Genomic DNA, 144,179 nt, shown 5'->3' on the forward strand with positions numbered 1-144,179 from the left:
TGGAATCTAATATATGGCACAAATGACCCTTTCCACAGAAAAGAAAATCTTGGACTTGGTGAATAGAATTGTGGTTGCTGAGGGGGAGGGGAAGGGAATGGGATTGATGAGGTGCTTGGGGTCAACAGATGCAGACTTACCTTTGGAATGGATAAGCAATGAGATCCTGCTGTGTAACACTGGAAACTATGTCTGGTCACTTATAATGGAGCATGATAATGTGAGAAAAAGAAATGTATACATGTATGTGTAACTGGGTCACCATGCTGTACAGTAGAAAATTGACAGAACACTGTAAACCAGCTATAATGAAAAATCATAAAAAATAAAATAAAATTACAGGGCCATGGGAAAAAGAAAAAGAAGTTGACTTTCAAGCTGTCAATTGAAGGGTACAAAGAAGCTTGTTATAGAGAGAGGGGTTTCTCACAACACCCCCTCATTTATTCCATACAGAATTTGATTCAAGAAATTGTTATTCATTTTGAAGTACAACTGAGAAAGTTCCATGGGTGCAATGGATTATGTAACACCTCTTTGTCTTGTCTAGTCTATCTTTCAGTAAAAGAGATGTGATTAAAAAAAGAAATATGAATATATTTTTAAAAATACAGGGGCGAGTTAAAAAGTTATACTCATAATGATATCTACTAGATGATGTTATTTATTTATTTATTTTTTTATTTTCCCACTGTACAGCAAGGGGGTCAGGTTATCCTTACACGTATACATTACAATTACATTTTTCCCCCAGCCTTTCTTCTGTTGCAACATGAGTATCTAGACAAAGTTCTCAATGCTATTCAGCAGGATCTCCTTGTAAATCTATTCTAAGTTGTGTCTGATAAGCCCAAGCTCCCCATCCCTCCCACTCCCTCCCCCTCCCATCAGGCAGCCACAAGTCTCTTCTCCAAGTCCATGATTTTCTTTTCTGAGGAGATGTTCATTTGTGCTGGATATTAGATTCCAGTTATAAGTGATAGCATATGGCATTTGTCTTTGTCTTTCTGGCTCATTTCACTCAGTATGAGAGTCTCTAGCTCCATCCATGTTGCTGCAAATAGCATTATGTCATTCTTTTTTATGGCTGAGTAGTATTCCATTGTGTATATATACCACATCTTCCGAATCCAATCATCTGTCGATGGACATTTGGGTTGTTTCCATGTCCTGGCTATTGTGAATAGTGCTGCAATGAACATGCGGGTGCATGTGTCTCTTTTAAGTAGAGTTTTGTCCGGATAGATGCCCAAGAGTGGGATTGCGGGGTCATAGGGAAGTTCTATGTATAGGTTTCTAAGGTATCTCCAAACTGTTCTCCATAGTGGCTGTACCAGTTTACATTCCCACCAGCAGTGCAGGAGGGTTCCCTTTTCTCCACAGCCCCTCCAGCACTTGTTATTTGTGGATTTATTAATGATGGCCATTCTGACTGGTGTGAGGTGATATCTCATGGTAGTTTTGATTTGCATTTCTCCTATAACCAGCGATGTTGAGCATTTTTTCATGTGTTTGTTGGCCATCTGTGATGTTATTTATTTAAATTAAAATACATGCATGTAACATTAGAAGACTCACAATAATCCATACATGTAAAGGATATACATCAAACATTAGGGAGAAAATTGGGAAGGAGGTGACTAAAAGCAATGGATTAAACAAATTAATTACTTAAAGGAATGGACCAACAATTGTAATACACTCTGAAATTAGGTTATGAATAGCTCAGTATTCTGCACCTGAGGTACTTTCACCCATAAACACAAAAAGAAACTTAGAAAATAGGAAAGAGGCATAAGGAAAATTTACATTGTTTTTCTTTTTTATTTTATGTTTTTTATTTTTTATTATAGTTGATTTACAATGTTCTGTCAATTTCTACTGTATAGTAAAGTGACCCAGTCATACATATATAGGTATATGTGTGTTTGTGTATATATACATACATATAATTTTTTTCACATTATCCTCCATTATGTTCCATCACAAGTGGCTAGATAATAGTTCGCTGTGCTATACAGTAGGATCTCATTGCTTATCCATTACAAATAGTCTGCATCTATTAATCTCAGACTCCCAGTCCACCCCACTCCCTCCCCCTCCACCTTGGAAATCACTAGTATGTTCTCCAAATCCATGAGTTTCTTTTCTGTGGAAAGATTTATTTGTGCCATATATTAGATTCCAGATAGAAGTGATATCCTATGGTATTTGCCTTTCTCTTTCTGAATTACTTCACTCAGTATGAGAGTCTCTAGTTCCATCCATGTTATTGCAAATGGCATTATTTCATTCTTTTTTATGGCTGAGTAGTATTCCATTGTGCATATATAACACATCTTCTTAGTCCATTCATTTGTACATGGACATTTAGGTTGTTTCCATGTCTTAGGTATCATGAATAGTGCTGCAATGAACATACGGGTGCATGTATCTTTTTTGAGGAAAGTTTTGTCTAGATATATGCCCAAGAGGGGGATTGCTGGATCATATGGTAGTTCTATATTTAGTTTTCTGAGGTACCTCCATACTGTTTTCAATAGTGATTGTACCAATTTACATTCCCACCAACAGTTAGGAGGGTTCCCTTTTCTCCACACCCTCTCCAGCATTTGTTATTTGTGGACTTGTTAGTGATGGCCATTCTGACAGGTGTGAGGTGGTACCTCATAGTAGTTTTGATTTGTATTTCTGTAATAATCAGTGATGTTGAGCATTTTTTATGTGCTTGTTGTCTATTTCTATGTCTTATTTGGAGAAATGTCTATTCAGGTCTTTTACCCATTTTTCAATTGGGTTGTTTATTTTTTTGTTGTTGAGTTGTATGAGCTGTTTGTATATTTTAGAGATTAAGCCCTTGTCAGTTGCATCATTTGAAGCTATTTTTTCCCATTCTATATGTTGTCTCTTTTTTTTATGGTTTCCTTTGCTGTGCAAAATCTTGTCAGTTTGATTCGGTCCCATTGGTTTATTTTTGCTTTTATTTCTGTTGCTTTGAAAGACTGACCTAAGAAATCATTTGTATGGTTGAGGTCAGAGTGTTTTGCCTATGTTCTCTTCTAGGAGTTTTATGGTGTCTTGTCTTAGGTTTAAATCTTTAAGCCATTTTGAAAACCAGAATATACATTCTTTTCAAGTGCACATGGAACATTCTCAAAGATTGATCACATACTAGGGAACAAAGCTAACCTCAGCAAATTTAAGAGTTTAGAAATGATTTCAAGTATCTTCTCTGACCACAATAGCATGAAACCAGAAATCAACCACAGGAAAAGAAATGAGAAAAAACTGACTCCATGGAGACTTAAACAACGTGCTACTAAAAAACCAATGGGTCACTGAGGAATCAAAAATGAAATTCAAAAATACCTCAGGACAAATGATAATGAAGACACAACCACTCAAAATCTATAGAGTGCTACAAAAGCAGTGCTTAGAGGGAAAGTCATAGTGATACAGACCTTCCCCAATAAAGAAGAAAAATCTCAAATTGACAGCTTAACTCACTGCCCAAGTGAGTTAGAAAAAGAAGAACAAACAAAACCTAAAGTCAGCAGAAGGAAGGAAATCATAAAGATCAGAGAGGATAGCAATAAAATAGAGATTCAAAAAACAACAGAAAAAAAATCCATAAAACCAAGAGCTGGGTCTTTGAAAAGGTGAACAAAATTGACAAACCTCTGGCCAGACTCACCAAGAAGAGGAGAGAAAAACCCAAACATTGTTTTTCAAAAATGTAAGTGAGACCTGAAATAATCTGGAGTATATGACATAATAAAAATTGTTCTAAGTGGAAATAAAGTCGAGACTATCAATAACCGTAGAAAAAATTAAATTGTCAGAGGAGTAGCTCTAAAAATGACCCATAACATCTTTTGTGTAAATAATTCACATATGGAATAGAAAAATACAGCAATACAATACAGCAATCTTCTAAATTCATCTTTACTCATTTTATTCAACTACTGATACCCAAATCTAACAATGATGGAACAAAAAGAAAAATAGTGCTGCGATAAAGGCTATGGCTCCGTTTTTGATGTTTGGCTGCTGGCAGCTTTAAGCCCTGCCCCTTTCCTTTCCCCTCTGGCATCATCTGGGGAAGCTGATCAGAAACTCTGAGCATTTCTTCCCCTAGCCAGTGTTCAAGAACCCTGACTCAGGCCGCACCCCCTAACCACAATAAAAACCAAAGAACCTGTGCCTGTCTTCGTTCAAGTCATCTTGGACTGGCTATGGTGCCTGCCTTGCTCTTTCTGGGAGTCCCTTTACTGCATGTGTGGCATCATCAGTCTCTTGATATCTGAACCAGTTTTAAGTGGGGGTTGGTCCCACCCTTCCCAGGGCAACTACAAAACGGTTGTCATTGTGAGAACTGGGGATCTTCTCTTGTTTTAGACTTGCTAATTACCTTGACTGCCTGCTGGTGAGTACATGTTTTGAGTTGTGTTGCTGTTTAGCTTTTGTTGTGTTTTGAGTTGTGCTGTGCTGTGATGCATTTACCTTGTCCTACCTAACCTTCCCCATAGGTTTAACTAATCAAGTTGGAAGTTTCAATAATGAGCATTTTGAGATGGGAGTACAAGGTTTGAGGCTTTCCTTAAAACGGCCCTGGATTGTGAGTTTTGACCTGGGCCTATCCATGTGTCTCATTTCTAGCCTAAGCCATGGCTATCTCTAGGCTCAGAGGAGCAACTCTTATTCTGTGACACTGGTCACATTTCTCAATCAGGCGTTGACCACCTGTGCAGTGTCTGGGCCTATTTTTTGGCTGCTGTGTGAGGAAGGGTAGTTAATATGTTGCATGCCCAAGTCCATATTCCTAAATTCACATAGCTCACTAGGACTCTTAAAAGGCTCAGAATGCCTCTGCTGCTGTTGCCCATTCCTCTATTGCAACAAAAATCTTGATCTTTAAGATTTTAGGGTAAAAATTCCCATGGCACCCTGCAATGTGGACCAAAGGACACTATCGCTCCATTGGATAACTGTAAAACAAACTGACAAAGACTGTGGGTTCAATTGAGTACTACACGTTCAACAGCAAATGCTTAATTTAAGCAACCCAACTTAATCTTAAGGTCCCTAAACTCCTCCCTCCTAAAAAAAAAAAAAAAAAAAAAAAAAAGTGAGAGAGACAGACAGAAAGACAGAGACAGAGAGAGAGAAACATTTGCCATGGAAGAAGCCCCTAGCCCCAATGTTACTGATTTAGTACTTTATAGAGATGATACTAGCAGGATAGAGAGTATTCCCCTCTCCTTTACAGTGTATCCAGTAGCCAAAAACCAAACCAAACAAGATAAAACAAAATGATCTTTTCTTACCATGGGAGGAAAAAGGAACTGTAGTAGAGGTCTGTGATTCAGCCCAATTGGAAATTCAAAATTGACTAAAAGAATTTATGCAGAAAAAATAAAAGGGTACCCACTGGCTACTGTATCTCTGCAATATAGATTCTAAATTAACTTTAGCATCTGCTGAGATGCATCAATTAGCAAAACTTCATGGCCTAAAATGATACTGTGGTTCAAAACTGTTATACTTGGGGATTCTACTAAATTTAAACAAGGTACCCCCTCCTGAACATAAAATAGAATATGCCTCAGTCTAACCATCAGAAATATTGCCTTGCCTAAATTCCTCATAGTCATGGTGCCCAGTACCCTGAAATATCCCATAGTAGGCATAGATATCTGACCCAAAGTCACAAAATAAAAGTAAGCCTTTGACATTTACATTTGCCTTGATAAAATGAAACTCCTTGGGTTTCCCTCATGGTGACCCCCCCACTCCCAGGTTAAACAGGTAATACAGCCTGACACAGATTTAAATAAGACATGCAGAAATTAAGACCCATCATACAAGACCTAATAAAGGAAGGGGTCATTGTGTCACCTGATTTGGTTAATGCTAATCCTGATAAAAATGAATGATAGCTAAGAGTGGATCACTTCAAGCTTCTCATTTTAGTGGAATAAAAATAGATTAAGTAATGAGAAAAAAGTTAGATCTCTGTCTCACATTCTGTACCAAAATAAATTCCAAATGAAGAGTTTATTATAAAAATGAAATGGTAAAACTTCCAGAAGGCCATATAGGCAAATATTTAGACAGTCTTGCTTTGAGGAAAGACTTTTTTAGAATGACACTAAATCAGAAACCATAAAGGAGGGAGATGCAGGTGCACACTTAAATACAATTTCTTATAATAAAATATAAACAGAATTAAAGGAAAAAAACTGAGAACACTTTAGGTGCTTATAATGTATATGACAAAAAGTAATATGCATGACTTATAAAGCTTCTTTGTGAAGTATTTCTACATAAATAGAAGAATAGACAAAGAAAACTGAAAGAAAAAATTAAGAATAAGATAATATCTATAAATATTATAATATCTATAAATATCTATAATATCTATTATAATATCTATAAATATCTATAATATCTATTTTTACTAATAAAAATAAATAGCAATGTCATAGTATTTGTACTGTATCAAGTTGGGTAAATAACAGAGAATTAAGAACACACAGCATTGGCTTTGGTGTAGGCAGATGGGAACTTTGATATGATGCTGGTGGCAGTATAAACTTATGTACCCTTCTTCTTATATATATATCTATGTACTAGTCTAAATTCTCCAGAGGAACAGAACTAATAGGATTAATATCTATTTATATAAAGAAGTTTATAAAAACTGAATTATGAGATTAAGTCCCAAGATTTGTGGTGGGCAAACTGGGGATCCAGGAAGAGTTGATGTTTCAGTTCAGGTCTGAAGGCCGGAAAACACCAGTTCCAGCTTAATATTTACATTTTAGCTCAAAGGCAATTAGGCAGGAGAAGTTCCCTTTACTAGAGGCAGGGGGCAGAGTCAATTGTTTTTTGGTCTATGCAGACCTTTAATGAATTGGTTGAGGCCCACCAACATTACAAAGAGCAATTTGCTTAATCAGTCTATCAATTTAAATGTTAAACTCATTCAAAAACACCCTCACAGAAGTACCCAGAATTATGTTCTGAGCACCCTGTGGAACAATCAAGTTGACACATAAAATTAACTCTCTTCCTCTTTATGCCTCCACATATATATGTATGTATTTTGCTTATCTGTGTTTTCAGATTATTAAACAAACGTGAACTAGATGTATGATAAAATAATTTTTAAAATAAACTGCTACATTGTGACGCACTTTTTTTACTCTGTTCCTATTTTCAACACATTGTGTAAGTATTGTGTTTAAATATCACTTTGTTTTTCTTAATATTTTAATTATATATTGCCATGCTGTTTAAACTATTTGAAAGCATAATTTTAACTGTCTGCATGAAGCTTCATTATATGTATAAGCCACCCTCAATCATATTCTGTTGTTAAACAATGGGAGTATTCATAATAGTGAAAAATTGGAAACTGCATTGTAAATATATTTTGATTCATAGTTCATAGTTCTATTGTTAAACAATGGGAGTATTCATAATAGTGAAAAATTGGAAACTGCATTGTAAATTTATTTTGATTCATAGGATAGATCTCTAAAAGTGGAATTCTTAATCAAATTAAGATTTTTAAGGGTTTTGATATTATTATGAAATTTCTTCTAATTCAGTTAAGAGAACTTTTCACCTGTCTTTCCAAAAATGCTGGGTTCTTTACATCAGAAGTAAATGTGACCTAAAAAACCTTTTGTCGGTTTGAGTGGTTAAATATAATATTGCATTTAGTTTTTATAAACTGTGTGCCTTTGTTCTAATTATTTAGTGAGACTGAATATTTTTAACATTTATTAGCCAATTACTGACCATTTATTCCCTTGATTTTTCTGCACTTATAAGGCAGCTGAGAGGAATCTTATCAGTATAATTTCTTAATTGTAAAAGTTTACTGCTTCACATATTTGTAGCTAATGTTTTTTTTCCTCCAATCTCTGGTTTGTGAGCATTCCTTCAGTGATACCAATATTTATTTAGCTTACTGTGTGCCAATCATTAAGTGCCCTAAATGCATGATTTCATTAGTTTTCATAGTGGTTTTATGCCTAAATATTATCTCCATTATATAGATAAGGAATGTAAGGCATAGGAAGTAAGTATTTCATTTGATGCCACAGACTCTGGAGTCATCCTTCCTAGACCTAATCTTGGCCCCACAGATTGAGAACCCGATGGCTTCCCATTGTCCCAAGATCTCAAAATGGCTGGATAACATGATCGAGGCACATACAGGACCCCCTGGAAACACAATAATATTAATAACGGCATTTTCCTCCATAGATTGAAGTGCATCACCTTACAGAATTTACTGTGCCTCAAATACCTGAATCTCCATCCAGTTCAGTATATTCCCATGCTCAAACAAATAGAGGTAGCCATCATTTGGCTGTATTTTCTTAGTTTTTACAAACTACACATTTGAGGAAGGCTGTGTTATAATCATATACCTCAGAGTTAGTTCTGTACTAAACGAATTCCCAGGCCCTCCTTCCTCTCACTTGTTCATGTTTTGAAATTGAAAATGGTATCCGTAGTTCATTTTGTGACTTTAATGCATGATTTGCATTGATGATTTATCCTCATTAGAGAAGATAAATTTGCCTGTGTACTCACCACCCAGAGTAGCAAATTAACAAATGTTAGCATTTGATATTTGCCACATATGTATGTATATTTTCAGTAAGTAGTTGAAATCCACTTTATTCTTGCTTTCCAGATTTCTTCTCTCTCTATAAGCAGCCAATATAAAGAATTTTGTGTGTCTTTCTGTCTTACTTTTCATATTTATACTATGAAAATAAATACATATTTTATGCAAATAGCATATATATGCATATATATATATATATATCTTTGAAACGTGTAGTACTTATGTATGGTTTTAAAAATTAAATCAGAGCCAAAGTAACTACAATGTGTTTCATTAAATGCCCCATATGTGGAGAGATGTACCTGTGTTTCTAATATGCCTTATTTATTCATTTCAACAATTACATATCAATTATTAAATACATCTACTCTAACTTATTCATTACCATAATGAACATTTAGGGCTTTTCCACTTTCTTTCATTATTAGAAAAATCACTGTATATGTAGTAGTTCTCACACTTGCCGGTCTCAAGATTCCTTTACACTCCGAGTTTTGTTTATGTTGATTTTGTATGCCAACATTTATTGTATTAAATCCACTAATTAAAAATGTATTTAGCTATTTAATTCATTTAAAAGTAACACTAATAAACTAGTTATATGCTAACATAAATATTATACTTTTTATTAAAGGCATATTGCATTTGGAATTTGTAGGAATTTCTTTGTGGTCTGGTACAAGGCTTGGCAAACCACACCTTTTGGGTCAAATTCTGTTCACTGCTATTTTTATACATCCTAAAAGCTAAGAATATTATTTGCATTTCTAAGTGTTTAAAAAAATTGAAAGAGTAATATTTCATGACATGTGATAATGACATGAAATTCAAATTTCAGTGTCCATAAAGATAGTTTTATTGGAACACAGACATGCTTATTCACTAGGTAATGTCTATGGCAGCTTTAGTGCTACAAAAGTAGAGTTGAGGAGTTCCTGTTGCGGCGCAGTGGTTAATGAATCCAACTAGGGAACCATGAGGTTGCAGGTTCGATCCCTGGCCTTGCTCAGTGGGTTAAGGATCTGGCGTTGCCGTGTGCTGTGGTGTAGGTCACAGATGCGGCTCGGATCCCGTGTTGCTGTGGCTCTGGTGTAGACTGGAAGCTATAGCTCTGATTAGACCCCTAGCCTGGGAACTCCATATGCCACGGGAGCGGCCCTAGAAAAGGTAAAAAGACAAAAAAAAAAAAAAGGAGAGTTGAATAGTTTGTTAAATGAGGGCTAAATATTGAGATTATCCAAATCTTATATATCCTTGCTTTGTTTTTTGGTTTGTTCTTTTGATCTGCTTTATTTCTCAGTTTTAGAGAGAGGTATATTAAAATACCACATTCTAATTGTGGATTTAGTTTTTTTGATTCTGTTAGCTTTACTTTCTGTATATGGAAGCCAAGTTTATTTAGTGCAAACAAGTGCATGCTTATTGTAATTCTATCATTTTGATGTTTCTTTTATCATTGTGAAATTTCATGGTGTCACTTCTTATTTTGTAATGAATTTTAAAAATTCAATTTTTTTTATCTAGTATTAATATTGTTACAACTTTCATTTGGTTAGTACTCTCCATTGAATTTATTAATTTTTTTATTTTTAATACTTTATGTCTTTTGTTTGAAGTAGTTGTATCTTTTTTAAGCAGTATAAAGCTAAATTGAAAAATCCATGCTAATATTCTCTCTGCCTTTTAATAGATACATTTAAAGCTTTACTGCAATTACTAAAATATTTGGACCTATTCTAACTTATTTCATGTTTTCGATCCATCATATTACTTATTTGCCTTATTATTACCCTTTTCATTTCCTGTTATGCATGACTAAAGATTATCTATTGTATTTTTCTTCCTCTAAATTAAAAAAATATATATTCTATTCTTACTTTGTTGACAGCTTCTCTTAAAATTTAAATACATATATTTAAATTAACCAAGATGTAAAGATAATTAGCATATTTGTTTCTTGGGCAATATGATGGCTGTGAATTGCTTTAACACTGATCTTCTGTATTCTGGGTCATTGTCAAGTATTTAGTTCTATTTTTAATTTCTTAATTAGAAGTTATTTGTATAATTATTATTATTTTTAGTTAATAAAAATAATTTAGATTCAAAATATATTTATCACTTTCCTCACATACTCTTCCTCCCTGTATCTTATGTTTCTCTTCTGGGTTCAGTTTTCTTTTGGTGGTACTTAATCCTAACAGTTTTTTCCTGTAAGGTTGTGAGTAGTAAACTCAGGATTTGGCCAAGAAAGTCTTATTTTCACCATAAATTTGAATTGTAGTTAATGCAGAATCCTAGGTTGATTCTCATTCCCTTTTTCATAATTTTCTTTGTGGAGGTTTATATACTTTTTCTCCTCAATTTTAGTTATTGCTGGTGTGTTTATAATTTGTTTTTAAAATTTCTTTATATATGTTATTCATTATCTTGCTCAGGAATTGGACCTTTATCAATCAAGTCTGAAAAATTGTTAAGCAATACCACTTTCTTCCATTCTTTTATCATTTTGGAATTTCTATTAGCCATATATTCAATCTTCTAATTCTGGCATATATTTCTCATAATTGCTTAATTATATTTTCTATTTATTTAGCTCATCCTTAATGATTTATTATATTTTGATTCCATTTGACCATTTTTCCCTTCACATAGCTAATTTAGTGTCAAAACTATCTGTCCTTTTATGTTTTGTTTTAGTATAGGTAATTATTTCTTAAACAGTTTCATTGAGATATAACTTATATATCAAAATTTATTATTTTAAAGTAGATAATTTAGCGATTTTTTTTAGTATATCATAGTATTGTATAACCATCATCACTATCTAGTTTTAGAACACTTCATTATACTTAGAACACACCTGGTACACATTTATAGCCACTCTATAATCCTCCCTTCCCCAGGTAGGTAACCCCCAAGTAGGTAAGCATTTCTTGTCTCAATGGATTTGCCTGTTTTGGGCATTTCATATAAATGGAATTATGCAATACATAGCCTGTGACTGGCTTCTTTCATTTAGTTAATGTTTCAAAGTTCTCACACATTGTAGCCTGTATCAGTACTTCTCTTTTTATTGCCAAATAACATTCCATTGTCTGACTATTCCACATTTTGCTTATCAGTTTATAGACATTTGAGTTTGCATTTTTTGGACTATCTCAAACACTGCTGCTATAAACATTAGTGTACAAGTTTTTATGAGGATGCGTGTTTTCATTTCACTTGGGTACATACCAAAGAGTGGAATTGCTTGGTTATGGGGTAAATCTATGTTCGGTATTTCGAGGACTTGCCAAACTGTTTCCCATAGTGGCTGCATGATTTTAAATCCATATTAGCAGTGTGTGAGGTTTCAGTTTCTCAACACTCAGTACTTATTGTTGTCTTTTTGTTTATAGCCATCCTAGTATGTGTGAAGTGATATCTCACTGTGGTTTTGTTTTGCACTTCCCAGTGATTAAAGATATTGAGCATTATTTTTTGTGCTAATCTCCCATCTGCGTATGTTCCTTGGAGCAATGTCTAATCAAATCATTTGCTCGCTTTTTATTGTATGATTTATCTTTTTATTAACTTGTGAATTCTCTTTATATTCTAGATTAAAAAAAACTTTATTGGATATATGATTTGAAAATATTTCTCCTGTTCTATGGGTTATCTTTTCATTTTCATGATGGTATCCCTTTGAAGCGCAAAAGTTTTTAATATTAATGAAATCTGACTCATCTATTTTTTTGTTTGTTACTTCTGCTTTTGGTGTCATAGCTAAGAAATCATTGCCAGCCCAAAGTTATGGAAATATTAATCTTGTGTTTTCTTCTAAGATTTTAATAGTTTTAGCTCTTATACATGGGTAAATGGACTATTTTAATTTTTGTATTAGTGTGATATATATTTGCATGTAGATACATTTATTAGTTTAAATCATGTTTACATATATACAAATAAGGGGTATGCTTATATTGATCCAGCATTTATATGTACTAGAGATGTGAGAAGTAGTTTGCCATGTCAGCCTAATTTCTATGGTGACTCAAAGAAAATTCTGAAACATTGTCTGATATTAAGAGAGGTTATATTAAAAGCACACAGATCTGAGCCATGTTCCAGCATTGGTTAGAACAGCCTCAATTATCACAAACTCATTGACTTGAATGCTGTTTATTAATTGGATAAATGCTTTTATATTTAAAATAAATAATAAAAGACTATCATTTCAATGGTTTTTACAACTACTAGTTTTCATGACTTTAAAACTTAAATCTCACTAAGTAAAATTCTTTTAAATCAACTTCTAGCCTATAGAGACTGAGAACTGATATTCATAAGGAAAACCCCTTTTTTGTATTTTTATGAATCTTTTTTTTAGCTTTATTGAAACGTAAGTGACATATAGCACTGTATAAGGTGTACAGCATAATGATTTGACTCATATATATTATAAAATGGTTACCACAATGAGTTTAGTTAATGTTCATCATTTCATATAAATAAAAATACTTTCTGAATCTTGAAGGTTTTTAAAAAAATTAATTGAATTTTACATTGGGAAGGGATCTTAGAATTTATTGGGCTTGATCCCATTACCTCACAGGAAGCCAAGGTCAAGAGTGCTTAAATGACTTGTTTAAGGATATATAACTAGATAATGAGAGACCCAAGAGTTGAACCCAAATGTGCTGACTTCTTTTGGGATCAGTGCTTTCCCCCACTCATGTCATGTTTCTCTTTAGAAAATGAGAATTAGGGAGTCCCCATCATGGTGCAGCAGAAACGAATCTGACTGGGAACCATGAGGTTGCGGGTTTGATCCCTGGCCTCGCTCAGGGGGTTAAGGATTCAGCGTTGCCGTGAGCTGTGGTGTAGGTTGCAGATGTGGCTCGGATCTGGCATTGCTGTGGATCTAGGGCAGACCAGCAGCCACAGCTCTGATTAGACCCCTTGCCTGGAAACCTCCATATGCTGCAAGTGTGGCCCTAAATGGACAAAAGACAAAAGAAAAACAAAAAGAAAATGAGAATTAATAATACAAGCTTGGAGGATACCCGTTGGTTTACAGTTTCCCTAGGAAATTCTCATACACCTGCACTTGAAGTGAATTACTAAAGGGTACAAAGACTATCATAAAAGTGATCAATACTGTATTTCATAAATGATGTTAATCATAAATAAGTACCTAAGACATTTGATTTTAATTAACTCATATTTAATTAACTGTTTATAATTGAGTATGTTCTTAAATTTTTTTTTTCAAAGACCTGCATTAGGTAGATGTTGAATTCCATGTATTTTAACGTTACCTCTTCTTGGGGACTACAGTGTGAAAAGTTTATGATGAGCTTCTGTACCTTTCTTCCAATTAAATAGCACCTTCTTAGGCCAAAATCTAGAATGAAAAGGGCCACTTTCTGTTGAGGATTTGTGTAGCTTGCAATTAATAAAATCTAAAAAAATGCCATTAGTAAAATTCTGTAGATGGGAGGTATGTATACATAGTGTAGGGGAGGAAGAGTTCAGAATCTAAAATAGCAAAGTGTTTTTATAGCTTTATTGTTCAAAAGTATTTTAATTTTTCTGTTTTTTATTTCACTGGCATGTATAAGAATAATTAGTAATTTACTGGCAACAAAGTTTTAATTTTATCACAGAAATAAAAAGAATGGTAACTTTTTAAATTACTAGAAACATTTTCTTCTGTTTAATTACATTACATGATAATAACTTTTTGGGGTTTTGTTTTTGTTTTTGTTTTTTTTGTTTGTTTTTGTTTTTGTCTTTTTGCTATTTCTTGGGCTGCTCCCATGGCATATGGAGGTTCCCAGACTAGGAGTCCAATCGGAGCTGTAGCTGCCAGCCTATGCCAGAGCCATAGCAATGCGGGATCTGAGCCGCGTCTGCAACCTACACCACAGCTCACGGCAATGCCTGATCCTTAACCCCCTGAGTAAGGGCAGGGATCGAACCTGCAACCCCATGGTTCCTAGTCAGATTCGTTAACCACTGAGCCACGACGGGAACTCCGATAATAGTTTTAAAATGCAAAAAAAAGAAAGGAAAGTATGTGTGGTTTTGAAAATAATTGAATCATTTTAGTTATTGTTTTTTTAATATGAAAGGTATAAACCATCTATATTTTAAAAAATTAAAACTTAAGAAATGTACCTATACCTCTTTGCATAGAGTACAAACCATAATAACGTACCTTTATTTCACATATTTTTTCCGAGGTACTTAATTACACTAGTCTTGATGAAATCCTTAGGCAAAGGGAATCAGTGATCTACCAAGAAGTAGAAACAGCAGGCAAAATTTTGTTTCTTTTAAAAGGCTAAATAGTAAATGAAATAGATTTTCTGAATTTTATACTATTTATTTAGGCAGGGACTGATCTAGAATTAAGGTCGATGCTTTCTGACTTCTCATTCATTCATTCATTCATTTTAGTTATTAAGCACCAACCAAACATTGAACTATGAGATAATAGGCATTGGGGTAGACACTGGTGATATAAAGATAAATGATAGTGTTTCTGCCTTCAAATTATTCACAGTCTAATGCAGAAAAAAGAAAAGTAGATGGACAATTATAGCATAACATATTAAAAGTAAATTTACAGAACGTGGGGAACACATGGAAGAAATCATGCCCAGACCGGAGGTTTAAAGATGATGGAAGTCCCTGTTGCAGAGTCTAACTTAACTGCAGTGTCTATTAGTTCCAAGCCATTTTTATAACTCCAGAAGCATTACCTAAAAGTAATCATAACGTCCAAAGTGTCATAATGTTCTCATTTCATGATCTTTTTTGCACTCGTGGATAGGATGCAAGGTGGAATGGAAATGTCTAAGACTGATCACTCCTGGGTATAAATCATGGCTTACGCCCTCAATGGCACTGTGACCTTGGAAAAATGATTTCATTTCCCTGGAATGCCATTTCCTAATTTGTGAAATGACAATAATAGTGAGGCAATTTGTAGGTTTAAATGAGAGAACATTGAATATGTTGATACGATTCCTGGCATTTAACATGGTCTTAATGCCAAGAACATTCACTGACATTCATTAGCTTTTAAAATCGTTATCATAACCAAACTTGCTAATAGTAAAATTCAAAACCTTTAAACAAATGCCTAATAATTTAGTTCTATGGAGCAATATTTTGAAGTTGACAAAGCACTCAGGATGCTAAGGGAATGTCTCATGTTATAAATAGGCTTTATTGAAAAAAAAGTAAGTATAAATCCATTATTTGAATCTCATGAACACATTTTCACACATAAACCATGTTACTAGTCAACAGAACCATCATAAAACATTTATTGCGTACTATTTTTGTGTTGATTCAGGTTAGAGTACAAAATCCTATTTAATCTACAAAGTAAATGAAAGGTAAGAAATCCCTTGCATTTGCTCCTTCGTACATTGCATCTAAATCCCCCTGGTTTTTTCTGTTTTTGGGTTTTTTTTGTTTGTTTTGTTTTGTTTTTGTTTTTGTTTTGTTTTGTTTTGTTTTGTTTTGCTTTTTAAGGCCGCACTCACTGCATATAGAAGTTCCCAGGCTAGGGGTTAAATCGAAGCTGTAGCCACAGGCAGGCCTATGTCACAGCCACAGTAATGCGGGATCCAAGCCGCATCTGCGACCTACACCACAGCTTATGGCAACACCAGGACCTTAACCCACTGAGTGAGGCCAGAGATTGAGACTGCATCCTCATGGATACTAGTTGGATTCGCTTCTGCTGAGCCACAATGGGAACTCCCTACAACTTAAATCACTGGATGTAGCCAAATTAATGGCCAATTTCACCACTCATATCCCCTTTTGCAGGAGTACTAACATTGTAGGTTTTGCATGGTTGTAACAGACCACAAAATTTGCACAAACATGTCTACACCATGCATTTTTACCATACATAATATTTTATTAGTTTTTACATCATTTTTTTTTTTTTGGTAATGGCTTGGTAATTGGTATGGTGGATTATCATTTATGAAAGGCTCTGAGAGGTTTCATCAAAGCCTTAATAGTTTTATTCATTTCATTCAACAAGGATACCTCTTAAGGTCTAGCTCTGTGGTAGGTGTTGGTATAACTAATAAATAAAGGCATTTTCTAGCTCTGCAGTTTCTGTAAAATAACAAAGTACACTGCCACAGCATGCATATGGCTTGGCTGATGTTCACAATATGTAAGTTTGAATATGGTATAGTAATAATAATTTATTGTATATAAGGGTACATGTGTGTAGTATTTACAATGTGTAAATTAATATATTAGTGGTTATAATGGCTTAAATTTGATTTATTATCTATTTTTTATTATTTTAATGAAAAGCTTTTTTTTACTAGTCTTCCTTCAAGCTTTTGGATAACTTCAATTTTAAAAAATCCTGAAATTATAATCTATAACTTCAACTATTGGCATTTACATCCTTCATATTTCCTTAGTACTGTGCAGCCAGAAATATGTAGCAGAAACAAGGAACAAATTAGACGCTCCTGTTAAGTATTATTAATTGCTCCTGTTTTCATATTTTTGTGTTCTGCTGAATACACCTAGCATTCTCACTGAATCAATCTGTAATAAGTAACATTTAAAAAAACTCAAGCTTATGAAAATACATTTCTACTAAATAGTTTTGCATGTTTTATTAATGTTGGGATTACTCTTAGATTTAAATTTTTTTTTTTTCTGAAAACCCGAACCAAGGACATAGAACAGAAACCAGGTCTTTGCATCATCTTCATCATCAATAACAAGAAATACAACAATAAGGATAATATATAGGAACTCCACACCCATGCAGTACTTTAGGAAAGCAAAGTGAAAAAGAATGGAAAATATTTCCACTAATTAAATGTAAATATTTCAAAGGAAAAGCAATGTGTAAATTTATAACTTGCTAATATATGACTTGAGATGATTTATACGTTATCCAAATTGTATCTTTTCCAAATATCTTCTAAATGCTAAGAAATTAAACACAATTATTGAATTATTAATTAATATTTACTGTAGGTATTCTAGGTCAATTTTACAGTATGATTTATTTTCTTCATTAAATATATAGAGAGATATAGATATGTTGAGTTCCTTTGTATAACTGTCATATTTGTGTGTATGTAGATAGACAGACAGATAAGACAGACATTGTATAGTATCTAAGCAATGCTCACCCACATTCCCTGTAGCATCAAGCTGGTGACTTCTGTGGGTGATGCACAGAAGAGCATATTATTCCTGAAATTGTTGCAGTGAGTCTACAGCTATGGACAAGGAATCACCCTGACAATGGTGGCTCTGAAATGTTGAGGCAAGTCTCAAAAATTTCTCCCAAGAGAAGTCTAATGGTTACCTTCTATGGAAATAATAATAACCTTTGCCTTCCTCCTATCAAGTTGCCTTATCATATTTACCCTTCCAATCATACAAATGCTAATTATGGCTGAGTATATTTTGCTAGAAAAGGACCTACCCTCTCCCACTCTTTCTGTAGCAATGGGAATACCTCAGCAACAAGTTGTAATCCATGGGTGGTGTGGACACATTCAGCATTGGAGAGTGGTTCATGGTGCATGCATTGCACTTTTTTAGTTAGGCACCTTGAACTACAAACTCAAAATGTGGCACTGATAAAACTTTGCAGTACTCTATCCAAAGGGTAAGTCTCAATCATTTAGGCGAGGTTCTATGGAGGCTAAATGGATATATGAGAGGTTTAAAATTTTTCCTGACCTATTACAGGAGCTTGTAGGCAAATTAAAGCATCTGGGATATATTAGTTGGATAGCTAATCTTAACTCATTTTCCCACAGGGCCACTGTAAGAGGCCAGAGGGTGAGGAAGGAGAGGGAGAGAAGAGAAGGAGGTGTGGTATCATAAAGTTTGTCAGAGCCATACTTCTGTGATTTTTATTGGATGTTTTCTTCCAAAATTAGGGGCCATTCTTCTTACATAAAAATAAAAAAAAAATCAAAGGGGCATCCAGAATTCTTGCCTTAAATTAAACCAAGCTCTGAAGGGTTTTTCACAGATGCTACAAGGTCCAGAGAGATAGTATAAATGCATGAAGCCAAGCAGAGTGGGGTCTGTGGTGAACAGAAGAGCAGAGCATGGATTTCATCTAAAAGTGGCAGCTGCTACCCATTTACCAGTGACTGTTGTCAGGTAGTCCTGTGGGCCAAGGGTTGACATATCTGCTGATGTTCCAAAAGTGAGAACCTTTTTTTTTTTTTTTTTTTTCCCTGTGAAATCAAGTGATTTCAAAGAGAGACTAACTACAGTTTCAATACTGTGTAAGCAATACAAAACATACCTATGGGTTGCCAACTTATCTCCTCTGAGTTACCATGAGAAATGTCCAGTACTACTGTATGTATCAGTAAGGATGCTTTTGAGCTGCAAATCTGACGAACAATGAGAATCTTATTAATTTCCTGAGCAGTCCCAGGGTTGATTCAGAGGCTCAGTGATGTCTTCTAGAAGTCAGGCTGTTTTTGTTCTCTGTTCTTCCATTCTCAGCATTTGGCTTTTTATCCTTAGACTTATTGCCTTGTGGCTGAAACATCCCTTAGTATTTTATCTTCACACGTCAACATCTGAATAGGTGAGAAAGGTTTCCCACCATAACCTCTATCCCTCTATGCAAGAGGAAGTTTCCCCACCAGCCCTCACCAAACACCCCAAGAGACTAACTCTCATCTCCTAGATCAGTGCAAGATCAAATGTGAGGGAGGCTGGGATAATAAGTAGCTGGCCTTCTCGACCTTAAAGTAGGGAGTGGACAAGGTGAAAGAGTGTTGGTGATGGATGCTAGGAGGTTAACCAGGGTGGTGTCTATTGTATCACCCAGCCATTATAAACTTGCATTTCTTTCAGTTGTGTTCCCACAGCTTAGTTAGAATTCATACACTGAATGGTGTCAATATATTTGCCCTTCAGACAGAGAAAGCGAATATCACTGCTAAGGAAACGTTGTGACCTCAGGTTCAAGTCCTTGATGGAGAAGGCCATGGCAGTCATAGTAAAAACTGTTTCAGGAGTTCCCGTCGTGGCGCAGTGGTTAACGAATCCGACTAGGAACCATGAGGTTGCGGGTTCGGTCCCTGCCCTTGCTCAGTGGGTTGACGATCCGGCGTTGCCGTGAGCTGTGGTGTAGGTTGCAGACGCGGCTCGGATCCCGCGTTGCTGTGGCTCTGATGTAGGCCGGTGGCTACAGCTCCGATTCGACCCCTAGCCTGGGAACCTCCATATGCCGTGGGAGCGGCCCAAGAAATAGCAATAACAACAACAACAACAAAAAAAAACAAAAAAAAACAAAACGACAAAAAAAAAAAATAAAATTAAAAAAAAAAAAACTGTTTCAAAAAACTTAAGGCAATTTATTAATTTTCTCCTTTAAAAAAAATAAGCGAGTGTTCTGAGAATGGTACTTCACCTCTGTAGGTTTTGTTCACTGAAAACCCTAATCCTGGCCTAACCATTAGAAAAACATCAGACAAACCCAAGTAGGAATACTCAGAAGAAGGAAAGAAAAACCCAACCAGTGCTCCTCAAAACTATCAAAATCAGCAGGGACAAGGAAATTCTGAGAAACTGTTGCAGCCAAGAGGAGACTAATTAGGCATGATGACCAAATGCAGTGTGGTATCCCTGATGGGTTCCTGGAAAAGAGAAGGGATCTTGGGGAAAAACAAGTAAAATCTGAATAAATTATCAAGTTTAGTTATTGTTGGTTTCTTAGATTTGAAAAAATATACTATGAGAAGATAAGATGTTCATGATAGAGCAAACTGGGTAAGGGACATGGGGAGTTATCTGTACTATCTTTGAAGATTTTCTGTAAATTCTGTAGGAAAGAACCATGTGGTTCCCCTACCCACCACCTCTTGTTTCCCAGTAGAGCTCAGTTGTCAACTTCTCTGTAATGCAAAAGTTTGGCATCTGTTTCATTCTGCAGGAAATCTTCAGATCAATGAATGTTTGTGTTTTGGGTCATATTTATTGGCAACTTAGTATTTTAGGTCAGGGACTTCTGTTATCTGTCTAGATGATTTCATTTTAAGAAGTTTTATTGATGTTTTTCTTTCCTACATCTCACTCTATTGTGAATTCCCATAAATCCCTTTAACTGTTCTGTTACTTTCAAGCCCAGACAACAGATGCCGAGTTTTAACAAGTTCACATCTTCTGCCTTAGTCCCTTTGCTCTCTTGATTTGATAAATTTCAGTAATAATTTAGAAAGGCAAATCCTTTTCCATGGTCGGTTTATTTGGAAGTTTATTTGAACCACATGACTTTGGATTCTTGCCTGGGATTCTTAGCCTCCTCTCTCTAGGGTCCATAAAAACAACAGATACTGAAAGAATTAGACATTGCGAGTTTGTAAACTAGAGCTCTAATAAGCACGGCAGCATTAACATAGGATGACATGATATTTGAGGAAAACAGAATCAAATACCAAATCAGGGAAGAGAATGTAGGTACAGAATGAAATATAGAATGTAAGTATTCTGAAAGACCCCAAGTTTTTAAAATCTCCATTTCTCCTCTGCCTGTTTACATCATCCTTTTCTCTCTCCTAGAAGGCATAAGTGAATGTTACTGAAATGCGTGGGTAGCCAGAGATCTCAAAGTGTAATTCATAGTAATTACTCCTACAGGCTCCTGAGCCCTAATTTTTTTTCAAAGGATGGTTTCCAGTCTTCTCCAAATAGAATAGACATCACTTAAAGAAATCAAAGAGAGGTAAATCTTTTTGATTTTTTTAATCACTATAATCAGATCCAGTAAATCAATTTCTTTTCCTGTCGTGCACAGAAGGGTGAATATGTGTATAGAAGGTACATTTTCTAAGTTATCAAACTGATAAAAATTCCAATTCTATTACTCTCTTCTTTCTGAATGAATTGGAGAAATACTACCAAATTCACTGTGTTTTCACTGTTCTCATTCCCTTCTTTTGTAGATACCACTCCTGCAAAAGTAACAAGCTCCTCTTCAAGGGAAAGTAGTCTTTCTCACATGTTTATGCATATTGGGAAACCAGAGTATTTCTTACTGTATTGATTCCGTTTTGAATGTGTCTTGGGTTGTAATTCTTTGAGGGCACAGAGAAGAAAAGAAGTTTCAACAGAGTGAATATCTCTTAGGAAAGTGTAACTGGTTGATTATAGGAAACGCAGTACACAGTTCTCAATAGCTGTCATAAATCTTTCTACTGACCTGAGACACATGCACAGGACACTTAAATATGTTTTGATTCTCAGTGTGCTTCACGTGCCACATAGCTGTAGCTTGGAAATTTCTAATCTATTTGACCATAAATACCCTTTTTAAAAAATACATAATATTGTTTCATATCAACAGGGAAACTAATGATTGTATAGCCTGCTAGAAGGAGCATTTAATGAGAGAATTTTTGAGAAGGCAGTTTAGCAACATATATTAAATTCCTTAAAATTTTAGACTTAGCAACTTCACATGAAGGGATTTATCCTAAAAAAATTAAGAATATGTATGATACTTAGCTATGGTGAGATTAATTATAAAACCATAGTTTTTTTTTTCTTTTAACATAGAACAACCTAAATCTTCCATAATAGGGGAATGTTTAAATCAAGTATAGAACTGACCAAAATATCAATCAAAATTTTGAAATGGTTTATAAGCTGTATATTTGTTCACATAAAAATATAGTCATAATATATTAACTAAAAATGTTGAAAAAATAGCAATGTAGTATAATACATATATATGTGCATTAGATTATATATATAGTTTCTTTAATCTGAATGAAACAATGAAGTGATATGAAATTTCAGTAGATATTCTTTCAGTTCAGTAATGCTATTAAGTGAGTATATTCTTTTTCACTCACAACAGCTTTTGAAGGCAGTGGTTGGTATTTGCTGGTGAGGGGATATTATTTATTAAGTCTGTTGCCGGAACTGGGATTCCATTCATGGGTTGCTTGCAATAATTCAGTAATCCCTCTAGGGGTCTGAAATTCTCAGATTGTGAACAGCTAATTTGTTTTAGAATGTTCCACATGTTCTTAAGCCAAGTATCTTGGCTTAATTAATTCACACATAATTTCTTAGCTATAAATTCATTTTTAGCACTATTTCCTCTTATGCAGTTGAGCAGGAACCATCATTTTGTTTAGCCTAAAACAGCTGATTCTTCTTACCTAGATACTTTTTTCCCCTAGTCATGGCTCTTAAAATGTGAAGAATCCTTCAAAGTGCAATTCAAACTCACCTTCTCTATAAAATCTTCTCTGATCACACATTTCCTATCTCTTACTTTAAGAGATGTGAAGTCTCTTAAAAACAAGGGCAGAGCTATAAACTTCTTTTCATTTCCCACTCCCACATCTATCATATTAGGTTGCATACATCAATTATGCAACAATCATTCTTTGAATTAATTTTTTGATAGTGGCAGTGATATAGGAAATGTGAGTGATCAATATAAAGCAAGCCCTTGAAGAAGAATCTAATGAATTAACATTAATAGTATCCATATGTAGTTACTATTATAAGAATAACAATTTGATTTTTACAGGTGCTTTAGTTAAAAAAAATACTTGTAAGTGTCCCCTATGGATTGAAATCTTACTTTGTGTTTTTGGCATTAATTAAATGGCTATTTAGAATAATTTAGTCTGGAAAATCCCTGTCTCTATGGGAGTTATGTATGATGTTATTTAAAAAATCTGTGAGGGGAATCTCTCAACATTTAATAAAACTACATGCTGTTATTACTTGGAGAAGGTCCAATGACTGACTTTACAACCTTCATTCCAGAATTGTTTTTATTTCTTATAGCTTCTAGGATAAAATTTCTCATTTCTGAGACTTTAGAATTCATTTACCAAAAAAAAAAAGTTGAAAAAAAGAAGGGTAATGGTGGAATCTTTCTGCTTAATCATAAAAGTCAGAAAATATGTCCCAATAGCACTCTGATTTCCTTTTTTTAAAATAAAATAACAGGTGCCTAATCACATTTAATTAAGAGAATCCTTTTTGTCTCTCTCAAATCCTTTCATCACCTGCTTTCCTATCTCACACTTATTCTGTCATTTTAAATTTTGTGTCCTTGCCATGGATGCGCATTTTCCTTATCCACCAATGTCATCTACCCATTTCCTTCAGGAGAGTACAGCCCAATCCAAGTCTCTCACTAGTAATACCATCTGAACAACCTATTATGAGATTCTCAATTTGGCAGACAGGCTGAATTATTTATTCAAAGTTGATAAGGCACAAAACACATGGTTGAGTTTCCTGAGGAATTTCACTATTTAACACCTCACAAGGCTGAATTTATGAAAACATAGTTTGTTCCACTTGTTTTTACACTTTCTTTGTTCATTTCTGTTTTGGAAAGTGGTTTAAGTAAATGGAAAACATAATTTGTTTGTAGCTTTCAAGCATTCAGTGTATTCTGTAGGTGCCAAGTAATATAATCAGGTGCTTATGGGCTCGTCAAATTTCTGTCATCTTTCTAATTCAGAACTAAGAATTATAAATGATAATCCATTCCTATGTTTCCCCATTTTGTTCCCTCTAGATTATCCAGGAAAGTTTGATAAACATCACAGAATCTTCCTCTGTAACTTGTGACTCTCACTTCTACTCCATTTATTTGGAAACAAAAAAAAAATTCCCTTAGAATTACCATGATAAGGAAAACACAATTTAATATTATTCCCAGAATAATTTCCTCTGCAGGGTTTGCCAAACCTTGTGAAACAATGACAAAATTTATATTCCATTTTAAATGTGTGGATTTTAATACTGTATCCTTTAGTATCACATGGATGTGATCTTATCACAAAATGTACTTTTTTCTTAGTGTATTAATGACCATTTTGCCACTTCTGTACACTAATCTAATTTTCGATTATTGGTACAGTCGATCATTTTGTTGATTCTGTTGGATAAGCTATAACCTCACCAATATAAATGCTTACATTGGTACATAACTATTTATTTAAAATTATTTTGCTTAAGTCAGATTTAATTGTGAATTTCCCCATATTTTCTGTAATTATAATTAGCATTTATCTTTTTTTGGTGATCTTCAGGTTTCTTACTCTTTGAATGTTAAACATCTTTTAAAATTTATTTTAGGAAGTTCCTGTCCTGGCTCAGTGGTAACAAGCCTGACTAGTATTCATGAGGACACGGGTTCGATCCCTGGCTTTGTTCAGTGGGTTAAGGATTGGGCACTGCTGTGAACAGTGGTGTAGGTCATAGACGTGGATCACATACAGCATTGCCATGGCATTGCCTGGTAGCTGCAGCTCCATTTGACAGCCCGGGAACCTCCATGTGCCGCAGGTGTGGCCCTAAAAGACAAAAAATATATATATTTTAGATTATGTGGGTATAATTCATGATATTTATGACATCAATTAGTAAGTGAACTACAGTAAAAATTTAGATACCAAGAAATCTGATATTTGCTAGGAATCTCCTCCCTTTTTATATGGGGTTGAGAAGTCCACAAATGGCCTTAGCCAAGGCAGCAATGTTTAATATCAGTCTTTTAGGGGGACATAATAAGGGAAAACCGAGAAGTGCATTCTCCCTTGGTGTAGAAGGGGGAAATGAGGGAACATAGTTGGCTAGGGGGTTAATGTGCTAAGAGCAAGATGGCATGATTCTAATAATAATGAGCCAGTATATTCAGAGGAGTGTGATAAAATATGATAAAAATACTAACATATGTTAGCTACCATAATAATATTCCAAAGTGTGGGTAAACTTTAGTATACCCCTTAGAGGTGGGTTATTTCCTTTCCATATTTTCTAGTACTGCAGTTGACTGTTCTGCTCAAGTCTGGTGTAGATAGATTCAAAGCATCAGGGGTAGATAAGGAATTGTACTTCAAGAGACTGTCTGCACTCTGCTGAAAATTAAAACACAATTCAGTGCATGCCTCTTTCTGTTTGAATCTCCAACTTTAATTTCATCCCATGTATACTTTGGTTAGTTATACCCGTATTAAGTTTTGTCTGCTTAAGATGAAGACCATACATTTTTCAATTAAGTACTACACTGCTGCTCTAAGTACCTAGAATGATAACCATGAAAAATATTTTTTCTAAAAGATAGTGCTTTATAGCACTGTAGAAAGATATATACTAAATTTAATTCACTGCTTTATGTGGTTTGTATTTATATATTTATATTCTACTTGGCTTGCTTTATGACTTATAGTATTAGAAACAGAGAAGAAAATATTTTTACTCTTCTATTTTAGTTATGATTTTCTAATATGTCATGCAGTAAAATTTATTCCCATTTCTTAGGATCTGCAATAAAGCAAAAGCATTATATGATTTACTTGAAAGAAAGGTTATTTGTTCCTGAAGGTCATTTAAAGGGCTTAGAAAAATAAATTAGCTTGAGGTGATTTTTTTAATTATGCTTGATCTTGAGAATAAAAATTAAATTGAATAAATTCTCATTGGGTAAATTTAAAGTGTCTCCAACTACATTCTCATATATTAGAGCAATTAAAAAATACGTTCCACCTGACTGGCTCTTGCTGGTGTGAGAAGGACTGTTAGAAACCTCAGGAGGATGGAGAGAGCAGCTTTACTCCCAGCTCGCTAGCTTTTTAAGAGCACGGTCTTGGGAGCAAGCATGCTCTTGCTGTTTTACCACTAGCCTCTCAGTGGCCCCTGTGAAAGTTGCAAATGAAGTGCAGCTTGCCCACAGTCTGGAATGTTGGCTACAAATGAACATTTCTCCCTAAAAATCTGGACTCCAAGTAGATGATATGGGAGATTTTTTTAAGGAAGTAACTCAACCTGAAGTTAATTCTAACCAGCTTTCATTATCCTATGGATATGCCAGAAACACTCTATCCTTTCTTCTGCACTTCAGAATGTATTTTTAAGAAGGGCAGAGGCAGGGGGACAGGAGGCATTTGGCTGTGTATTCTTTGTTATGTAAACAGTAGTTAAAAAAAAAAAGTCCTTGATGACCTCAAACCGATATGGAAGGATAATTCTTTTAAGACAAACTTTTTTTTTTCCATTTCTATTTTACTTTTTAATTTTAAATGATTTTTATTTTTTCCATTATGGTTGGTTTACAGTGTTACGTCAATTTTCTATTATATATCAAAGTGATCCAATCATACATGCATATATACATCCTTTTTCTCATTTTATCCTCCATCATGCTCCATCATTTGTGACTAGATAAAATTACCAGTGATATGCAGGAGGATCTCATTGCTTATCCATTCCAAAGGCAATAGTTTGCATCTATTAACCCCAGATTCCCAGTATACCCCATTCCCTCTCCCTCTCCCTTGGGAACCACAAGTTTGTTCTCCATGTCCATGATTTTCTTTTCTGTGGAAAAGTTCATTTGTGCCGTATATTAGATTCCAGATATAGGTGATATCATATAGTATTTGTCTTTCTATTTCTGACTTACTTCACTTAGTATGAGAGTCTCTCGTTCCATCCATGTTGCTGCAGATGGCATTATTTTATTCTTTTTGTGGCTGAGTAATATTCCATTGTGTATATATACCACATCTTCTTAGTGTATTCATTTGTACATGGACATTTAGGTTGTTTCCATGTCTTGGTTATTGTGAATAGTGCTGCAATGAACATGCAAGTGCACATATCTTTTTCAAGGAAAGTTTCGTCTGGGTATACGCCCAAGAGTGGGCTTGCTGGATCATATGGTAGTTCTATGTATAGTTTTCTGAGGTACCTCCATAGTGTTTTTCATAATGGTTGTACCAATATACATGTTCACCGATAGCATAGGAGAGTTCCCTTTTCTCCACACCCTCTCCAGCATTTGTTATTTGTGGACTTATTAATGATGGCCATTCTGACTGGAGTGAAGTGGTACCTCATAGTAGTTTTGATTTGCATTTATCTAATAATTAGTGATGTGAGCATTTTTTAATGTGATTGTCCATCTGTATAATCTCCTTTGGAGAAATGTCTATTTGGGTCTTTTGCTCATTTTTCAGTTGGGTTTTTTTGTTTTTGTTTTTGTTTTTTCTGTTGAGTTGTATAAGTTGTTTGTACATTTTAGAAATTAGGCCCTTGTCAGTTGCATCATTTGAAACTATTTTCTCACATTCCGTAAGTTGTCTTTTTGGTTTCTTTTACATTTTTTTAAGACAAACTTTTTTTTGTCTTTTGTCTTTTTTTAAGGGCCACACCTGCAACATATGGAGGTTCCCAAGCTAGGGGACAAGTCAGAGCTGTTGCTGCCAACCTATACCAGAGCCACAGCAATGTGGGATCAGAGCCTCACATGCAACCTACTCCACAGCTCATGGCAATGCTGGATCCTTAACCCACTGAGCGAGGCCAGGGATCAAACCCACAACCTCATGGTTCCTAGTTGGATTCATCTCCACTGCACCATGACAGGAACTCCAAAACAAACTTTTAATGAAGGCAATCACTTCTGCCATATAGGAAGATATTCTTTGAGCTGTGGCACATGTAACCCATATGAGGCTATGAAATTATATGGAATAAAATAAATACCATGAGGAAGGAAGGAGTGGGGCTCATTATTCCCCTGATACTGAGGCACCAATGAGCAATTTTTCTCTATCCTTGGATAACTGTACTGAGTCAACTGTGTGTTTTATTTTTTTATTTTTAACTTTATTTTTATTAGAGTACAGTTGATTTATAGTGTTGTATCATTTCCTGCTATACAGCATAGTGACCCAGTCATTATATAAATATATGACCCAGTTATATATATATAAAACACACCCAAATTTTTTTCCTTATATTATCTTCCATCATGTAATATCCCAAGAGATTGGTTATATAGTTCCCTGTGTACACAGCAGGACCTCATTGCTTAAATGTAATAGTTTGCATCTACTAGCCCCAAACTCCCATCCATCTCACTTCCTCCCCTCTCCCCCTTGGCAACCACAAGTCTGTTCTCTATATTTGTGAGTCTATTTCTGTTTTGTAAATAGATTCATTTGTGCCATATTTTAGATTCCACATATAAGCTGTATCATTCATATATCATACATATACACAGTGGAATACTACTCAGCCATAAAAAAGAACAAAATAATGCCATTTGCAGCAATATGGATGCAACTAGAGATTCTCATACTAAGTCAAGTAAGTCAGAAAGAGAAAGACAAATGCCATATGGTATCGCTTATATGTGGAAACTAACATATGGAACAAATGAGCTTATTTAAAAAACCAAAACAGGCTCATGCACATAGGGAATAGATAACTGTGGTTTTTAGATTTTAGTTATTATAAAAGGAAGACCCTCTTGGTGATACATCTGTGTTTTCCTAGAACATATGTAAGGCAAAGGGGATCTTAAAAAATATTTTGGATGTCACCTGCTCCCTCCAAAAGGTAAACTATTTACAATCCATTGATTTATTAGAAACAAAGTATAATAGGAATTAATTATTTCTTTGCAATACTCACTGTATCCATGGAAAGAGAGTACTTAGTAGGGTGAGACTAATGACTGCCTTCACAAATGACTGGCTCATGGTAGAACTTATTTATAAAAGCTTTCTTAGGCACATGCGGTAAAAGATTTTTAAGAATTAATATGTTGGAATATATTTTAATTTAAAAAATAGCAAAAAATATGTTAGAATCAAACATGGATCCATAATTAGTTACTAAAATATCTGTTTCAATTTTTTAATCATAGATCATATTGAATAAGTCCCTTGACTTGTTTGTCCCTTGGAAAGCACTGAGACAAACATTATAGGCTTGAGAGTAAACATCTTCCCAAGAAAACCAAGCCTAATAGGAGTAATTTTTCCAAACTTCAAGCATCTTAATTATTTAGTCACTGGTTCTTCAAGGCTTAAAACTGGATATGTTCTGACCTCCTGACTTGACAGACAAGTCCAATATCTCACCATGGCCTCATTTCTGATGATCAGAGCAGAAAACTGGGTCCCCATGCTGTACAGTGGGGAAAAAAAAGTGTGTTGGGGGAAATAACAATAAAAAATAAATTTAAAAAAATTCCAGTTAATAGTAAAGTAACTCACCTTAATGGTGCCAGGTAAAAACACATTATCGTGGGTTAAATGAGTACACTCATGTAAAATGCTTAAAACTGACTGACACTAAGTAAATGTTAGCTGTTATAATTATTTGATATTCTGAATGATTACCAAACACGTCAAACCAATAAAGTACATTTTGCATAGGAATATACGAAAGATATTCTCCAAACTGATATTTGCTGCCTCTGAGTAGGTAGAGTAACTTCATAATCCTGGGCAAGTGACTTGGAAGTAGTTTTCTTTCTAAAAGCTATAAATGTATGTCTGAACTGCTCTGAATATCAAGGCAAAGCAAATGCTTTTGTTCATCCCCACAGCGACCAGCAAGCTATGAGTAGGAGTGAAGATGTTATTTGGTTTTGGAAAGTTGTAGGATAATGAAGTCCCTAGCCCAGCAATTTTATTTCAGAGAGCCTGTTTGATTTGCACATGTGAAAATAGTCGTCCTTCTATTGAATCCCAGAGGGGTTTGATCTCCACAGCTCCAAAGAACTGCACAGAAGAGAGATTGTTCTAAGAAATGAGCACTCTGAAAATGTCACAGCATTCTACTGCAGCATGGTCATTTGCTAACTATTTCTCCTGTTATATCTAGCCTTTTTAACATCAAGGGTCTTTTAAAAATGCCAGAGATACCCCTCCAAAAATACACATGAATCAGTCATTTGCATTTGCTCATAAAACTCTTTTGCCTTCTCAAAGAGCACTGGGTTGGAAACAGGACGTCTTTCTGTCTTTTCATTGAGAATCACTCACTCAGAACACCATATAGTTTCCCTAATTTATTTATGTGAGTGCATCATGGGGCACTACTCCCTTCATGCTTTGAAAGACTGAAAATCTATTAAGCCTTTAAATATCAGCCATTCTGCTCCCTGATATTTTACATACTATGTGGAAGAATATTGTGATTATCTACTGATACTTTCCCATGATAAGCCCTATCCAGTCATAAAAGTGTGTCCATTTTCTCTTTGGATGATCATGGCCTTTCCATGCTTCTCGTAGTTGACTTTTACTAGAGGAAGACTTTATTTCCCATCTCAGTTTTAATCATCACCACCACAGCTCCTTTTATTACCTGCCTGCCTCTCTGATCCCTACTCATTATTTTCTCCCTACTTTCTCCAAATTGACTTCTTTCTTGTTTTTTCTCTTCCTCGGGCCTTAGTTCATGATTCTCCGTTGAGCCATCTCAAAAGAATGCCATTTTGTGGGCATGAAGAGGAGAGTATCTTCTGTTTGTGACATAGGCACTATAGCATAGTACATCAGATGTGCATCTTCATGGCTGCATTCTTTCTTCCTGAGCATTCAAGACCCTTTTGGGATATTGCTTCTGAACAGTGCTGGATGCTTGTGTGTTGCATAGGATTGATGTCTGGATCTCTTTTACTGGGAGTGACGATGGTGTCAAGCCTGGGACTTTCAGAGTTAGTTGAGGTAATGGGCTAGAATAATTCTGAAATCAGGAGCTGAGGTCCCCACAGCTCAGACAGAGACCCAGGGATTGACAGCACACTGAAATTAAAAATGGAACCAGTAGAAGAGAAGATCATAAGGCAAGAGAAGGATAAAAGTTAGGTTACACAGGATCTGTGGACTTCTTAGAACCCCCAGCAAGCAGTAGAATATTGAATCAAGACGGGGGCCCCATAGTTTAGGGACCTGCTGTGGACACTTTCAGAGAGGAGTGCTGGTTCACCCTTCATTCAAGACCTGAAATGAATCTTGCTTTGGTGTGGGCCTCAGGGGCACAAGATTGTCCTTCTGTGGGGATTGGCACCACAGCAGGAGAGCTGCACATGAGGCTGACACCCTGCCCTGGGACATCTTCTGAAATACAAGATCCTGGGCCATAAGTCGCCCCCACCAAAATACTGCACTATCAACAGAGTGAAGTTCAACATTTGTCTTAAATTCTGGTCCTCAAAAGTAGTCATGCCTCCTTCAAAAACATTGGAAGGGATTGACGAATTTTCATTTAATTTTTCCCCATGTTATTCCACATGTTAACTATTAAAAGCATACTGTGCTGATTGAACAGGGGTGTGAGTAAAGGTGATGCTCACAAAAGTTGATTGTAAGGCCTCTGCAAAAATTTGTCTAATTATTGCCATTTACAAAAGTAAATGCTAATTCTTAAGTAAATTAAGTGATCACTTATTTCAGGGATGTATCTGTCGTAGGAGATCAGACAGATCAGGAATCTGCAAAAGAATAATTCTAATTTGTGTGAATTGTGTTGTGTCTTTGAGTAATAGAATGTGCAGACACTCGGAACTATAGAATTCTGTCTCTTTACTGAAGGAGAAAGAAACTGAGACCATTTTTACTTTAACATTCATTCTTCATCATTTCTGCAGGGTATTTTTATTTCAGATGATTCACTCCTTTCAGAGCCCATGTCTCCTTGGAAAAATGTTCACCTCGGGAAGGCAGAAATCCCACATTGAATCTTATATGACTCTTTTCCTGACCATGGGATTTTCAAATGCGCTCAGAGGAAAGATGCGTGCCTTATGCATTATTGCCTTATGCTCTCCATTTCAAGGATAATCCAAATACCTCAAATGTGTTTTCAGTAGAGCACCTCTTGCTACCTACAGTGTCCTTAAATACCACTGAATGTATCATCAGTTTTCTAATACCTATAGCTCAGAAAAGAAAACTAACAACTATGAGGCTGTAGAACATAAGTACTCCCCATAGTAATAGTAAGGTAAATACACAGTCGTATTGGTAACACTTCCCTGGAGGTAGAACTCTCTGCTGGAGCTTATCATGTGTTTAATGAAAAATATAATCGGACACATTAAATTCCATATTTTTCTCCCTATCAGTGCAATTCTTTAGTCATACCCTTCTCTGAGAGGCCAAGTTGCACCACTGCTAGCCCCTGGCCCACCCTTCCCACCCTTGTTCTCAAGGAGAGAGCACAGGTAGTGGACCCACAAAGGGGGCTCAAGACAGAGGGCACTGCTGCAGCCCTGGAGAGGGGAAATCAGCTGTCCCTGTGTCAGATCACCGTTGGTCTTCTCTTTTTCTAAGTTAAGCATAGAGTGTCCTTTGGATCTAGAAGCTGCTCCGAACCCTGGTGAACGGGAAGGCACACAGATAGGGTCTCCTCATTGGTTCTCACTGCTGGCCCATTGTCAGGGGAAAAGAAGTCTCCATTTCCAAAAAGACCTTTAGAAGAGAGGCCAAGTTGAACATGAGCTTTGATGGATGTGTTTGCAGAGCACAGCTTATCAGCTACAGGCTCATTCAGCCTAGTTCACGGGTATGTTGTGAGCCAGCCCTTTTCCCTCACTTCAGTCAGATGTGAAGAGAATGGAAGCAAGGCTGACCTTTCATTCTATGTCCCATTATTTAGTGTGGTTCTCTCAGGACCTTGGCATTTTGTTCTAAGTGTGTCTCTCTTGTACACAGTGTGTAGTTATGTTTGGATTTTATGGTTCAATAGAAATCTTCTTTTCATTGGAAAAGGCAGACCTTGTTGACATGACAGAAATGCTTGTTCATAGTTCTATCACCGTATTTTTTGTACGCTTTCTGTTTATATTAGGTATAAGATCTTATGTTGTGATTTTCCTTGTGATTAATCCTGTGCAGTGTACTGAATTCTCAACATTTTAATTTATTTTTATTTTTATTTTTGTCTTTTTGCTATTTCTTGGGCTGCTCCCGTGGCATATGGAGGTTTCCAGGCTAGGGGTTGAATAGGAGCCGCAGCCACCGGCCTACACCAGAGCCACAGCAATGTAGGATCCAAGCCATGTCTGCAACCTATAGCACAGCTCATGGCAACGCCGGATCCTTAACCCACTGAGCAAGGCCAGGGATAGAACCAGCAACCCCATGGCTCCTAGTCAGATTCATTAACCACTGAGCCACGATGGGAACTCTGGAATTCTCAACATTTTTAGTCTCATATTTTGATTCCTAATTATGAGCAAGAATAAATTTAAGATAGGAGCACATTTGTCATCCCCTCTATTCCCTCCAAATCTGAATTATGTTGCTTATATATTTTATTAGTGTTTATCCTTATATTTTAAATATATTTATACTTTTGTTTCTTGCTTTATCCATTTAATGTATTTTGATTGCTTGGCTAAGAAAGATCAGCTTACTTATACTAACTGTCTTTAACTCTCCCTTCTTTTACTAACAATCATGATTGTTATCATTTCTGTATTATTAGGGATTGAGACATTTATATTTCAGTCTGCATAAAAAATTTAATATTTGTTTTCCAAGACCTGAGATTAAGTGAATTTAATGATCACAGCCAGGCCTTTTACCATAAAAAGCTAAATCTTGTTCTCTTCCACTTTTTCAAGAAGCTCAGGGAATATATATTCATTACATACGGTCTTGTATAGGCACTGATCTGCTGCCTTTAGAAAGCTGTTAGCAGATTTTTATAAATTCCAGGGTATGATTATCAGGCAGTTAACCCAGAAATTCTACTTCTATGTATTTACCCAAGTGAAATGAAAAAAAAAATATGCCCACAAAAAGACTTAGGGTATGAGTGTTCATAGAATCTATATCCACAATAGCCCAAGACTAATGACAACTCACATGCATAGCAGCAGTAGAACAAATGGACAAGTCATGGTGTATTCACGCAATGAATATTACTTGGCAAATAAAAGGAATAAACCACTAATACATGCATCAAGATGGATGAATTTCACAGACATTATATGGAACAAAATAAGGTGAATATAATAGTGATCAAATGTAGGGGGCCTTTTTGTTTTGTTTTTCTTTTTATGGGTGCAGCTGCAGCATGTGGAAATTCCTAGGCTAGGGGTCGAATCGGGGCTACTGCTGCTGGCCTACACCACAGCCATAGCAATGCCAGATCCGAGCCACATCTGTGACCTATGCTGCAGCTTGCAGCAACACCAGATTCTTAACCCACTGAGCAAAGCCAGGGAACAAACCCACATCCTCATGGACACTATGTCAGGTTCTTAACCTGCTGAGCCACAGTAGGAACTCCAAATGTAGATTTTGACATCTTCCCACAGGAACAGTATCCCTCGAAATCCAGTATTGCCCTCAAAACTAGATTCCAAGCTTTAGTGTGCAAACCAGCTTGTCAAACTCCAAACTTCTGAGGGCTTTACTTTCACTATTGATAAAAGGAGAAGCATAGATTATACTATTTTCACTTTTTTGATGTTCTAAAACCAGAGGATTTAGTTATTTGTAGTTTGCATGAAAAAAACATTGATCAAGTCTTCCATTCCTTATAATGTGTGTTATAATCTGTAATGACATTCCAGTTTTAACACAATGATCTCTAAGCCATTGTGTAGAATTGCTACATATCCTAAAATGAAGAATACAGGGATACTAAGTGAATAAAGATCAAGTTATATCAGGTTCACCAATCTTTTAATTACTCATTTCATATTATTTCCTCTTCCAGTCTAATATTAACCAAGCTTTTAGTTATTAATTCAGCAAGTACATAGTGAATTTCTACCTTGAAACTGTATACAGGCCCATAAATCTGCTTTATTACTGGTTAGGGAATTGACTTTATTACATCTGTTTTCTTCTTAATGAGGCAAGACATATGTAAAAGACATCTATTCTTTATAAATGAACTTATAGTGCCCTCCAATTATTATAATAGCTCAACATGCTGAATTTTTCTTTCCACCAGTGAGATATCTGCTCATAAAGGAAATTGGGATGCATGGAAGATGTAATTCTTGGAGAAAAGAAAGCAGAAAAGAACCTAAGAGCAAATATCCTTAAGGATTTTAAGGACTTATAGGCCACACATAAAGTCCTATTTAGAGCCATAATTCATTTATAGGTATGGCTATTTGGGAAAAAATCTATTTACTTTCTAAAGGAAATATGCTTGATTCCAACAGTATTCCATTCGATTAATTGACATTTCCTGCTAACCATTGTTTTTCTTCCAAATACTAAAAACCTCTTTACTTATCTTTCTTAAGGATATCTCAAAATAAGGAAAAGATCTATAAATACCTTTCTGGGAAATATTTAAGTAAGGACCTAGAGCTTCATGTCTGAAGTAATGTTAAGCCTTCCTTGGACTGGAGAGAATGACAGTAATACAGGTGGTATATTTGTCCCCAGACCTTCATCCTTTCCTGTAATCTCGCCCTTTGACTTTGAAGTTCCCTCCAGAAGGAGTGGAGTGTATTTCCTAGCCCATTGAAGTTGGGTGGTAATGCCGAGGTGCCAATTCTGAGCTAGGTCTTAAGAAGCGGCACAATGTTCTGTTCACCCATTTGGCACTTCTGCCATCGCCATGAGAAGAGGCCTCAGATGGTCTGCTGGTCCCAGAGCAATACAAGAATGTGATGCAGAAGTGCCCCAGAAGCATGCAGACCAGCAAATGTGGTTATATTTATTTATTGTTGTCTGCCACTGTGTTTTGAGACTAGTTTATAAATGCCTTATTGTGGCAATAGCTGACTGATTCAGGTAAGAAGCACAGGTAACGGTATCATTTCCTGAAATTTATGTTAACAGCAATCCCTCTTAGATAGGATACACAGGTCAAGCAGATAAAGGCATTTTCACCATACTGGGGTATTAAGTTTTCATTTTCTTAAAGCATAAGTGGTTGCATGACAACTTCTGAAACTGCTGATTTTTTTTCATATTTAAAATTATTTTTTTATCATTATTTCCCCAACACAATTTTTTTCCCACTGTACAGCATGGGGACCCAGTTACACATACATGTATACATACTTTTTTCTCCCATTGTCATGCTGCGTTGTAAGTATCTAGACAGAGTTCTCAGTGCTACAAAGCAGGAGCTCTTTGTTTAATTTATTCAAAAGCAGCAGACAAGGATATGTGAGATGTACACATCCCTATTGTATTTTCCTAGGAAGATATAAAACTATGTAATCCACATTTGTAGACTATAAAATCATGTCCCAGAAATCCTCATGAGGGATCTGACAATTCCAATTGCAGGACAGACACAGACTTCAAGGACATACATGCAAGTATAATGAATAAAACCTAAAAAGACTGCCCTATACTTTGGGCACTGTAGAGAAAAATATATGTGTCTAAGAGAAAGAGAAGGAACAGGCTGATTTTTAACAGAAGGCTATAGTACACAAAGTTTAGGACAACTTAATAAATAGTCTTGGGGAGACACAAGTTGCAGAGGCATAGAGGAACGAGTTGAAAAGAAACCATTGATAATCAATAATACATAGACAGGAAAGAAAGGAAAGATGATGGATATTGCAAGTAGCTGACTTCCAGTACAGAGAAAACCCATGTGCTTTAATTCTTTTAAGGGCAAAGGCAGGTAGCAAATCAACCTCATCCGTACAGAAGGAAAACATCAAAAGGGTCAAAATGTGCTCTTATATCCACTTGAAAGGATAGGGGAAGGAAAGGAGAAGATGAAGTATGATAGAGGCAGAGACTTAGAGTACCACAAGAGAAGTGCATTGATGGAGAGGGAGGGGTAGAGGGAAAGATATCCAATATAAGTCATGTTCCCTATTTTAGGAAGAAGCATACCCATTCTATAGTGTTTATACAGGCAAGGAAGAGCAGAGTCCTGCAGGCAAGGACGAGAGAGCAAAAGTCTTAGAGGGCAGAGTTGAGGAGTGGTCAAAGAGAGCAGGCAAGCTGCAAATAGCTGTTCAAAGTCTGATAAGAGTGAGGGACAAATAGAAAGAAGAAAATTTGAACACAAAACTTTGTTATGAGTATAAGCAATCAAATATTTTAGCAGTTAGAGAGTTTGATCTTTTATTTCCCCATAAAGGAGTAAGTTCCTGAATCTTTATGGAACATGTACGATACCCTTTCCAGGGGATAAGTGAATTTATTTCACTTTTTTTTTTTTTTTTGTCTTTTTGCCTTTTCTTGGGCCGCTCCCACAGCATATGGGATGTTCCCAGTCTAGGGGTCCAATTGGAGCTGTAGCTGCCAGCCTACGCCAGAGCCACAGCAATGTGGGATCCAAGCCGCGTCTGTGACCTACACCACAGCTCACGGCAATGCCAGATCCTTAACCCACTGAGCAAGGGCAGGGATCGAACCCGTAACCTCATGGTTCCTAGTCGGATTCATTAGCCACTGCGCCACGATGGGAACTCCCCACATTTATTTCACTTTTTAAAACTTACTTTTTTTACATTATATTCTTTTCCAAACATAATAATTGTTACATTCAAAAGAATTTTTGTGTCTACACACATGCACGTACACACACATGAATTATGAAGTGCAGTAATAAAAATGTATACCTATGGACACACCACCCAGACCAAAGTACTGGAACATAAAAATTATGCATCTACTTTTTCCTTCCCTTGGCTCTCTCACATAGATAGCCTTTATCTTGAATTTTCATATTACTTTTCTGCACCATGTGTACCCAGTGTGATTTCTAGAGCTTCCCTACTAGGTTGAGTTGAATATATTCCCAAACTTGTTTTTGTTTTTAAACAGTAGGAAAGAATAAAAGATCCAAGTCAATGCAGTATTTTGACATTTCTTAACCAGCCACTTTCCTTGGGTCTGTTGAACTCTTCTTACCACTCTGGCCCCCCAGATGTCAGCATGTAGTGTTGGCATGACTGCTCTTTTTACCTTAACACAAAAGGATTCCACCTCCCAGGTGTTGTAATTGGCAGTACTGAACTCTTCAGGTGAGATTTCTTCCCTCAGGGGCACCCAGGGGAAATGGCTTTGGGGAGTCAAGAATATTTAATAACCAAAACAAAATGAAAGCTGTTTGTTAAATATGGTATGCATTTGAAAAGGGATGTTGTGTTACTTCTTATAACATATTTGCAATCACATATATAAATACAAACATATCTGCAAGCCCTCCCTGCCTGCTGTATCCACATTTACTTTGTAGGATTTACAGATACCTGCATTTCAAGCCACCATTTTTTCTATTTTCTGTAACCTAAGCTATTTTTAAATATTAAATATTAAGTGATGAGATTTAATAGTCATTTAACACTTAAAAACAATAAAAATATAGAGCTGAGAAAGAATTTCCTTAACTAAAAAGTCGAAAAGAAAGGAAAAGGGAGAGAGACAGAAACAGCTACAGGAAGACACAGAGGGAAATCATCTGTATTAGATTTCACTGTAAAGCATTCTTCTACTTTGCATTCAATTAATTCCCATAGTACTGCCTATTTTGTGTAATGTCAAGGTTTCTAGCTTGTATGACTCATTCTTAGCAAAATTAAATTTTTTACTTTTGTATATACAGTGTTTTCACCTAGGGTAGACACAAATACATTTATTTTTTTTTTAGGACTTCACATCTGATAAAATGATCAATTTGCTATATTTAAAACAGAAGTCGAATTGTATGTACTACAGTTAAAATGATGTGTTATTCTTAAAATAAGAAAATGATATTAAATACCTTAAAGACACAATGTCTTTAGAAATTCTTGTCCGCTGCAATAGGCCAATCTCAATTTCATCTCAGAAAAGAGACTATAACAAGTAGCTATAAATTAATATTTTCCTTGGAAAGGATCAAATTATATAGTGTCTATGAGAGTGCTTAGAAATTCTAATATATATACATATCAGGAATAAAATTAACTTTGGGGAAATTTCAGAAACAGATTTTCTAGTAAACTCCTAAATTTTAACTCAGTATATTTTTGGTATCAGCATCATTAGAAATATCCTTAGTGATAAGGAACTTTGGGAGCCTTTCTCTGATAGAAGCACAGTTTTTGAAACTTTGTGTTGGTGAAATGTAAAGTCCACTGATTTTTAAAAATGAAAACTATTTCTCCAAATATGTCCATCTCAACCCAGTGTTAGGTCAGAGTCTCCTGTTGGCCTCTCCAATGCTCTTGATAGTGAAATTTATGTTCACTTGCCCACCTCCTTGAAATTTCCCATAACCACCACATTTATTACATTAGATTCAGAATCGTTGTCATAATTATTTTTTAACTGTGTTATATTACTTGCCCTCTAAATTAGGTTCCAGATCATCCAACAGAGAGCTTAAATATCTTAAACTTTACAAAAAGCAATTATAGAATACATTACATTGTATAATCAATAAATACCAGAAAAATCAGCTCTCGATCTTATATCCAAGCTAATATAATTCAGGAGAAAGGTCTTTATTATTGGCTTTTGTGCTTTCAAAGCAATATGGAAATCTATAAATACAATAATTACCTTTTTAATAGCTGTTCCATCTTGAAAGCGCAAAATCTGTGATTGAGTTTTGCCAGATAATCAGTGAAAACTGACATAGATTACTGCGACCTTTTTTGTTTCATTTGTCAAAATGGTTTATCACGTAAGCTTTTCATTCTAAATTCAGCACATAATTGAATGAAATGTAGTTTAAAATGAAATCTATTCCCGTTTATGAGAACGTTCACTTATTAAAGGTTAAATAAAAGTTGAGTATTTAACTTATCTTGAATACAAACGACTTAGCTTTGACTATTTAAACATTTAAATATTTAATGATTGATTTTCACCAATAACCAAGACTTTCCTTGTTCCTAAATATACAAGCATATATATTTAAAAAAATTATATGTGGGACTTACATTGATTTTTTTTTTTAGTATATTTGGAATAATTTTAGGAAGTAGTTTAGATAATCTCTTACTAGTTCTGCAATCTTTGTGTTCAAATACATATATAATAATTAGAAAATCTATTATTCTCTTTTATACTTACACTATCATATGTTAAGTTAATGTAATGTTTTCTTAGTTTAAAAACTTAACTGAAGGAAGAGTGATCAATGATTTTTTAAAATTCCTTAAAAAGAAATAAAAATAAACTTCTTTCATTGGGAGTTAACGTTTCATCCTACTAGGAATCCAAATCTATCTTTCTAACTTATGAATTTTCCTTCTGATAACTTTGCATAAAATGGATTTTGGAAAAAAATAATTAATCATATTTAATCCAGAAGGAAATGAATTACATTCACATAGTTAAGCAAATAAAAATTGCAGAACTTGTTTTATTATTGTGCATCTCTTGGAATACTGTGCCCTGAAATAATTTTCACATTTAGTCAAACTAGTGCATAAGAGAGCAGTAATTAAAAAATGTGAATGCATCTTCTTTAATTATGCCTAATTTGTATGTTGCCTATAAACACTGTTGAGATGATCTCAATTGGTATAGAATAAGACATATTTAAAGTGACATCCATAATTTCAGAAATTTTAGGCTATAATAGTACTTGTTAAATAGACAGTGTTTACAAACTAGTCTTATTTAGAGAGGAAATATATCAAGATATCACTAAATGATGTGAGGGTTAAGAAATTTTCCTGAGTCATTAGCTAAGAATTTTAGATACATTGATGATGAAGATTTTTTCTTTTTTCACTGAAAAATAAAAAACCACTTTGAATTAACATGACATTTTCCTTTGCAAGATTGTTCTTGTTTCCACAATATCTTCTGGGGAGTAAATAGGGAATTTTTAAATGTGTAGAATTCATTATTTTATGAATAAATGACTCAGAGTCAGAGTTAAGTATTCAAAGGACACTTAGACATCATGATGTCCAATATTGCCTCTCCAGCTCTCTGATGGGTAGGCATTTGTTTTCTACTTAAATGTGAAGAATGGAAGGGCACTTAACTTCTTCATAAGGCTTTTCACTCACTTGTGATTCACATTGGTTGTAATTGCTCAAAAAAACTTTCTCCATTGAGACATTACCAACCCCTTTATGACTTTTCATTCATAAAAGGGTTCTCTTTTCTCCACACCCCCTCTAGCATTTGTTATTTGTGGACTTATTAATGATGGCCATTCTGACTGGTGTGAGGTGGTATCTCTTGGTAGTTTTGATTTTCATTTCTCTAATAATCAGTGATGTTGAGAATTTTTTCATGTGCTTGTTGGCCATCTGTGTATCTTCTTTGGAGAAATGTCTGTTCAGGTCTTTTGCCCATTTTTCAATTGGGTTGTTGGCTTTTTTGCTGTTGAGTTGTATAAATTGCTTGTATATTCTTTTTTTTTTTTTTTTTTTTTTTTTTTTTTTTGTCTTTTGTTGTTGTTGTTGCTATTTCTTGGGCCGCTCCCGCAGCATATGGAGGTTCCCAGGCTAGGGGTCGAATCGGAGCTGTAGCCACTGGCCTACGCCAGAGCCACAGCAACGCGGGATCTGAGCCGCGTCTGCAACCTACACCACAGCTCACGGCAACGCCGGATCGTTAACCCACTGAGCAAGGGCAGGGACCGAACCCACAACCTCATGGTTCCTGGTCAGATTCGTTAACCACTGTGCCACGATGGGAACTCCCAATTGCTTGTATATTCTAAAGATTAAGCTCTTGTTAGTTGCATTACTTAAAACCAGCAATCCCACTCTTGGGCATATATCCAGACAAAACTTTCCTTAAAAAAGACACATGCATCCGCATGTTCATTGGAGCACCATTCACAATAGCCATAACAGGGAAACAACCCAAATATCCATCAACAGATGATTGGATTAGGAAGATGTGGTATATATACACAATGGAATGCTACTCAGCCATGAAAAAAGAACAAAATAATGCCATTTGCAGCAACATGGATGGGACTAGAGACTCTCATACTGAGTGAAGTAATTCAGAAAGAGAAAGACAAATACCATATGTTACCACTTCTATCTGGAATCTAATATATAGCACAAATGACCCTTTCCACAGAAAAGAAAATCATGAACTTGGAGAACAGACTTGTAGTTAGTTGCCAAGGGACGGGGGGGACTGGGATGGATTGGGAGCTTGGGGTTAATAGATGCAGAATGTTGCCTTTGGAATGGATTAGCCATGAGATCCTGCTGTGTAGCACAGGGAACTATGTCTAGTCACTTATGATGGAGCATGATAAGGTGAGAAAAAAGAATGTATACATGTATGTGTAACTAGGTCATCATGCTATGCAGTAGAAAAATAATTTATTGGAAAAAATAACAATTGATTACAATAAAAAAAGAAAAAAATCCTATGGGAAATATTTCTTTCTGAAATATAAAATACCAGGCAAATCAGTTATTGTTTGCATTGATAGTTTTTCACATCTTCCATTTCCCCTGTAAGTCTTCCCATCTTCAGGGAAAATATTCCAAGCATCCTTAACTATTCACTGCATCATATGGATTGATGTTACTTCACCATTCTAGAACCTCTTTGGTTTGTCAGTGTTTCTGTTCAGACGATTTCTAGAAAGATGACTGTGCTGGGTGCTTGCATTTATTTTGTCATTTAATCCTCAAAACATTTATTATTATCTCAGATGAAGAAACAAAGGCCTAGAGAGATTAGAGGATATACCAAAGATTACTCAGCAAGAATGTGGTAGGGCTGAAGTTCTAACTCAAGCCTGACTTCAGAGCCTGCACTCTCAATCCACTGTGATCGTCTGTGCTTGCCACAGATGTAGTATTGTCATTTATTCTCTCCTTCAGTGTCTGATCATTGAGTACATTGCTCTAGACACTGTGATCCAGAGGTTGACAGGGCAGAGATTCTGTCCTCAAAGAACTGTCCACAGTATAATAGAGAAGTTAGATAAGGAAATAAATGATTGTCAAGAATGCACCATGATAAATGTCATAACAGGGGTGAGAAAAACTTCACTATTATCCCCTTGTCTGAACACTCTATTTTCACTGATGCAGCTGAAGATTCTTTTCTTATAAAAAATTTCTTGTCAACTAGCGCCTGGCTGACAAAGCCTTGGCAGTGTTCACACAGAAGACAGAATGTCTCTTACCAGACGCATTGTTGAAGGGACTAGTGAATCACAGAGAGGGTTAAACAAGGTGAGCTGTAATGTGCTTTCAGACTTTCAGATTCTATGAACTTGAGCTAGAGTCAAATCAATTCTGAAGTCATATTTACCTAAACTAATAATCCGCAACCCTACACATCTGCAGTTGATTGTTTAGAAGCTAAGTGCAAAACTTGACATTTTTCCCTTATGAAATGCCTCCCTGTGAGATGTAGTCTGAATGTGCTTTTAGAAACTGCTTTTATCATCCAGGATGACTGCTCTCAAGGCCAACCTTGTGTCTTCTGTAAATGTTATCTGTATGCCCTCTTTGTCCTCGTTCATGCAACAGAATTTATTAAACATTTGCTCTGGGCCAGTTGCCATGCTGATGCAGGTAGGAGAGGCACTCTCAGATCAGTTAATGGAAGAGTACAGTATCATGGTCAATGCCAAAACTAAAAGGGGAATGCAGAGAAGGTGGCACCCATTCATGGCTGGGGGTGGAGATGGGACAAAGGGGGAAGATTGCCTGGCTTGGTGTTGAGACACGTGTAGCGCTATAGTGTGGGAAATGAGGGGAAAACAGAATAATGCTGGACAGGTCTTTCAAGAGCCACTGAGTGGAGAGCACCCAGAAAACTGCAATTGACAACTGGCTCCAGACTCACATCAGTGAGCCTCTTGGTGAGTGAGGCCTGGCCTTTTGGCCAAAGGTCTGTACTCTTTACTTATCCTCGGTGCTGTTGTATATAGGTCAAGAAGAAGAGGGAGAAGAGGAAGGAAAAGGGAAAAGAAAAGGGACTTTTGACTACAGAGTGTAGAAATACAAAACTGTAAAGGGAAGCACTGCAGGCACCTTAAGTGACAAAAATGGGAGAATTATCTGGGAGGATGCCCAACGCTCAGCCTTGAAGCAGCAGCTCAATTCTGCTTCTAAGAATCCTTATGTATTGGGTATGTTTGTTGAAAATTAGGTAAGAAACTATAAAGAGATTCACTATGGCAACGAATCTACTCCAATATAAAAATAAATTCTAAAGACATCCTCTTTTATAGGTAATATTGCTCAAATGATAAAATTATGGAAAGCCAGTCAGTCTTGTGTTTAAACTCAGTTAATTTTTTGATAAGGAACAACAGGAAAATCATCAGAAAACATGACAAAGAAAGCTAGGGACAATTTTTAACATCAATCATTTATCCTAAATCCATAAATTGTTATGTATTTCTAATAATAACTGTCACCAAGGCATCTTGCTTTATTTAAGTTTTCCAGGCACCGTGGCAGTTAAGTAGAACCAACATTAAGTAGGTAGTTTTTAAAACCACTTCAGTAGATTCATAATAAACCTGACTTCTACTACCACATGGCTTATAGGACTGTCCAAAAGCTTTATTCAAATGAAACGTTAAATTTTAAAGAAGACTTTAAGAATTCCTTACCTTCTTTATACATTTGATTTTTTTCAGAGGTGCTTTCCTCCTTCAGGAATTCCTGGCAACTTCACTTCCCACTTAATACCTGCTGTATACTTGGCATTGATATCATAAAGTCCTAAATATATGGTTTTTAAAATCTTGTATATGGGCATGGATGTTTTATCTCTCTCTCAGATTTCAAGTTATGTCTGGTCGGGGAAACCTGAACCAGTGTTAGGCTTCTTTTCTCTGACTGAATATCATCCAGAAGAAGAATATGTGCAAAATACATGTGTATTGAAATGCTTTCTGTAACCACCTCTCAAAAATTAGGGCCAGCCGTGAACAACTATATCCATTCCATGGAGCTTTCCCTGAAACACCAGGGAATATGTTTTATGTACCTTTGTCTTCTCATTAGCAATTCACAGACCCACTCTTACCTTGTCTTTTTTTTCTCTCTAATGTTCTGTGGTACAGTGCCATCATTTATGAACCACAATTTTAGATTGATTTTAGCCAGTCCTTTGTTATGTAAAGCAGGCATGCAGTGACATTGATTTGCACTGATTCTTTTATTTCCAATGGCCTCTTAAAAAGTTTTAAAAAATACTTCTCCTTTATCTGGCTTTTATGCATTTCTTTTTGAGCCGTCTATCTCCCACATCACCATCTTCTTAAGTACATTCTACTGATAAGTTTTCCTTTGTTGTTTTGACTTTTTTGTGTGCATAAGAGGACTTCACACTGATCTGTATACTTATAATGGAGATATACAAGAAAATACTGAGATATATTGTGGTAGCAAACACTACTGGCTTGATGCATTTTGCACAGTTTTGCAGGATTTAACTTCCCATTTTCCTTATTTCGTCTTCTTCTGCATCAGAGGATACTGAGGATATCTACTTATTTCATCTTCTATTTATAAACTATCAGCACAATTGCATTTTCTCATTCTTCATTTCTCCTTCTGGGTTAGCCTTTTATTTTCTTGTCTTTTGTCTAAATTCCCTGGCATACATTTACTCCTTTGTGGCTATCCATCTGTGTTAAATCTGAATTGCCACATCCTTTTCTCTGTCTCAATTGCGTACTGCACAGATATCCAGCACCCATTATGCTTTCCTATGCAGACAGTAATAAGTCTTGTTTTTACTTGCTTTACCATCCTAGAGTCCTATCTAATGGCACAGTGGCTAGTGCATAATACAAGTATGATGAATGCTTACTAAATAAGTGGATAAGTGTTCTCATCCTCACCTCGGCTAGGCTTGCATATAGATTCAAATTTACCTTAATTCAACTCAGGCAAATACCACTTTCCTACCCTTCACTGTATATTAGACTCCAGTGAACGCCATCTGGCCTAAATTGATACACGGTGCAGGTGACAATCATGTAACCCTTCATTCACATGGTTTTAGCTTCCACAAACTATAAAATATGAATTTTAATATATATTCAGCTAGTTTTTCATGAGAGACATATTTTAGATGTTTCCTCTCTGATTGACAGTAAAATGAATAGCCAGATGTTTTAATTAGAATTAATAAAAACAAGCATGTATTGTGAATGGCATATAGAGGCAGGAGAGTATAATAAGACATGAACTGGAATTGAACTTCTGGGTTCAAATCCTTACTCCTTCTTTTATTAGCTGTGCTACTATCATGGTCTGAATTCTGTCCCCTCAAAATGTATTATGTTGAAGCTCTAACCACCACTACCCTCACAATGTGACTATATATGCAGACAGGGCCCTTATGGAGGTAATTAAGGTTAAATGAGGTCATAAAGGTGGGCCCTAATCCAATAGGTCTGGGGTTCTTATAAGAAGAGGACAAGATAGCAGAGGGCTCATGAGATCTCTACACACAGAGGAAAGTCATGTGAGGACACAGTAAGAAGGCAGCTGTCCACAAGCCATGAAGAAAGGCCTCACCGGGAACTGACCCAACTGGGCCCTTACTCTTGGCCTTCGAGACTCCAGAACTATGAGAAAATAAAATTTCTATTGTTTCTGTTGTTTAAGCCATGATATCTTGTTATGGTAGCCTGAGCAGACTAGTGCAGTGATCTTCTGCACATTATTTACGTTTTTTTCATCCTTAATTATCTTTTTCTTTTAATCGTAAAATGGTCATGATAATACTACACCGTATAGCATAGAACTGCAGTGAAGAGATAATTAGATGCTGTGCCTGGAACATAGTAGGTGCTCAGAAACCATTACTGCTGTTATTACTTCCCTGAAAAGCATCGACTGTTTCTTGTGACTGGGTCATTGAGTCACATTTGAGACAATTAAGCCAAAAAATTTAATCAATAAGAATTCTGCAGCGTCTGATCACTCCTAGTACATGCACATGCAGCTTGGTTGTCCTTGTTAACTATGGAAACTCCAAATATGCTTTAGTAATAATTGATGAGGCACTTTATAGACACATTAATCAATTAAAAAGACAATTTACTCATAGCTAGGAAGTAATTATTATTAATTAGTAATAAATTAATAGGATTGCAACCATACAAAAAAAAGGCAGGACAGAAGGCAAAAAAGGAAAAGAATGTGAATTGGAAGGCTCAGGTTGCACACTGATAAAAACAGATGACTTTAGAAAATTCACCTTGTCCCAAGCACAGGTTTCACCAGGATCTCCTTTATACAGACAGCTACCTCTGTTTCCATATCATTGCCCCTGCTTTCATCTCTCCACTGGACTTATTACATTGGAGATGGACTTTCTCTGATGGATAGCCACATATATTAAAAGGAGTCATTCACATTAATTTCTTTCTCTCTCTCCTGGTCACCTTGATATATGATGTCCTCAAAGCTCCTCTGGAATATCTTTATGCATTTTTGCAGAAAAAAACCATTTTGCATTGAAAGTTTTATTCTTGATCTAATTAGAAATCTTCCCACTACCTCCTCCATCTTGATCTAATTAGAAATCTTCCCACTACCTCCTCCATCTCTTAGCTGATTTCTGCCTCTTTGTGGTTCATTGCAGTGCCTTGACTGGGGGCCCTTATCACTCTGCCAGTGCAGTAGGATTTCTGCATTTTGGTCAGTGTTGGCATTGACCGCATTCTCTTCTTCCTAATATATTCCCTTTCTCTTTTTCACCACACCAAGGATGGCAAGTCTTATTTTATGGCAGTGGACACTTCCACCTCTCTTCCAATGTGACTAAAGACCACCAAATGTTTGCCCAGGCTGCATTCAGAAATTTTGCTGAAAGCAGTTCTGAGGTCATTCAGATCACTCACTCATTTCTTCAGATCAAATTAATTGTGCTCACTTTATGAACTATAATGTCTGCGGTTAAATCTCCTGACTTTCCCTTTTCAGAATTATACCAATGGCACCTCTCCCTGAGCATTTCTTTTTCTTAAAATAGCTCTGTAAAGACACTTCCATTCTCCCACAGTTGCTCATTAAAGTCCATTTTGCTGCCACATCTACATCCACTTCATTTTGTCTCCTTGTACAAGATTGTGACACATCTGTCCCTTTTGCCTTTTTTTTCCCCGATTTTAAATGATTCTGGTTATGTCTATATTGATGCCACCCATTTACTGAGTCATCTTTACTCTTTCTGCTTTAGCTGTACATTTTTCCTTAGTCTCCATTGATTAATTTTGCAAGTAGGGCATCTGTTTCACTCTTTATAACTTTATACCTTTTTAAACTGCCCCACAGGCCTCTGGCACTTTAAAGGGGGAAACGCTTATCTACTCTTAATTACCTCTCATACTGTAAATGCTTTAAATCATTTCTCAGAGGACATTCCACGCTCTTAGTATTTGTATTAAGTATCCTATTATTACAGACAATTCTACATATTTGGATTTATGCGCCGATTTTTTATTACTTCCCAACCCATTCCACATTTCTATAAATACTCTTAAATTCTCCATTCAATATTACCCAGTTTATTTTTTTATTTATTTTTATTTATTTATTTATTTGTTGTCTTTTTTGCCTTTTCAAGGGCCGCTCCCACGGCATATGGAGGTTCCCAGGCTAGGGGTCTAATCGGAGCTGTAGCTGCCGGCCTACACCAGCGCCACAGCAACGTGGGATCTGAGATGCGTCTGCAACCTATACCACAGCTCATGGCAACTCTGGATCCTTAACCCACTGAGTAAGGTCAGGGATCGAACCCGTAACCTCATGGTTCCTAGTCAGATTCATTAACCACTGAGCCATGATGGGAACTCCTACCCAGTTTAATAAATGCAAGCCTATTGCCGTATTATTGAACAAAATTTCCTTTTTATGTTTTTTCTTGGGAAGCATACATGTTCGCAATTTTGATCTCCCCTCACTTTGTATCCTCATTCCTGTACTTTCTGAATAAGGTCACATGTCTTGGAATTCCCATTGTGGCTCAGCAGAAACAACCTGATTAATATCCATGAGTATGTGGGTTCGATCCCTGGCCTCATTCACTGGGTTAAGCCTCCAGGGTTGCCATGAGCTGTGGTGTAGGTCGCAGACAGGGCTCAGATCTGGTGTGGCTGTGGCTGTGGCTGTGGCTGGCAGCTGTGGCTCCAATTTTAGTCCTAGTTTGGGAAACCTCCATACACTGCAGGTGCAGCCCTAAAAAGCCAAAAAAAAAAAAAATCACTTATCTTAAACCATATTCATTATGGAGAGTAAAGAAAAAAATAAACCATTTTGTGGCTTTTTCTTTTTCCTCTTTCAGGGCTGCACCTGCAGCATACGGAAGTTCCCAGGCTAGGGGTCTTTCTAGGCCTATGCCACAGCCACAGCCACATAGGATCCAAGCCTCATCTGTGACCTACACTACAGCTCATGGCAATGCCAGATCCCTGACTCACAGAGTGAGGCCAGGGATCAAACCCACATCCTCATGGATAGTTGTCAAATTTGTTTCTATTGTGCTACAATGTTTTATTCTTTGAGAGTACTTCTATTTTTTTTAAAGAAACTCTCATTCTCCTCATTCTTGTGTTTTAATGAAAGGATTTTCAACCCAATCACCAAGAGAATGACATTTTGAAGAAACATTTTTGAAGCATCTGATTGGTGAGGCTGGGAATTGGGGAGAGCTGGATATCCACAGAGCCCTGGTGGCCAGGGCCCATGTCTGCACTGAAATCAAGGACCTTGGCATGACCCTCTCATTCCTTTGCAATTGTTGGCTTTCCAGTCACCTACTGCTGCTGCTGCTTTTACCTTTGTGCACGAGATGAACACAAAAAGTAGGCTCTCTCCAGCGTGGTAGGAAGCCTGCTATTCTCTAGTGTCTCTGACAGGACTATTTAAGTATGAGAGATAGGGGACCCAGAGCCTGGGCTCAATGAGTGCCTTGGGAAGTCTCAAATATGTTCTCCATCCACAATAATAAGGGTGTGCTGATGAAAGCTTATGAATTAGCCAGTTATCTCAGTCTTTGTGAGTATGGACTATTAGCCAGAATTCAGGACTAAGAGGAAGAGAAGCACATGGTAGTATTTGGACACCAAACCCCAATTGAGCCTTTGGGGGGTGGTGTCTGACTTGCATATAGTTATAAATTCTAAAATAATTTTGACTTACATACAGAAAAGTTGCAGAGAAGCGATACCTCATTGTAGTTTTGACTTGCAATTCTCTAATAGTGATGTTGAGCATCTTTTCAAGTGTTTTTTGGCTATCTTTCTGTCTTTGGAAAAAATGTCTATTTAGATCTTCTGCCCACCTTTTGATTAAGTTTTTTTGTTTTTTGTTTTTTGACCATCATCCAAAAATCTGCAAATAATAGATGCTGGAGAGGGTGTGGAGAAAAGGGAATCTTCCTATGCTGTTGGTGGAAGTGTAAATTGGTGCAACCACTATGGAAGACAGTACGGAGATTTCTTAAAAAACGAAATATAGAACTACCATATGATCCAGCAATTCGATTCCTGGGCATATACCGAGAAAAAACATAATTTGAAAAGATACATGCACCCCTTCGTTCACTGCAGCACCATTTACAATAACCAAGACATGGAAGCACCCTAAATGTTCATCAACAGAGGAATAAAGCAGTGTGGTACATATGTGCAATGAAGTATTACTCAGCCATAAAAAAGAATGAAATAATGCTATTTGCAGCAACATAGATGGGCCTAGAAGTTATCATACTGACTGAAATAAGTTGGGCAGAGAAAAATATCACATGCTATCACTTATATGTGGAATCTAATAAAATGATACAAAAGAGCTTATTTATACAATAGAAACAAACAGATTTTAAAACCAATCTTACAGTTACTATAGGTGAAACCATTCAGAGGAGGGAGGAATTGGGAGAATGGAAATAACATGCACACTACTCTATAAAATAGGTGATTAACAAGGACCTACTGTGTGGCACAGGAAAATCTACTCAATGGTTTGTAATAATCTATATGGGAAAAATAATGGATATATTAATATGTAAAACTGATCCACTTTGCTGTATACCTGAAACTAACACAACATTCTAAGTCAACTACACTCCAATAAAATAAAAATGGAAAGTTTCAGAGATAGTGCAAAGAGGTCCCATATATCCTTCACTAGTCATCCCTTAACATCAACATCTTACCATAACTGTGATGTTTAGCAAAAGTAAGAAACTAGCATTGATGCAACACTGTTAACTAAACCACAGACTTGATCTCATTAAGGTCTTTTTTCTGTTCCAGTATCCAATCCAGAATCCCAGATTGCATTAGTTGTCATGTCTTCTTAGTTGACTGTGATCTGTGATGGTTTCTCTGTCTTGTCTTTCATGACCTTGACACTTTTGAAGACTATGGTTTCAGGTGTTCTGTAGCATTTTAGGTTTGTCTAATGTTTGATCATGTCTTATTCCTGGTGATGTTAACCTTGATCACTTAGTAACTTAGATGGTAACCACCAAGTTTCCTTACTGTAAAGTTACCTTTTTTCCCCCTTTATAATTAATAAGTATTTGGAAGAAATTTCAGGGATATGCAAATACCCTGTTTCTCCACAAACTTTCTCACCAACTTGAGCATTCACTGGTTTCTAAGCTGTTAGAAATTATTCCTGTGGTGTTAATGATGTTATCTATTTTCCTCATTTCTTCTGCATTTATTGATTGGAATTCTGTAAAGAACAATTGTTCCTTCTCCCCCACTAATTTATTTATTCACGCAGTTGCTTTTATCAGTATCTGATCATGAATATTTATTTCATTCTTTAGTTAATAATCCAAATCTCTCATCATTTGGCCATCAGGAGATATTTCAGTTCACTTCTGTGTTCTTTTGATGTGCTATCATCTTTTTTGAAATAATCTATTTTAATTTAGAATAATTTTACATTCATAGAGAAGTTCCAGAGATAGTATCATGAATTCCCATACAAAATGCACCAGAAACTAACACAATATTGCAAATCAACTCTACTTCAGTAAATTTTTTTTAAGAAAAAAAAAAAAAGACAAAATACCTTTCAGCCTATTTCCCCCTTGCTAGCACCTTAAATTACCGTGGTACATTTGTCAAAACTAAAAAACTCAATACTACTAAGTTACTAGCAACTAACTCTAGGCTTTATTTAGATTTCACCAGTTCTTCCGCTGTCTTTGTCCTATTTCGGGATCCAGTCTATTGCATCATATATCACTTAGTTTTCATGTCTCTGAGTTTTCTCTGGTCTGTGACAGTTTCATGACCGTGATAGTCTTGAGGAGTACTGGTCAGGCATCCTGTGGATCGGACCCCATTCTGAGTCTGTCTGATCTTTTTATTATGATTAGAATGAAGTTCTGAGGTTTTGGAAAGAATACTGCATAATTGAAGTGTCTTTCTCCTTATATCACATCAGAGGGGACATGATATCCACATGAAATCATAATAATGACCTCAGTCTTCATCACTTGGCTAAGACAGTGTTTGACAGGTTTCTTCTACTTTATTTTTTGGAAGCAAGTCACTATATGCCACTCACCCTCAGGGTATGTGGGCTAAGAACTAGATTCATTCTCTTGGCAGGGAAGTATCTATACTTAACTACAGGTATTACTTAGAATTCTTCTATAAGGAGTTCTTAACTCTTTTCCCCCATCAGCCAGTGTTTTTGCACTAGGAATGCATCTAGTTTCTCCTCTCTGAGAGTCCGTTGGCCATGTCTCCAGCTTTTTGTGTTCTCCTTTGTGTATTTTCTTCCTGTTGATTGTCCTTATGCCATGTGTTTTTTTATTCAGTGCTTCATGGCCTCTTTGGAATTCTGTTCCCTTCTCTACTGAGTCATCTCCTCCACTGGTCTCAGGCTCCGATCGAATGTCTGGGCTGTTAACATTTAGCAGACTGTCTGCACCTCTGGAGGGGCTGCTCTCTGCTTTCTCTTTACCACCTCAGTTTCCGTGGATACCTTTCTTGGATCGCTCTTCCTAATCTGAGGCTTTTAGTCCCAAACAGAATAGTTTCTTTTCACCAAGCTCACCTAGCACCATCCTGCCACAATTTTTCTTTTCTTTTTTGCCTCAGCTGTTGTTTATCTCCAGCTCCTCTATTTTCCTTCCCTTTTCCACCCACCCTACCATCTGGAAATCAATGTACTTACTTTCTCCTCCTTCCTCTTTTCTTGGTGCCCCAAGGAGTCTCTGTGAATCATGTGGGCAGATGTTACCTTCTTGGTTGTTGGACACCCCGTTTCCCCATAGTGACCTGGCCCTTGTGCAACTCTGCCTGTCTCCCTCTTAAGAGGGAGTAATTTAAATTACTGTGTTTCAGGTTTCAAATACATCTTCCTTCTCTACACAGAGTCAATACACAATTTACTTAGTATGACAGATTTTTTTTCCTATTTTTAATCCTGCAAAACAGGTAAATAGTAATTATAATAATCCTTCTAGAAAAGTTACTATCACATATTGAACATTCAGACCATGCCAAGAACTGTTCTGTCTACTTCATGTTCAAAGATATACTTAATTCTCCTAAAATATTCTTATCATTTCCATTTTATTGATGGGAAGGTAAGACTTGGTGGGTTAACTAACTTGCCAGGTTCGTGTAGTTAATTTTAAAATTGCAAAACCATTTTTCCTTACTGTGTAATTCTGAGTCCTTCAGTCATTATGCAGATTAATCCTGAGCTATCTCCATAGCACATCTTAGGCTCTCAGGATAACATTTGAATTCTTGATCATGTTTAAATAAGAGCATCCTGGTGTATGGGTAAACTCATTCCTCCCTTGCTATAAAATGTGAAAATCCCATTAAAACAATGACCTTGAACAATAATGAATGAAGGGTTTATTGCACACTTCATAGAGATGGTCACATGTATCCTCTCAACTCTTGGTAGTAGACACTAGTACTATCCTTTTTACACACATAAGAAAATGAATTTTAAAAGGATTTTGGTAATCTGCTCAATCTAATTACACAAACAAGTTAGTGACCAAACTGGGCTTTGAACTTGAGTTGTCGAACTTGGAGCCCACACTCTTAACTACTCACTATACATCACAATGTTTATGGGGGCTAACCCTAACTGTTCTCGTATTGCTTCCCGTTAGGGTACCTGTGCATACATTATTTGTCTCTTGTCTCTTTACCCTTTTGTTGTTAGTTTTAACTAAGAATTAGTAGATGTCCAAGGTTAAATGAAGCATTTCATTTAGAAAGCATCATTTAACATATTCTCAGACTATGATATCATATTCATCTCCAGACCATTGAGGGCGATTAGTCATAATGGAAGATTAAAAGTTTAAAAATGTATTAGTCACAGAAGAAGAGAGATCATAGCATCCTGCTTTAATTCACAGATTCTGGGTAATAAAAAGAAGATAATCACATTAAGCATACAGATTGATTTCTAAGTGACATATTCTTACAGACTTCCAAGTGTTAGTAATTTATAGGATGCTCTCGTCAAGCATTTTGAAATTTCATTACAACAGATTTAAAGGATGCTCAAAATCTTCCATTTACTTGGGCTATCACTGTATTCAACATTAGGTGTTAATAAGTGAGTCAGGGCTTAAGACTTGAAAATCTTTGAGATTACAGAGATATGCATTAGGGAGTTGATTGTAATGAGATTTAACTTGTTGAATCTAGTTAGTGAAAAGTTTTCTAAGTGGAGCAAAATCCTGACAATTATTTAGCAATCTCAGTTTTATGGAAAGACATGTGTACAAGAAAATTCCACTTAGAGTCCAAAAAGCACAGTGAATTTGAGAATTTGAAGATAAAAAACTGCAGAAGGTGAATTGAACATGTTTTCCAACAGTTTGCTCTTGAATTGCTACCTTTATGGTATCTAATAGAAAACAAGGGTAATGGCAAAATGACTGAAATATAAAGTGTAAGTGATATGTTATTCTCCCCAAAGCTTCTGAATGATCACTCCTGAATCAAAAAATAAAAAAAAGGCCTTAGATTTCTCACTCTTAGCTGTCAGCTCCCCCACTATAATGAGTATAACTTTATCTCAGTCTCTGCATACACTTCAGTCTCCCGGGTCTATAATATTGCCACTCACATATTATTTGATGATATAAAAATGCTCATTTCTGAAGATAGACAATGCAGCATTTACCTCTCAGGCTATCCTTTCCAACAACCCTTTTACTCTTGATGACTTCCTTACTATCAATGGCAGCCAAGTACCTGCTAGTCACCAAGAGATGTGAAAGATTTCAGACTGTCATTTTTTGAATAATGATTACACACAGATGGTATAAAATCCTGGGAGTACACAACATACACTGCAGAGGGTCTCTTCTTCCCATCCTGGCCTCTTGTGTCTCTGCTTCCCTCAAGAGGCAGACACTGTTTCCAGTTTCTTGTGTGTGCTTCTGGAGGTACCCTGTTCTTCCCCACAGACGGTAGCATTTCAGAGTGCTGTGCAACACCTTTAAAAACATTTAACAGCTTTATCAAGAAATAATTTATACACCAGACAATTCATTGGTTTTTAAGTAAACATTGGAGGACTAGGGAGTACAGAGTCATGCAACCACTGCTGCAGTACAATTTTTAGAACATTTACATCACTCCAAAAAGATCCTTGGTGACCATTTGTAGTCATTCCTTGGTCCCATCTCAGCCGCAGGAAACCATTAATCTACTTTCTGTCTCTATAGATTGGCCTCTTTTGGACATTTTATATCAATACAATCATGTAATATATGATCTCATGTTATTGACATCTTTCACTTAGTCTGGTGCTTTTAAGAGTCATTCATGTAGCACATAAAAGTAGTTCATTTCTTTTTATTATTGAGCAGTATTCCATTGTACGTGGTTTATTCATTAATCAGGTGATGTCCATTTGATTTTTTTTGTATGATTGCCATTTATTTCAGAAAGTTTGACTTTTTGGCCATAACATTACTATGAATGTTAACACACAAGTGTTCGTGTAGACATGTGTTTTCATTTCTCCTGAGTAGATATGAAGGACTAGAATCCTTGGGATTCATGGCAATTATATGTTTAACATTTCTGCAGCTGCCAATGTTTCCAAAATGACTGTACCATTTGTCATTCCCAATGACAAGGAAAAGGTTAACTCAGTTGGCCCAGGTGGCTCTAAACCTTCACATTCCCAAGAAAGCTGTCTTAGGACCAGTCCTTGGCTGGGTCCTGGAAGGTGAACTCTGATTCCTGGAATAGTCTACCTGTTAGTTTGTTTTTGTAAGCCTGACACCTTGGACCACCAGTTTTATCAAATACTTTATGCTAATGGTGTGATTTATAGAGAACATCTGTTTTTGCTCTGGGGGACTAGAGTCTGAGTAGCTGAGGTCAGTGGCACAGATGTGACATGCTTACACAGTTCCCAGTAGAAGCTCTGGACACTCAGGCTTAGGTGAGCTTCCCTGCATGTGTTGTCACACATCATTGCTGAAAGAATTACATATGTCCACGTGACTGCACTGGGAGACCACATAGATCTTTAAAATAGAAACTTGTACCCGGTTTCTCCTGGGCTTTACCCATGTGTGTCTTCTTTTGCTGATTTATTCTGTATTCTTTGAGTGCAATAAATAGTATTCATGACTAACAGTTTTTTTTAGTCTTGTGAGGCCTTCTAATGAATCATAAAAGCCAAGAGTGGGCTTGGGAACCCCTGACACACCAACCCATTTTTCTATTTTGTTTTCATCTTATTGCTATCTGATATTTATAGTATAGTAAGATATTTTTTCCTGCCTACAATATTAATTATGAATATATTTCCTAATTGATTTTTGTCTTTTGAATTTGTTTATAATGTTTTAGTCAATGCAAAAACTTATGTTTATTGAATCTAAATTTTGTTGTTTATCATTTTTGTGGCATTCGCATTTTATATCATAATTAGATCTTTCCCAACCTGATTTTTTTGAAATGTTTCGTATGTTTCCTTTGCACTTTTTAAAAAATTCAAATCTTTGATGCATTAAGAATCTGTCTTGGGAGTTCCTGTCGTGGCGCAGTGGTTAACGAATACGACTAGGAACCATGAGGTTGCGGGTTCGGTCCCTGCCCTTGCTCAGTGGGTTAATGATCCAGCATTGCCGTGAGCTGTGGTGTAGGTTGCAGAAGCAGCTCGGATCTCGCGTTGCTGTGGCTCTGGCGTAGGCTGGTGGCTACAGCTCCGATTCGACCCCTAGCCTGGGAACCTCCATATGCCGCGGGAGCAGCCCAAAGAAATAGCAAAAAGACAAAAAAAAAAAAATCTGTTTTGGTGTAATGTATGAGGTAGGGACCTAAATTAATTGTTTTCAAAATGATTAGCCATTATTCCAACATTGCATATTGACTAATTCATCTTTAATCCATTGATTTGAAATGTATTCTTTTTCATATGTTAATTTTTCAAATGCATTTTGGCCTATTCCTAGAATTTCTTTTGTTTCCATTGATCTGTTTGATTATCATGTAGTAGTATCAAACTCTTTTACTATTTTACTTTATTTAAAAAATACTTTTTTGGGGAGCTCCCGTTGTGGCGCAGTGGTTAACGAATCCGACTAGGAACCATGAGGTTGCGGGTTCGGTCCCTGCCCTTGCTCAGTGGGTTAACGATCTGGCGTTGCCATGAGCTGTGGTGTAGGTTGCAGACGTGGCTCGGATCCCGCGTTGCTGTGGCTCTGGCGTAGGCCAGTGGCTACAGCTCCGATTCAACCCCTGGCCTGGGAACCTCCATATGCCAGGGGAGCGGCCCAAGAAATAGCAACAACAACAACATCAACAAAAAAGACTTTTTTGGCCATGTTTGTGACATGCAGAATTTCCCAGACCACGGATCAGATCTGCACCATAGGAGTAACCTGAGCCACAGCACTGACAACCACTGAGCAGCATATGGAGGTTCCCAGGCTAGGGGTCCATTTGGAGCCTACACCACAGCCACAGCAACACAGGATCTGAGCTGTGTCTGCAACCTACACCATAGCTCACGGCAACGCCCAGATCCTTAACCCACTGAGTGAGGCCACAGATCGAACCGACATCCTCACGGATGCTGGTTGGGTTCGTTAACCACTGAGCCATGGCAGGAACTGCTTAAGTCTTTCTTGATAAATTAGGTCCAATGACTCCTACTGCCAGTGTACACACACATCCTTATTATAATATTGGCTTGGGTTACTGTGGGAAATTGAGCTTTGCCATATTTTTTTGAGACCTACTCTGTGGTCATCTTCTCTCAGCATCTTCCCACAATCCTATTTGGCCCCCTTATAGAGTATGATTTAGAATGAATGACCTCTCCGACTTTCAGTGAATACAAAGTTTTCAGTTTTCTTGTTGCTTTTGTTTGACTTCCAAAGCTAAAGATAAAGATTGCCATTTTTATTTCACAATTTAACTTATTTACTGGCTACACCTAGGCTGGTGGACATTCCAAGGCCAGGGATCGAACTTGCATTGCAGTTGCAACCTGCTCTATAGCTGTGGCAATGCCAGATCCTTAATCCGCTGTTCCACGTGGGAACTTCCTATTTCACAAATTGAAAGTCTACCCTCCCTTTTAATGCTTTGTTCTAATATTTTATAATATTCAAATATGTTAAAATTTTGTTCTTATGGGGCTGGAAAGATTAGGAATTGATACAGAACCTGCTTTCTAAGTTCCTTCTGATGACCCAGAGGCATTCAGATGACTTGACTCCTTGTTTCTCTGGCAGGGAGCCTCATTTTCCTAAATGCTTCCAAAATCAAAGACATAAAACTTTGTTTTCTTCTCTTTCTTCCTCAGGGTATTCATTGAAACTCTTTATAGCCAATGATAAAAATTGGAATAAGCTAGCTTTTTTTTTTTTTTTTAACTTTTAGTAATTTCCTCTCTGGACCCTAATGCTGTCCTCTCTAAACCTTGACCATCAGTAGGCAATCTATGTTCGTCTTGCACAACCTGTAGCACACTCACCTTGTCACCTGAGATATATGGAAACCCATGGGCTCTGGTTCCTTATGGTGATTCCCCTCCAAGTGAAAAATGTCACCTTCATCCTATTCATTGGCTAAGGCAAGCCTGGGGACTAATCCACATTTTAATGGGGGAGATGCTATCTTTCCCCAGGATGAAGCAGAGAAGTAGATCAATATCAAATCAGCGGGTAACACAGCCTGGCACCCTAACAAACACTTGTTGATTGCTTGCTATGTACCAACTGTTTTTGAGAATATTCCACGAAGGGAGAAATTAAACTCCAAAGAGCAGGATGACATTAGCTCTGAGGTTCCACACAATGCTAAAATTCTTAGAATTATTTTTAATCATTACATCAGAATGTTTTCCTAGTTTAAGTGCACTGGTATAACAAATTTGATGAGAAGGGGCTGTAATATTTGGCAAGGTGGTAGTGGGGAGGGGATGCCACAATCTAAGGACTGTATAATGCAGATGTTGGTGTCCCTTATCCTTCAGCTTCTCTGTACACATGTGCTGTTTTATCCTAAGTTGACCCTAACTGAGAAGTCAAACCTTCTAGCCTCCTTCAAGTTAATCTACAAACCTATGGCAGTCCATATGAGCTGCTAGAACAAAATACCACAGACTGGGGAGTTTATTAACATCAGAAATGTATTTCTCACAGTTCTGGAGGCTGAGAAGTCCAAGATCAAGGTGCCAGCACGGTCATGTTCTGCACCCTCTTCCTGGTTCATAGCCAGCACCTTTTTGCTGTGTCAGCATATGGTTGGGAGGGGCTAGGGAGTTCTGCGGGGTCTCTTTTACAAAACCATGAATCCCATTCACGAGGGATCCACCTTTATGACCTAAGTAAGCACTTTCCAAATGCCCCACCTCCTAAAACCATCACATTAGGCATTAGAATTTCAACATACAAATTGGAGGGGGAAACACAAATATTTGGTCCATGGCATCTCCCCCAGATCTTAAGTTTTATTGTAAATTTTCTTAAAGGAAGCAGAATAAGGTGTTTATACCTCTCAACCAACCAACTGGACAACCCCTAATGTGTATTGTTTTCTCCCAAAATTCTTTTTGGCTTCCCTGTATTAAAGAGCTTCATCTTCTGGCCTTTTCATTTCTCAGAAGCCAAACTTAGCTGTCTAACTTTGCTTCTTCATTTCAATTTTTCTTTCTTCCTCATAGGAACAACAAAATTTCCTCTCTTTGACTTACACATAGGATATTAGCAATTCCCTTTTGTTCCCCACCCTTGGTGCTTCCTCCTCTAATGACTCATCAAAGATTTTTTTCCTAATGCAAACAATGGCCTCCCTAAGATGTGTTCTGGTGAATAATCTCTTTCATCCCTTCTTGTTGTAATAGTTTGAGGGAGCCCTTAGGAACATGAGAGGGGAAGGGCTAAGTGAAGAAGCTGAGACAAGGTCAAATGTAATTGCAGCCTTTTACAGAGATGTCCATGCCTATTCTACCATGCCTGGAATCATGTACATCATCCTTTTAGCCTTACCAGACCTCCATGCATTCAGATACAAGAACACTTGGTAATTGACTGTCAATATTTATGTGGTAGAATCTTGATTAGAAAGAGCAAGAGGCTTTAGAGTGGAACCGATTTGGGATCAAGTCTTAGAGACATTGCTTCCTGGTTGAGTAAATCTTTAGTAAATTGCAAGCTGCTTAAGCTCTTTCAGTTTATCCTTCATCTCTTTCTTTCTCTCTCTCTCTCTCTCACACACACACAGACATACAGTAAAAGTACACACTTCATCATGTAAGAATGAAAAGGTGAAGTATATGAACCACCTAAAATGTTTGGCACTAAGTAGGTGCTCAATAAGTGGAAATTGTTATTTTCACACCTCTAAAGGAAAAAATAACCACCTTTATCACTAGCAATTTTAATCTGTTTGCATCATGAGTGGCTAGATAGATCCAAGATGATCATTAGGTAAATTCTCAATCCTTATAGGTGTAATAACTATAAGCACTCAATTCCCTCAACTTAATACAATAATCAAGTCTTATTTTTAAAGATTTTGGCAGCTCCAACCTGAGGACAACAGAACCATTCTTGTCATCAATCACCAGCAAAAAATGATACATGATTAATTCATGGGTTGTAGTTTAATAGAATTTGTTACAAAAATAACACCTAACAATGGGATTGGAATTGTTTTCATATAATACCATATCCTTTGACATTGATAGCTGTCCTTTGAGGTAAGTAGATAGAGTTCATGTGATTATCTCCATTATGAGTGAGGAAACCATGGCTCAGACACATGAACAAAGGCCTTTGGAAGCTGAGACCTGGGCTTTTTTCCCTACATGGTAAAAATGTCATTAAATGAAACAAGGAAAATAAACAGTTTCATAAATTCTAAAGCATTGTGGAAATCTAAGTAAGTGTTGCAATTGTTCTTATCTTGGAGTAGCCAGTCTGATAAATCCTAGAACTTAAAACTTGCCATTTCTGGTTCAAATCCTAACATTGAACTCTATTACCAAAAACTTCCGAAGGTTGAGCTCTTCCCAAAACATTCATCTCAGTTCTCATTCTAAACTAAGGATCCGCTTTTCTTCTAAGTCTGTGTAATGAGATGGGAGTTAGAAGAGACCTGGTCTTTAAGACCTTTTTGGAGGCCTTGGGGATGTGGGTCATGCAGGACCAAGTCCCCAGTAGGAATCAGGGAAGAGTTTTATTTATTTTTTGTTTGTTTGTTTTTTGTTTTTGTCTTTTTAGGACTGCACCCATAGCATATGGAGGTTCCCAGGTTAGGGGTCTAATAGGATCCAAGCCGTGTCTGCGACCTATACCACAGCTTATGGCAATGGTGGATACTTAACCCACTGAGCAAGTCCAGGGGTCGAACCTGCGTCTTCGTGGATAACAGTCTTGGGTTTGTAAACCACTGAGCCACGATGGGAACTCCTAAGAACTTTATAAACGGAAGCCATACTTAATCCATAGTGGGATTTGGAGAGCATACAACTTGATGATGCTCTTGCCCTGCTATCCTCCCTTCAAGTGTGTGGCAGATGCATATCCTTACATGATTCAGTTCTAGTGAATTGTAATTTGACACAATAGCTCCATTTCCAAGGTTACAGGCACCAGTAACTATTGAATAGTGAAGCATTTCTGAAAGCAGTTTGCAAGTCTATTTCACATTCTTGTTTTAGTGAACTTTTGCAAGTCTATGATTTTTATAGAATTCCTGGGAAATAGTTCCTATTTTCCCTTTAGCTAAAAATATACTCATTTCATTTATGGGAATAATCTATATTATTTCCAGTTGAATTTAATTAGCTTTATACCTCAGAAGATAGAATAATTTACAATCTTGAGGGAATACATTTACATATAGATGTTCAATAAAAATCTCCAGTATCTTTCCATCAATAAACATTCTGAATAATTCTCAATATCTTTCCTATTGATAAAACTGAAGAACCCAATTCAACTTTTAAGAGATCTTATGAAACTAACTTAAAGATATAAAAGCTCAACATTGATGTGTGTCTATCAACTTAGTCTTAGCCTCAAAAATTCAGGAGTTTCAAAAGCAATTTTTTCTCTTCCACTGTGTAGCAGAGGGGAAATAGAACAAGCTTTCCTGAATTACTGACAGAACTACTTGGTTATCTTGTAACTAAAGTTTCTTCACTACGCATGCTACTGCGGTGCCCAAGAGTGAGCCAGGGGCTGTGGTACCTCTGTTGTTCTTCCCAGGTCTGAGACATAGAGTGCAAGTAGAAGAGAAAAGGTCGCTAGAGGAAAGGCACATTAGAGCATCAGAACACTGCTACTTCTGTGCATCCCTCACTCCACTGATGGATGTTTAGACTCCCCCTTTAGGATTCAGTGGGATGGAGATCTGCCAACTACTGCCTCAAGGGGATTTTAAATAAAAATGCTAGGTAGTCGAGATATGGGCTGAACTGTGTTCCCCGCCCCCCCAAGCCCCAAATTCCTATGCTGCAGTCCTTACCCCCAGTATCTCAGAATGTGACTATATTTGGAAAGCCTTTTATTTTTTATTTTTTAATTTTTAAATTTTTTTTTTTTTGTCTTTTTGCCATTTCTTGGGCTGCTCCCGTGGCATATGGAGGTTCCCTGGCTGGGGGTTGAATCGGAGCTGTAGCCACCGGCCTACGCCAGAGCCACAGCAACGCAGGATCCCAGCCGCGTCTGCAACCTACACCACTGCTCATGGCAATGCCAGATCCTTAATCTACTGAGCAACGCCAGGGATCGAACCCGCAACCTCATGGCTCCTAGTCAGATTCGTTAACCGCTGAGCCACGACGGGAACTCCAAGAGTCTTTAAAGTGAAAATTAAGTTGAAAATGAGTCAGCATGCTGTACAGTAGAAAACTGACAGAACACTGCAAACCAGCTATAATGGGGGAAAAAAATCATTATATAAATAGAATTTTTAAAAAGAACAAAATTTTTAAAAAGCAAGGAAAATGAAGTAATTAGGGTGGGACCTAATCCATTTTGACCAGTGTCCTTGTAACATGACATTAGGACACAACCACACAGAGATGGATGACCACATGAGGACACAGGGAGAAAGTGGCCATCTACAAGAAAATCAGAGAGCCCTTTCAGGAAACCAACCCTGCTGATGGATCTTGGCATTCCAGTCTCCAGGACTGTGAGAAAATTAATTTCTATTGTTTAAACTACCCATCTGTGTTACTATATTATGGCAGCTGTAGAGAACTAGTCCATACTAAACACACACACACACACACACACACACACACACTTAGATCACTTTAGAGTCCATAAGAAGAATTCTCAAAAATAGCACCCACTGCCACCTATTCTGTTATTAATTCTGGCCCCTCTCCTACCAAAAGTTGAAAGGTATATTCTCTATGATCCATTGGCCAAAGGCCTAGATAAGGAACAAAGATTAAAATGTCAGCTTTTACCCATATGGTCTCTAGGAGGTGATGGGTCCTTTGACCTCCACTAGCATCCCTACATCTATCTCTGATGAAAAACAAAAGGACTTGGGTATTATTTACCCCTATGACTATTGTGAGGATTATATGAATGTGTATGTGTAATATAACTGTTAAGGACAGACACATAGTAAGCCTTATGAATTTGCCTTATCGTTATATTTATCTTCATAGCCTTCTTAAAATAATTTAATAAGGCAGAATATGTAAACCATAGCCTTCTCATCATTGTAGGTGTCCAATAAATGCAAGCTGGTATACTGCCATGTTGTAGTTAAGAGAACAAGCTTTGGAACCAGACAAATGGAGATTAGAATTCTGGCTTTTTTCCTCCCCTCCCACTCTATTTCCTTCCCTCCCTTCAAAGTCTGCTTCTCTGACTGTCGTTTCATCTCAGTTAACGACAACCCCATGCTTCTTGTCCTTCAGGCTAAATGTCTTGGTGTCACCTTGGTTATTCTTTTCCTTATAAGCCTCACAATCTGTTATCAAATCCTCTTGATTTTACCTTCAAAATATATCCAGAAACTAAACACTTTCATGCCCCCTCTCCTGCTGATACCACCATGGTCCAAACCACTCTCATCTCTCACCTGGCTTATTGTCAACAATATCTTAAATAGTTTTTGTATGTCTTCTCCCTTTCATTTTGTTCTGAATGCAGCAGCCGGGATCCTTTTTAAAACATGTCACTCCTCTGCTCAAAACCCTTCAATGGCTCCACAAGATAAGAACCAAACTTACAATGACTTACAAAGTTCTGTATAATTCACATGCTCTCATACCCCCACATAATCTTAATTTCGGACTTAATTTCTGACTTCCTTCCCCTTTCCCACTCCACTTGTGCAATACTGACCTCATTCGATGCTTTTTGAACAAAGCAGTCAGACCTCTGCCTCAGAGCCACCGCACTTGCTGTTTCTTCTGCCTGGAATGTTCTCTTTTTCAACACACTCAGGTTGCAGTTTCCCTAATAACCCTATTTAAATTTGCAACCCTCACCCAACTCTCTTTATCCTCGTCTTTCTAGATTATTCTTTCACAGATTTATCTTCTAAAACTGTCTACATTTTATTTTCATCTTGTTATTTACCTGTAATGCCCCACTATAAGTTCCTTGAGAGAAGGGATTGTTATTTCTTGTGTTAACGGCTGAATTGCCAGTGTTTTGACAAACTGGAAAAGACTAAGGGGTGGACAAGAGGAGAATTATAAGGAGCTTAAGGAACTTAAAAATCTCAGCATGTGGGTTTTATTATTTTCACACATTCTGACATGTCAAGACGTCCAGTGGGCTTTTATGATTTATACTTGAATGTCAACATATAAATGTTTTCTGGGTCAACAAGATATTCAGTTCTCTTTTTCTGAGGAACTTTCTTTTGTTGTTGTTATCATTTATAATATATATATAAATATATCAGAAAATCTCCATTTTTCTCCTCATAGATAAACAGTAATAATAGAACCCATTTACTATACATTTAATATACTCAAGGAATACATTATCTTATTTGATAATTGCAAAAATGCTTAAAGCATTTCCCATTTTTGAAATAAATGGCATATCCATGATCAATATGCAGATTTAGAATCCATATCTAGGACTAACTCCATACTTGGTATTAATTGTTACTCTGATGTACCAACCAGTTATCAGTAAAATGATTCTCTTGGGAAATGTATAACATGGTCATCATCATTTGAAGTAGAATTCCTAGGAGGCAATCATTTTATAGTTAAGAGTTTATTTAATGGGAAGCTTTGCATTTATTTTTGGAAACCGTCAACAGTTTCTTGTCTAACTTGAACATAAGCCAATAGACAAGGGTCAATTGTGGGTTTGGTTTAAGACAGCTTCCCCTAAATGTTCCTACTTCCCCCTCCCCCAAAATGTTCAAAACTAATGGTAAAATAATTTAGTAAGATAGAGGATTTCACAGGCTTTGTGTAATAAAGAACTTGCCTGGCCTTTGTCCCTGGTTCCTGGGAATTCTAAACCCTTGGAATTTCCTGAGTAATAGAAGTATCTTTGTTTATTACAATCGGTTTAAATAAGTTTATGTTAACAAGATGATTATGGATGGGAGTCAATCATGCCAGAAAGACCAGTCATGTGATGGGAAGTTTGTGACTTTAATCTACATGATACTAGTCCTAGTCCAATCTTCAGACAGGAGAAGGCTGTTAAAAGATTGAGGTCAGGGAGCTCCTGTTGTGGTGCAGCAATAACGAACCTGACTAGCATCCATGAGGATGTGGGTTTGATCCCTGGCCTCGATCAATGGGTTAAGGATCCAGCATTCTTATGAGCTGTGGTGTAGGTCATGGATGTGGCTTAGATCCTGTGTTGCTGTGGTTGTGGTGTAGGACAGCAGCTATAGCTCCAATTCGACCCCTAGACTGGGAACTTCCTTATGCCGTGGGTGCAGCCCTAAAAAGAAAAAAAAAAAAAAAAAGATTGAATTCAACCTTGGGGCTAATGATATAGTCAGTCATGCCCTCATAGAGGAACTGCAATGAAAACTCCAGACACAGAGGCTCAAGTGATCTTCCTTGGTTGGCAATAGATTGTACTATCACATGTCCATGTGCCAGGAGGAGGATAATGTGTCCTGATCTCATGGGGAGAGGTCAGTGTAACTAGTTTCATGTTTGGGACCCTCCCAGACCTCACCCAGTGTAGCTTCCTCTTTGGTTCATTCTGATTTACATTCTTTTGCTATAATAAAACTGTATTCATTAATGAAGCACTTTTCTGAGTTCTGTGATTTACTGAGACTGAGGGATAGTGGAAACTCCCAAATCTTTGGCCAGTTGGTGAGAAGCGATGTTATTCTAGGGCCTCCTGATCTTGTGGCTGATACGGAAGGAAGGGCAGTCTCATAGGACTGTGCCCTTGTGAAATCTGGCCCAACCCTGAATAGTTGGTGTCAGGAGTCATTGCAGCTTGTTTTCCCTTCCTCTATCCAAATATTTAAGCCTTAAAAGAGGTTTAACTCCTGAATATTGATGCTTTTTAACATAAGAAAGGAGATAGAACTTTAACAGTGACAGCTTCATTCACATGATTCATTTTGCAAGGTAACTGCATTGTCATGGTCCCCTTGAGAAGATACAAATGAGAGAGATCCAGTTATGTCTCAGCTATCTAAGGATTTTACTCTGAATATTTAAATGAATATAAAATTAAAAGTCTCATAAGAGGAAATTGAAACTCATGATCATTTCCATAGGAAGGTGTAACAATAGATGGCCGTGGTTCCCTTGAGAAAGTACAAAATGTATAAGATCTCCGTGTGCCTCTAAGATTTTTTTTTTTTTTTTTGTCCTTTTTAGGGCCGCACCATGGCATATGGAGGTTCCCAGGCTAGGGGTCTAATCAGAACTGTAGCCACTGGCCTATGCCACAGCCACAGCAACACCAACACCAGATCCGAGCCGTGTTTGCTACTACACCACAGCTCACAGCAATGCCTTAACCCACTGAGCAAAGTGGGATCGAACCCACAACCTCATGGTTCCTAGTCGGATTCGTTTCCACTGCACCACGACGGGAACTCCAAGATATCTTTGAATTTGGTTTACAAATACATTTAAAATCTAAAGACAATAACATGAAGCAACCATTCATAGCCATTTCCAAACAATGGTAAAAAATATACCTGAATACACAATTCTCTTAATCTAGAAAACGCTCTTGCATGTTTGATCAGATGTAGCTTTGAGAGCTTAAAAAATTATATGCCTTATTATTACCTTCTTTAAGACAATTACAGCTACAACCAGAAAAAAATAATTCCATTTATTATTCACTTAAGCATATCATCAAATCGTTCCTTAAAAGAAAAGTAATATTTGAAACTTCTTTCTTGCTGCCATCTGTGTGGTAATGTCATGACTTTAAAATGGTACCATAATGGGAGATAATTTGAGAAACAATGTATACACACATATGTATGACTGAGTTACTGTGTTGTACATCAGAAATTGTCACAACACTGTAAATCAACTATAATAAATTTTTAAAAATAAAATCTGAAAAAAAAGTAAAGAACAATTTAAAAGTGGCATCATTTTATCTACATGACTTCACTGGACAAATCAAAGAGTACACAGACCTTTAATTATTTTTGGAAGTAGCTCTAGATCATAGGTTCCAGGTGATGGAGCCATGACACAGGCAACACTAATGCATCCCTGAGGTGTCTCAGTTCTGGATGGCATTGTGGTGGAAGAGGCTCAGTTCATCAGCTAAACGTAATTTTTAAAACTGCCAAAGTTATTTTATTTCTTACTGGAAATCAGGAACGATTCAATTTATAATCTATACGAGCACTTTTAAACCCCTTTCCCACTGTTTCTCAATCTTCTTACACAAAAGAGAAGGCTTAGAGCTTTTTTACATGTGAAAATGGGAAATAGCCTACAATGCCCAGCCTCTAGCCATCTTTCTCTCCCTCTCCTCCAGCCCCATCATCCTCTTCTTGATCTCTTAATAATGAAGACCAACCTGACCTTGTGCCCTGTCCTCTTCATGAAAACCCTTTCACTTTAAGAAAAGAAGTAAGCTGAAGGATTGGGAAATTGTATTTGAGTTTGCAGGGTGCTCTTTTTCAGATTATTGTAATAGGAGTAGACCTGACTCAATCACTGATGGTTTTTTTCTTCATATCTTGTCTTTGGGAGAGAATATCCCATCTGTTGTAAATGTACCCGTTCTCTGTAAAGTCTACACGAAGACCTCTAATATTCTAAATTACATTATACACAGCAGTAACACTCAGTTGAGCCAACAGATTGCAGAACTAATGATAAACGCACTTGAAAGAACTATGTATTTAAGAAGATTTTGGTGAAACACTCAACTCATACATTGTCACTATCACTGACAAGCAACCAGCTCAAGGAATGTCCCTTTGTTAGGCACGCTACTGACATGATTTCTTCATAAGTGTTGAAATAATCACCTTGATGACCAGTTGAGTGGTAGCTTGCCTGCTGCTAGTTTTTGTTTAGTTGTTTTATGGAATGAAGCTATTAAAAGAGAAAATTTTGACAGGAAAATGTCCCTCATTATGAAAGTAAATTCCTTAGGGTTGCCTTCTTTAAAAAAAAAAAAAAAATCCCAGTCTTTTATCACAGCAGGGAGATGGATGGCCTATTTCAAAATACCTTTCCATTGTCATTACTCCTTTAATTAAACTAGATGGAATTGGATTTAACAATTGGAATGCTGTCTAGTTGGCTCAATTATTGTTTGTTTCTTTTTTATCTCGCCCAAGTAAACCACCTCCTCACCCATTGTCAGCGATTCTGTATTTCCCTCCCAGGAGGTAGAAAATTTTGTTCTTTTGTATTTCTGCTTGTTCTCTATTGCATTATTGTTTTAATGAAACTTAACTAGATTTCTACTCTATGAAGATCTTAGTTAGAAGGTTTCTGTTTCATCTTCATTAACATTAGCCTTTTTGGAAATTATATGTTTCATTACCAAAAAGATAGGCTTGGTTTGATTGCTGCACACTTTTTATTGTTTTTGTTGATGTGTTTTTATATTCAGTGCACTTAAAAGGAACTTTATTATCCTGGTATTCTCAGTTACCTGGTGAATTAGCATGCAGTTTGTTTAATAAGGATTGTTGGTATCTTCTAGAAATGCAGTCATTAGAATGTATTCTCTGCTATTTAATTGGGTGGAAATTGTATTCCTGGTTATTTTACAGTCTAAAGATTACACTTTAATGTAACTTTCAATGTTGTTTTTCTGTTTTGTCCCTTTTTTAGGGGGTGAAATTACTAGATATAAGCTGTTCTACCATGAGGAAAAAGCTGTTCTAAAACTCTGAGACAGCTGGTAAATGAACTTGTGAAATTTCAGGGGATCAAAAATATCACTGTCATACAACAGGGCTGAGCACCAAAAAACTCTTCAGGTTAGGTTATGGGATTGGGTTGCCCAAAATACAGAAAAGACTCATTTATCTGATATTCACAAAACTAGTATAGAACTTTTGATACAACCCTCTGTTGTATATAGGTAATTGGTGTTTGAAGTAATAACCTTAAAGCAATTCAAATATTTCAGGAAATAGCAAAAAAGTTTCATTTATACTTCATGGTATTTTAAGGACTGTATGTTATTATGCTCAATTATATAAATCACATATTGTGGACGTTCCTGTCATGGCTCAGTGGAAAAAAATCTGACTAGCATCCATGAGTACACAGGTGCAAGCCCTGGCCTCCCTCAGTGGATTAAGGATCCAGTGTTGCCATGAGCTGTGGTGTAGGTTACAGATGCGGCCCAGATCCTGCATTGCTGTGGCTGTAGTGTGGCCTGTGGTATGGAGGCCATACCTCCATATGCCACGGGTGTGGCGCTAAAAAGATTTTAAAAACATAAATAAATCACACATTGCATTTAAATATATATATGTGTGTGTATATATATATATATATATATATGTGCACACATACACACACATATGTACATAGTAATATATTTTATATATTCTTTTTTTTTGTCTTTTTAGGACCATACCTGTGGCATACGGAGGTTCCCAAGCTAGGGGTCAGACTGGAGTTGCAGTTGCTCGCCTATGCCACAACCACAACAATGTAGGATCTGAGCCTCATCTGTGGTCTACACCAGCTCACAGCAATGCTGGATCTTTAATCCACTGACTGAGGCCAGGGATTGAACCCATGTTCTATTGGATACTGGTCAGGTTTGTTGCTGCTGAGCCACAATGGGAACTCCGATATATATTAATTCTTGAATAATGAGAAGATTGTATCGCTCAGTGACTTGGGACAAATTAGCTTGCTATGATGAATGTCTATAAAGGAGTCTGAAATCAATCTATGTTCTCCTGAATTTTGCACTATAGCATATGATATCTCTAGTGAGTTCTAGTTTACCCTATACTCACACTTTAACTATAATAATTAATCATTACTATTCCTGTGTATTTAAAGTACTGATGAATATGAACTGAACTCATTGAAATAATAGAAAAATTGATCTTGCATTAATTGGTTCTTAGAATAGAAATTTGCCGTTCATATGCCTTGTTTACTTTTATTGACATGTGATCTATCTCTGGTCCTTTCTAGTAGCTTACCAGTATTATAAGCATTGACTTAATTAATTCATACTATGCGGTCATAAGCAACCTATATAGGAATGACTAGCATCTTCAGACTTCTCTGACTGCGGTTTTTAGCATGTTCGCAGGGCTCTTCTTTTGACTACCTCCCATCCTAGGGGAGGGATTAGATTGAGACAAGATATAATAAGACGTGACAAGATAAGATTCCAAGCTTTATATATTTAAATGTATGTGTATGTGTTCTGTAGGGGGATCCTCAATATTTTAAAAGTATTCTTTCTGTTGTGTAACTAACCTTAAAACACAAGCACACTTTCAGAAATGCAATGAATAAATGATAAATAATGCACCACTGCAGTAAAAAAGTGTCTTCCTTCGGGGCAACTGACATGTTAACCAGATCCAGGCAGCAAAAAAATAATTATTCATTTAATAGCTTTACCCTCGATGGCAAATAAGCATTTTGTGCTGATGCAATTAGATAAATACAAAAAAGAAAGATTATCCCACTACGTTTTTTTTTTTTTTTTTTTTCAGAATTTTAGAGGTTTAGCAGTATTTGACAAAACTGAACTTGGTTGATATTAAAAAAAAAAACACTTATCTTTACCAGAAAAGAGTAATATCATCCAGTTTTCTTTATGGTGAAAACTATGAAGATTGAAAGTAATAGGACTGTTGTGAGATGGGCTCAATAAGTGTGTGCTAAGTGAATGAGCAAGCCTGCAGCCACTAGGCTAGTTCAGCTGTTAATGGCATTGTCTGAAAGGCAACAAACTCACATGCCCTAGACTTCATTATGTTCTCTAAGAGAAAGAATCTTTACTGAGGCTAATTTAGTTAGTATGTCATCTTACTCCCTTTATAACTCTAAGATCTATACTCATTTGGCTAGGGAGTGAAATAAGTCCATTTTAGTATGAGCCAGAGAAAAAGAATTTTCTAAGTCAATTTGTAGTGTATCTCTTATCCTCTGAAGGAGGTTCAGGAACTCTGCCTTCCTGCGTCATCTCACTCCAGCTCCTTTGCTACCCCTCAGTAAAGTCCATGACCATGATTGTGCTTCATTAATAGGTGGAGTTTCCTAAGGGGCTGAGGATGTCTCCCATTCCTGCAACCCCACCTTAGGTGCAAACTCTACTTGAGGAGGGAGGGGTCACAGGATGATTGAACAAGTCTGCTTTGGTTAGAAGCAAGCACAGGCTTACTTGGTATAGCAAAAAGACTGCCGTCATGGTCCAGTTTAAATTATATTGGGTTTGGGGGCCCAAATTCTAAGTGTATACAAGATGTTATTTTGAAGATGTCATGGGAAAGCAGAATGATTGGACTAGGTCAGAATTTCAGTATAACATAAATAACCATGTCAAGTCTTTTTATTCTATGCTTACTTGTCTTTGGGGAGAGTGGACTGTATCTTCCCCTAAAATATGTATTCCAAAGTTGCAGGTCCTGGGCCCCTTCTTAAAATAGCATCCTAATTTCACCCTAAACTCCCCATCGTTCCCTTTAATAACATACACAGGGAAACACTTAACTACTTGAGAAACACTGTTAAACACAAAATAGCACCTATTTCTGCATTGCCTCTGATAATAATAGCTCATATTCATGTAGTACTTACTACGTGTCTAGCATCATGATAAGTGTTTTACAGGGAATACCTTATTTAATCCTCAGAACAACCCTATAAAGTAAATATTACTACTCCTATTTTATATTTAAGCTAGAAATCTAGGGCTATCCTTGAATAATTACTTCTCCTCACCCCACATCCAGTTCATCACTATGCCCTGGTGATTTTATCTCCAAAAGATTTCTTGGCTTCAGATTCTTTGCTTCACCTTTGTTAGACCATCATGATCTTAAACCCACATTATTGAAACAGATTTCACACTGGGTCCCCTGACTTCAATGCCTCCTCCTATCTGATCCATTCTCTCCTGCAGCAAAAATGGTCTTACAAATGCAAATGAAATCATGTCAATACTTTGCTTAAAAATCCTCCCATAGCTTCCCATAATAATGAAGTAAAGTCATGTTCTGCAACAGGGCCGACAATGCTTGCATCCTTTGTCCTCTGTTTATGTCTTCCCTTCTACTCTGTTGCCATCTCATCATCTTCTAGTCTCAATGGGTCATCTTCTAGTTCTTTGAATGTGCCGAGCACATTCCCACCCCCTGGGCTTAGCATAAAATCTCTCATCTGAATGGAATGTTCTTCTCCTTCTTGTCAGATCGCTAATTCCCTCTATCCTTTCAGCTCTCAGTCTTAAACATTACCTCCCCACAGAGACCTACCCTAACCAAGCTGCCTAGAGTAAGCTTCCCCACTCTCTTTCTTGATCTTGCTGTTTCTTTATTCTTTTCATAACATAAATAACCATGTCAAGTCTTTTTATTCTATGCTTACTTGTCTTTGGGGAGAGTGGACTGTATCTTCCCCTAAAATATGTATTCCAAAGTTGCAGGTCCTGTCACTTTCTTCTCTATCATTGTTCCCTCAACAAAACCTAGTAGAGAGTAAAAGGTGTTCGGTTAAAAATAATGTTTGAATGAATGAAGATGACTTGTTTTCAGACGCTGAAATTTTTATGGATATGGTATGTTAAATAAGAATTTGTTAGGATGAACATCAAATCATCAAATTTACTTTTTACTAAATAGTAACAATAATAACATAACATTAAAAACTGTATATAGAGAACTATATATATGTAGTTTATAACTATATTCTTATTTTTCATGAGAATTATGTTCCACAAAGTTGCTGGGAACTCTGAATTAATGAAATGGAACCATTGTTCCCAGGGGAATTATAAAGTTAGGTTCCAGAGCACCCTCTGGCCACAACATTTTCATCGGTCAGTCATACATAACCTTGTTTTTCTGTGTGTTTCTGTTTAAGGACACCTTATTTAGTATATATGGTTTATTTATTAACATTGAACTCAGAGCCGATAGAGCTTTAATTCATGCCTAAACAAAGTTTATCTGATACATATATTTTCTCCATAAGGCACACCACTGCCTTCTTGGTCTTAGGGACACTAAACAGCACTTCAACACTATGCTTAACGACCAGTTTAAGCAGCAAAATCATTAATAAAATACCACAAAAATGGAAAAAAGAGTGTGGCACTAAATGGACTGTGAAAAGGGCATGCTTAAAATATGAAAACTGAGACAAGACGTCAGAGCTTCACCTTGTTTGACCTCAGTGAAAAGGTGCATACTGGGTGATTCAGAGTTTGCTTTGCTTTGTTCATGTCTGTGCATTTTAGCAAGTGGGAGAATTCATAAATATGGAATCCATGAATAATGAGGATAGGCTGTGTGGTGGGGGAGGGGAGCTATTATCATCATCATTCTTTTTTTTTGCTTTATTACGTTTGATTTACAATGTCCTGTCAATTTCTACTATACAGCAAAGTGACCCAATCATACATACATATATATATATTCTTTTTCTAACATTATCCTCCATCATATTCAATCACAAGTAATTAGATATATAGTTCCCTATGCTATACAGCAGGATCTCATTGCCCATTCATTCCGAATGCAACAGTTTTCATCTACTAACCTCAGACTCCTCATCTGTCCCATTCACTCCCCCTCACCCTCAGCAAACACGAGTCTGTCCTACATGTCTGTGATCTTTTCTGTTTTGTAGATAGGTCATTTGTGCCAAATTTTAGACTCCACATATAACTGATATCATATGGTGTCTCTTTTTCTCTTTCTTACCTACTTCACTCAGTGTGAGAGTTTCTAGTTCCATCCATGTCACTGCAAATGATATTATTTTGTCCTTTTATGTGGCTGAGTAGTATTCCATTGTATATATGTGCCACATCTTCCTAATCCATTCATCTGTTGGTGGACATTTAGGTTGCTTCCATGCCTTGACTATTGTGAATAGTGCTGCGATGAACATACAAGTGCATGTGTCTTTTTCAATGAAAGTTTTGTCTGCATATAAGCCCAGGAGTGGAATTGCTGGGTCATGTGGTAGTTCCCTTTTTTTTTTTTTTTTTTTTGCATTTAGAGCTACACTTGTGGCATATGGAAGTTCCCTGGCTAGGGGTTGACTCAGGGCTACAGCTGCTGGCCCACGCCATAGCCATAGCAACACAGACTCTAAGCTGCATCTGTTACCTACACCATAGCTCACCACAGTCCCTGATTCCGGACCCATTGAGCAAGCCAGGGATTGAATCCACATCCTCATGGATACTAATAGGATTCATTTCCACTGTACCACAACAGGAACTACCATATGGTAGTTCTGTATTTAGAGGTATTTCCATAGTGGTTATACCAATTTACATTCCCACCAGCAGTAAAGTGAGGATCCCTTTTCTCCAAATCCTCTCAGCATTTGTTATTTGTTGACTTGTTAATGATGGCCATTCTAATTGGTGTGAGTGGTACCTCATTGTAGTTTTGATTTGCATTTCTCTAATAAGGAGTGATGTTGAACATTTTTTAATGTGCTCGTTGGCCATCTGTACATCTTTTTTGGAGAAATGTCTATTGAGATCTTCTGCCCATTTTTACATTGGGTTGTTTGTTTTTTTGTTGTTGATGAGTCATATGAGTTGTTTGTATAGTTTAGAGATTAAAACCTTAGGTCCCATTGGTTTATCTGTATTTTTATTGTCTTTATTCTAGGAGATGGGTCAAACAAGATGTTGCTGTGATTTACATCAAAGAGCATTCTGCCTATGTTTTCCTCTAGGAGTTTTATAGTATCTGACCTTACATTTAGGTTTTTAATCCATTTGGAGTTTATTTTTGTTTGTGGTATTAGAAAATGTTCTAAATTCATTCTCTTAGACGCGGTTGTCCAGTTTTCCCAGCACCGTTTAGTGAAGAGACTATCTTTCCTCCACTATATGTTCTTGCCTCCTTTGTCATAGATTAATCATTCTTAAAAATAAAGTTTAAAAGTTAAATGAAGTTCTGTTTATGTAAAACTCATTGCATTACCCTTCCTTTTCTCATCTTTTATAAGCTTCATCCTTTGAGGATTGAGGAAGCATTGCTCTGCGTGAGGCTAACTAGCAACTCATTCTCCCACCAGATTTATTCAAGTGTAACTTATTTTAGTAGTGTTCATAGTACTGATAAATATATGGTGATTTTTAAGAACTTATCATATTTTGAAAGAAATAAAAAATACTGACCTGGAGTTCTAGAGTCTAGTTCTATCGTATCTGGTCCTTGATTTGGACACAGAACTAACTAACTATATCTCTTATCTGAGTGAAAAAAACCAAATAGAGGCTTTTTTTGCTCTCATAACCATAGTATAGGCTTTTTCTTTTTATACTTTTTCCTTATTACAAAAGTAGAACATGTTTACCATAGAGAATTTTAAACCTATAGGTAAGCAAAAAAGAAAAAAAAAACAGTTAAATGCATACATACATAATATATACATACATACCTCACTGCTTTCTAGCATGGAGGGATCATCACTACTCATTTTTATGTGCATGTCTCTGAATCATTTTCCTAAGCCTACACATGCTGTTTTTTTCTCCCCTTTAACCATATGCCACTAAATTCTGTCTATATTAGACAAGACCTTTATAACATATCCCTTTGCTTCAGATAATTATTTGAGGATATCACATTGTCTTTTCCATGAGTTCGGGAGTAGGAAAAATTCTTTTTCTTCAGCTCTTCACTGTAGGAGAACTCAGCAGTTCTCTGTCTGATTGGACAGCCCACTTGCTGGGGTGGGGTACTGGAGTACTGACAAGAGGAATCAGCCTAGACAACCATTTTGAGAGATTTCTGAAAAAAATAAGTGTCATATTTAAGATGTGGTATATAGTTTTTCCTTAGAGCTAGAACTCTGACAGTCTGTTTCTTCACCTTGTATTGGATTTTAGTTTACTTCTTCATGATGATAGGTCTAAGAAAGAGCTTATGTGCACACCTCTGAACAGCTGGAAAAAAGACTAGCTCTAGACAGTGAGATAAATAATTTTCTTTCTGAAGCTAGGGCCAAACACCAACAAGCTACCATTATGAGATTTCAAGAACAGGGAGTCAGATTTTAATGCAAATCCTGATATAGATGATTGAATACTTTTTTAGAATATGAAAAATACTTTTCTCAGAATACAAAATTCATTTAGAGAAGGTGTGTAATACTATATGAGTTAAGGTATTGTTTTATGTCTAGCTAGATCTGCTGTAATATATTTTTAGCAAGTATGAGGAAAGCAAGCCTGCAATTTTATATTCTAAGGCTGTCCCTTCAACCTCCCCAGTGACAGTTTTATAGAAGTTGATTACTGAGGCAGAATTAAGCTCTTGAGTGACTGGATGATACTAGTTTCAGGTAAGTCTCATTTAATATGTCTAATAAGGATGTACATACTGAAATGCATTCTTGAAGTGTGCTGGAGGTATTGATTGCACATCAGGGGTGCATTTAAACTAATTCATGAGATTCTGGCACTTTACATTGTAAAAAAAAAAAGATGATTGATTAACAAGTATCACATTTAAATATAGAGTTTCCCCTAAAAGCCCTTCTGTTTTATTGTGTGGACATGCTGCCTTGATGAAATAGTACATCAGACCTAATCATGATGTCTTATTCATATTTCACATAGAGAGATCTATTTACTCTTGTGCTGTTCACCAGTTTAAGCCCAAGTGACCCGATTTATTTACACGTCATCTACTTTTACGTCTGGAAACCACTATTCATCATCTTGCAAAGTTTGGAAAGATGGGTAAACTTCCTCTTAATTCTATCCTGTGATGCTGGATATATTTTCACTTTATAAATTATTTTCATAACCACTGTTTAATTGATACCTTTAATAATCACATAGAGTAGTAAATTCAGATGCTGTTTTGGTCACTTTACATAATGAAAATTGACATTCATAAGGATTCAGTGACTTGTTTAAGCTATCATAACTCGTAAGTTTTAAATCCACATCATATTGCTTCCACATTCATGTATTCTCTCTTATTATATTTCATCTTTCTGTGCTTAAGTAACTAAAGAAAAGGAAAAAAATTAAATTTTGAAAATCCAGAAAATCTTACCAAGTGACCAAATCTCTCATGTTCTTGAGGGTAGGCTAATTATTAATGTGAGATATGAAAGATGTCATGGAAACCATTATTTTGAGCCAAATCTTAAAGGAAACAAAAAAGCTATAAGTTTATCTAAATTATTATAGCAAAAAAGCAAGGATATATATTACTGAAATGTCTTTTACACTAAATTAATTGTAAATATGCTATAAAATAATTCTATCCAACTCAAATATAAAAAATGTAGAAACAGTTAATGTCAAGGTGATTCACAAATAATGGCTTTTACAACTGGTTAAGGCAGTAATTAGAAAAATCTGAATAACACAGATAAGGCCTGCATGAAATAGAAAGGGTAGTAACAGATAGAGAAAGAGATAAAAGAGGTTAGATTAGTAGGAGCTGGAGAAAGAGATAAAAGAGAGGTTAAATTAGCAGTTTTCAATCTGCTTCTGGCACTTTAATTATCTGAAGGGCTGCTGCTAGATTCTCAACAAAAATTTCATGGCCAATTTTATTTCAGTTTACTGTCATCATTCTGAGTATACTATACACAAATGTTTTATCTGTAATAAGTGGTACAAACAAAACAGTGACATCTCTTTACCACTCCAGGTAGGATTGAAAGCACAACTTAGAATCTCAATATGATTCGTGGTCACTTATCCTTCCCCCCTTCAGCAGAGTCCCATGGACAGAGCTCTTGAACTGTGAAGAAACGCATCCCTTCCTAAAGAGTAATGCGGGGAGGTTCTTGCTGTTTCTCTGAAGAAGCAGATCATCCCTTCCCAGTCACACCTCTTCCTAGACAACTAACCCCTAAGCCTTGCCTGCTCTGTTTGTACCCTGTGACCTAACGCCCACCCAGGACTGTCACTAAATAAACTGGAGCTGGTCAGATTTAATTAAGAATTTGAATGAGTTGGAGTCCAACTCAGCTCGAAAAGGAGAGTCTGTACAGCTGGGAGAGCCATTTTCATTTTTCTACTTTGTAAGCACTGCAGCAGACGTAGCTAGACAGCAATGAGAAGCAGGAGAGGAAAGCAAAGGGAATTGTCAAATTTCTCGTTCCCAGTTTCCCTGTCGTGACTTCCTGCCTTTGCGTTCCCTTCACTTCAGTAAGATATCTCTGTAGTACTAAATGATCCCTGATTAAGGCTACCATGACTTGATTTAAAAGTCATGGCAACTCTGTGCAAAGGGACATCTCCTAATGGCCCTGCTGCCTTAGCCAGGGTTTCAATTGAAATCAATTCAGGTACCCCTTCCCTACCTGGAGAAAATCACACAGTTCACTCAGACTGATACCCTTTCAGAAGGGCTTGGTGAACAACACTGGTATCATTCTAACCACATGAAAAATTAGAATCTTTGACCTGGAAGAGAGACTTAATGATCAAATTCAGCATCCTCGTTTTGTAAATGAGGAAACTGAGAAGCAGAGAAGTTAATTCCCTCATTCAGGGCTCAGGGAATTCTTGGCCCAAATTTCTTCACTTGGCCTCTTCCCAGAGGACCAGTCTATCAAGAGAAGGGTCTTTCAAGTTTTCTCCCCTGATAAAAAATGGAAAGTTTATGCTGCCCATAAAACCTCCATCTAACTTTATGTATCCAGGTAGAGTCATGGTGGGCTGCATATAACAAAAAGTCAGAAGTAACAGTGACTTAAACACATGACCATGTATTGCTTTATCTCACATCAAACTTGGTATGGAAGTGTGCAGTCATCTGAATGTTGTGGCTCCATGGTTGCCATTTTTATTTCTACTCTTCCATTCTTCGTATCTGAATTCCATTCTCAGGATCACTTCAGTAGTCCCATATGGTGTTTGGAGCTTCATCCATCGAATCTGCATACTAGGAAGCAGAGCATAGGAAGAGGAGGGGGCAAACTGGCACATCCTAGCTGTCGGTATTCTCCACCTGATAGCTTTTGTTTACATATAACTGGTCATAGCTCAGTTAAATGGCTCCTTTAGTACCAAGGGAAGTTGAGAAATGCATTCTTTTATTATCAGTAAAATAATAATGCATTAAATAATAATAATGCATTATCATTTAATTAGACACATTGCCACCTGAATGTAACTGGAGGTCTCTTACTAAGAAAGAAAGAATAAATGGATGTTGGGACAGCAACTAGAAATCTATGCCATACCTTCCTAGAGTTTTTGTCACCAGTTCTTCCTCAAATGATATCCTTAGTGAGTATTCAGAAGAGTGCCAAAATTAGATGGCATTCCAAAACTGCAAGAGCCAAAGAAATCTCTCTGAGTCATCTCCTTTTGCTGCAAGAGCTCCCTAATAGTGTCTGAACCTCTGTCTAGTTCTGGTCTCCACTCACTATAAGCTGACTCCTTTTATCCTCTCCTATCAGGGATTTTGCTGCAGCACATATTCACACCAGCAGTACTAAAATGTATACCCCAGAAATGTTCTATCTAATGTTCAGAAGATTGAGGAGTTCCCTTGTGGCTCAGTGGTTTAATGATCCAGTGCTGTCACAGCTGTGGGTCGGGTTGCTGCTGTTCGATCCCAGTCCAGGAACTTTTACTTGCTGCCAGTGCAGCCAAAAAGAAAAAAAAATTCAGAAATAAAACTTTTGTATTTCATTACAGAACTCTAAATAGGAGAAAGAGACTGTAGTAGCATTGGCTACTATACCTCATCAAAAAAAATCTATAAAATGGCAGATAATAATGGTATCAACCACATATGATGATCAAATGAGGACACTGTTTTGAAGCAAAATAAGTGCCCTCTAAGCATTTGTTATTGTTATTATTGATCATCATCATTATTACCACATAGCTTTTTTTTTTTTTAATACTGAGGAATATTTAGTGGGAAGCTGGGAAGAAGATATCTTTGTGCCTAGAAATGAAATTGCTTCCAGGAGAATCACTAATGGGTCTAGATGACAAGGAAGAGACATTATGTTCAAGAAGCCACTGCTCTAATGGCTATCCTAGTTTGTGGTTTATCAGATTGCTCAGTTGGTAAAGCAGCCCCTTGCAGTGTGAACATTGGGAGATATTCTTCCTGTGAGGGATGTCACATCCCTGGGGGGTCCTTCCAGCCAAATATGGAGATAAGGTGGCTCTGAGGGTACCAAGAAGAGAACCAATCCACCAAAACAAGTGGGAGACATGCTAAACTTACCTTCTTCACAAGGCTGCATCAACCCATTCTTGGCAAATTTGGTTCCAGACATCTCCAGATAAAGCTTTTGCCAACTGAAAATTGGATTTCTTTTTTTAAATTTGATTTTATTTTTATTAGAGTACACTTGATTTACATTGTCAATTTCTGCTTTACAGTATAGTGACCCAGTCATGCATATATATACACACTCTTTTTCTCATACTATCTTCCATCATGTTCCATCCCAAGAGATTGGATATAGTTCCCTGTGCTGTATAGTAGGACCTCATTGCTTATCCATTCTAAATGTAATAGTTTGCATTTATCAGCCCCAAACTTCCTGTCCATCCCACTTCTTCCCCTCTCCCCCATGGTAACCACAAGTCTGTTCTCTATGCCTGTGAGTCTGTTTCTGTTTTGTAGATTGGTTCATTCGTGCCATATTTTAGACTGGCTGGTATGAAGTGGTACCTAATTGTAGTTTTGATTTGCATTTCTCTAATAGTGATGTACATTTTTTCATGTGCCTACTGGCCATCTGTATGTCTTCTTTGAAGAAATGTCTATTTAGGTCTTCTGTCCATTTTTTGATTTTTTTGTTTTGTTGTTGAGTTGTATGAGTTGTTTGTATATTTTGGAGATGAGGCCCTTGTCGGTTGCATCATTTGCAAAGTTTTTTTTTTCCATTCTGTGGGTTGTCTTTTCATGTTTTTAATGGTTTCCTTTGCTGTGCAAATGCTTTAGAGTTTAATTAGGATTTCTTAACCGCATTATAATAAACTACTTATACATTTGTGGGTTGCATGGAAATTTAATGCCATTCTAAATTAAGTAGAGGAGAACAAGAATGTGTTAATTGTATGCCACAATGAAATAAGTGTAAAAGCTGAAGTCTTTAGGTTTATTCTTTGAAGCCTGTCCCTAGTTTGTTTTTTAAAAAAAGAAAGTAAGGAAATGATGAAACCGCTTAGTGCCTGAAAAACCTGGGTCACTGTTAGAACTATACTTTGAACACTGTTGACTCAGTCATTGTGGAGAGGCTGATGTCCCCTCAATAGTGATTGTAATTAAAGTCTCTGATTTGGAAGTCTTTTTAACCCTGATACGGCTCTAAGAGTGTGTGAGAAAGTTCTGAGGATTGACATTTAGAGAGAAGCAGAGTGACTTTCTGTAGCCTGAGTAATGAGTTCCAATGAACAGTGCGAATTAGAGACAAGGGCAGGAACGACAGGTCTAAGGAAAAAGAGGATCCTAGGTGAAAAAGAAACATATAATTCTATCAAAGTGGTTCATACTGACATGCCACACAGGCCTATTCACCTGGCAATCACTCTTTGCAACAGGTTTAGGAGAAAGAAATTGAAAAGCTTTCATGGACTGAAATTCACTTCAGACACATCCTTGGTTTTTTTTTTCCTATAGTCCACTTGGAAGTGTGCAAAAATAGATCTTTGAATATGATTTTCCACTGCCCATTGTTGGTTAAATCACAAAGTGTCTCACGTGAGGAATACTAACACTGAACACTTTTTAGCTGAGGAGAAAGGAAACAAAGATTATCAAGGAATATCTCCAAAGAACATGGAACTGGAATTCAGGAATTAGCTTGCCTTCTCCATAACAAACCATCTTCCTTCTGATTCTGGGGCCAACTCTCTCTCCTGCTTTCTCAAAGGCCATTAAGATTCCCCAGTGAAAAATGAGAATCACTCTTAGCACCTAGATCATCTATTTGAGTTAAATAAAGGTCCAATATGTAGTAGTTTTAGTGTTTCTTTTGCATGTCAAATGAACAATGGCATCTGCTGAATTTGCAAATGTGCAGTATATTCTGGAGTGTACAAATATAGATAGTATGTATCATAGTCTGTTGAATATCAATTAATTGGTGATCATGTCCTAGGTTAGTAATCAGGCTTTTAGGGAGTTGGGGTAGGGGAAAAGTTAAGTAGCAGCTCTCAATGTGGCAAGTGGAGAGGGAAAGATCTGAGAGCTGCAGGTGGTATCAATAAACTGTATTTGAATTCTGAAACATGGCTGAAGACAGTAAGAGGAAGACTCTGTCCAAGGGGAGGGGAGCACTCCATGAGAAGAGAAGCATAGTAACCTGCTGGCCTGATTGGGAAGGAGGAAGGAAAACAAGACTCAGATGAATCTATGTACTTGTAGGGAAGAAATAGGTATCATATGAGAGGAAGGAAGTTGTGGGAGGTCCCTGATGACTCACCTGGGTTAAGAACTGACAGTTGGGGAGTTCCCGTCCTGGCTCAGCGGCAATGAATCCGACTAGTACCCATGAGGACGTGGGTTCAATCCCTGGCCTTGGTCAGTGGGTTAAGGATCCAGCACTGCCGTGAGCTGTGGTGTAGGTCACAGGCATGGCTTGGACCTGGCATTGCTGTGGCTGCAGCACAGGCCAACAGCTACAGCTCCATTTTGACCCCTAGCCTGGGAACTTCCAAATGCAAAATTAGACAAAAAAAGAAAGAAAGAAAGAAAAAAAGAACTGATATCTGGCTTGAAATGGCACCTAGAATACCCACTGCCTATGTTAAGTTATGGAGACCAAGACTGGGTAATATTAAAAACAAAAGGTATTTGAGATCAAAAAGCAGGACAATGTGATTTTGTGATCTTGGCAGGACAGTTTCTGTCTGACCTTGGTTTTCAGCTGAAACTCCCTGACTAGAGGCTTAAGCCCCTGGGTCCTGACTTTGCAAGGTGGCTTTTCTGAGAAGCTGGATTCTGCTCAGTTTCCCCTTGGCACAAGCTTCGGCCTATTTAAGTTCTTTTAAAAAACGAACAAATAAATGCTTTAAAAAATTGCTTTGTTATTTTCATATACTGTTACAATTGCCTGTTGTAGGTAGTTCAAGTGATTTGGGGGCTGATCACTGTAAAAGATGTGCCATGGGAGCCAGTAACACACAGGGCTGTGAGGAGGAACTTCTCTGCAGCCCAAGATCTCTAGAGGCTTAAGGGGAGGGGCCTGCCATCCAGAATGGGAGAAAGGCAAAGGGATTCCTAGGGGAGAGAAGTATGAGAGAGGGGCTTACCCCTTGAGTTGATATTGCTCAGCAGTAGCAGGGGGTCTCTGGGTCAGAGAGCTCCATGGGGCCGTAGCAGCTTGTGGTCTTATCACCACAAGATTTGATCTTATCAGTGGGTAACAGCTGTCCAGGGAGGGTGCACAGAGCATACAGAGAAGTCAGGCTTTAAATAGCTAAAAGTCTGCTTGCATGGGCTATTTTAAAAACAATTGGATGTGTCAAAATTTGAGTTTGGTATTGGTGAACTTTTGAGAGAATTCAGCAAAGAAATAAACAACTTGATCTATTTCCACAGCGACAATCTTTGGTTCATTTATATAATGCCTGTGATAAATGTATAATATAAAATATTTAAAGAATACAACAAAAAGAAAGTAAATCCTACTCCATATCCTTCAACCAATAAATAAGTACTATAGTATGAAATTACTAATCTCTAACTTTATTGATTCAACAACACTGCTATAGGGCGTTCCCTTCATGGCTCAGTGGTTAACGAATCCGACTAGGAACCATGAGGTTGCAGGTTCGATCCCTAGCCTTGCTCAGTGGGTTAAGGATCCGGCATTGCCATGAGCTGTAGTGTAGGTTGCAGGTGTGGCTTGGATTCCGTGGTTGCTGTGGCTGTGGCGTAGGCCGGTGGCTATAGCTCAGATTTGACCCCTAGCCTGGGACCTCCATATGCCACAGTAGCGACTCTAGAAAAGGCAAAAAGACAAAAAAAAAAAACAAAAAACAAAAAACAAAACCACTGTTATAGACATACATAAGCATAGAGCCATACCATAATTTTATTTTTGCATAGAATTTTATTGTATGTATGTTCATATTATAATTTACCTTTAAAAATCCCTGTCATAATCAACAGTGACTCACTGTATAGCACAGGGAACTCTATTCAATATTCTATAGTAACCTATATGGGGAAAGAATCTGAAAAAGAATGGATATATGTGTATGTATAACTAAACTACTTTGCTGTGCACCTGAAACTAACACCTGACATCAAGTGTTAGCTATACTCCAATATAAAATAAAAATTAAATTTAAAAAGAAAAAATCCCTATTAGTGTATATTTTAGTGTAATGTGATAACTGATAAATAACTCAATTACCAAATTTGTGTATTGTTTTCTAATTTTCATAAATTCATAGAAGTGGGATTACTAAATCAAGATGTGTGAACATTTAATGTTCTTGATACCGATTACCACATTACCTTCCAAATTTTTATTATTTAATTTACACTCCCATGTATGGTCATGAATTTTAGGGAGGACTGTCAGGAAGATTAAAATGCAAAATGAATGAATTGAGATGTGTAAAAGTTATATACTTCTAGCATTTCCTGTCTACCCATAACATAATAATATTCAATAAGGGATATTTGTACCATACATATCCAGAAGTCAACTCTTCTTTTTCCTCCTTTTAGTGAAAACATCACAACTCACCTATCTACCTGAGACAGTTAATTTTATGTGCCTACTTGACTAGGTTTATAACCTACAACTAGGTTCCTATAATATAACAAGTATTTGGTTAAATATTATTCTGGAGTGTCTGTGATGATGTTTCTGGATAGAATTAATATTTGAATCAGTAGATTGAGTGGAGCAGATTGCCCTTTCTGATGTAAGTTGGCCTCATCTGGTCTGCTGAAGGCCTGCGTAGAACAAAAAGGGCAAGCAAGAGAGAATTTCCTCGCTGCCTGACTTTGAATTAGCTTATTGGTCTTTTCCTACCTTTGAATTTGGACTAGGACTGAAATTTACACCATCTGGTCTCCTGGTTCTCAGGCCCTTAGAATTGGACTAGAACCATCAGCTGATATCATTGGCTTTTCTGGGTCTCCAGCTTATCAATTATAGATACTGGGACTTCTCAGCCTCCATAATCATAAGAGCCAATTATGTATATATTTTCAATCTCGATCCTCTCTCTTTATATATATGGGGGGTGGAGAGAGTGAGAGGATTGAGACTGAAATTATATAATTAATACACGTACTGTTATTCTGTTTCTCCAGAAAACTCTTTTTTTAAGATTTTTATTTTTTCCATTATAGTTGGTTTACAGTGTTCTGTCAATTGTCTACTGTACAGCTAAATGACCCACTCATACACACACACATATATATATACTTTTTTTTTCCACATTATCTTCCATCATGTTCCATCACAAGTGAGTAGATATAGTTCCCTGTGCTGTACAGTGGTATCTCATTGCTTATCCACTCCAAATGCAATTGTTTGCATCTATTAACCTCAGACTCCCAGTCCATTCCTCCCCCTTGGCAACCACAGGTCGGTTCTCCAAGTCCATGAGTTTCTTTTCTGTAGAAAGGTTCATTTGTGCCATATGTTAGATTCCAGATATAAGTTGATATCATATGGTATTTGTCTTTCTTTTCCTGACTTCACTCAGTATGAGAGTCTCTAGTTTCATCCATGTTGCTGCAAATAGCATTATTTTGTTCTTTTTATGGCTGAGTGGTATTCCATTGTGTATATACACCATATATTATTAATCCATTCATCTGTTCATGGACATTTAGGTTGTTTCCATGTCTTGGCTATTGTGAACAATTCTGCAATGAACATATATGGCTGCATGTGTCATTTTCAAAGAAAGTTTTGTCTGGATATATGCCCAAGACTGGGGTTGCTGGGTCATATGGTAGTTCCACATTTAGTTTTCTGAGGTACCTCTGTACTGTTTTCCGTAGTGGTTGTACCAATTTACATTCCCACCACCAGTGCAGGAGGGTTCCCTTTTCTCCACACCCCCTCCAGCATTTGTCATTTGTGGACTTACTAATGATGGCCATACTGACAGGTATAAGGTGGTACTTCGTAGTAGTTTTGATTTACATTTTTCTAATAATTCGTGGTGTTGAGCATTTTTTCATGTGCCTATTGGCCATCTATAAAACTTCTTTGAAGAAATGTCTGTTCAGGTCTTCTCCCCATTTTTCAATTGGGTTGCTACTTTTTTTTATTTTTTGCAGTTGAGTTATATAAGTTGTTTGTATGTTTTCTCCAGAGAACTCTAATACACCACCCAGAGTCCTGGAAATTGTACCCAAGCTCATACTCTCCATACTTCCCTCAACCTTTACACATAATTTATCTCTAAATCCTGATGCTTTTTACTTTTGCCTATCTGTTTAGCTAGTATCCTGATTTTCTTCTCTGTCGTGAATAATACTGGCACTAAAAAGTGTTGAAAAACATTGTTTGGAAGGAAAGGAAGTCCAAGATGGGGCAGAACAATCTAAGAAAGCACCTGGCTGTTCTAAATGTGTTCCAAGTTTCCTGGCTAGGATGAGTCACATCCTAGAGAGTGGATACAAATGATACCTCCACAGGGATTGCTGAGAAATGGTTTAAAAAAACATGAGGTAAAGTAGAAGCATGGAAAATTAGAGGAGAGAAGCATGGGTCTCACAGTTGATATTTGCAAGCTTTCACAAATACAATATGATAAATGACCCTGCCCAGGAGTAATGATTTTAAAAGGAAAGTAAAAGAAATGCACATTTTTTTCTTAAAAAATACACTAGTATAGAATACTGGAACAGTTGCACCTGGACCTTTACTTGTTGATCCTTTTGGGAGAGGAGGGGGAGATATTGGAGAATGAGAGTACCCCCTCCTCCATTTTGACATAGGGTAGACCACCATCACCATTATGACACACTAATAGTGTATGCTTGTATTAGATCTGGGTGAATTTTACGAGCATCTATATTTAGGAGCATTCATCTTTATTTAAACAGTAATTGTAAATATGATGTAAAAATATATTAAAGCAGTAGTTTTTGTGTTAAAAACAATAGCCTCAGAAATGTAGAAGTTTAGGATTTTAGAATGCTTCTGTCTACACTATGTCTGTGTGTGTGGGTGTGTGTGTGTGTGTGTGTGTGTGTGTGTGTGTGTGTGTGTGTAGGGTGTAAATTTGTACTCTCTCACTTACCTTTCTGGGATCTCATTGTTCAGTCTACATTGAAATGTTTGCCTGAACTGGAGATCCAGGTAAGCCTTTTCATGTCAAGTCATATGACTATGAACAGAAGCAATTAATAATGGTGGACACAGAAAGGGACAAAGAGAAGAGCACTTGTAAGTATGACAGGAACAAGGGGAAGTTTAGAGAAAAGGTTGCAACTGTGTTTCTCAAATACCAGTGGGGATGAAACAGAGCATCTTTGCTAAATAATTGTTATAGCAATTAATTAATAAGAGGGTCTAAAAATAAATTATTTTTACGGGCAGCTCTGTCCAAGATCTAGAAATCCAGCTATAATCTCTGAATTATATAATAATAATAATATACAATAATAATAAATATACTATATATACAATAAATATACAATTATATAATAATATACAATAATAATAAATATAAATCATTCCATAAATCACATATTGGATGATGAAACAATAAAAGAGGAATCATTTTTATTTAAAAATTATATAATTCTATGACAGTAAATAATTATAAATATATTTTAAAGACCAAGTACTCTCCAGCCACTAGTGATATATTCATCTATCTTCCATTATCTCTTTCTTCTTTCATTTTTGCATTTATTCATTCAATGAAATTTTTTAGGTGTCCACTATATATCAAGCACTGTTCCAGACACAGAGGATAAATAATAAACAAACAAAGAACATACAGAAATCCCTTTCCTCTTAGAGTTTACTTTCTAGCAGGGAAAACAGAGAAGACCAGGGATAGTCTCACAGAGAAGGTCTTTATGAAAAGACTATGGCCTTTGGAATGGATTAGCAATCAGATCCTGCTGTGTAGCTCTGGGAACTATGTCTAGTCACTTATGATGGAGCCTGATAATGTGAGAAAAAAAAATGTATGCATGTATGTGTAACTGGGTTGCCATGGTCAACAGTAGGAAAAAAATAATGTATTGGGGAAATTTAAAAAAAAAGACCAGAAGGATGTGAGAGATTGAGCCTTGTGTGTATCTGCAGGGAGAATGTTTCAAGAAGAGAAATAACTGCAAAGCCCTGTGATGAGAATATGCCTGGTATGCTGGAGAAATAGCTAAGAACCCACTGGCAGGAGAGGAGTGAGCATGAGAGAGATAAGAGGAGCAGGGATGGGAGAAGCATTTGGGTGTCAGAACATGTAGGGCCCCATGGGCCATTGTAAGCTGGTGGCTTTTATTGGGAGTAACACAGGAAGCAAATGGAGGTCTTCTTTTTTTAAAATACAATTTTTTATTTTCAACAAAATTATATATATATACACACACACATATATAACTCTAAATAACATATAAAAATTGCCAAGTTAGTAGAGTGATACTCTTCACCTAGCTTCCTCTATGTGAATAGCTTATATGACTATAGTGCATTTGTTAAAACTAAGAAGTTGACACTTGGATAATACTACTCACTAAACTACAGACTTCCTTGGGATTTATCAGTTTTTCCACTAATGTCATTTTTCTGTTCCCTAGATTCTGATCTAATTGAGGATACCACATTGCAGATAGAAGTAGAGAGTTTTGAGTAAAGGGCTGACATGATCTGACCATCATTTGGAAGTTTTACTCTTGCTGCTGTATCTGTACTTGGAACCCATGTGCATATGTACAGCATATGTACAGCAGTCCAGCTTCACTTATACCAAAGTGATAAATACCTTAATATAATTCCTTATCTAGTTGGAGATGTTCTTCCAGTACCTTATCCAGTGATAGATGCTTTTCCTTCAATCTGACATTATGTAGACGCAACCCATTGACTCCTAGCATGTTGTTAAAGTAAATCAGCCATGGATCTGAGAATATACTTAAAGAAGTCCTTAGATGTTCAACAGAAGAAACTGGAGCTCAGAAATAGGGTCATTGTTCAATAGCTTGGTTACCCAATTATCCAGACATGACCCATAGTAGAGGAAGGTTTATCTTTGGATTTGCTTTTATGTTCACTTTGGAGAGTACAGTTGGTTCTGCTTATATGGGGTCCAACTGAATAGCACTTTATGGTATTATATATTGACAAAGCACTTTCACAAGTATCCCCATAATCAATAAAATACAAAATACACAACATCAGGTATTATCTAGAATAGATTTCATTTCTCACTTTTATGTGTATAGACAGAAAGTCAGGGTGCCCTGGTTGACATAATGTCTGAATCATGCAGTTTAAAGCCCCCATGTGATCCAACCACATGTCTAGGTAATTACCTCTAAAGCCAGTACTGACAAACTAAACCTCACCATTCCACAGACACCTCACTATCATTTCCATTACTGTTAATGGGCTGCTCCATTTTCCTGGTAAATTTACTTAGAGACCACATAGTTGTCCAAATAATAGCTCCCATTTTTCCTTAACGTTTCATGCTGAGATTTATTAGTCTTTAATGAATTCCTTCAACTGTCAGAGAGACATTTAATGATGATATGAATAAAGTGCTACCTACTAAAATGACCCACATAGTAGCCTAGAAAATGTTTTTAGTTCATATTAATTGCTTTTCACACTGTTGGCGTTTGAGCACTTTTGCTACCAATTTTAGATGATGCACTTTAAATTCTGCTTAAGAAGAATTCTCTGGAAAATGAAGTATTTTCCTTTTTATTGGGGTATCCACTTACATCTTAGCATAATGATATTATTTCACCTTTTATTATGGAAATCTCAGAAGTTTCTTCTCTTTTGAAAGCTAACTTATTAAGCACATTTTATCCTGCCTAAATATCATATTAATGGTGGATTTACCTTCTGAGATTCATCTAAGACATGTCTCCTAAAAAATTAAGGGATAGAAAGTGAATTTGTATAAGAAATATAAAAAAATTGCTTACTGTTTCTGTGTGTGACTGGGTCACTTTGCTGTACAGTAGAAAACTCACAGAATGCTGTAAACCAGCTATAATGGAAAAGGTAAAAACCATTTAAAAATTGCTTACCATTTCTTAATTTTAGCAAAATAGGCAAATTCGTTTTTTTGAAATTAGTACAACTGGGTAAACACTGAGATATGGCTGAAAGAAGGTCATTGAAATGAGCAATAAGTTATGTTTATGTAAATTTTTCAGGGAATTGCAATAAAATGTGATTTTATTCAAGGTCAGCTCTGGAGGCCATGGTTCTTAGGACAACTGTCACATTTAAATTTGAATGATATCTCTCTTTTGGGTGAATGTACAAGCTAATATTTCATAGTGTTTAGCCATAAGGCCTTTTCAACTTTTGATTTGCACAAATCTATTGACCCAAATGCTACCTCGCATAGTTCTACTTTCACTCCAGTTGAAAGGAAGATGTGAGCTAAGTTACCTGCTTTTGTAAACTATCTTCATGCATAGGTATTGTATTTACTTCTTTTTCTGAATAGATGCATATTTCCCCTCCCCCAGTTCCACTCTTCCTTCCTCCCTCCCTCCCTTCCTCCCTCCCTTCCTTTCTTCTTCCCTCCCTCCATCCCTCCTTCCCTCCCTCCCACTCCCTTCCCTTCCCTTTCCTTTTTTAAAAATAAATTTTATTGGTGTATAGGTGACTTACAGTGTTGTGTCAGTTTTGGGTGTACAGCAAAGTGAATCAGTCATACATAGATATACATTCTTTTTCCGATTCTTTCCCCATATGGGCTATCGCAGAGTATTGAATAGATTTCTCCAAGCTGTATAGATTTCTCCAAGCTGTATAGTAGGTCCTTGTTACCAACTGATTTTGTACGTGGTAGAGTGTATGTGCCAATCCCAACCAACCAATCCATCCCTCCCCCCAACATTTCCCCATTAGTAACCATAAGTTTGAATTTGAAGACTTTGAGTCTGTTTCTGGTTTGTGAATAAGTTCTTTTGTACCATTTTTATTAGATTTCACATATTAATGATCTCATATGCTATTTCTCTTTCTCTGTCTGACTTACTTCAATTAGTATGATAGTCTCTAGATCCATCTATGTTGCTGCAAATGGCATTATTTTGTTCTTTGTTATGGCCAAGTAATATTTGTATATATTTATCACATCTTCTTTATCCAATCCTCTATTGATGGACATTTAGGTTTCTTCCATGTCTTGACTATATTACAGTAGCTGCAATGAATATTGGTGTATCCTTTCTAATTGTATTTTTCTCTGGGTATATGCCCAGAAGTTGGATTGCTGGATCATATAGTAGTTCTGTATTTTGTTTTTTAAGGAATCTCCACACTACTTTCCACAGTGTTTGCATCAGCCTACACTCCCACCGTCAATGTATGAGGGTTCCCTTTTCTCCACACCCTCTCTAGTATTTATTGTTTGTAGATTTTTTTGGTGGTGGCCATTCAGAATTGTGGGGGGGGTGATATCTCATTTTAGTTTTGATTTACATTTCTCTAATAATTAATGATATTGAGCATCTTCTCATGTATTTTTTGGCCATCTGTCTTTGAAGAAGTGTCTTTTTAGATCTGACCTTTTTTTGATTGGGTTGTTTGCCTTTTTGATATAAATCTTTTTTATATTTTGGGGATTAAGCCCTTATAAGTTGCTTCATTTGCAAATATTTTCTCTCATTCCATAGGTTGTCTTTTTTTATGACTATGCAAAAGCTTTTAATTTTAATTAGGTCCCATTTGTTTATATTGGTTTTTATTTTCATTACTCTGGAGGTGGATCCAAACAGATACTGCTGTGATTTATGTCAACGAGTGTTCTGTCTATATTCGTCTAAGAGTTTTATAGTATCCGGCCTTACATTTAGGTCTTTAATCCATTTTGAGTTTATTTTTTTGCATAGTATAAGAGAGTGTTCTAATTTCATTTTTTTACATGTAGCTGTCCAGTTAGCCCAGCACCATTTACTGAAAAAGCTGTCTTTTCTCATTGTATATTCTAGCCACCTCTGTTGTTGATTAATTGACCATAAATGCATGGATTTATTATGGGGTTTACTATCCTGTCCCACTGATTTACATTTGTTTTTGTGCCAGTACTGTATTGTTTTGATGATAGTAGCTTTGTAGTAAAGTCTGAAGTCAAGGAGCCTGATTTCTTCAGCTCCGTTTTTCTTTCTCAAGACTGCTTTGATATTCAGGGTCTTTTGTGTTGCCAAACAGATTAAAAAAAAATTGTTCCAGTTCTGTGAAAAATGTAATTGGTGGTTTGGTAGGGATTGCACTGACTCTGTAGATTGTCTTGGGTAGTATAGTTATTTTGACAATGTTGATTCTTCCAATCCAAGAGCATGGTATTCTTTCCATCTGTTTGTGTCATCTTCAATTTCCTTCATCAGTGTCTTATAGTTTTCAGAATATGGGTCTTTTGCCTCTTTAAGTAGGTTTATTCCTAGATATTTTATTCTCTGTGATGTTATGGTAAGTGGGATTGTTTCCTTAATTTCTTTTTCTGATCTTTCATTGTTAGTGTATAGGAATGCAGGAGATTTCTGTGTATTAATTTTGTATCCTACAACTTTACCAGATTCATTGATGAGATCTGGTAGTTTTCTGGTAGGATCTTTAGGATTTTCTATGTATAGTATCATGCCACCTGCAAACAGTGACAGTTTCTTTTCTTTTCCAATTTGGATTCCTTTTATTTTTTTTTCTTCTCTAATTGTTGTAGCTGGGACTTCCAAAACTATGTTGAATAAAAGCAGTGAGAGCGGACATACTTGTCTTGTTGCTGATCTTAGTGAAAATGCTTTCAGCTTTTTACCATTGAGAATGATGTTAGCTGTGTTTGTTATACATGGCCTTAATTTTGTTGAGGTAGTTTCCCTCCATGCCCACTATCTGGAGAGTTTTTATCAAACTTGGTGTTGAATTTTGTCAAAAGCTTTTTCTGCATGTACTGAGATGATCATATAGGTTTTCTAAAATTTCATTAATTTTAATTAATCTTATTTACTTACTTATTTATTTTTTGTCTTTTCCAAGGGCCGCACCCTACGGCATATGGAGGTTCCCAGGCTTGGGATCTAATCAGAGCTACAGCTGCTGGACTATGCCACAGCCACAGCAATGCAGGATCTGAGCCGGGTCTTCGACCTACACCACAGCTCATGGCAATGCCGCATCCTGATAGAGGCCAGGGATCGAACCTGCAACCTCACGGTTCCTAGTCAGATTCGTTAACCACTGAGCCATGATGGGAACTCCGATCATATGGTTTTTATTTTTCATTTGGTTAGTGTGTTATATCACATTGATTTATTGGCATATGCTGAAGAATAATTGTACCTCTAGGTTAAATCCTACGTGGTTGTTGTATATGATCCTTTTAATGTTTTGTTGGATTTGTTTGCTAGTATTTTGTTGAGGATTTTTACATCTATATTCATCAATGATATTGGCCTATAATTTTCTCTTTTTTTGTAGTGTCTTTGGTTTTGCTAGAAGGGTGATGGTTTCTTCTGCAATTTATGGAGAGAGTTTCAGAAGGATAGGTGTTAGCTCTTCTTGAAACTGTTGTTAGAATTTGGCTGTGAAGCCATCTGGTCCTGGACTTTTGTTTTTTGATTTAAAATCACAGTTTCAATCTCAGTACTTGTGATTAGACCATTCATTTTTTATGTTTCTTCCTGGTTCAGTCTTAGAAGCTTACACCTTTGTAAGAATCTGTCCATTTCCCCCTGGTTGTCCATTTTATTAGCATAGCTTGTCATAGTCTCTTATGAGCCTTTGTATTTCTGTGTTGTCATTTATAATTTCTTCTTGTTCATTTATAACTTTATTGATTTGAATCCTCTCCCTTTTTTTCTTGTTGAGTCTGGCTAAAAGTTTATCCTTTCAAAGAACCAGCTTTTAATTTCATTGATCTTGGAGTTCCCTTCATAGCTCAGTGGTTAACGAACCCGAATAGGAACCATGAGTATGCCTGTTGGGTCCCTGGCCTCACTCAGTATTTTAAGGATCCAGCATTGCCATGAGCTGTGGTGTAGGTTGCAGAAGTGGCTTGGATCCTCTGTGGCTGTGGCATAGGCTGGCAACTGTAACTATGATTCGACCCCGAGCTTGGGAACTTCCATATGCCGTGGGTGTGGCCCTAAAAAGAAAAAAAAAATTTTTTTCATTGATCTTTTCTGTTCTTTTCTCTCACTCTATCTCATTTATTTCTGCTCTGATCTAATGATTTCTTTCCTTCTACTAACTTTTGGTTTTGATTGCTCTTTTTCTCTAGTTGCTTTAGGTGTAAAATTAGGTTGCTTATTTGGGATTTTTCTTGTTTCCTGAGGCAAGACTGTATTGCTATAAACTTTCCTCTTAGAACTGCTTTTGCTCTGTCATGTAGGTTTTGGATCATCATGTCTTTGTTGTCATTTGTCTCTAGGTATTTTTATTTCCTCTTTGATTCCTTCAATAATCCCCTGGTTGTTTAGTAGCATATTGTTTAGCCTCCATGTGTTTGTGGGTTTTTGGGGGCTTTTTTCTGGTGGTTGATTTCTAGTCTCATAATGTTGTGTAGATGCAAATTTTGATTAATTATTGAATTGAAGCTTAATTCTCTCATAAGATTTTAACTTTTGAAACTATAGCTACAATTGCAATAAATTTCTGCAGCGGAAATGCATATTGGAAAATATGTGATTTGCACTGAGAGTACCATCATCCTTTCATAGTTAGAGCATATCTACTAGGTAATCTGAAAATAACAGTCTGTCCTTCACTCCTTATTATTGCAAATACCTCCTTAAGAAAACTATTCATTGAATGTCACTCAAGATAGCATTGTCCAATAAGATAATCTCTCATAGATGTCAAAGATATATTTTTAGTGAAAATTAACATATGTATTTACCTGCCCATATCTATCATACCTATATAAAAGTGTAATCATCAATTATAATTTTGTGTGACCCTTCATTTGTGAAATTGGTATTAGTTACTATTAGTAAGAACTGATCTTCTGGTTATCTTTAAAGTAGTCTATTGTATAATAGTATAATAATAATAATAGCTTATATTTATGTAACACTTATGTGCTAAGTAACATGCGGATTACTTATTATTACCATGGTTAAAAATTGGATACTTCCTTATATCATCCTTTGTGATCAGCAATCAGTGAGACATCTAAGAAGTAGTCAGCCAAGCTAATGCATGCAGTTGCAAACCATGGAAAAAAAAATATATATAACTCAGTGGGAATTCTACTTTGTAAGATTCTTACCCATGACATCAAACTCATTAGCATTATCATTTAATTTTAACCAGTGATACTAACTGGCCCATAAATCATTTAGATCTTCAGACTTAAATGTACAGATTCATACACACACCATAAAATATATATGAGCACTAGGATCTCAATATCTTAGTGTGTTTTATACTCTATCAAAGTACCTTTCAAGATAGAATTCTAATATCTGAAACAAACCAAGAGCTATCTATTATTTATGCCTATCTAACTGTATAACCAGTGATTTGAAAATCAATGGCAAGTGATCAACTTCATATACAAATCAGAAACCCACTTAAGTCAGTACAATTCTGAGAGTTTTCCACTTCACATACCTTGCACCCCAGCACTTTATTAAATTTTATGGACTTATTTGCCCTAGATATCTAGGTTCAATACTTGCAATCATCTTTCAAGATAATTCCCTCTTACTAAGTCTCACATATTCCCACTCTAACCAGAAAGTTTAAGCACAGAGCAGTTGCTTCTTGATTACAACAATGGAATAATTCTAACTAAAATGAGAAAATGTTTACGCACAAGTATATTTGAAGCCAAATGCACAGCAATTCTTTGGGTGTTACATTAAGTTCACATTTATACATATTTTCAATAAGTATATTGTTTAAAATAAGTAATATATAGCTGAAACTGAACAAGAAAATCTGGGTTGGAAAACTGTAACTGCACAATTTATTTTTCTATATAAATCATCATTGTGAGAAACATCAATATCAGCCCTCCTTCACCACATCCACTGTTTTCAGACCTGGATCAAGTCATCTCTTTAGATGACTGCAGAGGGACTCACTGCTAAGACCATTATTATGTAAGAGGCAGGTAAGACAGAGCATTCACATCATTTGTCATCTTTGGTGAAAATTCAAGTTTCCTTAAGAGTTCTTGCTTCAAGGTGGTTTGAGTCTTCCCTCTAATCTTTCATTACTTTTGAGAAATTAGTCATATTTATTTATTTTAATTTCATGTCCTTCCTCTATTGTTTTATTTAAACAGGGGCACTTTTTTTCCATCCCATATTTAGACTTTCTACTTATTTCTCCTTGAAAAAATTTCAAATAAAACTTTTAGTTTAGGAGTTCCTATTGTAGTAGAGCAGAAATAAATCTGATTACTATCTATGGGGATGCAGGTTTAATCCCTGGCCTTGCTCAGTGGGTTGGGGATCTGGTGTTGCTATGGCTATGGTGTAGGCTGTTCAGCCCCTAGCCTGGGAACTTCCATATCCTGCAGGTGTGGCAACCCCCCAAAAAAAATCAGTTTAAAAGAAGACTATATCATCTTTGAGATTAATTAGTACCTTGATTTCGTAAGGTTATATTATTACAGTGTTTTAGAGTAAATAAAAGGATTATAATAGTACAGGATCATTTTCTGGCTTCCACTGTTCCATGTGGTAGAGATGAAAGATAAGCATTTAGTCTAACAAGAATGCCACTTTTAATAAAAAAATGGGCAGAGGACCTAAATAAACATTTCTGCAAAGAAGATATATAGATGGGCAACAGGCATATGAAAAGATGCTCAATGTTGCTAATTATTAGAGAAATGAAAATAAAAACTACACTGAGGTATCACTTCACACTGGTCCAAATGGCCATCATTAAAAAGTCTACAAATAATAGGAGTTCCTGTTGTGGCTCAGCAGGTTAAGAATCTGACAGAGTATCCATTAGGATGCAGGTTTGATCTCTGGCCTTGATCAGTGGGTTAAGGATCCATCATTGCTGCAAGGTGTAGCATAGGTCATAGATGCAGCTTGGATCCACTATTGTGGTTGTGGTGGAGGCCAGCATCTGCAGCTCCAATTTGACCTCTAGCCCAGGAACTTCTATATGCCACAAATAATAAATGCTGGAGAGGGTGTGGAGAAAAAGAAAGCCACTACACTGTTGGTGGGAATATAAGCTGGTGCAGCCACTTTGGAGAACAGTATGGAGGTTCCTTAAAAAACTAAAAGTGGAGTTACCATATGATCCTGCAGTCCCATTCCTGGGCATGCATAGATGCATGCCAATGTTCATAGCAGCACTGTTTACAATAGCCAAGATATGGAAGTAACCTAAATGTCCATCAATACAGGAAGGGACAAAGAAGATTTGTTACATATGTACAGTAGAATACTACTCAATAAAAAAGAGTGAAATAATGCTATTTGAAGCAACAAGGATGGACCTGGATATTATCATATTAAGAGAAGTAAGTCAGAAAGTGAAAGACAAATATCACATGTCACTTATATGTGGAATTTAAAAGATGATACAAACTCATTTACAAAACAGAAATAGACTCACAGACATAGAAAAAAAATCTTACAGTTGCCAAAGGGAATAGCAGTGGGTGGGAAAGATAAATTAGGACATTGGGATTAGCATATACACACTACTGTATATAAAACAGGTAAGCAACAAAGACCTACTATAAGAACAGGGAACCATATTCAATATTTTATAATAACCTATAATGGAAAAGAATCTGAAAAATAATATATATACATACGTATGTATATGTATATATACATATATATAACTGAATCGCTTTGCTGTACACATGAAACTAGCACAACATTGTAAATTATCTATACTTCAATTTTTAAAAATGGTTAAAAAAAGAATGCCATTTTTCACTTACTATACATAGCACTTTCCCCATCAGTAAAATTCACTTGGTTATACACATATTTACTGAACATTTATGAGGTGTCAGAAGCAGTTCTAGGCTCCAAAACTACAATGCACTTTAAATATCTTATTGATAAAGACCTGTTTTCTTATCTTTATCAATAAGATATCACTTATAACTGGAATCTAATATCCAGCACAAATGAACATCTCAGAAAAGAAAATCGTGGACTTGGAGAAAAGACTTGTGGCTGCCTGATGGGAGGGGGAGGGAGTGGGAGGGATCGGGAGCTTGGACTTATCAGACACAACTTAGAATAGATTTACAAGGAGATCCTGCTGAATAGCATTGAGAACTTTGTCTAGATACTCATGTTGCAACAGAACAAAGGGTGGGGGGAAAAATGTAATTGTAATGTATACATGTAAGGATAACTTGATCCCCTTGCTGTACAGTGGGAAAATAAAAAAATTTTTTAAAAAAGACCTGTTTTCATTAGGAAGCCCCATTTAATAGTAACTCGTTCAGCTCTTAGTCGCAAAACATGTTCTTTTAAAGCACCTGTAGGTGTTCATCAGTCATGAAATATTAAGTTTCCTATTGGATGTAAAAATGGTTTTCCATTTTCTTTCTTTCTTTCTTTCTTTTTTTTTTCTTTTTAGGGTCGTAGCCGCAGCTTATGTAGGTTCCCAGGCTAGTGGTCGAATTGGAGCTACAGCTTCTGGCCTGCGCTACATCCCCAGCAACACAGGATCCGACTGCGTCTGCGACCTATGCCACAGCTCACAGGCAACGCCAGATCCTTAACCCACTGAGTGAGGCCAGGGATTGAACCTGCAACCTCATGGCTCCTAGTCAGATTCGTTTCTGCTGAGCCACAACAGGAACACCAGTTTTCCATTTTCAAAAGTCAGAAAGAACCCTATTTTTAAAAAATACCTGTTTTGCTTCTCATATTTCATGCATCATGCACAACATGACTCAGAATGATGTTTGTAATTATTACACGGAACTTCTGAAACTTTTGCAACTTTATTTTTATTTTTATATTAATCTAGTGGCTCCGTAGAAAATCCCTATAAAGAAAGTAAAGTATAGAACCAAGATAACCCATTTATAAATGAGGAAGTGGTGATTACTCATCCGGCACTCAGGTTCAAATTGGAAAAAGCAAGACAGAAGTGTCTGAGTCAGAGCCTGTTGTTGAAGCTCTAAAAAGGTAATGATTTCTTTTCCAGAATGTTTTTCAGATTACTGATTGATCCCAAAGTCATGTAATAATTTTTTATAATTTCCCTTTACCTTTGGGCCAATGGCAATAGCTATTTGTCACTAGCCTTGGAAAGGGATCAAGATATTAGAGCGGAGGCGTGAGGATATTATAAGTGACCTGAAGGAAACTAAGGATATAATTGTGTGTGTGTGTATGCATTAACTAATCAACATTCTAACAAGAAGCTAAAGAATTTACAATAAATTTCATTAAATAGCTACAACAGTAAATTTAGAAAGCTATTTGATTTTAAATCTAAGACAGTTTCGAAATTTTTAAAAAGTCATTATTAACATTTGAGGATTTCTGCTTTTTTCTTTTGGTGACCAAAGGCAAGATGATACAAGATTTTTAATATTAATATTAATTATTACCTTTAGGGACAATTTTTTTAAACCAAATAGCCTTTGTGTCTATACTTCCTTGGAAATTTCTTTGATTTTTTTTCAGTATGTTCAAATTCCTGCCTGGAAATCTACTAAGAATAAATTTAAGATACATCTTCAGAACTTGGGATTTTCAGCAGAAACTAGGTCAAAAACTAGCACTAGAGTGTGGGATTGCATTTTCAGGGAAGTAACTTTTAATATTAAGGCATTGCATTGACTCAGTTGTCTTTCTTAAGTTTGCTGATATTCATTGTCAGAATTCAGCAACCCTGTTTTTGGAAAATGGTTTAGAAATGTGTGGTACCTGTGCTAAAGAAAGAGCATGGATGCTTTCAGGGACTTGAAAAAGGGCTGTAAAGAGAAGCTTGGGTAGCCATGATCTTTGAGTACTCGCTTTCTAGAATCACCAATGTTATCTCCTCTTGGCCTCCCTAACCCAATAAGCACCTACATTCTAAAAGAGATCTCTTTAATGATGTCCAGTGGTCTATAAACCCTAGTTTAGGCATGTGCATGGCCCTCCCTACCCTCTTGACCACACCGATTCCACTTTTTGGCTTTACAGACATTCACAGCTTCTCTTCTGTAATAGATTGTGGATAGAGCAAAACTTTGACTCTAGTGAAATATATAAATGTTGGCTTACTGATCTGTAAGTTAACGTGGCTACCTAGAGTCTACTCATAAGGACTTCTCAATCATCTTACCTGAATATTTGGGGCAAACCCTGTTAGGCTGAAGCTCTGTAGTTCAATAAGATGTTTAGAAACAGAAGTTCCTCAGGAGTCTGACTGCCAGGCAGTGTCAGGAGCTCCATCATATCACCAGACTCCAGCCCAAGTTCCCTGCAAATGCAAGTCCCCCACTGATACTGATTCTCTACATGCAAAGCCTTTTAAAACTATACTTTTAGGATCACTATGACCTCCAGCCATCTGTACTATTTATTCTCTGCTATCAGTTCTATAATCTGACCTGCAGCTTGGAGGCCTGGCTCTTGTAAACCCCTAGGGGCAAACTCAAAAGTTACATAGAACTAGTAATTGCTTTTATTCCACCTAGGACAAGCCATGGTTTTTATTTGTTTTTTTCTGGAAAGTCAGTTACATGTTGCCATGAAAGGTAAGAAAGAATCTAGCCAAACAGGAATATGACTTTTTATTTATGTATGTAGCACATTCACTTACCTTGTGTAAAATTTATTCAACTCCACAAATATGTGCTAAACCCCTCCTTTATGGCAGACATGGTTCTAAGTACTATAGATCATCAGTGAACAAAACAGATGAACGACCTACCCTCATTGAGCTCATAGTTACTTCACAGGGATATTGTAGCAGTTGAGACAGGTAATATATTTGGCATAGTGCTTGGCATTTTAAAGCTACAAAAGGAGTTCCGTCGAGGCTCAGCAGTTAGCAAACCCAACCAGCATCCATGAGGACATGGGTTCAATCCTTGGCCTCGCTCAGGGGTTAAGGATCCGGCGCTGCCGTGCACTGTAGTGTAGGTTGCAAATGTGGCTCAGATCCCGTGTTGCTGTGGCTGTGCCCGGCAGATACAGCTCCAACTTGCCCCCTAACCTGGGAAACTCCATATGCCATGGTTGTGGCCCTAAAAAAAAAAAAAGGACAAAAAGTCAAAAAATTAATAATAATAATAATAATAATAAAACTATATAAGATGCAGATTATATTCAAGAGAAAATAGGACAAATGATAATGTTCCAGGTAGAACTTATGCATCATTTGTCACTGCTATGATGAATATTATAAAGGTGAATGTTTTAGATTGATACTTTTAAAGTCACAACTTGAGAAAATACATCCTTAGAGTCAGTTGTGAAATGGCATTAATCTTGACAATTGATGTTCTAATTTTCACAACAATATTTTAGTATAAGTATTAGCTTAATTCTCACATAAGCTATAAAATTTAAATACTAGTTCTGTTACAGCTGCCTTTTCCATTTTTGAATAATGCTGAGATCTTGTCCCAAGGGTATGTTCTCTTTCCTGAGTGAAAACACACATTTGATGAAAAGAATTCTGTGAAATATTTTAATATGCTTTTTAAAAGAGAAATTTAGTAATATAATTTTCCATTATTAAAAAAACTTCAATCTTTCAAGTAATGGTTCTATTTTTTTTATTTTCTTTGCTGCAGATGATACTCAGTTGAAAATCAGGTATTTAATTGCCTTTTGATCTTTAGAAGTTGAAGATATCTGACAACTTGAGGGATTTTAAAGAATTCCCTTTTTAAAAGTTTGTCACTTTTAATAAAATCACTTTATTTTATATTAAAACCCTCAATAGCATCATAGGAATATTATTCTTTATTATATAAGTAAACCTTTTAGGAAACTACAAAGTCCAGAAGGTGAATCATAGTTGGAAGTTATAAAATTAGTAACATTACCAAATAAGAAGGAAAAAAGCCTAATGTAACTTAATTTTTTCTAGAGTTCCCTGGTGGCTTAGCAGGTTAAGGATCTGGCATTGTCACTGCTGTGGCTCTGGTTACTGCTATGGTGCAAGTTTGATCCCTGACCTGGGAAACTCTGTATGTTGTAGGTGCGGCCAAAAAAGAAAAAAGAAAAGAAAAGAAAAAACTTAATCTTTTCCTAATGATTAGAATATTACAACTGTAATGCAATCAGAGGACATGCAATACACATATAGCAAGAGACAATCCACATCAAACTTAAAATCTACTGTAATATTAAGCCTTGAATAAAAAAGTTCTTCATCAGATATATTGTAACCTTAGAAAATTAGCATTGGTTCTCTGACAGTGGTAGCAAATTTTCTTAAAATGTTCTTCTTTGGAATGGATATATCTATCCATTGGGATGTAACCTAACACAGAAAACTGATCATTAAGTATTGAGACTTTCTATTCCTATGTGCTCTTCTTTTCATGTTCCAAATAATACTTAAAGATGATTTCACTCCTCTCTACATAAGTTTAGATTTGTTTTAAAATATCTCCACTCATTACAAACAATCCAAGATGACTCTGAGATTTGTCTTAAAGACAGTGCCTTGAATTTCGGTGCCCAAGTTTCTAGACCTAGCTGGTGGTAGGCAATTTTGTCTATTGTCAGAATCATTGCAAACCTATAGAACTCTCCTACACAATCCATAAACCCTATGATGATTCAGAATGCATAAATGTGACACATATTTAAGACAAAACAGCTCAATTCTTTCTATTTATATCCAAACTCATTTTATGAAGACTTGTGTAGTAAGATGCAACATCTCATTAACCTCATTCCACAGATGGAGAAAAGGGGGAAGGAATTGTGTGCTTGCCTTTTTACTGTCTTTGAGTTGCTATAATAGTTTCTGACTTGTCTAACAGAATCACTTGAGCAATTTAAAGTGAGGTATAATCTCTTAAACTCCTGTGAACAAGTAAAAACTGGTTAATGGAAGTTCTTTCAAGGTAATTTGGGTGATCTAGCAAACTTCTTCAGAGATGCTTTTAATAGTGTCATTTTGGAAAGAGATGGTACTATATCTAAGACTCTAGATGTTTTCCTCTATGATACAACAGTGGGGGAGTATGATAATCATGAGGACAAGAAGAATACTTTCACAGGTCTTTGGAAAGGTTTTCTGGATCACAGTGTTACTTCATATTTCTTCATTTCTCTGCATATCACTTGCTAATATTTATCTTTTAAATTTAATTAATAACTTATTGTCTATTTTCCTTTACTGAAATGTAAAAGATGTCTGGGGAGGTAACATTTTGGAGATTGATGTGATAAGAAAGCATCAACGAAATATCAGGGAAAAGCATTGCAGCCAGAGCAAAAAGAGTTAATTCCAAAGCCCAAGACTGAGAATGAGTTTGGCATGTCTGAAGAAAAGAAAGGGCAGAGCAGGGTATGGAACAGTGTGGAAAGATTTGGGGGAGGCTAAAAAAGGCCAGATCACATGGAGCTTGGCAAGTTGGAATTAGGAGGTTGGATTATACTTTGATTGAGATGGAAGTCCTGGAGGTTGCCAGAGCAGGGGGTGTTTTGCTGGAGTGGCACAATCTGATCTACAAGATTTGACTTTGTACCCAGTACTAAGAACAAAGCTAAGGAAGTGGAGGCAGTAGTCAAAGCAGAGAGGCAGGTGGGAAGGCCCTGGAATGTTCCAGTTGAGAGATATTATTGGCTTGAACTAGGAAAGAAGTGATGGAGATGGAGAGAAGTGGTAGGATTTAGGATATGTTTTGAAGGTAGAATCACTTTGACTGACTGATGGATTAGATCTGAGCAATAAGGCAGACTCCTCAGTCTCCATTCCCCACTCTCTGGTTTTCTTGTATTAATTTCTTTTGTAGCAAAGTAAGACTTCAGTAAAGAAAACAAACATTAAGTATTTAGTTTGTTGACACTGTGTATGTATATGCTTGTTTAACCAATCATAGAACAAGACATACTTTTCCATACCCCAAAAGGCTCTCTTGAGCTTCGTCCTCAAGAAGGAATCCCATCAATACCCTCAGCTCTTATCCACTCTTGATACTCTTCCCCAACATTTTACCATAGTCCACTTTGCATACCTTTAATATTCTTAAACTGCTACTTTGTTCATTCCATTCTTCTGTTGGGTGACCTTAATGGTGCCCCATTATAACAAGATATCTAAATTTATTAACTTTTAATTAATTCAGGTCATTCCATTGACTCATTGCAACCCCTTTCTCCCACTTCTTCCCTTATCATAGATAAAATATATTACTCATTACTTTCTTCCAGGTGAGTCTTGCTCATTTCCATCTTCTACAGCTTCACTTCTTTTAAAACAAAATACTTTCTCTCTTGCTTCTACTCATTCTTTAGGGCCTCAGTTGACCTTCCATGAAAATACCAGGATAACCTTCTATTTGTTCAAGGTGTGTAGCATCTATGATGCTTTAATGTCTACTCTGAATTCTCATAGTTTATTCTATGTAAATGCATCGCATCCATTCTGCTTTAATATCTATAGTGCTGTCTTCTCTATTTTGTTTCTTTATGTATCCATCCCCTTTAGCATAGTACCTGGTGCAGTTTGGTATTTGACACATATTTGTTGAATATATGATGAAAGAATTAATTAACATGCATCATTAGTTATCTTTGACATATTTGTCCTATCTCCTCATCTATATTGTATGTTCTCTACAGCAAAGATCAAATCTTACATTTCCTATGATATCATTCATTATATAAAGCAAGGTGATTTAGAGAAAGTAAATCACTGAAAAGTTAGCAAACCTTGTCTTTCCTAAAGTATATTTCTTTGACTGTCCCAATTGACTTCTCACTGGTTCAGGTAACTTTGACAGGTATTATTGGGGGATGATAATAGATACATCATCTGCACTCAAATTTGCTGTCTCATCTGTGAGATATATGGTTCACATATCTGATAGAACCTTTTGACTCACTCCAACCTAAAGATGCATGTAAGAGATAATTTATGTAACTGGAAATTTACTAAGCCTGCTATGGTAAGTAGACTATGCCTAGAGATTATATTTAAGATTGGACTATTCTTAAACAATTCTTATAAATTGGTATGTAATAGACATACAGACCATTTCTATGTAATAACATGAGATTAACCATAATAAATTCAATGCTTTCAGAAATTCTGATAAGGGAACTAAATTAAATTGGCTGCAAAGCAATTTGATTATTTTTTTTAAAAGCTAGTAATAGGCAGCCAAAGGTTATTGGAAAGGAAAAATATGAAGTGGAGGACCTAAATTCAAAGAAAATTCCAATTCCTTCATTAATTAGATGTGTCTTGTTGGAGAAGTTGCTTAAATTCTGTGAAATATTAATTTTCTTATCTGTAAGTGGATATGACCAGAAGATCTATGAGAAGAGAATGAGATGGTGCATGGGAAGATCTTTGATGGCACATGTGCCATCTATTAATAATAAAGTAGTGATAATTTAAGAAAAAAGGAAAATTTACATATAGGTCCAGATATTCATAACCATGTGGTGTTGGTTTTCTGTTGCTTATCTGGCATTGCACCCTGCTAATAAATCATTCTTCTCTGGTTGACTCCTTTCACATTGGCAGTTGTCATGGTTCTTGTCTCAGACCTCTGAGAGCTATTCTGCATTGTCACTTAGATTCATCTGGGCATCCTTCCATTAGTGTTGGATTCCAGTAGTCATGGAAATTACAAATGGTCCTATTTAGTGTGGCAGCTGGTAAGAAAATAGCACCCTCAATTTTATGTCATAACTCTTGGTACTTGAGAATTGGCAGATTAAAAATTCAATAGCATCATTCTCTACATTGTCTTAACAGCGAGCCACCACTGAAAGGACCAGGAAGCATATATCATATGCCTATCGTAAAAGAGCAATTAGAATTTCTTCCTTAGAAAACAAAAAAATTCAGTAAGTAAACATTTCTCTTGAGTATGTATAGAAAATAGGTTAGTTGAAAACTATGCAAGAGAGTAAAATGTGTTATTCCAAGTATTAATTATATGTATTAACTAGTACATCAGATAATTCTATTAAGTTTAGAAAGGAGATCAAGGTTAATTTTGTTGCCAAGTGCCCTTGGTCCTATTCATTTAATAGTAGAGGATATACCATCTATCAATGTACAAAAAAAATTTTAAAGCAATTTAAAATCACTTTAACAAGGTCAGAAATTAAGTTTTCAGTTTTAATTTCCAGAGTAAGTGTAATGCCATGACTTTAATAACAGCTAAAAATAAATGTAGACTTTTGAGCAATTTCTTTTTCCTGAGGGACACAGAACCTTGAAAATATCTTGGGGGAAATTACTAACCTCTCTGGAAAGTGATGAATCCTTATAATATCCCTAAAGGGTTATGGGATGTTTTTTAATTCTGTATTGCAGATGGAAAACCAAAGAGCCTGGCCAAGAGTTTCCATTTTCAGGGATGGACTGACCGGGACTCTTGTCATGCTCTTCCCTCTTCAATTTGTCCATCATTTGGCCTTATCCTTTCTCTCTCATGCAAATTGGGCAGTTAATAAATAGGTGTTCTTTGTTTTGGATTCTTATTTCAATCTCTGAAATCCCTGGACATTTTCTCTGGATTATTTAGAGCTAATTGAAAAGCTTAGTTTCTAGAAGGTAATATTGTACTTTTCTTTCCAATTATTTGAAGTCCAGCCTGTAGTATTAGACACCCCCACATATGGTCACATGACACACTGAGATCAGCCTGGGCCATATGACTATTTTCTCAGTGAAATGGAAGCAGGACAGACCTACACTGTTTGCAAGCAGAGGCTCTGAGAACCAGTGCTTCAGCCTTTTTTCCCTCCCTCTGAAATGACGATGGCATGCCCACATAGGCACTGCTCCTTTTAGCCTGGGTCTCAGAATAAGATAGGTAGCCAGGGGTCTACAGATGACATAACAGGAATAAGAAACAAATCTTTATCGAAGTCATGGATCTTTTGTAGCTATTTGTTAATGCAAATAGTCTAGCAAAATTTGGTAATACACAGTCCTTGCCACACTGTGACAGGCTTAAAATAAATGAGTCTTTTAGTACTAGAGCATAGAAACTGGTATTCAGTTGGAAATTTACATGGAAGCTCAATATTCACATTTAGTTCATTGTCATTGGATTTTTATCATGTTGCTTACAGTAGTGCCAAAGTTACCTGAATAAAAGAAATGTATCCCTCATAAAAGAGACAAAGGTTAAGCTTCAGTGTAGCACTCAACTCTAAAAGGCAGATAAACTTCAGTAGTCTCTTGGTGTTTATGGATTTAAAATTTAAAATTGACCACATAGAAGTTGTTAAATCCATGACTTGCAGTGATCTGTAGCTTTGCCAGGGCATCAGTTTGAATGTCGTTCTTTTTTTTTTTTTTTTTTTTTTTGTCTTTTGGCCATTTCTTGGGCCGCTCCTGCGGCATATGGAGGTTCCCAGGCTAGGGGTCGAATCGGAGCTGTAGTCACCAGCCTACGCCAGGGCCACAGCAACGCAGGATCCGAGCCGCATCTGCAACCTACACCGCAGCTCACGGCAACGCCAGATCCTTAACCCACTGAGCAAGGGCAGGGACCAAACCCGCAACCTCCTGGTTCCTAGTTGGATTCGTTAACCACTGCACCACGACGGGAACTCCTGAATGTCGTTCTTGATGAAACTGTTGTGAGAGTCTTCCACTATGTGTGTCGTTGAGTTTGTGGGAAGGCCTCGTTCAATGCTCCTCAGAGCACAGTCCCTGGATTAGCAGCCTCAGAATCGCTTGGGACCTTGTTAGAAATGCAGATTCTCAGGCTTCACCCCAAATTGTCTGAATCAGAAACTCCTGGGGTTGAGACATAGTAATCTGTTTACCCAGCCCTCCAGGCGACTGATGCTTGCTAAAAGTTGAGAACCACTACCCCTGTCATTTTCCACGAAGGCCTTTGCTGCTCTCACTACCACATAGTTGGACAGGACCTAAAAACTGGAATTTTAAAAGCTTCCTTGTTATTCCTGATACAGGTGGCTCATTTTCACTGGCTTACATTTTAAGAGAGAATATGCTTTCACAGTGAAAGAGTGGATAATTCACAGTATAGGCGTTAGAAAGAGTAGTATACCGCAAATGTCAATGGTCTCATGTATATGCACTTTAAGGTAATAAATTGATGTTTAACTACTAATTATCATAACAAATATTGGCTTTTATGAAACATCAAACTACATATATGTTCACAGAGTGTCTCCTGCTATCCTTGAAGAGCAAGGCCACTGTAAAGAATACAAAGTGTGAAGTTCCAGTCCCTGATTTTCTCAACCACACAATTTACTTACCCGTGCATTGTGCGGTGCTGGCAGCCCCGAGGAGGAACTAGGAAGACAGGAGACCAGGAACCAGAAGTTTGGAAACCAGCTTCCTAGGGGTAGATATCTTAAATTAAAACCTAAAGGCAAAAATCAAGGTCAAGTTGAGAAAGGTAGCTCTGGCTGAAGTCTAAGAGGAAGAAGAATCTGAATAAGAGTTTAAAAAAAAGAGAAAAAAACAGCAAAAAAGAAGAAGACAGGAAGGGAAGAAGGAAAGAAGGATGGGAGGAAAGGGGTTGTCAATCATAGTCTATTCTAAGTGCTAACTTCCCATTATGCTCATATTAAATCGGCACCTGAGGACCATAACCTGCTGCTGGTCTTAATGCAGCAGAACTAGTTCCTATGGTTAGACCATGAGTGCCATGAGATCAGGACCCATGTGAGTCTTGTTACCACTCTACCCTCCAAACTCCTGATCAGTGAGGCCCAGAGGCAGGATAACTGTGAGGCTGAGCCTCAGGCTTCCTCCCTAGCACAGATCATTTTCAACATACACAATTTTATTTTTGTAGTTTTGTATTATATTTCTTAAAGAGGACACAGCAAATTATATAAGCTCCAGATCTCCTCAAATCTGGATCCACCTCGGGTTAGGAGGCAGTAAACTAAGGTGAAATGTTTGGACAAAGTTACCAGGGAGAGCATGACAAGTGAAAAGATTAAATCAATATGTTAGGGGAAAAAAAATCAGCTCTATTTGGTAATTGACTAGATTGTGGAAGAAGGAGAAAAAGAAGCAAAAAGTGAGCAACTCTCTTTCTTTCTTTGATGTGATTAAGTTCAAAGATAAATTCTATGTAACAACAGGCTAGCTGGATATCAACTGATATATAAAAGGCATCGCAATTATTCATTTCTTGCTAAAGTGGAGAAATAGATAAATTCTACTTTTATTTGGTAGATTACAAACTGGTTAGGCGACTGTACCAGATGACACTGATTTGAAGATTTAACATAATTCTAGACATTTCTAGGGGTACATCAATTGCTTATATCTTTGCACCTCTTCTTGACAATATGGTTGTCATTTGGACCAAATTATAAGCATATGCCTCAATGCATTGGCATATGATCTTGGGAAGACCAGAAAATAAAACTAGAATGCAGAATTAGACTCTAAAGCACTTTAATTGGAATCCATGACTTGGCAGCTACATTATTAAAGCCAAACTGCCTGAGCTCTCTTTGTGTTATGTGAGTGATGTCCACCTGTGAAGGCTAATGTCATTCTAGCCCACATTAATAGAAACATTTTCTAGACTCTAGAATGAAGAAGGATCAGTAGCCTCATTTGGCTCCACAATAGTCACTGCTGTCTTTAGACAGTGGGTTGTTGATATGTTCTATCTTATGATAAGATCCACCCCCCCAAAGGATAAAATTAGGATGAATATCAGCAGGTTTGATTTTTATTATGATTAATTTTTAACAGAGATATAAAAGATAGAAGTGTGGTGTGGTAGTGACTTGTTTGTTGTATCTGCTCAATCATAGGCTGGAAGACAGTCATTCAGTGGGCATTTTCAGGGGAGATAAGCATTAGGCAGTTGGTCATTTCATGGTACCCTTGTAAACTTGGCATTTTCAAGATTCTGTTCCTTTATGACTCTTTGATAATTTTTAATTAGATTTCATAGTGTTGATCCAACTCCTTCTGAGTTGCTCTTTTAACCACTAGAACTGGCAGCAATCCACACAGCATGTTCCTTTCTTTGTTTTCAGAGTTTTGTTTCAAGGATGCAAATGATAAATTCTTATTGAGAACTCATCCACTGTTTATTTTTCTGTTCAAGTAGAATTCAGTTTATTCATCTATAGTAAAGCTTAGTAAAGTTTAATTTATGGAAAAATTAAAAGGATTAAATAAGTTATCTTCACAAAATAAAGACCATGTGTAGACATCTATGGCAAAAGTCCCATTCAGCTTACGAACAGTAACCTGATCATTCTAGATTTTTCAGTTCAAGTTTTTTTGAAAAAGACTCTAGATTTCCCAAAGTTCTCCTCCAAGAACTATTCGATTGGCATTAATAAAACATAAGGTGAACTATCTTTTGCCCAAAGAATTTTTCTAGAAAGTATTCTTTTAAGGATTACTTTTTTATATATATATAATGATTTTTAATTTTTTCCATTATAGCTGGTTTACAGTATTCTGTCAGTTTTCTACTATGCAGCATGGTGACCCAGTTATCTTTGATGAATAAGCCAAATTTTCATAGTAAAAATATTTGGAGTCTTGTATTACTTGGATTAGTAATACTTAGTTAATTTTCTTAAAGGTCAATGAATAAAAAGGACATTCAGTAACAAGAGACAGTGGAATTAACTTTAATGAACTGTTAGCATTAACTTTAATGAACTGTTAGCATTACACAAGCATTCTTTTATAAAATAACGAAAAATAGACGACCAAATTTAGATTTAATTTTGCTCCTATGAGAAAAGCTAATTAATTTTTCAATATAATCACCATAGTTAAAAGGGAGAAAACTCCTATTGATTAGAGTTGTATAAATGTCATGAACAATCATAGGAAAAGGTAAAACAAAAATTCAAGAGGAGGAGTCAATAATCATGTTCAGAAAATAACCAAATCAAATAGTGCATCTAACTGAATACAATTGTTAAGAAAGGATGAGAGAGAAAAGTATTATTACAGTACTTATAGTATATTTTTTGTCCCTCACTATCATAGTAAATTAGAATTTAGCATATTGCTTCACTGAAGTCTTCACAGAAAACTTGGAAAGGTAAGACTAACGTTGGCCTCTAGGTTATACTTGGCAGTTTATTCTTTACAACTGAAACTATTTAGGAACACTTTCAATCTAAATGCTCTCAAAGAAACCAGTAGAGTAAGATACATTCAGTAAAAAAGTAATAAGGTTGTACTAAATGACTCAACTTTAAAATTATCCATCGTACATGTCATAGGTTGTTGCTAAGCAGTGGTCAACCACGTTACAACCAACATGTGATAAACACTTAAGTAATCATCAACATTTATTTTATAGAAACAAAAGCAGGAAAATATGTGGAATTTGGGGTTCTTGGAGTTTTTTGGGGTTTTTTTGTTTGTTTTTAAATTAGAGTATAGTCAATTTAGTGTGTTGTGTCAATTCCTGCTGTACAGCATAGTGACCCAGTCATACATATATATATATATATACTCTTCTTCTCATACTGTCTTTCATCATGTCTACCCAAGAGATTAGACATTGTTCCCCATGCTGTAGGGCCCCACTGCTGATCCATTCCAAATGCAAGAGTTTGCATCTACTAAACCCAAACTCCCCATCCATCCCACTTTCTCCCCCTCTCCTTGGCAACCAGAAGTCTATTCTCCATGTCTGTGAGACTGTTTCTGTTCTGTAGAAAGGCTCATCTCTGCCACATTTTAGATTCCACATGTAAGTGATATATTTGTCTTTCTCTGACTTCACTTAATATTAGAATCACTAGTTGCATCCATGTTGCTGCAAAAACGGCATTATTTCATTCTTTTTTTATGGCCGAGTAGTATTCCATTGTATATATATGCGCCACATCTTCGTAATCCATTCATCTATAAATGGACATTTAGGTTGTTTCCACATCTTGGCTATTATGAATAGTGCTGCAATGGGCATATAGGTGCATGTATCTTTTTCAATGAAAGTTTTGTCTAGATATATGCCCAGGAGTGGGATTGCTGGAGCATATGATAGTCCTATATTTAGTTTTCTGAAGAACTTCCATAATGTTTTCCATAGTGGTTGTACCAATTTACATTCCCACCAACAGTGAAGGAAGGTTCCCTTTTCTCCACACCCCTTCCAGCATTTGTTATTTGTTGACGTGTATCAGACAAGGGCCTAATCTCCAAAATATAGAAATAGCTCATACAACTCAGTAACAAAAACCCAAACAACCCTATCGAAAAATGGGCAGATGATCTAAATAGACATTTCTCCAAAGAATACACATGGTTAGGCAGTAGGCACATGAAAAAATGCTCAACATCACTAATTATTAGAGAAATGCAAGTCAAAACTACGAGGTACCACTTGACACTGGTCAGAATGGCCATCATTAACAAGTCAACAAATAACAAATGCTGGGGTTCTTATTTTAGCAAAGAATCTAATACAAGAATAGATTGTGTATTTAAATTTTATCTTAAAAGAGTGCCTTTTATTTTGTCATCACCATCATTACATACTGTTATATTTAATTATTGTCATGGAATCTAATGTTGATCTCACAACTTGCAGTGCAGCAAGGATCACAGTAATTGAAAATTTTAATAAGTAATCTGAAAGACACCTATTAAAATATAGAGCTTATGTTCACTCTAATGCCATTAGCAGGGCTCAAGAATATCAGCTAGACAAATAAGAAATGTAGGATTCAGTGAGTCATCCCAGAAGGTACAACAAATCCATTCCAGCACAAACTGGTATCTCTGCTCAAATGCTACCTTCTTTCTTTTGAAAGAAACCTTTCCAGATCACCCATCTAAAAGAGCCCTTTCATAGTCACTGTCTAATTGTTTACATATTTTTTCATGGCATTCGTCATTACCTGATGCTGTGTAACGTGCTGATTTGTGTATTGTCTCTCTCCCCTACTGGAATGTAAGCTCCCTGAGGATAGAGGTGTTGAATTTATTCGTAGTCCTACAAGCTGAAAAAAATGCCTAAAAATTTGGTGGCTTTCTATAAATGTTAACTCAGAGAAGGTAGAATATCTTCCAATGGATGAAAATTTAAATATTTCAGTGAAATTCTTTTATCCTGTAAGCATTTGGGATAGTGAGACCATATACTCAGACATTGCTAAAAGCATAAAAATAATACAAATTTTCCTGAACCCAGTTTTCTCACTGTGATAGTTGCATACACAAAGAGTCCAAATAACCTAGAGAGTTTCCTTATGAAAAACAATCATACTCCAAATTTTGTTCGTAAATAAGAGTCCAGATTTTTTGGAGTCTCCTTCTTTCTATTGAACCGATTACAAGAGCACAATCACCAATGTTGAAAGAATTGAATACACACAATCAGAGAAATATAACTAGAATATTCTAAGCAATTAGAATGCAGTTATAGTCCACTGCTCTCAAGAGTGAATTAAAAAACAAATTCAGAAATATTCTGGGAATAATTAGTACCAGAGAAGTCGAGTTGAACGTAGGAAGAAAACATTTATAATACATGAGATGTTTTAAATACGTTCATGAAATTTTCAGCACTTATGACTGTGTTGGGGTTATTTATTTTGGGAAAGGAAAGGATTTGAGAACTGTGGCAGTCAAATCAGTAAGCCACAGGAAGGTGTTTATTCCATTACTTAGGGTTTTCAGTGAGTTTACATAGTGTTTGTGGGACTAGGAAGCTTTAGAAATTTATCTCATGAAGTCCAGAACTGCTGGGAAAACCCACTGAGGAGAACTGTTGATTCTCACATCCTGTGTGGGAGGGAAAAAAAAAGACATTTACTGAAAATAGACATGGTACCAAACACTGAAAGTTTATCTGATAGCAACTGAGGCAAAACGGGAGATATTCTGCATTGAAACAGTAATGTTTTTGGTAGCAGCTATCTGAAGTAAGAAGTGGAACTATCTGAACTTTCTTTCTGTGAAAGTAGTGATATGTGCTACTGTTTCTGTTTTTCTTTCCTATTAGGCAATCATAAAGCACTAGTTGGAAAAATCTTGTTAATAACCATATGCTCTTAATTTTTATTGAAAATACAAATCACAAGTAATATGTCACTTAAAAAACAAACAAAAAAAACCCACCGTGATAAGAGTTCCCACTGTGGCCCAGCAGTAACTAACCCAACTGGTATCTATGAGGACGAGGTTTCGATTCCAGGTCTCACTCAGTGGGTTAAGGATCCAGCATTGCCGTTAAGGATCCAGCATTGCCATGAGCTGTAGTGTAGGCTGCAGACATGGCTCAGATTCTGTGTGGCTGTGGTGTAGGCTGGTAACTACAGCGCCAATTCAACCGCTAGCCTGGGAACTTCCATATGCCACAGATGCAGTCCTACAAAATAAAGGCAAAAAACAAAACAAAAAACTGTGATAGATTCTTTTTGAAGTATAGATGACAGCAGTTTCCTGAGAAAAGGAGCATTTTCTCATAAGCAGTCAAATACCTTTAGTTGTAGGACTCCAATATTATGACCCATTTTGAAATTTGATGAAAATGGCAAGTCAGTATAGGGAATGTAAATTCCAATACAGTCATCATTGCTCTGTTTGGTTCTACTTACTTATGCCTTTTAGCTTTTTTGCTTTTTTTTTTTTTTTTGGCTTTTTGTCTTTTCAGGGCTGCACCCAGAGCATATGAAGTTTCCATGCTAGGGTCCAATCGGAGCTGTAGCTGCCAGCCTACATTACAGCCACAGCAACGCAGGATCCAACCCCTGTCTGCAACCTTCACCACAGCTCACAGCAATGCTGGATCCTTAAACTACTGAGCAAGGCCAGGGATTGAACCCGCAACCTCATGCTTCCTAGTCAGATTTGTTAACCACTACGCCATGACAGAACTCCACTTTTTGTATTTAAAGCACTGGTATTTCCATCTTTTCTTAATTCTACTTAATTCATTGTGCACTCTGCCCTTTTGCTGTGTGCGAGAAATGTTTACTCCTCTTTCCCCCTTTCCCACCAACCCCATATCCCATTTGCTTTGCTGTCTTATTTAGCATCAACAAAACAGCCTTGTTTATAAAAGAGGAAACCTAAATCAACATTTAACATGCAGTGGGCAGTTTCTGAGCTCACATGTCCAACATTTGCTTCTAACATTGTTTTCTTAATAACATCCTCCATTTTATATAAAAATAAGCTTCATATTTAGTATCAAATGGGAAATGGAAAACCATACTATGGTATAGCAGTATCATGACAAGGCAGTGTTATAAAAAGACATCATTCTTAGGGCCTTAACTAGAAAGCACTAATGCCTGCTTGTTTTCATGTCCAAAGCCTCAAAAATACTCTGAATATTGAAAGAACATTGTAATAGAAGTCTTGCTTTGATTTTCCTCTTTGCTTTTTTTCCCCAGCTATTCTAACTGATTTTAGCATACTTTGTTTTCAGTTTAGGAAAGTTATTTTAGTCCACTCTTCTATTTGACTTCATACTTCATTCTTTTCCTCTCTTTTCATTTTCCTGATTGAAACTTGATATATTCAAAGCAGGAAATGGATAAGAATGGCCTTCCAGGTTATTTCCTGAAGATAAAACTCAGCTTCAAGTCCAAGAAAAATAAAACTGAATTTCAATACCCAATTAAGGACTTTGAACAACAGAGCAATTTGAGAAGTTTTCTTTTTTTTTCTTTATCAAGCTGTTTTACAATGCCTAATTATTCTTCGAGATTTGGTATCTGGCTAGTCATTAATGCTCTGTGCTCTTCAGATCACTGAGTAACTTTTGCATTTTATCAACTGAAGGTTGACATGTTTTGAGCATTGTAATTTTTCTATAGCACTAGCATTTTGGATTACAGGAACAGCACTATTTGTTTTGCCATGGGTTTTAAAACTTATCTTTCTTATACTTTAATTAGGTAACACACACCTTCAAGATGTCACGCTACTAAGTCTAGGTCAGCAGGCTATGTATGACTGGCTTTTTTCCCTCACTCCCTGTTCTCAGCTCCTCCCCATCCGACCCTCCTTTCCAGGTCCTCAGCAACCTCCTTCACAGACTCACAAAGCAGGGATTCAATGTGTAGTGATTTGGTATTGGTTAAGGACCAGAAGGTCGCTGTTGACTACCACAATATGTAGCCTGCTCGCGCAATGACATCAGGCTTCCTAACATCTTGCAGACTCCATGGGATGAGGGAGGAGGGGCAGAGGCAAGGAATATTAGGAGTCCTTCTCCACAGCTACTCTGTGAAAAGGGTATATTCTTAAAGAAAAGTATTACTTCTTCAAGTTGGGTAGGAAGTGAAGTGGTAGAAAGGGCTATGGGGCCACAGATAAAACCCAGCATTAAAGGCTTAGACGGATGGGGGTGGGGGGGGATGGTAGAATGAAGGAATCAATGAAAGGGACCAGTCCTGGGAAGCTAATCAACCTAGCATGGTTTAGGAACATATTCTACTCTATTCCTTTTCTAAGTTCTATACCTCCTGGTCAAGGAAGGTTATATATCAATTTATAATAGGTATTTTCAAAAAAAGATTTTCTTTCCTGGCTTTGGGAATTGTTGTCAAATGATTTCAGGGTCAAAATACTAAAATTATTGAAAAATGGAAACATCTAGTTTTTTTTGGTTTATGCTAAAAAATAGTGGACTAAGACAAATTAGAAGTGATGACATGAGATTATGCTTCAGTATGTCTTAGACCTTTTGAAACTGGCACTTCTGAAATTATCTAGAGATTGAGTTGATGTTAGGCAAAGTAAAAAGTCCAGGACTAACTTACTGTGCAAGTGCAGAATTATTGCACAATAGAAAAAAAGGAATATAGTGTGATTTGTATACTTAACAGAAGGTACATGCCAAATTACTTTATTGGATCCTATAAAATAAGAGCTGTTTGTTTGTTTGTTTGTTTTCCTTACTAATGTCTGGGAGAAATAGGTTCTAATTCATTCACTTATTCATTAATTCATTCAATAAACCTTGTGCAAATTATTATTGCCCACCTAGTAATGACTGTTGAATAAATGACAGAATGAAGACCTATTTTATTGTCTGAAAAATTCTTGATTAATTTGGTGAAGGGCTTGGTGAAACACATTGCTGAGCCCTTCCCTTCACTTGATTTGAGATGAGGCCAAGAATTTGCATTTCTAATAGTTCCCAAGACCCTGATGTTGCGGGGCTGGGGATCATACTTTGAGAACACTAGTCTAGGCCACCAATGGTTGTTATACGATTTTGTTTGAATTGGTGGAAGCCTTTACTTGCTCCATCTGTGTATAAGTATATTGGTTACTTTAACCAAACTGAATTTAAAAAGAAAAAATGTAGCTAATTCTCCCAAATGAAAAATGTCTAGCCTCCTCTAGATGACAATAGGAAGTAATTACCCAAGTAGCACAATGCCTGATAGCCTTTTAGGTTACCTGTGGCAGTAATGCTTCACTGCAAGGCCTTCCCCAAATTCAGCAGATGCACCTGGATCTAGCTCAGGTGATGGATCTAGTGGAAAGGTCAGTGCTTTCAGGACAGGAAGCTCTCAGGGAAATGAGAATTGCATGAATTTAAATAAGCAGTATTAGATGAGATCTGAGGGCTACTCTTTATTAGTTTGCCAGTTTTTCCCACAATCTCTCTCACAGTCATTTTGTATTTTCTTTTCTTGTTGCTACCACAATTCTCACTTAAATACTTAAAATCTTCTCCAGGATTGTTGACTTCTTGAGAAATAATCATGAAAAGGGAAATTTCTCTTTTCTCATCCCTGATGTTATTTTTGTGCAAGTTGGACTCCTAACCTGCTTTCCTTCTTACTTTACATGTTCTTCCTGAGGCATCTCACTTCCTAAAGCAGCATCTCACATCTATTAGGTCCAGCACCCCAAGTCCACTTTCTTTAGCCCAAATTCATTTTTGGCCCAAATTCATTCTCATTACAAATAACTTTCAAACAATTCCATTTAGATACCTCGCATACATCTCAGCTGGTCAGAGGAAACCCAGTTGGTTGGCTGCCTAGATGGCTCCCAGTGTGGAATTTGGTGAATTTATCGTAGTTCAAGTCCAGGCCTCAGCCTTTCAGGTTCATGAACCTGATCTTGTCTAAAGATGGCTATAGATAGGGGAACTGAATGTTTCTGATAAGTTTACAAGAAACAATAACTAAAGTCTCAATTTTCTAATTCTTTTCTCATTCTTTTCTAATTTTCTAATTTCTGATGTGAAAATTTTCATATGGACCAGGGTATCTGCAAAAACATTTCTCCCTTTCCCTCCTTCTCTTTCTCTCTTTTTCTTTCTCCAAATATCAGTTAAAATAAGCCACATGATAAGCAGAACTAGAGCAGAGAGATAAATATTCAAACATGGCTCTGACCTCCCTGGAGATTTATATCCAGGCCAAGAAAGACCATAACCTTGCCCCATGTGAGGGCTACTTTTCTAATAATATGACAGTTGCTGTCTCCATATTCTGTCTTTCTTATCAATGAAAAATGCTCAGCACACACCATCACCTCTACTGTGACAAATTATCTTCTAAATTTATCCTGTTTCAGATTGGCAAAGGGAGTTGTTAGATGATCCCATAGCAATTACGTATTACATAATGGTTCAGAAATTGTTACATTTAGCATATTTCTAACTAATCCTATTCATAAAGTGGTCCTTTACACAATGTTTCTCAAGTTCTAGGGGCGCTCTGTCTACACTCTTGTATATTCTATCTTGGTTAATGGAATCAACATGTGCTATCACTCAGAATCTCAGAGTCATCCTTTTGATTGCTCTTATCTTGGCTACCACACTGACTACAAGAGCCCCCTAGCTATTTTCCTTTCTCCAGACCTTCCGATCCATTCCAATCCATTCTCAATACTACTGACAATGTCAAGCACAATCTGCCATGTCCTTATTCAAAACCTTGAATGACCTCTGATATATATATATTTTTTTTTTTTTTGGAGGCATTCTTTTTTTGTTGTTGTTGTTGTTGTTGTTGTTGCTATTTCTTGGGCCGCTCCCGCGGCATATGGAGGTTCCCAAGCTAGGGGTTGAATCAGAGCTGCAGCCACTGGCCTACGCCAGAGCCACAGCAATGCGGGATCCGAGCCGCGTCTGCAACCTACACCACAGCTCACGGCAACGCCGGATCGTTAACCCACTGAGCAAGGGCAGGGACCGAACCCGCAACCTCATGGTTCCTAGTCGGATTCGTTAACCACTGCGCCACGACAGGAACTCCGTCTGATATATTTTTACTCTTAGTATAAAACACAGGCTTTTCTTCTTCTTCTTCTTCTTTTTTTTTTTTTTTTTTTTTTTTGCCTTTAGGGCCGCACCTGTGGCATATGGAAGTTCCCAGGCTAGGGATCAAATTGGAGCTCTGTCTGCTGGCTTACACCACAGCCATAGCAGTACTATATCTGAGCCATGTCTGCGACCTACACTATAGCTCACGGCAACACTGGATCCTTAAACCACTGAGTGAGGCCAGGGATTGAACCCACATCCTCATGGATAGTAGTTGGGTTCATTATTGCTAAGCCACAATGGGTACTCCAAAACACAAGTTATTCTTGACCTGAGTTCTATAGACTTCTTCAACATCATCTCTACCACTTATCCAGATGTGCATCCCCTGTCATACTAGATTACTGTCGTTTCCCTGAATTGCCAGTCTTTCTCCCATGCTGTTGTACCTGTGCTCATCCTATTTGGAACATTCTGCCTTCCACTTTCTCTTAGCAAGTTCCTGGCCATCTTCAGAAACTCTGTTCCATATAAAGAGATCACTTTCTTTTTTAAAATGAACATTATTTAATATAATAATTATACATATTTAATCTACAAACATTTAGAAAACAGAAAAAAATAAAAATTTTCAAAACCCATAATTCCAACAACTAATGATAATTGATATTAACATTTTTGACATTCTTTTCAATTAAAGGAAAGAATTTTTTATTTTTTATTTTATTTTATTTTATTTTATTTTGTCTTTTTAGGGCCATACTCGCAGCATATGGAGGTTTCCAGGCTAGGGGTTGAATCAGAGCTGTAGCCACTGGCCTACACCAAGCCATAGCAATGCAGGATCCTAGCTGCATCTGCAACCTACACCACAGCTCATAGCAACACCGGATCCTTAACCCACTGAGCAAGGCCAGGGATCAAACCCGCATCCTCATGGATGATAGTCAGGTTCGTTAACCACCAAGCCACAACAGGAACTCCAAAAAAAGAAATTTTTTAAATGAAAAACTAGTCCTTTTCCTCATCCTTTTTTTCTCCTTTTTTCCTTTGGAATCAACATATATTTTGTATATTATGTGTTTTCTTTTTCTTGTAATTTTCTTATATTTCAGATACACAGAGTTAATTGTACCCTCTGAATCATGGAAGAGTAGAGTGAATTACTTATGCAGAGCCCTTGTTTTATTTATTTCTGCTTTTTATTTTTTTATTGAGCCAGTACCACATTATTTTTATAACTATGTAGTAAATTCCACTTTACTCTTTGATCTCCATTTAAAAATATTTCCTTAGGTACTCGTCAATGTTTATTTTTAAAAAATTTTTTTCCTCTTCCAAGATATTTATCAACTACAAATATAAAGATATTAATTTATTTTTTTATTAAAGTATAGTTGATTTACAATGTTTCTTCAATTTCTGTTGTACAGCAAAGTAACCCAATCCCACACAGTTCCCTGTGCTATACAGCACAACTCCATTCCAAATGTAACAGTTTGCATCAACAAACCTCAAACTCCCTGTCCATCCAACCACCTCCCAACTCCCCTTGCAAACAACAAGTCTGCTCTCCATGACCATGGTCTATTTCTCTTTTGTAAATAGGATCACCTGTGCCTTATTTTAGATTCCACGTATAAGTGATGTCATATAATATTTGACTTTCTTTCTGACTTACTTCACTTAGTATGAGAATCTCTAGTTCTATCCATGTTGATGTGAATGGGATTATTTCATTCTTTTTTATGGCTGAGTACTATTCTATTGTGTATATGTACCACTTCTTCTTAATTCACTCACCTGTCGTTGGACATTTAGATTATTTCCATGTCTTGGCTATTATGAATAGTGCTGCAGTGAACATAGATAGGGGTGCATGTATCTTTTTCTTTAAGTTTTTTTTTTAATTTTTATATAATTTTTATTTTTTTCCATTGTAACTGGTTTACAGTGTTCTGTCAATTTTCTACTGTACAGAAAGGTGACCTAGTCACACACATATATATATATATTTTTTTCTTTTTCACACATTATCATTTCCATCATGTGATTAGACATAGTTCCCAGTGCTATACAGCAAGATCTCATTGCTTATCCATTCCAAAGGCAATAGTTTGCATCTATTAACCTCAGACTGCCAATCTACCCTGCTCCCTCCCCTTCCCCCTTGGAAACCACAAGTATGTTCTCCAAGTCTATGAGTTTCTTTTCTGTGGAAAGGTTCATTTGTGCTGTATATTAGATTCCAGGTATAATTGATATCATATGGTATTTGTCTTTCTCTTTCTGACTTACTCCACTTAGTATGAGAGTCTCTAGTTCTTGCTGAAAATGGCATTATTTTGTTCTTTTTATGGCTGAGTAGTATTCCATTGTGTATATATACCACATCTTCTTAATCCAATCATCTGTCAATGGACATTTAGGTTGTTTCTATGTCTTGGATAGTGAATAGTGCTGCAATGAACATGTGGGTGCATGAGTCTTTTTCAAGGAAAGTTTTGTCCGGGTATATGCCCAAGAGTAAGTTTGCTGGGTCATATGGTAGTTCTACATTTAGTTTTCTGAGGAACCTCCATACTGTCTTCCGTGGTGGTTGTACCAATTTACATTCCTACCAACAGTGCAGGAGGGTTACCTTACTCCACATCCTCTCCAGCATTTGTTATTTGTGGACTTATTAGTGATGGCCATCTGATTTGTGTGAGTTGGTATCACATAGTAGTTTTGATTTTCATTTCTCTAGTCAAAAAATCAGTGATTTTGAGCATTTTTTCATGTGCTTGTTGGCCATGTCTGTATCTTCTTTGGAGAAATGTCTATTGAGATCTTCTACCCATTTTTACATTGGGTTGTTTGTTTTTTTTTGTTGTTGAGTTGTATGAGTTGTTTATATATTTTGGAGATTAGGCCTTTGTCTGTTGCATTGTGTGCAAAGATTTTTTCCCATCCTGTGGGTTGTCTTTTCATTTTTTTTAATGGTTTCCTTGGCTGTGCAAAAGCTTTTGAGTTTAATTAGGCCCCATTGGTTTATTTGTGTCTTTTTTGTCATTATTCTAGGAGATGGATCAAATAAGACGTTGCTATGATTTATGTCAAAGAGTGTTCTGCCTATTTTTTCCTCTAGGAGTTTTATAGTATCTGGCCTTATATTTAGGTCTTTAATTCATTTTGAGTTTATTTTTGTATATAATGTAAGAGAGTGTTCTAATTTCATTCTTTTATATGTAACTTTCCAGTGGTTTCCCCAACAATCCTTATGAAATTTTAATTAAAATAACATCAAAATTGAAGATTTATCCTTAAAATGTTAAGTTGTCTCATAAGCACAATTTACCTCTCCACTTATTCACATCTTATTTTTTATATCTTAGTAAAGTTCTTAAAAGTTCTGCATAAATCTTTAATCTTTATGTTAATATTTATATTACATAAGATTATGTTCTGTAATCTTTCTAAAACTTTTATACTTTTTGTTGCTGCTATGTGTACTATTTCATTTTCTATTTTAATTTGCATTTGGCTGTTGTTGATAGGAATATTGTAGATTTGTGTAAGTTAATTTTTTATTCAGTAAACTTGCTAGACTCATATTAACTAATACATTATCTATTGATTTTGTTGGTTTTCTATGTGGATGATCATATGTTTTCCAATAACGGTTTTGTCATTTTCTTTCAGTTGTCTTTTCCTTTTTTATTCAATTGACATGGATGTTTAAGCTAAACACAGCAACAGTAGGCACCCTTGCCTTGTTCTCAAATCTAAATGAAATGTGTCTAATATATTTTTGTTAGTTGTAAAATTTACTATAGACTCTGGTTTAGAGGCTTTGTTAAATTAAGGAGGTTTACTCCAATTCTTCATTTTTGAGATTTTTTTTTTCTGTTCGTCTCAGTCAGATATTAAATTTTAAAAAATACCTTTTCTGCATAGTTTTCTATATTAATTGAGATACATTGGTAAATGACATTGATAAAGTTTCCCTGATGTTGAATGATCCTTGCCTTCCTGTGATAACCCCTCTTAATTACATTGTGTTATTTTTAACATCCTGTCAAATTTAGTTAGCAATAATTTATTTGTAATTCTACACATGTGTTAAGTGAAATCAATCCTTAAATTTTTATACCAGCCTTATCTAGTTTTCAAGTCAAGGTTATACTAGTCCCATAAAAGTGGCTTATAACGAGCATGAGCAACTCTTTTACCTCTTTAAAATTTCTGCAACAACTTTAAAAATATAGGGATAATCTATTCCTTCAATGTTTGATGGAAATATCCTGTGAAACTTTCTTGGTCAAACATCTCTTGTTCTTTCTTAACTTTTCTTTTTAGGAGTTAGCAGAGTCCTTGAATATTATTTCAATGTCTTTAATAAGTCTAATCTATTCCATTTTTATAGATGTTCTCATGCTTATACTGTCATTTTACACCTTTTCAGAAATGCATTTTTTATATTTACTGAGTAATAGTACTACTTCATATTCCTCTTTTGTTTAATTATGCATTATAAATTCAGTTATATTTGTGTCATGCTATTTTACATAGTTGCAGCATGAGCAGTCTTCACTATTAAATGCTTTTCAAGCATTTTTTTTCTAGTTTTCCATATTCCAGCATTTGGAAATATGGTAATTTATTTAACCAGTCTGGTAGTAGATTTTATTTTCCAGAGGCAGCCACAATCTATATCCTATTTCTCACACTCTTGACACACCTTCCTTTAAGAGTCCAGGGTAAACCCATAGGTGGGGCTGGAATCTAACACATTTTTCCTTAAAGGATTTCCTTTAGTAAAATATCCTCCCAAATTTGGCAACTGTCTGCTTTATATTTTGGGTCCCTGCCTGCATAGCTAATCTTGATGACAGTCATAAGATCTTTCTTCACTGCCATTAAAAAATAAACAATAGGAGTTCCTGTTGTGGCTCAGTAGAAACCAATCTGACTAGCATCCATGAGGATGCAGGTTCTATCCCTGGCTTTGTTCAGTGGGTTAAGGATCTGGTGTTGTGGTGAGCTGTGGTGTAGGTCGCAGCTGTGGCTTGGATCTGGTGTTGCTGTGGCTGTGGCGTAGGCAGGCGGCTACAGCTCTGATTTGACCCCCAGCCTGGGAGCCTCTATAAGCCATGGGTGCGGCCTTAGAAAGATAAAAGACAAATAAATAAATCAATAAATAAACAATAAAAACCTATCAACTTATCTCAGTGACCATTTGCAGCAGAGTCATAGAGTAGAACCCAAATCACTGGAATCAAAGTTTTCTATTACCAGTGTCCTCTTTCAGGGCACACTGTTTCCTGATTTCTTGTACCCAAACCAGTTCACTGGCTCACAGTTTCTAAAAAAGAACTCTTCACCTAATGTTTGTCATAGAGTTAACCTTATAAAACGCTTAAGCAGCTTTTGCTTTTTTAAGTAATATATTTTCCTTTTTAATTTTTCTGCTTCTCATCTGCAGAAGAATGTCAAAGAGCAGGTATGCACTTCAGAAATTGTGGAATGAGGCACAGTCTCCTTTGGGAGCTCTATGGTCTTAGATTTCTATAACAAAAAGTATATTCTCCAATGCAGGATGCACTTAAAAATATTCTTGTCTGTGGCAAGAAAAAATTCCTTGAAATAAAAATTAGAGGATGTGAACACTTTGGAAGTTCTTATATAATTGTCCTTATAAAAAGTTGCTTCTATTGCAAGTCCTAACTATAGATCCAATTTCCCCAGGGACAGGAATTTAAAGCAGAGCATAATTAAAGATGGGCCATCCTGCCATTTTTTCAAGGAGTATAAAAGCACACACAAAAAATCCTATGCAGAAAACTCTCTGATTCAAAAGTTGAAAGCTAATCTTATTAATCCCATCCTTAAAAATTGATTTGATATTAAGAATCTAAAGAAACAATCCAGGTCCTGCTTAATAAGTCATGTAAATTCAGGCCTTGCTTTGTAAATAAATATATACTCTAATGATTTTGAATACACTGTATTTTAAAAGTCATGTGATAATTCAAGACAATATCCCAGAATGATTATTCAAAAAACAATTGTCTAGGGAGTTCCTGTTGTGGCTCAGTGGTGATAAATCTGACTCTTACCCAAGAGCACGCAGGTTCAATCCCTGGCCTCACTCAGTGGGTTAAGGATCTGGTGTTGCCATGAGCTATGTTCAGGTTGCAGATGTGGCTAGGGTCCCATGTTGCTGTGGCTATGGTATAAGACAGCCGCTATAGCTCTTAATTGACCCCTAGCCTGGGAACTTCCATATGCTGCAGGTGCAACAGTAAAAAGACAAAAAAAAATTTTTAATTGTCTAATAAGAATTGCATTTATGCCATTCTTAAGCACATGCTTAGACTGACAAGTCAGCATACTCCTAACCACATAGTGAGAAAGTTTATTTCTTAAGGATATCTTTCTTTCCAAGGTTACTTTGTTCCAAGGTTTGTATTTTTCTTAATATCATATCAGAATCTTTGTCGTCATCATTAACCAGAGTGTTTATTCAGTCGTTGTGTGAATAGCTTTGATATGAAAGTACCAAGATAAGCTTCCTGGAGATTTAACCGTCTCTCCTTAAAAAAAAAAAAAAAAAAAAAAAAAATTCCCGTAAACACTGAGAGTTGTTTCGGAGCATGATACAACTGCTTTCCTCTCTCATGACCTCTGTGCTATAATGACTCATAACACTCAAACTGAAATGTAAATAGTTAGGAATGTCTTGTGAATCTTAGGCAAATCTAAAATCATTAAACATTCTGTGTTTATTCTAATTCTGCCCTGGTTTCCCATCAAATGAGAGGAAATGGATATGGGTGTGTGGATTTTTTTTTCTTTTCTCAAGCATCTTCTCTAACTGGGCCAATGACAGGGTTCCACCTATTAAAATGGTGCTTTGACCAAAAGCCTCAGCTTCCATTCCTTGCTCAAGTCCCAGTAACACAACGATAAAAGGATTTTTAAAATAGCATAACAAGGACAAAGATAAATGGAGAGAACACAATGGTGACAAATTGTGGGAAACGGAAGCAGATGGACTAGAAAGTTAAATCCTAAATTGGCAGTGGGGATCTGAGGAGCAATTTAATTTCATACAGAAGAATTGTCAAAGGATTCAAATTAATGATACCACTAACCTCTGAGAGAAGATTGGGACTAAAAATCAAATGATAACTGATAGTCCTTTAAAAAAGGTGCTAGAGACTCAGGTCCTTTCCTCTCCCCTGTGAGGCTGGGTGAAAGCTCCTCCTCATTCCAGGAGTTGTAATCTCTGCAAAACATAAAATAGACTGTCTCCAGACTTGAAGGATTGCACATTAAAATGGGATAAACAGCCAGGCTTTTGCCCTCCACGTAGGAGATTAGAAGCACCTTCTTTGAGGACTCTAACTAGTCTGACTAGTCCAGAGGAAAGAAGATTAAATACTGACCGACACTGGAGGCTCTACTGCAGAAAGGCCCTCAGATAGTAAGTCACATACTTGCACACAGAGCTTCCAATATACTTTTGAGTTCATTACTCTTAAATCCAAAAGAACAGACAAGATTCTTTTAATAGTCAGAGAACAGAGCAGAGTAGTTTTAGAAGCCGAAGTTGGGGACAAAGGAGATTCTTAAATTATCCAAGAAGAAAAACCAAAAACCAAAAAATAGGTTTCTTAAGGAGGATTGAGAAGAAAAAATGGTGCGGCTGTCACAAGGATGACACTAGAATTTAGAAAACAATTGAGTAATGCCTCACATTACTAAGGGAACATTGTTTTCTTCCTAAAACTCCAGACCCAATAAATACCCACTAAATGCAAGAGTGAAACTGAGTCATTGTCAGACATGCAGGGTCTCCCTGGAGGATGTGCTCCATGAAAATGAAGGAGTAGGAATTCCCACTGTGGCTCAGCGGAAAGGAATCTGAGTAGCATCCATGAGGATGCAGGGTTGATCCCTGGCCTTGCTCAGCGGGTTAAGAATCCGGTGTTGCCATGAGCTGTGGTGTAAGTAGCAAATGTGGCTCAGATCCAGTGTCGCCGTGGCTGTGGCATAAGCTGGCAGCTGTAGCTCTGATTTGACCCCTAGCCTGGGAACTTCCGAATGCCCAGGGTGTGGCCCTAAAAAAAAAAAAAAAAAAGAAAGAAAGAAAGAAAGAAAAGAAAAGAAAATGATGGAGTAAACAAAAGGGAGAGAATGATATACGTGGAGAGAGACAGACACAGTTTCCAGGAAGCAAGAAAACAATACAAGAGAGAGAGAAAGGTTAAAGCAGTTCCCAAGACTGCAGAGCTCTAGCAGATGCAGAGATGGATCTGTCTGTGTTGGAGCATGTTGAGGGTAAGAGACCTCTTCAAGAAGGAAAATTTAGGACACCAGTGACCTTAATGAACAAAGAGGAGACTTAAGACTATGAGAAACTGGGTGCAGGGTATACTTGAACTTTCTGTACTGTCCTTGCAACTTTTTTATAAATCTAAAACTATTCTGAAGTTTTAAAAAATGTATTTAAAAGGTGGAACTATAATAGTAGATGAGAGTCAGGGAGGTATGCATGTTTCTAGTTGGTGGTGGCTGAAGAAGAATTAAGCCCTCATTTTTCTTTGATCTAAAAGGAGAACATCAAGAAGTTAAAACATAAACATTTACTGAAAGGTGTGGCGGTCAATAAGAAAATATGAAGATGTGGGGAGCAGTGAGCAGGATATAGAGAGCAGTGGTCAGAGGAGTGCTATTTTGGTAAAAAGTCTTATTACTAAATCATGTGCATGTATTACTCGATCAAAATAGAAATAAATTTAAAAGGAAAAGATACGTTCCCCCATATATTATCCAGATTTTCCAGGGAAGTTTTAATGTCCAATAGTCTTTCCCATTGTTCCCACATATTCCTTTGTTAAACCATATATGCTTTAAGAAATAATGTGATTTGGAAGATTCAGCCACTCTAAGAGGAGAAACAACTCCAAGAGGTCTATGTAATTTGCATATTTATTATTTGGATGTAAGTGACAGTATGGAAATTATGTCCAAAAATATTATTCTTTATCCATAGGTTGAAGAATAGACTTGTGGCTGCCCGGGAGGGCAGAGGGAGAGAGTGGGAGGGATCGGGAGCTTGGGGTTAACGGATGTAAACTATTGCTCTTGGAATGGATTTACAATGAGATCCTGCTGTGTAGCATTGAGAACTATGTCTGGATACTTACATCGCAACACAACAATGGGAGGAAAAATATGTATACATGTATGTGTAACTTGGTCCCCATGTTGTACAGAGGAAAAGATAAATAAAAGAAAATTGTTTATTTTTTACATCAAGTTCTTCCATTTTGTACAAAGACATGTTATACCATCTCCCGTTTTGTAAAAGCAAGGCAAAGTACAAATTAGAGATGTTTTAATGATTCTTTTTCTTTTTTTTTTTTTATTTTCCCACTGTACAGCAAGGGAGTCAGGTTATCCTTACATGTATACATTACAATTACATTTTTCCCCCACCCTTTCTTCTGTTGCAACATGAGTATCTAGACAAAGTTCTCAATGCTATTCAGCAGGATCTCCTTGTAAATCTATTCTAAGTTGTGTCTGATAACCCCAAGCTCCCGATCCCTCCCACTCCCTCCCCCTCCCATCAGGCAACCACAAGTCTCTTCTCCAAGTCCATGATTTTCTTTTCTGAGGAGATGTTCATTTGTGCTGGATATTAGATTCCAGTTATAAGTGATATCATATGGTATTTGTCTTTGTCTTTCTGGCTCATTTCACTCAGTATGAGATTCTCTAGTTCCATCCATGTTGCTGCAAATGGCATTATGTCATCATTCTTTTTTATGGCTGAGTAGTATTCCATTGTGTATATATACCACATCTTCCGTGATTCTTTTTCTTTAATAAAAAGACATTCCAGGATACACTACTTGTATTTATGGTTTTTAAAATACTTTCAAATATTAATATTCTGAAAATATTTGAAAATGGACAAAGGAAATGTTTAAGTGTGTTTATTCTGTGACTGTCGAATCATCCTTTTTTTTTTTTTTTGTCTTTTTTTGTTGTTGTTGTTGTTGTTGCTATTTCTTGGGCCACTCCCACGGCATATGGAGGTTCCCAGGCTAGGGGTTGAATCGGAGCTGTAGCCACCGGCCTACGCCAGGGCCACAGCAACGCGGGATCCGAGCCGCGTCTGCAACCTACACCACAGCTCATGGCAATGCCGGATCGTTAACCCACTGAGCAAGGGCAGGGACCGAACCCGCAACCTCATGGTTCCTAGTCGGATTCATTAACCACTGCGCCACGACGAGAACTCCGAATCATCCTTTGACTATCATTAAATTACTTACATATTGATGAAAGTGGGGAACTATTTATGCCATTTCTCCCTCATAAACAGCAGGGCATATGGTTCCTTAGGTCTTACTCATCTTTAAGTTATCTTATCTATGATGCTTCCAGAAAGAATCAAGTCCTCATCTATATATAGTACACTTATAACTTGTGTCTCTGTTACTTTTATCCCAGAAAGCAAGATGTGCTTATTGAAGTGCCATTCTTCTATGTCAGTAGGTTTCTTTATCTGTTCCATGGGTCTGATAACAGTATGCAAACAGTATCATAATGATTCAAATGTCTTTCATTAGTAGTAGCCTAGAAGAGTTTTCGCCTTATCTCCACCATGCCTGTCTCCCTTCAGTTCATACCACACTGCATTCACCTCAATATCCTGTGTTCATCCATTCACCTCACAGGACTTAACAGAAAGACTGAATTGTAATGGGTTGTTAGAAACCTGGTGGGAGAAAATGGAAATGAATTTTAAGTCAAGATTATAAACATCTAAAAATGAACTACTTTGACTGAACTGCAAATTGTGCATAAGCAGGTAGATAATTTTTAGATATAGATTTTTTATTCAAATGATAAGAGGATTCGGTGAATTAATTTATTTCTCCATTTTTTCTTTTTTTATAATGATTTTTATTTTTTCCATTATGGCTGGTTTAGAGTGTTCTGTAAATTTTCTGCTGCACAGCAAGGTGACCCAGTCACATATACACATATACATTCTTTTTTCTCACATTATCATGTTCCATCACAAGTGACCAGACATAGTTCCCAATGCTATACAGCAGGATCTCATTGCTGATCCATTCCAGAGGCAATAGTTTGCATCTATTAACCCCAAATTCCCAGTCCACCCTATTCCCTCCCCCTCCCCATGGGCAACCACAAGTCTGTTCTCCATGTCTATGAGTTTCTTTTCCGTGGAAAGGTTCATTTGTGCCATATATTAGATTCCAGATACAAATGATATCATATTGTATTTGTCTTCCTCTTACTGACTTACTTCACTTAGTCATCCACATTGCTGCAAATGGCATTATTTTGTTCTTTTTTTTATGGCTGAGTGGTATTCCTTGTGTATATCCATTGACATTTAAAGTAACTATTGATAGATATGTATTTATTGTTTTCCAGTTGATTCTATGTTTCTCCTTTCTTCCCTTCTTGTTTTGTTTGGATGATTTCAATTTATTTTATGCTTGAGTGCATTTCTTTTTAGTTTTTGTGAATGTAATGTTTGGTTTTGATTTGTAGTTGCCTTGTTTTTTAAGTATGTTAACCCCTTCTTATATCTGCTTGCTTTAGCCTGATAGTCATATAGGCTCAAACACATTATTAACAAAAAAAAGAGTCTATTTTTTCTCACTTTACTTCCCCACATTCTGTGTTTCAAAGTCCTTTATTAACATCTTTATGTTTGTCCTTTTGTTGTTCCCTGTGTTTATCATTGTTTTTGCAGTAGTTTTTTTTTTCCCCCCTCTTTTATATCTGTATGCTGGCTTATTTAAGTGATTGCTTTCCAATTGTGATTTCCTCCATCCTATTTTTCTTCTTTTTTTATTTAGAGAAGCCTTTTCAGTATTTCTTTTAGAATGGGTTTAGTATTGCTGTACTCTTAGCTTTTGTTTGTTGGAGAAATTCTTTATTTCCCCTTCTATTTCTAATGGTATTCTTGCTGGATAGAGTATTCTAGGTTGCATATTTTTTCCTTTCAGAACTTTAAATATATCTTGCCACTCCATTCTGGCCTGTAGTGTTTCTTTAGAGAGATCAGCTAATAGTCTTATGGGGGTTCCCTTATAATTAACACTTTCTTTTTCTCTTGCTGCCTTTAGAATCCTCTCTAATTTTTGCCATTTTTATTATGATATGTCTTGGGTGTGGTCCTATTTGGGTTCAACTTGTTTGGAGCCCTCTGTGCTTCCTGTATCTTGATATCTATTTTCTTTAGATTTGGAAAGTTTTCAGACATAATTTCTTCAAATATATTTCCAATTCCCTTTTCTTTTTCTTTTCTTTCTCAAATTCCTACTGTGCGTAGATTGGCCCACTTTATATTATCCCATAGATCTCTTATATTGCTTTCATGTATTTTCATTTGATTTTCTGTCTGCTGTCCTGATTGGGTGATTTCCATTATTCTATCTTCCAAGTCACTAATTCATTCCTCTGCATTATTCATTCTGCTCTTTACTGCCTTTAGCTCAGTTTGTGTCTCTACAAATGAATTTTCTAAGGTACTCCATATATTTTCTAGTTACTTTCTGAAGCAATCTGCATTACTGTTTCCATTGTCTCTTAATTCCTTGATATTCAGCCTTAATTCCTTCAGTATTTTCACTATCTCCCTTTTGAACTCAGTGTCTATCAGACCTCAGAGGTCTGTTTCATTGTTTGCTGCTTCAGGTGAATTCTCCTGTGTTTTAATTGGGAATGGTTTCTGAGCTTCTTCATCTTGCTTATGTTTTTCTTTTTCTGTGAGCTTAGGGAAGCCAGACTGTATTCTTGGAGGGCTACTTCTATGCAAAAACACACCTTTGTATTTTGTGGAGGGGTACCATTTATTTTTGGCATGGGAGTTTGAATATTAGATGTCTCTTTCTAGGGTGTGAAAAGGCTGTTATTGCCAGGGTTCTGAGTGTGTTTCCAGGGAGAAAGAGGCCATGGGTAGGGCTAGTAGACAGTGCCTGGTTGCTGGGCTCTTATCAGCAAGGACCTGCAGGAAGGTGGCACTGGCTACTCCTAGTTGCAGGGCCCTGGGAAGTGGCAATCAGCCTTAGGCAGATTTACAAGGTTCCCAGAGCATTTGGTTGTCACAGCAGCAAGGTGTGAGTTCCCAGGGGAGTGAGAGCAACAACAGGTATTGTTCGATCACAATATTCTCCTCTGAGGTGACTGGAGCTTCAGGTAGTGCCTGTTCAGGGACCCTTAGTGGTAGCAGGCCACACCCACCTCTGGAGTCAGTGATAACTGCAGTGGTTTGCTCCCACCACCTGCAGACCATGCAAAAAACACCTCATCTCACTTAGCCCACACAGCAGGTGCTACACAGGCTGCTCCTCATTGCAGGATACTGGGAAGTGACAGAGATCAAGTGCATGGGCACTGCCCGGAGCATTTGGCAGTGGTAGGTGTGCTCCCAGGCATGTGAGAGCAACAATAGGTGGTTTTCAGTCACAATGCCATCCTCTGTGGTATCCTTGAGGTGACAAGCCACAAGTAGTGCTTGTTCATGGACCCATAGTAGTGGCAGGCCATGCCCACCTTTGGAGTCAGAGATAACTGCAGTAGTTTTCCTCTGCCTCCTGTAGACCATGCAAGAATCACCCCATCCCATTTAGCCCCCACAGGAGGTGCTGAACCAGCTGCTCCTAGTTGTAGGTTCCTGGGAAGGGACAGTGATCAAGCATCTGGGTGCTGCCCAGAGCATTTGGCAGTGGCAGCTGCAGGGCTGGTGTGCTCCCAGGGAAGTGAGAGCAACAACTAGTGGTGTTCTGCAGCAATGTCCTCCTCTGTGGTGCCCTCTGAGGTGGCTGGGACTGCAAGTTCAGGGATCCCCAGTGGTGGTGGGCCACACCCACATCTGGAGTCAGAGATAACTGCAGTAGTTTGCCCCCACCACCTGCAGACCATGCAAGAAGCACCCTGTCCTGCTTAGCCCACACAGGAGGTGCTGCACCAGCTGCTTCTAGTTGTAGGGTCTTGGGAAGGGACAGTGGTCAAGCATTCAGGGGCTGCCCAGAGTGTTTGGCAGTGGCAGCTGCAGGGCGGGTGTGTTCCCAGCGAAGTGAGAGCAACAACGTGTGGTGCTTGCTTGCAGTGCCTTTTTTTTTTTTTTTTTTTTTTTTTTGCCAAGCCCTGAGGTGACTGGGGCCACAAATAGAGCCCACTCACAGGCCCCCTGTGGTGGCAGGCCATGCTTCCCTCTGGCCTGGCCTCAAGATGACCGATGTGGTCCATCCCTGCTGCCTGTAGATCACACAAGAGGCACCATGTCGCACTTAGCCCCCCCACTGCCCTTAGCCCACATAAGAGGTGCCCAGCCACCCGTAGCCTGCACAAGAAGCACCCAGTCTCCAGTATCCTGAGCAAGTGGCTTCTTACCACCCCTAGCCTGCACCAGAGGTATCCCACCTCTGAGAGCCTGTGCACACATGCATGTATGCAGGGAGATTCCTATGGCGGTCCACCCCTCCTCCTCTCGCCCTCCCCAACAATGGCACCTTGCTTCTCCTGCAGGCCCAAACCTTCTCCCAGGTTCCCTCTGCTGTGGCGTTCCACTCCCCAGCTGGTACACACCACTCCCCCGCCCATGGCACACCTCTCCTTAGCCTCTTAGGCTGTCCCCACACCGCCAACCCTAGTCCTCTCCCTGGGACTGACCTCTGGAGCCTAAGTCTCAGCACCCAGCCCCCGCCTGAGCATCTCGGGCTGTGGCGTCCAGGGTGGTGGTGCAGATGATCTGTGTGGCTCTCACTCTACTTGGCTCTCCTCAGTCCAACTGCTGCACTTTTCTCAGTGACTTTGAGGTCCCTCCATCTCAGCTGTGGTTAGGTGGCTTCCCAGGATGTAGGTTCCTTTTTTTTTTTTTTTTTCACAGCTTCCTCTCAGGAATGCTAGTCCCGTCCTGATTCTCTCTCCTTTTCTTTTGTTCTACCCAGTTATGTCAAGAGTTTCTTGCCCTTTTTGGAGGTTTAAGTTCTTCTGCCAGCATTCAGTAGCTGTTTTATGCGAGTCGTTTTACACACAGATTTTTTTTTTTTTTTGATATGTTTGTGGGAAAAGGTGAGCGTGATGTCTGACTCCTCCACCATCTTGATCTGCCTCCTCCATTTATTTCCCTAATAAGGAATTTCACATTTCCTGAAAAGAAATGCATCTAGGCTGTTTTCTAGACTTCTCAGACTGAAATAATGCCCAAATGATTATGGCTCCCTCTTACTATTTCCTTTATTATTAAAAGGGAGATTTATCATGAATCTGGATCACATATAAAGCAGTCTCTGGTACTATCTCAAAAGTACAGCTGTTGATGAAAGGAATAGAGATATTTAGTTTAATCATCTTGTTCTAGGCCTGTAGAACAATGAAATGACATAAGAGATGGGAAAAGGTTAGGAGAAGCCTGTGTGATGATCTAGCTTTGGACATAGCTGTCTACACCCTACTACTGTCCTTCCCCCCACTCAGCCCAGATCTTTCCCTCAATTCTTGTCTTACAATCTAAACCTGATGCTGTGTCCTACAGAGGGCCCCTCACTTTGTCCTGAGCTAATTCTCCCATATTTGGAATGTTTTTCACCTTAAAAATATTACCAGTCATTAAAACTGGTAATCAGAAGTAATAGCTACAATTTATTAGGGACTAACATATAAATTATCATCACTAATCAACAAATTCAGCAAAGTTGCAGGATATAAGATTAAAATTCAGAAATCAGTCACATTTCTGTATACTAACAATGAAATATTAGAAAAGGAGGACAAAAATACAATACCTTTTAAAATCATACCCCCAAAAATGTAAATACCTGGGAATAATCCTGACCAAGGGGATAAAAGACTTATATGTTGAGAACTATAAAACATTAATCAAGGAAATTAAAGAGAATTCAAAGAAATGGAAAGATATTCCATGCTCCTGGGTTGGAAAAATTAATATCATAAAAATGGCCACACTACCCAAATCAATCTACAGATTCACTGCAATCCCTATCAAATTACCCATGACATTTTTCATAGAACTAGAACAAACAATCCAAAAATTTATATGGAACCGTAAAAGACCCAAAATTGCCAAAGCAATCCTGAGGAATAAAAACCAAGCAGGAAGCATAACTCTCCCAGACCTCAGGCAATATGATAAAGCCACAGTCATCAAGACAGTGTGGTACTGGTACCAAAACAGACATACAAACCAATGGAAGAGAATAGAGAACCCAGAATAGAGAACCTAGACAACCACAGTCAATTAATCTTCAACAAAGGAGGCAAGAATATAAAATGGGAAAAAGATTGTCTTTTTAGCAAGTGTTGCTTGGAAAACTGGACAGCTGCATGTAAATCAATGAAACTAGAACACACCCTCACACCATGCATGAAAATAAACTCAAAATGGCTTAAAGATATAAATGTAAGACAAAACACCATTAAACTCCTGGAAGAGAACATAGGCAAAACATTTTCTGATATCAACCTTACAAATGTATTCTCAGGTCAGTCTCCCAAAACAATAGAAATCAAAGCAAAAATAAACCAATGAGACCTAATCAAACTGACAAGCTTTTGCGCAGAAAAGGAAACCATAAAAAAACCAAAAAGACAACTTACAGAATGGGAGAAAATAGTTTCAAACAATGCAATTGACAAGGGCTTAATCTCTGAAATACACAAATAGCTCATACAACTCAACGGCAAAAAAGCCAACAACCCAATGGAAAAATGGGCAGAAGACCTCAATAGACATTTCTCCAAAGAAGATACAGAGATGGCCAATAAGCACATGAAAAAATGCTCAACATCACTGATTATTATAGAAATGCAAATCAAAACTACCATGAGATACCACTTCACACCAGTCAGAATGGCCATCATTAATAAGTCTACAAATAACAAATGCTGGAGGGGGTGTGAAGAAAATGGAACCCTCCTGCAATGTTAGTGGGAATGTAAGCTGGTACAACCACTATGGAAAACAGTATGGAGGTACCTTAGAAAACTATACATAGAATTACCATATGACCCAGCAATCCCACTCGGGCATATACCCAGACAAAACATTCCTTGAAAAAGATATGTGCACTTGCATGTTCTATTCACAATAGCCAAGACATGGAAACAACCTAAATGTCCATGTACAAATGAATACACTAAGAAGATGTGGTATATATACACAATGGAATATTACTCAGCCACAAAAAGAATAAAATAATGCCATCTGCAGCAACATGGATGGAACGAGAGACTCTCATACTAAGTGAAGTAAGTCAGAAATAGAAAGACAAATACTATATGGTATCACTTATACCTGGAATCTAATATAAGGCACAAATGAACTTTTCCACAGAAAAGAAAATCATGGACATGGAGAACAAACTTGTGGTTGCCAAGGGGGAGGGGGAAGGAGTGGGTTGTATTGGGAATTTAGGGTTAATAGATGCAAACTATTGCCTTTGGAATGGCTAAGCAATGAGGTCCTTCTGTACAGTACTGGGAACTATGTCTAGTCACTTATATGAAGCATGATAATGTGAGAAAAAGAGAGTATATATGTATGTGTGACTGGGTCACCTTTCTGTACAATAGAAAATTGATGGAACACTATAAACTAGCTATAATGGAAAAAATAAAAATCATTATAAATGAACAGAAATGATCATTACCTCACTTTATAACCCCATGAGTACTATTTTTCTTTTTTTCTGGTTTTCTTTATTTATTTTATTTTTATTGGAGTTTAGTTGATTTACAGTGTTGTGTCAATTTCTGCTGTACAGCATAGTGACCCAGGCATATATATAGTTTTTTAATGGTATTTTTTCATCATGTTCTACTCCGAGAGATTGGATATAGTTCAATATGCGCTATACAGTAGGACCTCATTGATTATCTATTCTAAATGCAATAGCTTGTATCTACCAACCCCAAACTCCCTATCTATCCCACTTCCTCCCTTCTCCCCACTCCACCACCTCCTGGCAACTGTAAGTCTGCTCTCTATGCCACACGGATGCAACTAAAAATTCTCATACTAAGTGAAATCAGACAGAGAAGGACAAATACCATATGATATCACTCATATGTGGAATCTAAAATATGACACAAATGATCTTGTCTACAAAACAGAAACAGATCATGGATATGGAGAACAGACTTATTGTTCTGTTTTGCAGTTGAGGAAATTGGGTCTTGAGAGATTAAATAATTGTCCAAAGTCAGACCACGAGCTGGGCCCTGATTCAACATCAAGTCCTATGCATTTAACTTCCATCCCAAGTCTGTACTCCTCACTCACATCACTCCTTGCTTATCCCCACTGTTCTCTGAGAGCAAGGTCAAAGCTCGGAAGAGATTTTATCTTTTGGAAAAAAACTTCTTTTTCACCAGCATCTGCAGGAGGACTCTTTTGGTCTGACTGCCTAATCTGATGGTTTCTGCATCTCATTTTGAAGACTTTTTTTTTTTACTTCCATGATACATTTTAATGGAATCTTGGATTTCCTTCCTCTATGACTTCTTTTGGCCTGATTTATCTTCCTTCTCTCTCTCTCTCTCTCCCTTTTTTTTTTTTTTTTTTTTTTTTTGCTGTCTGTGGGCATTTCCCTGGGTTTATCCTTAGCTCCCTTCTCCCTGGTCTCCACATTTTATTGCGTCCAGATGATTGTTACATAAGCGTGGATGACAGATCATTTCTAATATAAGTTTGCTATCAATTCTGCTCTACAAATATGAAAACAAACAAGGTGGATGAAATGCATAAGAAGTGTTAGGTATAGATAGTAAGTTGGTAGCTTATCACATGCAGGCAAAACTCCTGCTACATATGGATAATGAGTCAGCAAGTAGCTCATGAGAAACAGAATGCAAACTATAGTTAGTAACCTGTGACACACACTAACTATATAACTAAAGGAATATATAACTGAACAAATAAGAACATTACTTATAGACAAAAAGAGATAAGTAGGCCAAGTCATAATCATGCACCACCCCCAACCCCAGCAGGAGTATTGATACTCCTTTGAAAGTTTTCAGCATTTTATTTGAATATCTTGCCTGCTAGTTTTCCTGCCATGTACACATCCTATCTACACCTCTAGTCTGAAAGCTCCCAGAAGACAGGCATACTGACATATGCATCCTTTATTACTGGAGCATTTGGTGTCCAGAATTGCTGCCTAATACAGTGGAAGAGATGATGGCATAACCTGGGCATCTTGGCTAAAAGTTAACACTGCTTCTCTTTTATTGTCATTTTCATAAAGCTCTCCATCTGTGAAATAACTGATATTTTAAAAATGAGGTTTTTATCAAGAGCTAATGTTCTCCAGTTCTCACAATAAACACATGTATCACCCAGGTAGAAAGAATATTTTTCCTTTTACTGAAAACAAACAAATAAATAAAAATAATTTATACACACCTATGCTGATGCATTACACATATACCTTATTTTTAATGTACTAATAGTATGTAATGTAGAGGCAGTACAGGATAGCAGGTAAAAACACTGACTCTGGTGTCCAGTGCCAGGTTTTGCAATGTGTTTGTAACTTCCTACCTCTGTGACCTTGAGTAGCTTATTTTCTACCTACCTTCCCCAGTGAGTCCTCATCTATAAATGTTGGGAAAATAGAAATAGTACCCAGTGCATAGGGCTATTGAATGGAATAAATGAGCTAAAGCAGGCAAAAAGTGCTTAGAACAGTGCCTGGCAAGTGGTAAGCTGTCAATACATCTTAGCTCTTATTATAAGAGCTACAAATCCTACAAAGCCATTTTAAACAGACTTCTTTATACCTTGTCTGAATAACCTTCCAGCCAGAACTGTTTGCCTTTCAAAACCAGATTCCAGTCTCACATCCTCCCTAGATAAGCAAATATAGGCACACTCATTATAGAAGCCAAGAAAAGCTGCAAATAATGCTGATGGTCATTAACTCTAATAATACTCCCTTTATGTTTGTTTTTTCCTGTTGAGTTTATGAACCATTTTCACATTCACTGCATCATTGGATTTTCACAACACCTCTGTGACAAAACCAGCCAGCTATTATTTCTCATTTTTGGAGAGAGAAGGAAACTAAAACACAAAGGGGTTAAAATGGCTTGCCTTTGGTCACCTGGAGGATGACCATGAACTCCTGGTATTATAACCACTGACCAGCCATGGACCTTCTTTTTGCCCAACACTGATAGAGTGGGTTCTACCGACAGATCTTAAGAGCTCGAATAGCTTCCGGCCTCTAGTCCCTGGCTTGTCGTCCCCCCAACTTTGTCTTTTCAAAATTCTCAGTCAGAAGAAATACTTTACTTAAAGATTTTGCTACTAGGATCCTTCTTCCATTTAAAATGATCTTGGAGTTCTGAGAAAACAAAAACCTCTTTGCAAAAACTGATGTGTTTACCTCCTTCACACCCTGCTGCTTTTAAGCTGAGTGGCTGCATAACAGGCGTTCTAGCAGCACAGCGCTGACCCAGAGATGTATTGTCTGGGTTTAATTCCTATTTGCCACTAACCAGCTGCATGACCTTAAGAAAATTACTTAATTTCCCCATGCCTCAGTTTCCCCATCTTTAAAATGGGGAGAACATATTACCTACCTCACGGGGTTCTTGTGATGACTGTAAGAAATAATGTGGATAAAGCACTCCAAAGAGCACCTGGCAATATAAGTGTGTGCTTCTATTATTATTACATATGAGAAAATCGTCTTTAATTCTTTCTCCTTTTGGCTGGTATTGCTCCAGCTGCCTAATGCAAGAGCTGTCACTGCGTGAACCAAAATGACCAGATCCTGTAACGCTCAAATGCTAAACTCTCCCCTGGACGTGCTCTCCCTCACATACCTTGAATTAAAATGTCCATGATCTCATATTACCCCCAAATCTATCTCGACAAGTCTGTTTCCTGACTTTTACCCTCGTCACCATGATTGCCCTCTAGTTTCACCTAAGGAATATGTTGCTATAGCAACACTCACCACCCACAGTGAACAGTCAAATTTCATTTCTCAGATACAACTATTAGAAAATAAATGGTCCATGTAACATTCTTTGTGTTTATTCCCCTGTTCATTTGTGAAATCTCCTACCTGTTTGAGGCAGTCATAAATGCAAGAAACTAACTTTATAAACATTTGAGCAATAATTTGTTAATTCAACAAAAATGCTATTCAGATTCTCAATGTTTTAAAAATAGCTTTCTGTCAACATAAAGTTATTTTTAAAAAAGGAGATTTAGAAGCTACTTCAATCCAAGATTTTTGTTCAGTCAAACTACTTCTTATTTTGTAATAGGAACATGAAATGAATTGTAACATATTATTTGCTAAAAAGAATGTTGCCTTTTATTTTTATACCCGGAGCAAAAAAATGACTTATTTAACTGTTTCAAAAACAAAAAGAGGGGCAGAGAATTTCTACTTCTCTTCAATGGCCTCCCCACCAAATCCATCCTTAATCTCCTAATGTAAGAGGAAGTAATAACACATGATATGTGTACCAGCTGTGGCTAGTACTACATATTTCCAGGTTCGTGGTCAGGGAACACCCAGTCCAAGCCTTCTACATGGGAATGTCACGAATTAATAGTAACCATGTTCGTTCCCTTCCACACCGGATTCTCTGGTTCCTTAATAAGCAATGGTTAGAGCTGAGGATCTTCAACTGTGGAGGCCTGGGAATGGAGGTAAGGAGAAAGCTCAGCTCTATCAATGCCATCTCTCCGTCCTGGTGGGTGAATGAGCAGAACCCCATCCCCACCCTTCCCTCTATCATCCCACTTTTCCCCATCTCACCACCTCTTCTGACTCTCCTCCTCTACCTTGGGTAATATGCCATACTGATGATTCTTAATCATAACCAAAACAGCATTTGGCAAGTATATAATAAACTTGAAGTTCAAGAGAAGAGTAAAGCTAAGCAATATCTGGGACAATACTCTTGAAAGAACTCTTTAGAATAAAACTTAGGAATTTTGATCAAGTGCTATTAAAAAATCAATTCATATAAGCCTATGCATTGGTGGTTTTCATTTCTCTAAACCACTTGGCTCCTTTTGTATTTTACCTTTACTAGGAAATCTCAGTTGATTTGTTTAAAACAATAAAAACTCATTTATGTATGTGGATAGAGGAGACATGGACCACTTACAGGAGCATATAAATTAGAAGGCATTTGAAAAATCTGGCATTAGAAGATTATAAATATGGTGTGTAATAGTAAATGTGGTCATTTAGCCTTATTCTGTGTTCAGAGATGCACTCCGAATTTCAAAAGAAGATGTATTTTTTTTTTTAAATTCAGAGAAAACAACCTCAGGATTCTTCCCAAAATTCTAAATATCAGACAAGTCCTTCCTGCCATACTGACATTTTCTATTAAAAGTGAGTAAATATTAGCAGCAAAAATCAGTGAGGTGATTCCTTTTGAAGAAGCACTGTAGGTAGGTGGTAGAGAGATGATGAGCAGGTACCAGGAAAACAGACATCACAAGAGACAGCATGGGGCCGAGGAGCAGCACCTACATGGAATGAGATCATGCTTATTGTGGAAAGTCTAACTTCCCGGTATGGAGGTTAGTGGGCAGTTTCTCTATAATTGGGAAAGAACAGAAAGATGTATCTTTCTGAAAGTTGTTCCAAGTGGACTTTTTAAATACCTAGATGAATGTAATTTTCATCCTGTAATAACTAGTTCTTTTTCTTGTATCTAAGTAACTATAATTTTAAGCAAGCTAAATAGCCGTTAAAAGAAATAAGATTTAAATATAATGTAAAGAAAAAAATATTACTTCCTCATCTTCAGGATGGGCAGATACTGAAGCAATTTCCTGAGAAGAGGCTGTAGATCTATAAATCAAAAGGAATTCCCTAATAGTGCAAGTCAAGCTAAACCCAATTTTAGATAAAAAGCATCTTTTTTATGTAATGATTTTTATTTTCCATTATAGCTGGTTTACAGTGTTCTGTCAATTTTCTACTGTACAGCATGGTGACCCAGTTACACATATATGTATACATTCTTTTTTCTCACATTATCAGGCTCCATCATAAGTGACTACACATAGTTCCCAGTGCTACACAGCAGGATCTCATTGCTAATCTATTGCAAAGGCAATAGTCTGCATCTATTAACCCCAAGCACCCCATCCATCCCACTCCCTCCTCCTCCCCCTCCCCCTCCCCCTTGGC

Source organism: Sus scrofa, chromosome 7 (assembly GCF_000003025.6).
Source record: "Sus scrofa isolate TJ Tabasco breed Duroc chromosome 7, Sscrofa11.1, whole genome shotgun sequence".
Lineage (NCBI taxonomy): Eukaryota > Metazoa > Chordata > Mammalia > Artiodactyla > Suidae > Sus > Sus scrofa.